The sequence below is a fragment of the Notolepis coatsorum genome, assembly GCF_963971535.1.
Source record: "Notolepis coatsorum genome assembly, chromosome: 1".
Lineage (NCBI taxonomy): Eukaryota > Metazoa > Chordata > Actinopteri > Aulopiformes > Paralepididae > Notolepis > Notolepis coatsorum.
This window is the reverse complement of record NC_140165.1, coordinates 313,559,504-313,703,682: the sequence shown is the minus strand read 5'-3', so window position 1 is coordinate 313,703,682 and position 144,179 is coordinate 313,559,504. Positions and strand designations below refer to the sequence as shown.

Here is a 144,179-nt window from a genome sequence, read left to right as displayed (position 1 = left end):
CAGTTCAACTTTATACAACTACCTATCTTGCTAATAATGTCTATACTACTAGACTCAGAGTGTAACACTCAATTTTGATACTATTAGGGACAATACCACTGACTCTTAGCTGCCAGAGATGTACTGTACCTTTCCTGCTGACATTTGGGATAGTCTATGACAGTCTAGGATAGTCTATGATTTGAGAAGGAGGTAGTAGTATTGTATGCCAGAAATCAAGTCCAAAGTTCATTCCTTTTATGACATCTTCAGACTCCACCTCTTTGTTCTCAAATAACCAATAGAACTGGGTCTATTTTGCATACTTGAAACAACCCTTTCCCCCGAATGCTTACTCTTTATGTATATTTGGCAAATATGCGATCAAAACATTAGTTTTCCCTTCATATTTAAAACATATAATAACATATAATGTCTTATTGATACATACTACTAACACGAAAAAATGTACGCGCACACCATGACTCATCACATAGGTGTCTGATACCTGGTATATATATCCCACGGATCACCTCCTTCCAATGCCTGGATGAGCCTCGGTGGTCCGGGGTGCAGGCTTCAAACCTGTAGCTGCTTAGCGGCAGAGTGGTTCAATTCCACCTTTCGGGCGGAGTTAGGATACGAAATGTAAACGGGACATTTGTTGTTGTTGTAATACTGGTATCGATTCAGTGGTCAGTCATGTCACCAGCTATTAAAGTGAGGAGTATGCACCAGTGGTCATGTCACTTAATTTAGTGTTGTATGATATAATTTTGTATCACATTGTAGATGTAATTCTTTTTTTTATATATACAATGTAGTTTGAACTGCTTTCTCTAAGTAACTTTAGTTAACTGAACAATATTTCTCCTGACGGTAGCTTTGCCGCAGTTCAACTTTATACTACTACCTATCTTGCTAATAATGTCTATACTACTAGACTCAGAGTGTAACACTCAATTTTAATACTATTAGGGACAATACCACTGACTCTTAGCTGCCAGAGATGTACTGTACCTTTCCTGCTGACATTTGGGACAGTCTATGACAGTCTATGACAGTCTATGACAGTCTATGATTTGAGAAGGAGGTAGTAGTATTGTATGCCAGAAATCAAGTCCAAAGTTCATTCCCTTTATGACATCGTCAGACTCCACCTCTTTGTTCTCAAATAACCAATAGAACTGGGTCTATTTTGCATACTTGAAACAACCCTTTCCCCCGAATGCTTACTCTTTATGTATATTTGGCAAATATGCGATCAAAACATTCGTTTTCCCTTCATATTTAAAACATATAATAACATATAATGTCTTATTGATACATACTACTAACACGAAAAAATGTACGCGAACACCATGACTCATCACATAGGTGTCTGATACCTGGTATATATATCCCACGGATCACCTCCTTTGAACGCCCGGATGAGCCTCGGTGGTCCGGGGTGCAGGCTTCAAACCTGTAGCTGCTTAGCGGCAGAGTGGTTCAATTCCACCTTTCGGGCGGAGTTAGGATACGAAATGTAAACAGGATGTTTGTTTTTGTTGTAATACTGGTATCGATTCAGTGGTCAGTCATGTCACCAGCTATTAAAGTGAGGAGTATGCACCAGTGGTCATGTCACTTAATTTAGTGTTGTATGATATGATTTTGTATCACATTGTAGATGTAATTTGCTTTATATATATACAATGTAGTTTGAACTGCTTTCTCTAAGTAACTTTAGTTAACTGAACAATATTTCTCCTGATGGTAGCTTTGCCGCAGTTCAACTTTATACAACTACCTATCTTGCTAATAATGTCTATACTACTAGACTCAGAGTGTAACACTCAATTTTGATACTATTAGGGACAATACCACTGACTCTTAGTTGCCAGAGATGTACCTTTCCTGCTGACGTTTGGGACAGTCTATGATTTCAGAAGGAGGTAGTAGTATTGTATGCCAGAAATCAAGTCCAAAGTTCATTCCCTTTATGACGTCGTCAGACTCCACCTCCTTGTTCTTAAATAACCAATAGAACTGGGTCTATTTTGCATGCTTGAAACAATCCTTTTCCCCGAATGCTTACACTTTGTATATTGGGCAAATATACGCTCAAAACATTAGTTTCCCCTTCATATTTAAAACATATAATAACATATAATGTCTTATTGATACATACTACTAACACGAAAAAATTTACGCGAACACCATGACTCATCACATAGGTGTCTGATACCAGGTATATATATCCCACGGATCACCTCCTTCCAATGCCCGGATGAGCCTCGGTGGTCCGGGGTGCAGGCTTCAAACCTGTAGCTGCTTAGCGGCAGAGTGGCTCAATTCCACCTTTCGGGCGGAGTTAGGATACTAAATGTAAACGGGACATTTGTTATTGTTGTAATACTGGTATCGATTCAGTGGTCAGTCATGTCACCAGCTATTAAAGTGAGGAGTATGCACCAGTGGTCATGTCACTTAATTTAGTGTTGTATGATATAATTTTGTATCACATTGTAGATGTAATTTTTTTTTTATATATACAATGTAGTTTGAACTGCTTTCTCTAAGTAACTTTAGTTAACTGAACAATATTTCTCCTGGTGGTAGCTTTGCCGCAGTTCATCTTTATACTACTACCTATCTTGCTAATAATGTCTATACTACTAGACTCAGAGTGTAACACTCAATTTTGATACTATTAGGGACAATACCACTGACTCTTAGCTGCCAGAGATGTACTGTACCTTTCCTGCTGACATTTGGGACAGTCTATGACAGTCTATGACAGTCTATGACAGTCTATGATAGTCTATGATTTGAGAAGGAGGTAGTAATATTGTATGCCAGAAATCAAGTCCAAAGTTCATTCCCTTTATGACATCGTCAGACTCCACCTCTTTGTTCTCAAATAACCAATAGAACTGGGTCTATTTTGCATACTTGAAACAACCCTTTCCCCCGAATGCTTACTCTTTATGTATATTTGGCAAATATGCGATCAAAACATTAGTTTTCCCTTCATATTTAAAACATATAATAACATATAATGTCTTATTGATACATACTACTAACACGAAAAGATTTACGAGAACACCATGACTCATTACATAGGTGTCTGATACCTGGTATATATATCCCACGGATCACCTCCTTCCAATGCCCGGATGAGCCTCAGTGGTCCGGGGTGCAGGCTTCAAACCTGTAGCTGCTTAGCGGCAGAGTGGCTCAATTCCACCTTTCGGGCGGAGTTAGGATACGAAATGTAAACGGGACATTTGTTGTTGTTGTTGTAATACTGGTATCGATTCAGTGGTCAGTCATGTCACCAGCTATTAAAGTGAGGAGTATGCACCAGTGGTCATTTCACTTAATTTAGTGTTGTATGATATAATTTTGTATCACATTGTAGATGTAATTCTTTTTTTTATATATACAATGTAGTTTGAACTGCTTTCTCTAAGTAACTTTAGTTAACTGAACAATATTTCTCCTGACGGTAGCTTTGCCGCAGTTCAACTTTATACTACTACCTATCTTGCTAATAATGTCTATACTACTAGACTCAGAGTGTAACACTCAATTTTAATACTATTAGGGACAATACCACTGACTCTTAGCTGCCAGAGATGTACTGTACCTTTCCTGCTGACATTTGGGACAGTCTATGACAGTCTATGACAGTCTATGACAGTCTATGATTTGAGAAGGAGGTAGTAGTATTGTATGCCAGAAATCAAGTCCAAAGTTCATTCCCTTTATGACATCGTCAGACTCCACCTCTTTGTTCTCAAATAACCAATAGAACTGGGTCTATTTTGCATACTTGAAACAACCCTTTCCCCCGAATGCTTACTCTTTATGTATATTTGGCAAATATGCGATCAAAACATTAGTTTTCCCTTCATATTTAAAACATATAATAACATATAATGTCTTATTGATACATACTACTAACACGAAAAGATTTACGAGAACACCATGACTCATTACATAGGTGTCTGATACCTGGTATATATATCCCACGGATCACCTCCTTCCAATGCCCGGATGAGCCTCAGTGGTCCGGGGTGCAGGCTTCAAACCTGTAGCTGCTTAGCGGCAGAGTGGCTCAATTCCACCTTTCGGGCGGAGTTAGGATACGAAATGTAAACGGGACATTTGTTGTTGTTGTTGTAATACTGGTATCGATTCAGTGGTCAGTCATGTCACCAGCTATTAAAGTGAGGAGTATGCACCAGTGGTCATTTCACTTAATTTAGTATTGTATGATATAATTTTGTATCACATTGTAGATGTCATTTTTTTTTATATATATACAATGTAGTTTGAACTGCTTTCTCTGAGACACTTTAGTTAACTGAACAATATTTCTCCTGATGGTAGCTTTGCCGCAGTTCAACTTTATACAACTACCTATCTTGCTAATAATGTATATACTACTAGACTCAGAGTGTAACACTCAATTTAGATACTATTAGGGACAATACCACTGACTCTTAGCTGCCAGAGATGTACTGTACCTTTCCTGCTGACATTTGGGACAGTCTATGACAGTCTATGATAGTCTATGATTTGAGAAGGAGGTAGTAGTATTGTATGCCAGAAATCAAGTCCAAAGTTCATTCCCTTTATGACGTCGTCAGACTCCACCTCCTTGTTCTCAAATAACCAATAGAACTGGGTCTATTTTGCATACTTGAAACAACCCTTTCCCCCAAATGCTTACTCTTTATGTATATTTGGCAAATATGCGATCAAAACATTAGTTTTCCCTTCATATTTAAAACATATAATAACATATAATGTCTTATTGATACATACTACTAACACGAAAAGATTTACGAGAACACCATGACTCATTACATAGGTGTCTGATACCTGGTATATATATCCCACGGATCACCTCCTTCCAATGCCCGGATGAGCCTCAGTGGTCCGGGGTGCAGGCTTCAAACCTGTAGCTGCTTAGCGGCAGAGTGGCTCAATTCCACCTTTCGGGCGGAGTTAGGATACGAAATGTAAACGGGACATTTGCTATTGTTGTAATACTGGTATCGATTCAGTGGTCAGTTATGTCACCAGCTATTAAAGTGAGGAGTATGCACCAGTGGTCATGTCACTTAATTTAGTGTTGTATGATATGATTTTGTATCACATTGTAGATGTAATTTTTTTTATATTTACAATGTAGTTTGATTTGCTTTCTCTAAGTAACTTTAGTTATCTGAACAATATTTCTCCTGATGGTAGCTTTGCCGCAGTTCAACTTTATACAACTACCTATCTTACTAATAATGTCTATACTACTAGACTCAGAGTGTAACACTCAATTTTGATACTATTAGGGACAATACCACTGACTCTTTTTTTTTTTAAACTTTGGCCATTCCGCTGGCTCTTTTTTGCGTTTATCACATTTACTCTGGTCAAGGATGACCGACAGAGGCTGAATGGGGTACAGATGGGGGGAAGACACTCTGGGAAAGGCACGGCTGCAGTCCGGGATGCCTATTGCTTAATGACATGTCATGAGTGCTGCTTTTGCTTCCGCGTTTTCCCTGATTGGCTGCGCCATGCCCCGCGGCAGGCGCGGCAACCGCAGAGCAGAGCGGCAGAGCGAGCGGAGCGACAGAGCGAGCGGAGCGGCAGAGCGCGAGCGGAATTAGGTAACCGCCGCAGTAATCCGCCATGACTTTCATTTGGCGCTTCAGCTCACCTGGCACAGCAGCGGTCCTGCGGTTCGTTGTTGACGAGTTCGAATCCCATGAAAAAAAAAATTTTAACGTGATTTTTTTTTTAACGTGTATTCTTTCGCCGGTTAAGGTTAGGCATGGTTAAGGTTAAGGTTACGGTTAGGCATTGTTTCGGAGTTGGTTAAGGTTAGAACGGTTAAGTTTAGGCGCTGTTAAGGAGCTGGTTAAGGTTAGAGTTTGTCAAAGAGAATGGCAATATTCTTTCTATGGTTAAGGTTAGGCATGGTTAAGGTTAAGGTTAAGGTTAGGCATTGTTTCGGAGTTGGTTAAGGTTAGAACGGTTAAGTTTAGGCGCTGTTAAGGAGCTGGTTAAGGTTAGAGTTTGTCTTAGAGACAGCCTATTTCCGCACTGCCGCTCTCCCGCGTTGCCGCGGTCACATGGTCAAATTGTCACATTCTTGCACTCATGACCTGTTAAAAAGCAACACGCGTCCGGGATTCGAACTCGCTAAACCCCAGATCCGTGACGAGCACGGTTGTCCCCGGCGCCGAAATAGCGTTCGAGGTACGCGGTGAGCTACTGGAGCTCCCCAATACCACTGACTCTTAGTTGCCAGAGATGTACCTTTCCTGCTGACGTTTGGGACAGTCTATGACAGTCTATGATTTCAGAAGGAGGTAGTAGTATTGTATGCCAGAAATCAAGTCCAAAGTTAATTCCCTTTATGATGTCGTCAGACTCCACCTCCTTGTTCTCAAATAACCAATAGAACTGGGTCTATTTTGCATGCTTGAAACAATCCTTTTCCCTGAATGCTTACACTTTGTATATTGGGCAAATATACGCTCAAAACATTAGTTTTCCCTTCATATTTAAAACATATAATAACATATAATGTCTTATTGATACATACTACTAACACGAAAAAATTTACGCGAACACCATGACTCATCACATAGGTGTCTGATACCTGGTATATATATCCCACGGATCACCTCCTTACAATGCCCGGATGAGCCTCGGTGGTCCGGGGTGCAGGCTTCAAACCTGTAGCTGCTTAGCGGCAGAGTGGCTCAATTCCACCTTTCGGGCGGAGTTAGGATACGAAATGTAAACAATACATTTGTTATTGTTGTAATACTGGTATCGATTCAGTGGTCAGTCATGTCACCAGCTATTAAAGTGAGGAGTATGCACCAGTGGTCATGTCACCTAATTTAGTGTTGTATGATATAATTTTGTATCACATTGTAGATGTAATTTTTTTTAATATATATACAATGTAGTTTGAACTGCTTTCTCTAAGTAACTTTAGTTAACTGAACAATATTTCTCCTGATGGTAGCTTTGCCGCAGTTCAACTTTATACTACTACCTATCTTGCTAATAATGTCTATACTACTAGACTCAGAGTGTAACACTCAATTTTGATACTATTAGGGACAATACCACTGACTCTTAGCTGCCAGAGATGTACTGTACCTTTCCTGCTGACATTTGGGACAGTCTATGACAGTCTATGACAGTCTATGATAGTCTATGATTTGAGAAGGAGGTAGTAGTATTGTATGCCAGAAATCAAGTCCAAAGTTCATTCCCTTTATGACATCGTCAGACTCCACCTCTTTGTTCTCAAATAACCAATAGAACTGGGTCTATTTTGCATACTTAAAACAACCCTTTCCCCTGAATGCTTACTCTTTATGTATATTTGGCAAATATGCGATCAAAACATTAGTTTTCCCTTCATATTTAAAACATATAATAATAACATATAATGTCTTATTGATACATACTACTAACACGAAAAAATGTATGCGAACACCATGACTCATCACATAGGTGTCTGATACCAGGTATATATATCCCACGGATCACCTCCTTCCAATGCCCGGATGAGCCTCGGTGGTCCGGGGTGCAGGCTTCAAACCTGTAGCTGCTTAGCGGCAGAGTGGTTCAATTCCACCTTTCGGGCGGAGTTAGGATACCAAATGTAAACGGGACATTTGTTATTGTTGTAATACTGGTATCGATTCAGTGGTCAGTCATGTCACCAGCTATTAAAGTGAGGAGTATGCACCAGTGGTCATGTCACTTAATTTAGTGTTGTATGATATAATTTTGTATCACATTGTAGATGTAATTTTTTTTATATACAATGTAGTTTAAACTGCTTTCTCTAAGTAACTTTAGTTAACTGAACAATATTTCTCCTGATGGTAGCTTTGCCGCAGTTCAACTTTATACAACTACCTATCTTGCTAATAATGTCTATACTACTAGACTCAGAGTGTAACACTCAATTTTGATACTATTAGGGACAATACCACTGACTCTTAGCTGCCAGAGATGTACTGTACCTTTCCTGCTGACATTTGGGACAGTCTATGACAGTCTATGACAGTCTATGATAGTCTATGATTTGAGAAGGAGGTAGTAGTATTGTATGCCAGAAATCAAGTCCAAAGTTCATTCCCTTTATGACATCGTCAGACTCCACCTCTTTGTTCTCAAATAACCAATAGAACTGGGTCTATTTTGCATACTTAAAACAACCCTTTCCCCTGAATGCTTACTCTTTATGTATATTTGGCAAATATGCGATCAAAACATTAGTTTTCCCTTCATATTTAAAACATATAATAATAACATATAATGTCTTATTGATACATACTACTAACACGAAAAAATGTATGCGAACACCATGACTCATCACATAGGTGTCTGATACCAGGTATATATATCCCACGGATCACCTCCTTCCAATGCCCGGATGAGCCTCGGTGGTCCGGGGTGCAGGCTTCAAACCTGTAGCTGCTTAGCGGCAGAGTGGTTCAATTCCACCTTTCGGGCGGAGTTAGGATACCAAATGTAAACGGGACATTTGTTATTGTTGTAATACTGGTATCGATTCAGTGGTCAGTCATGTCACCAGCTATTAAAGTGAGGAGTATGCACCAGTGGTCATGTCACCTAATTTAGTGTTGTATGATATGATTTTGTATCACATTGTAGATGTAATTTGCTTTATATATATACAATGTAGTTTGAACTGCTTTCTCTAAGTAACTTTAGTTAACTGAACAATATTTCTCCTGATGGTAGCTTTGCCGCAGTTCAACTTTATACAACTACCTATCTTGCTAATAATGTCTATACTACTAGACTCAGAGTGTAACACTCAATTTTGATACTATTAGGGACAATACCACTGACTCTTAGCTGCCAGAGATGTACTGTACCTTTCCTGCTGACATTTGGGACAATCTATGACAGTCTATGATTTGAGAAGGAGGTAGTAGTATTGTATGCCAGAAATCAAGTCCAAAGTTCATTCCCTTTATGACATCGTCAGACTCCACCCCTTTGTTCTCAAATAACCAATAGAACTGGGTCTATTTTGCATACTTGAAACAACCCTTTCCCCCGAATGCTTACTCTTTATGTATATTTGGCAAATATGCGATCAAAACATTAGTTTTCCCTTCATATTTAAAACATATAATAACATATAATGTCTTATTGATACATACTACTAACACGAAAAAATCTATGCGAACACCATGACTCATCACATAGGTGTTTGATACCTGGTATATATATCCCACGGATCACCTCCTTCCAATGCCCGGATGAGCCTCGGTGGTCCGGGGTGCAGGCTTCAAACCTGTGGCTGCTTAGCGGCAGAGTGGTTCAATTCCACCTTTCGGGCGGAGTTAGGATACGAAATGTAAATGGGACATTTGTTGTTGTTGTAATACTGGTATCGATTCAGTGGTCAGTCATGTCACCAGCTATTAAAGTGAGGAGTATGCACCAGTTGTCATGTCACTTAATTTAGTGTTGTATGATATAATTTTGTATCACATTGTAGATGTAATTTTTATATATATCCCTTGTGGCTCCCTGGTACCGTTTCTGTCTTTCTTGACTTTTTTTGTGTGTGAGCACAGCGGTGTCTGTGTTTATTATTATTTCATGAAATTGGGACCATATCTTCATTTTACATATATTTTAATTATGTCAAAAGATTATGATTTGAAACACTCTAAAAAAAAAAGTTAGTCATATAGGGGTACACACTTGTCCCTGGCGTCCATTTTCATCAGCTCCACTTCCATGTTAAAACGCATTTTTTAATCTGCACTCATTTGTTCAATTCTAGATAGAATTATCAAACGCAATCTCTTCACTGTCAGAGATCAAGCTTTCGAGGCATGATGCTGTTAACGATTTAGAACACACGGTGGCGCAATTGCCCTACAGCCCACTTTGCCGGCTACTAAGCAGGCAGGAGGCGGTGATATATGCTGGGGAATGTGGCTGTAAGAGCACCAGACTGCTCCGGTGGGGGGGGGGGGGGGGGGGTGCGAGAGAGCGCTCAGCCCAAAACAACCACATCATCCACCTCTCCTCCGCTCCCTCTCCCCTATCGCATGTCACACGCTGAAAAACGAGCCCCTCAGGCCGGCCCCCGCTTCTATGCGGAACTGTGATTAGAGCTCCATGCGCGGAAGTGCTCTGGTGCTCGGCCGACAGCGATCTGTGTTCAGAATAATACCGGGAGATCGAGTAGTGCTCACCCGCAGAATATAATAATAATCAGCGCTTACTAACGTTTAGCGTCTCCGCTATTTCTGACCGAATTAGTCAACCTTTCTTTTTTATAATGGCAGATTCTTATTCACAGGGATTTTGTCGAGTTTTCACACGCTGTAATGTGGTGTCAAAAATGTATAGATATATGATGAATATGGCCGTTTCTCCGTTTTTTTTCAATAAAAATGGACTTGGTATCAAACGAACACGAATATAAGTGGTTAAAATTCGGAAATATTTGTAATTTGTTACAGATATCTTGAGATTAGGCTATTAATGTTAATCATGGGGAATTTTTTCTTTAAATAGTAACAGTTCAAATTATATGGCTTTGATCATTTCATCTCTTAAGCCCAGTGAGTGTCAGCAGTTCTAGGGAGCCACAACAATGTAGTTTGAACTGCTTTCTCTAAGTAACTTTAGTTAACTGAACAATATTTCTCCTGATGGTAGCTTTGCCGCAGTTCAACTTTATACTACTACCTATCTTGCTAATAATGTCTATACTACTAGACTCAGAGTGTAACACTCAATTTTGATACTATTAGGGACAATACCACTGACTCTTAGCTGCCAGAGATGTACTGTACCTTTCCTGCTGACATTTGGGACAGTCTATGACAGTCTATGATAGTCTATGATTTGAGAAGGAGTATTGTATGCCAGAAATCAAGTCCAAAGTTCATTCCCTTTATGACATCGTCAGACTCCACCTCTTTGTTCTCAAATAACCAATAGAACTGGGTCTATTTTGCATACTTGAAACAACCCTTTCCCCCGAATGCTTACTCTTTATGTATATTTGGCAAATATGCGATCAAAACATTAGTTTTCCCTTCATATTTAAAACATATAATAACATATAATGTCTTATTGATACATACTACTAACACGAAAAAATCTACGCGACACCATGACTCATCACATAGGTGTTTGATACCTGGTATATATATCCCACGGATCACCTCCTTCCAATGCCCGGATGAGCCTTGGTGGTCCGGGGTGCAGGCTTCAAACCTGTAGCTGCTTAGCGGCAGAGTGGTTCAATTCCACCTTTCGGGCGGAGTTAGGATACGAAATGTAAATGGGACATTTGTTATTGTTGTAATACTGGTATCGATTCAGTGGTCAGTCATGTCACCAGCTATTAAAGTGAGGAGTATGCACCAGTGGTCATGTCACTTCATTTAGTGTTGTATGATATAATTTTGTATCACATTGTAGATGTAATATTTTTTTATATACAATGTAGTTTAAACTGCTTTCTCTAAGTAACTTTAGTTAACTGAACAATATTTCTCCTGATGGTAGCTTTGCCGCAGTTCAACTTTATACTACTACCTATCTTGCTAATAATGTCTATACTACTAGACTCAGAGTGTAACACTCAATTTTGATACTATTAGGGACAATACCACTGACTCTTAGCTGCCAGAGATGTACCTTTCCTGCTGACATTTGGGACAGTCTATGACAGTCTATGATAGTCTATGATTTGAGAAGGAGGTAGTAGTATTGTATGCCAGAAATCAAGTCCAAAGTTCATTCCCTTTATGACATCGTCAGACTTCACCTCTTTGTTCTCAAATAACCAATAGAACTGGGTCTATTTTGCATGCTTGAAACAACCCTTTCCCCCAAATGCTTACTCTTCATGTATATTTGGCAAATATGCGATCAAAACATTCGTTTTCCCTTCATATTTTTTTGTATTTTATTTTTTTATTATTTTTTAAACAAACATATAAACAAACATGACAACACACGATAAGATATACAAGCATTAATTGTCAGGGCACATCCAATGAGATCACCTTTTAGTTAGTTGTTTTATATAAGATATACCCATAATACCTGTTATCTAAAAAAAAAACCTACACACATATGCTCAGCTCGAACCCCCCCCTCCCGGACCCCACCTTGAGAAGTACCTCCACTATCCCTCGCACCTAACCAGACACTACCATTATAAGCTAGCTTTTATTCTCTCCACCACTTCTAACCACATTGACATTTTGGATTCATTGAGACCCAGAATTCTTGCTGTAGATATTTCATGGTAAATTACATCGAGATATGTAAGAAACCAAACTTTACGGCACATTTTTTCCGGTTGAAACCAGCGTGATGCGATCAGCTTTTTGGCTACTGTGATACCCGATAAAACCAATCTCTTTAGCTGTGGATTCACTGCAAACTCAAAAACATCATTCAACAGCAATACCGAGGGGTGTACAGGTATATTCCAAGATACGAGTTTTGATATTTGTTGGGTCACATCTTTCCAGAATGCCTTAACTGGTGAGCAGTCCCAATACATGTGCATAAATGTCCCTTCGTCCCCATTTGTACATTGGGTGCATTTGGAATCTTGTTTGAGCCCCATTCGGCACAGTCTTATAGGAGTCAAGTATGTCCTGTGAATATAGTTAAGATTGATTTGTTGATGATCCGGGTTCCTTGATGTAAGTCGGACATTTGCCCAGGCTCCTTGCCAATCAAAGTCATTTTCCAGGTCTGGTATATCCCTCCTCCAGACAGAGTCAAGTTGGAGGGTTTCATACGAGGACGTTAGTAATTGATGATAAAATTCTGAAACAAAACCTCTCGATGTCTCTCTTGAGTAGAAGAATTTGTGGTATCTGTGGTGTTCAATTGGTCTGTCTAATGGAACACCGTGAGACTTCAAACATAGCTCTAACTGTTTGTGAAAAAGCCATGTGGACTTGGTGAGATTAAATTTTTTGCGTATTTCTTTATCACTACAAAAACCCTGTTTGTTAAAAACATCCCCTAATGAGTGTATGCCTTGCTCTTCCCATATAGGGAATCTTATAGGTCGTTTTCCAATTAAGAGAGCATTGTTATTGAATAAGGGAGTATGATTGTGCCATTCTTGTGGGTTAGGATTTTTTTTTTGTGATTCACGACATATCCGGATCGCATGAGTAATTATGGGGCCAAATTTTCGTTCACAGTGCTTGATTGGTAGTTTAGTGTATGCTATGTCCTTCAGTCTATGTGGGGCTACTATGTTTTCTTCTATTTTTCTCCAAGATGCTAATGCTTGGGAGTCAAACCATGTTGTCAATGGACTTAATGAGTACGCCTTAAAATATAGGAAAAAATCTGGAAATGCCATGCCACCATCTGCTTTATTTCTCTGTGCGGTGGATCTTTTTATACGTGGTGGTTTGTTATTCCAAATAAATTTGTATGTGGAGGAGTGTAATCTTTTCCAGTAACCCTCTGGAGGGGGTAACGGTAGCATTGAACAGAAGAAGTTGATTTTAGGTAGTACATCCATCTTAACTATTGATATCCGTGCTTGTACTGTGTTTTTAAGTTTTGCCCATCTATCAAGGTCGTCTTTGATTTTGTTTTGGATTTTTGTGTAGTTGTGCTTCACCGTTTGTCTTATGGTAGGGAATATTTCCACTCCCAAGCATCTGAAATGTTTTACCATCGGTATCTGTCCTGGGAGGGTTGTATCTTTTTTTGCAGGGGTGTTAAGTGGAAGGAAAGCCGACTTCGGCCAATTTATCTTAAATCCCGATAAATCACCAAAGTCCTCAATCAACTTGAGCAGATGAGGCAATGTGGTGTTGGGGTTTTTCATGAACAATATTACATCGTCCGCATATAAACAAATTTTTTGTTGTGTGCCCTTGATTACGATAGGTTCTATGGATTGGGATTGTCTTATATATTGTGCTAAAGGCTCTAATGATAGATTGAACAGTCCGGGACTAAGAGGACAACCCTGTCTGGCAGAGCGTGATACCGGAAATATTTCAGAGATGATTGTGCCTGTTGTAATCATGGCCGATGGGTCTTTGTATAATACTTTAATCATATCGATGAATCCTTTTCCTAACCCCATCCTTTCTAGCACTGCCCACAGATACGACCATTCCAGCCTGTCAAATGCCTTCATAGCATCCAGGGACAGCATCGCCTTAGGTATGGTGTCCTCCTTGTCGGCATCAAGTACGTGCAGTATACGTCTTATGTTCTCAGTGATCAGGCGGCCTCCTATGAAGCCAGTTTGGTCCGGGTGAACTAAAGACGTCATATGCTTTTGTAATCTGATGGCTAATACCTTAGAGTACAGTTTGATATCTGTTCCGAGGAGGCTTAAAGGTCTATAACTACCGCACTCGTTGGGGTCTTTGTCTTTTTTAAGGAGGACTGTTATGAGTGCAATATTGTCAATTTTATGGAAGTTCCCCTCCTTGACTGAGTATAAGATCATATTTAGTAATAAGGGGCCAATTATGTCCCAACAAGAAAGGTACATTTCTGATGGGAAACCGTCTCTTCCTGGAGCCTTACCACTTTTCATTGCGGTTATGGCCTTCTTGAGTTCCTCTAGTGTGATCGGTATTTCTAACTGTTTAGCGTCATCCTCTGAAAGTTTAGGGAGAATAATTTGATTAAGAAATGTGTCCATTTTGTTTTGATCGAAGGTCATTTCTGATTTATATAAGTCGGAGTAGAATACTTTGAATGTATCGTTTATTTTTACAGGATCTGTTACAAGTACTTGTTGTGCTCTAATGGTAGTTATATCTGCAAATGTTGCATTAATTCTTAATCGCATGGCTAATAGGTGGCTGGGTTTGGAACCATGGGAGTACTGCTGTTGTCTTGTGCTGCGTATTTGTATTTCCGATTGTTGTCTGTATATGGCATTGATCTCTATTTTTAGTACGTTAACTTGATTTTCTAGTCGAGATGAGTTGTTGTATTTCAGAGAATTAAATAACGTTGAGTAAAGCGTTTCCAGCTCATCCAGTTTTGTGCTTTGATTCTTGCGCATTTTGGAGGAAAAGCTATCCGTGAAGTCTTTGATCATTCCCTTTACCGACATCCATATTATTCTGGGGTCTTGCACCGAGTTTGCATTCTCCCGTTGGAATACTATAAGAGCTTCTTTGAGTTGTGTAATGAATTCCTTGTTGTTAAGCAGCAACGAGTTAAATCGCCATCTTGGGGCTCGGGAGGATAGTATACCAAATGTACCTTTAAGGAGTAAATAACAGTGATCTGATAGTGCGTTGGGTATCATTTCCACTTCATAATTATCAAATAGTCTCTGTGATGCAAAGACATAATCTATTCTGGATAGTGTCTTATGTCTCGCAGATCGACAAGAGTACTTTCGGGTCGTGGGATTAAGTAACCGCCATAAGTCCTTTACACCTGTAATCTTTGACCAATCCTTTAATGCCTTCGATGAATTCTTTTGTTCGCTGGAAAAGGCGAGGTAAGATTTGTCCATCCTTGGGTTCCAGGTGGCATTAAAATCCGCTCCTATTATAAATGAGTAATCGGGAATGTCTAACATTGCATTGGTTAGTGTAGTGAAGAAATCTTCTTCGTACAAATTTGGGGCGTATACCGCTATCAACGCTATTTTCCTGTTCTTATGTTCAATCTTAGCTATAGTTATCCGACCTTCTACATCAGACCATACTCCCTTTAGTACAATATTCAACTTACGTTTAACGACTATTGCTACACCCCGAGTTCTCGTACCAATAGAGGAGTGACTGATATTATGGTATATGTTGTCCGCTAATTTACCTATGTCTTTCCCTAGAATGTGTGTTTCGCTTAGCAGAGCAATGTCCACATGTTCTTTTTTCATCAGTGTGAGCACGCTTTTGCGTTTGAGTTGGTTATTTATTCCCCCGGTGTTCCATATCATTATATTCAAACTAGCCATAGTCTATACATGTTGCATTGTAATTTTTGGTAATGCTTCTAGAGTGCGAGGCAATAATAGATATACATCCCACTAGTGAGGTCCCGTTGAGAGCCGAGCTTAAAAACATACATATATACAAATAAAAATCCCCTACCCTTCCCTCCCACCGAGAGTCGTACAGGATTGTGTTCCATGAACACAACCTTTGCGTATGACTCCCTCCCTTGCACCACCGGATATCCCAGAATGATCCAATTATCCTTAACATTCCTATGTATACCATAGGATCTAACACTCTAAATTCTACCATAAGTAGAATGTCGACTGTGGCTTGGCCACTTACCCGTAAAAAATTAATAAATAAAAATTTAAATGAGATAAACTAAAAATAAAGACCAAAAATAAGCTTCAATTGTCATGCCCTAATCACTTACATTTTATATGAACTTGTGTAATTTATAGTAACCCATGAATAATATGAAGGTATTGAACTGAAGAGAGAGCCTCAATAAATCAGAGAGAGCGGATGAAAAAGAAAAAAAAACAAGTAAAAGGAAGAGAACATTAACTTAGATCTTAAAAGAGCATTGCTATGCTTAAACATCTAAAGTATAAATTGGAGAAGTAGTGAAATTATTTCCCATTAATAAAAAACAGTTTTTAAATACGTATATGCAGCATTTCCCCTGACCGGGGTGGGCGATGATCGTTGTGTAGAGTGATCTTTCAGCCGGCCGGCTATGATGGCTCTGTGGTTCTGCATCTAGATAGCTGTTGATTATTCCCCCGAGGGGCTTCTGGTAGAGTGAATGACCACGTATTGCTGATATTCCAGAATGCTCCATATATCAAAGAATGCTTCGATGTTCTAGATTATTCCAATATGTCATTTTTACATTGTCTGAATGTTCCAGTATGTTCTGGAGTGTTCCAATCTTAAATCCAATATGTCCGCAATAATATAAACACGTCGGGGAAAGCATTCAAAAACTCTGAGCACGTAGGTCTCTCTGTCCCAAATCCTCGGTTATTAAAGGTTGTACTATATGGTGACCTTGCATAACAACCCTTTCCCCCGAATGCTTACTCTTTATGTATATTTGGCAAATATGCGATCAAAACATTAGTTTTCCCTTCATATTTAAAACATATAATAACATATAATGTCTTATTGATACATACTACTAACACGAAAAAATGTACGCGAACACCATGACTCATCACATAGGTGTCTGATACCTGGTATATATATCCCACGGATCACCTCCTTCCAATGCCCGGATGAGCCTCGGTGGTCCGGGGTGCAGGCTTCAAACCTGTAGCTGCTTAGCGGCAGAGTGGTTCAATTCCACCTTTCGGGCGGAGTTAGGATACGAAATGTAAATGGGACATTTGTTATTGTTGTAATACTGATATAGATTCATTGGTCATGTCACCAGCTATTAAAGTGAGTAGTATGCACTCATTTTGTGTTGTATGATATCATTTTGTATTACATTGTAGATGTACGTTTTTTTATTTATATATATATAAAGTAGTTTGAACTACTTTCTCCAAGTAACTTTAGTTAACTGAACAATATGTCTCCTGATGGTAGCTTTGCCGCAGTTCAACTTTATACAACTACCTATCTTGCTAATATGTCTATACTACTAGACTCAGAGTGTAACACTCAAGTTCGATACTATTTGAGGAACAACACCACTGACTCTTAGCTGCCAGAGATGTACCTTTCCTGTTGACATGTTGTTCACAATCTGTAAATCGCGTTGGATACAAGCTGACAAAATTGTAATTGTAAGTAATTGTTGTCAGCATTCAAAACACCACCACTGACAGTAGGTGTGGTGGTCTAAATAAAAAACGAGTCAGCACTGATTGAATGAGATGAACGAGATGCACTGAATAACATGCTCAATGAATCATCTGGGAGCGCCGATGTGTCGACTCTTCTGCTAGTCCTTCATCATCTCTCCTGCTCAGCACCTGTAAGAGTTTGTTTTGGATGTGCTGTTTTGTATCTATGTGTAGCAGGGTGGATTATCCCTGCTTTATGGGAGTGGTTGTACACGGCCACCTGGTAGCGAGAACGCAGCAGAGCTGAGTCCAGCTGGGTCCCTGACTGTAGGCCAGGAATGTTGAAGTGGAGGTCGAGCAGCAGGAGTGGATGGGGCCTAGGATTCACTGACCTAGGAATGGTACTCTGGTCCTTCTTGCCCTCCAGGGCGATCAGCAGTAGCTCCCCACACACACACACTTCCCCCAATACTTCCTGAGCCCTCCCACACCCGATGGCAGTAAGATGGATGATATATTCGCTCCCCAAAGCAGTACTCTTCCTTAATGATGAGTGGAGACCTTTCACAATGAACTATAGGCAGGGGGTGGGGAAAGGGTTAAACAATAATGAGCATTACCCGGAGAGAAAAGGGTTAGACAAAATGCACATTAAAGACACACACACAGTGCTCCCATTTACGTCTCCTTTACTGAAGCTTATACACGTTACACGTTATCGAATACCTATCAAGGCTACTTCCACACTGGGCACCTAGTGCTCTCGCTCTATATTACAGACACAGTAATGACCTCTTCCCTTTAAGGGTTATCTACTGCTCCGCTTCGCTGTAGGTGGGGAACAGGGTAGGGAGTAAAGGAGTTCAATGGGAATTTTTATAAAGAACCACACGTTATTAGTACACTCAAAAGAAATTGACAGTGGGCCCACGTTAGCAAATAAAAGTCCTATCTACAGCCGGCTTTTCCCCAAAACAATAAATGGTCGGGCGCCCCTAGACACTGCTGCCAGCGTTAGTTCAAAGCACCGTTTATCTTCGCCCTTAGAGAGCCTGCGCCACATGTCTACTGATAAAGTTTCAGCACTCGGAGCGCCGCTGTACTTATCCAAGATGGCGGGCCTGCTCTCACCACCAACCGTCCGTGTGGTAAGATGGCCGTCGGGAGATCCCGCGATAACAGGCAGCGGGGCGGGGTAGACGCTGGGCAGGTGACTGCTGGGGTAACGGCTTGGAGGGGCTGGAGGAGCGTGCAGTGTAGTGACGTCCGCTGCTGGGCTGAAGAGGTGGGCCGACACGCAGACTTAACTGTGGTGCTAGCCTAAACAAAGCTAAGCTGTGGGTCGTGGTGAACCCCCTGTCATGACGCCAATACACAGCTAACGCAAGGTGGACAATATCTACCACCTGGTCTTCGGCAGTCGCTCGCCTGCCGGTTCATTCACAATGTCTCTCCCGCATTAACCAAACGCTAAGCTACCGCATACTTCTAGGATAACCCGCTTTGTAACTGAGTTTATCTCTCGCGTGCTGAATCTCCGGAGCTCCCGTTCCGTGCGTCCTCCTCCCTCTGTGGAAAACGCTGAAGAGAAAGCCCCTCCCTCTGCACCGCGCTCTGAACCCATTCTTCTTCACCTGTGTCTCCCTGGCTGCCCAACGTGACCACCAGCGCCCCTGGCGGCACCTGTATCCTGTCCCACTATGAAGCGTCAATGTTAGGATAGGGAGAATCAAAGAGAGCAGCGAGTTAAGTGTCAATGTCAGGGTAGGGATGATCAAGAGCGGTCAGCCGGTTACACAACGTCCTCGTGAACACAGGGAATGCAAAGGATTAGCGTTAGACACATTGAATAATAGTCATACATTTTCAGGTGTCTACATTTGCCATAAATGTCATGATGTCATTGTCATGCATGTCGTGTATGTCATAAATGTCACTATGAATTGAAAATGGGGGACCCTGATGTAAACAAGACAAACGTCTTTCTCTGGTCTGCATCCCCTTAACAATTGTGTGTATTGAGCCGTACTGTATTGTACCCATTCTGCAATCTGTTAAATAAAGTTTTCATTCATTCATTCATTCATAGGTGTGCTGCTGATCTCACGTCGGGGGTCACTAGGGTGCTGCAGACCGTCGGAGTGAGCTGCTGCACCGTCCAGCCAGAGTTCCTCCCGCCGTCTCCCGCCACCAACGGCAGCAGCAGCAGCATCAGCGGAAGCCCTCCGGTCCTCCACAGAGAGACGCCCTCTCCTCCACTGGCCTGCAGCCTCGCCTGTGGCAAGAGGTGAATGAATGAATTGAACATGGGGGACCCTGATGTAAACAAGACAAACGTCTTTCTCTGGGTCTGCACCCCCTTATTAACAATTGTGTGTATTGAGCCGTACTGTATTGTACCCCATTCTGCAATCTGTTAAATAAAGTTTTCATTAATTCATTCATTCATTCATTCATTCATTCAAGCGCTCTGGGTGCCATGAAGAGCGCTATATAAATCCAAGTCATTATTATTATTATTCATTCATCATTCATTCATTCATTCATCATTCAGGTGCGCCGGGAAAATGTGCTGTTCTCCCCCTTCGTCGTCGTCGTCGGAGGAGGAGGAGAAGAAGACCAGAGAGCCGCCGGCGCCACCTGCTGGAGAGATGGAGGAGGAACCTCAGATGTTGGTCATTGAGAACACATTCCTTTGACTTGCAGTATTGAGCCAAAGTATTAGACTGAATAAACGTATTGGATGATGAGCGCTGTGTTCGTGTTGGTCTGACATAGGATGAGGGCCTTTGTTTGCTAAATAAGCATTTGTTCACGAGCGCCTCCCTCTTCTTCTTCTACTCTCCTCTTTATAATAACTGCATATCTAACCCAGTGAAAGTGTCAGGCAGCTACCCCTTGTCTTGATTGATTGAACATTTTATTAACAGATTGCAGAATGGGTACAATACAGTACGGCTCAATACATACAATTGTTAAGGGGATGCAGACCAGAGAAAGACTTTTGTCTTGTTTACATCAGGGTCCCCGATTTTCAATTCATCATAACATATATGACATACATGACATACAGATAGACAGTATTGTGGCATCTAGGCATTTATGACATACCAGATCTACAAATATACAGTACTGTTTATGTGTACAAAACGCGAGGAGAGAGACAAGATTAGTATAACGAAATATCTGAAAAGCCATTTGTGATTTTGGATTAGTTATAGTGATAGGCTAAAGAAAGACTAGTGAAAGGGGGATGTGGGTCATTCTAGTTAGTAGACTGTATGCTGGAGAATTTGCTTCACATGTATGTATGCAAGTAGTTTTAAATAGATTATAATAGTATAGTATGTTTATTTTTGTCTACATTAAGGTTAACTGGGTGCTACACCAAAGATGATGCGTCTGTCAATTGCCAAATCATAGTCTGTGACTGTCTAACCCTTTTCTATTCAATAAAAGTGGATACATTTTACACACTGCCAGTGTCTGTTCATTGTAATGTGCTTGAATAAAAAAAAAAAACGAGACTCTCAACCCTGCTCCCACACACTGCTATAACCCCTGACCCCTAACCTATTCTGTTTCCTGCGTCTGTGCACCGCAGTCCCCTGACCTAACCGTAAAACTCAACCTCCAACCCAAAACCCTGACCTTTAACCTAACTAAAGCCCTGACCTAAACCCTCCATTTCACTTCCAAAATCAGTAACTTCAAACTTCTCCTATTTGAAAATCTATTGGAGTCTCTTGGTCCACCTACTACTAGAGCACTTACTCCACCTGGTGGCGAAACTCAATATGACAGGCAGCATCCTAGACAATTTGACGTCTGGTCTGAGCTGTTCCTGTTTGAAATAATCCCCACCATGCATTGCACGTGTACGTTAAATATAAAGTTAACTTTCAACAAACAGTGTTTCATTATACATAATAATGTATGTTGACAGACGTCTTGTCAGATTGAGGTTAACTCCGAACGAGCGACGAAGAATAGTTAGTTACACTTAGTTGTATCTTGTGAACCCTAACTGAGAGTAGTAAGCTGGATAATACGGTCGCTCTGTTTCCTCACATCGTCAGTTCACTCTGGTTTCTCTTCAGATCGCATAAATCTTTCGCCTTTTACTAAAGATTTCCGTGGAGAGGAACATTACGAGTATTAACCAATTTTTTGATGCCCTGCTTCACGGCGGGGCTTCCTGAATATGTGAAAAATAAAGTCAAGTCAAGAGTTTTATTTGTCACGGCATGCATCAAGTATACAGTGAAATGCGGGGGGTCTTGCCCGCAACGATTGTGCAATAATAATGCAATGAATCCAGACATTTGTGCAATAATACAAGTAATAAGAATAAAGACATATCAGGTATATGTACATGAAGTTTACAAAAAGCATTGTAAGACACGCTAAGGTCCTGCGATAGTGCAATACACTGTTAGCTACGGATGAGGCACTGGGTCTTATCATGTACAATACTATACAATGTACAAGGTTAGGGTTAGGCGGAAGAGACCCTTCGGCGCTAAACCAATCAGAGAGGGTCTTCGCTGTACGCGGCTAGCCAATCAGAGAGCGTCTTCGCACACATAGACTACGTTTAAAAATCACGAGGCGTTCCTCTTTGCAATAATCTCCATCATGCATTGCACGTGTATACCTTAAATACATAAAGTTAACTTTCCAACAAACAGCGTTTCATTATAAAGTATAAATTGCATGTTGACACAGGTTGTTAGATTTAGGTTAAAATGTAATGGTCTCCGAACGAGTGACGAAGAATAGTTCTACTTAGTTGTATCTTGTGAACCCTAACTGAGAGTAGTAAGCTGGATAATACGATCGCTCTGTTTCCTCATATCGTCAGTTCACTCTGGTTTCTCTTCAGATCGCATAAATCTTTCGCCTTTTACTAAAGATTTCCGTGGAGAGGAACATTACGAGTATTAACCAATTTTTTGATGCCCTGCTTCACGGCGGGGCTTCCTGAATATGTGAAAAATAAAGTTGATGGACTCAAGATTATATCTTACAACGCTTGAATAAAAAAAATTATGTAAATGTATGTGTTTTCATTGTGTGGACATGGACAGAATGTGAATATAGAAGATTGTGACTTAGATTGTCTACCAGATAAATGTAGCCACGGCTTGCGGTTGGAACAGTCTATGATTTCAGTTAGTATTGTATGCTTAAAAAATCAAGTCCAAAGTCCATTCCCTTTATGACGTCGTCAGACTCCACCTCTTTGTTCTCAAACAACCAATAGAACTGGGTCTATTTTGCATACTTGAAACAACCCTTTCCCCGAATGCTTATTCTTTGTATATTTGGCAAATATGCGGTCAAAACATTAGTTCCCTCTTCATATTTAAAACATATAATAACATATCATGTCTTATTGATACATACTACTAACACGAAAAATTTTACGCGCACACCATGACTCATCACATAGGTGTCTGATACCTGGTATATATATCCTACGGATCACCTCCTTCCAATGCCCGGATGAGCCTCGGTGGTCCGGGGTGCAGGCTTCAAACCTGTAGCTGCTTAGCGGCAGAGTGGTTCAATTCCACCTTTCGGGCGGAGTTAGGATACGAAATGTAAACGGGACATTTGTTATTGTTGTAAATACTGTTATCGATCTTGTTATTATTATGCCTCTTCGTCCATTTGGTACGATCGTGAATTCGTGTATGATTATACATAGTTGTGGTTTTTAACTAGTTCTTTCCTACATACAATAAAAAAAACTGCACATTCTGTCGTATCTTTTATCAAATTAGATTTCTGTCACTAAAAAAATCTAATCTACGAATTCCAATCTGGCTTCAGAACATCCCACTCCACTGACACATGCCTTCTCTATTTGAACGACCACATCAAGCAAGAGGTGGACGCGGGCAAATACTGCGGCATGGTCATGCTAGACCTACAAAAGGCCTTCGACACTGTCAATCACACCATTCTGATTGACAAGCTAAAAACAATTGGTTTTGATAGTTTATCAGTGAGCTGGAAACAATCCTACCTGGAGGGGAGAGAACAGATGGTGGAGGTAAACGGTACCCTATCCCCCCCCCCCCTCACAGTGAACTGTGGTGTTCCACAAGGAAGCATACTAGGACCACTACTGTTCCTAATTTATGCAAATGACATGTCGTCAGCTTGTGACTGCAACTTGTTCCTGTTTGCGGACGACTCAGCCCTGCTGGTCTCTGACAAGAACAAGTTACAGGTTGAAAAAACCCTCAGCTCGGAACTAGGCAAAATCTGCATATGGCTCGCCGACAACAAACTATCATTACACATGGTCAAAACAGAGTCCATTCTCTTCGGTTCAAATAACAAACTCAGCAAAACAGACGGCTTCTCAGTTACAGTGGGTGACAATATTGTCACAAGGAAAGATGAAATTACCTACCTGGGTTCCATCCTAGAGGCAAGTATTTCCTGTGACAAAATGGCATCCAATGTAATAAAAAAAAGTCAATCAACGAACTCGATTCTTGTACCGGATCTCCTCCCTGGTAAACAAGAATACCCTGAAGACTCTGGCAGGAGCACTCATTCAAGGGTACTACGACTATGCTTGCACCTCATGGTACCAAAGCACCTCAAAGGCACTAAAAACCAAATTACAAACATCTCAAAACAAACTAGTCAGACTACTCTGCTTGACCTGACTCCTAGAACCCACCTCACCCCTGCACACTTTGCCAACCTAGGATGGCTTAGAGTAGACAGAGTACAGCAACTTGCAATGGGCCTGGTCTACAAGATACACTACACGACCAAGGTACCCATGTACATGTCAAAATACTTCCCAAAGGTCAGTGAATACCACGATCACAACACCAGAGGGAGCTCCACAAATCATGTAAAACCCAGATTCGGCTCAAACAAGGGACTAAACACGTTTCGCAATTATGCCACAACAATGTGGAACGCCCTACCCAAAGCTGTAAAGGAATGTGAATCACTACCCACCTTCAAAAACACTCTCAAAGAACACCTACGGGAGACTGCAATTCAAAACTGGCCCCTACAAATGTCCTAACCCAGTTGTACAATAAAGACCAAGCATGGCTTTGTCAGTATTCCAATGTACAGCCCCACCCAACCCCACCCCACCTACCCAACCTCCTCCAATGTACAGTTTCTATGTCAAATGTATGTCAGTATTCCAATGTACAGCCCCACCCCACCTACCCAACCTCCCCCAATGCACAGTTTCTATGTCAAATGTATATACACTCTTCTTCTGGATTTTTTTAGTATCACAAACAGTACTGTATTTGAAAATCTGGTATGTCATAAATGTATAGATGTAGCAGTACTGTCTATCTGTATGTCATGTGTGTCATATGATGAATTGAAAATGGGGGACCCTGATGGAAACAAGACGAAAGTCTTTCTCAGGTCTGCATCCTCTTAACAATTGTATGTATTGAGCTGTACTGTACTGTACCCATTCTGCAATCTGTTAATAAACTTTTCAATCAATCAATCAATCACTATGATGTTTTCAGTATAAACCGTGCACTTCCGGTTCCTTTCGACTTCACAATAAAAGTTATTGATTGAAAACTTTATTACAGATTGCAGAATGGGTACAATACAGTACGGCTCAATACACACAATTGTTAACCTGTATCGTAAACATGGAATCGTTTTCACATCACCCCCCCCCCCCCCCCCCAATGTACAGTTTCTTCCCCTTTGAATGTAAATATTTTTTATGATATCTTTTTATGAAACAGTACTGTATATTTGTATGTATTGTATGTCATAAATGTCCTGATTAATTTTAAATGGAGGACCCTGATGTAAACAAGACAAAAGTATTTTTCTGGTCTGCATCCTCTTAGCTGTTGTTTGTATTGAGCCGTACTGTATTGTACCCATTCTGCAATCTGTTAATAAAATGTTCAATCAATCCATCAATGGACTGTGGTGGTATGTGTAGTCATACGAACAGATTCCAAAATAACAGTATTTTGTATAGTATAGGTTCTGGGTAAATATGAATTATAATGCAATTGTAGCTATAGAATGTGATCTAGTTGTGGATACCTTCACAGGGAGAGCGCTTCACAAAACATACTGTCTTCTGCTTCCATTTAACAGAAAAACGACAGATAGACAACCATGTAAACCAATCACCATATATACCCATTCTGCAATCTGTTACTGTAATACAATTATCAATCAATCAAACCAATGAAAGCTTCCGGGGAAGACAATTACATATAGTGCAAAACAGAGTGGGTGGTGTGTGAGAATCAGGGGAGGAAATAGGAAAGAGGAGGTGGTGATGACTAGATTAAGAATAGGGCATAGTCATTTTAAGGGGACTCTTAAATTGATGGGGAAGCATCCAACAGGGTTATGTGACTGCTGTCAGGTGGAGGAGTCAGTGGAGCATGTAGTGGTTAAGTGCAGGAAATATTAATCAGAAACAGAATGGGGGGATGGAAAGAGCAGGATTGACAGATGCAGGGTTGAAGAAGGGCATATTGGAGTGTGGAGGAAGTGGACAAGGCAGGACGTGTTTGATTAGATTTCTTAAGTGAACAGGACCGATGGGACAAATATGAAAATGTAGGAGGTATAATAATAATAATAATGTCAAAAGCAGCGCTGAGGTCTAGGAGGATGAGGATGGAGAGGGAACCAGAGTCGGCAGAGAGGAGTATGTCATTGGTGACCTTTAGAAGACCAGTTTCGATTGGGGGGTAGGATTTTAATTGTATTTTCATTTTGTTTGTGTTTAGGTTTTAATTTTATTTGAGTAGGTTAGTATAGGGTGGTGAGGTTAGGGTTGGATATTTTGTTTAGTTAGTTCTTTATTGTTTTCTTTTCTTTGCTGGGTTCTTGCCCTATCCGCTCCAGTTGCTGGGTTGTACAGTAGGTGGCGGTATGCGCCTTTCTGTGGTTGCGACCCGCCATTAACTCCAAAGAAGAAGAAGAAGAATGAAAGCTTCCTCCAGTCATCCAATCATGGTCGAGTGGGCGTGTCAAGTGTACGCGGAACCGGAAACGAGCCTGTGTCCTTGTGAAGTAACGTGGGGAGAGACATAGATATCTATATATCTATGGGGAGAGAAAACACATCGTAAAATGCTATACATTGCAGTTCATAAGCCTGTCTGGTAAGATCATACACAGTAATGTTGCAGTTACAATAGAATTAACGCTAGACATATTTAATTTATTCAGTAAAATGGCTGGCCACGGGAGCAGCTACTGTGTGATGTTAGCTAGCTGCCGTGCTAAGCTCATAATGTCAAATGTTGGGAGCAACATAACTTGATTGATTGATTGAACATTGTATTAACAGATTGCAGAATGGGTACAATACAGTACAGCTCAATACACACAATTGTTAAGGGGATGCAGACCAGAGAAATACTTTCGTCTTGTTTACATCAGGGTCCCCCATTTTCAATTCATCATAACATTTATGACATACATGACATACAGGTAGAAGTACTGTTACATCTAGACATTTATGACATACCAGATATACAAATATACAGTACTGTTTATGATACAAAAAGAGTCTAAAACTAAAGAGAGTATATACATTTGAGGGGGAAGAAACTGTACATTGGAGGAGGTTGGGTAGGTGGGTGGGAACTGTACATTGGTGGGGGTGGGGATGAATGAATGAATGAAAACTTTATTTAACAGATTGCAGAATGGGTACAATACAGTACGGCTCAATACACACAATTGTTAAGTGGATGCAGACCAGAGAAAGACTTTCGTCTTGTTTACATCGGGGTTCCCCATTTTCAATTCATAATGACATTTATGACATTAAGTTACTTCTTTCGCTAACGTTACGTTACTGAGATTGAGTAACTTAATCCAGTCGATTGTGTTACATCTTACAATGTTTCTTTAACGGATTCTCATTATGAAAGTGGTTTTACCAATCCGTTGATATGACGACTCTAAAAGGGACTGACTCGGTTTGCTACAATACGTTCAGATACGTGCTGAACCACTGTATGAGCTACTGTAACTTTCATTACACATACATTGATAGAGAAAATGTAACGCTATAGCCGTTCTCTGGTGTAGTTCAGATTAAAACGTGTCTGTACTAGGAAGCACAATGCCACTTGGACCTAAAAGTATTGAACGACAATCTTGTCTTGATAATGTCTGTATGTTCAGTTCAGTTCAGTTCAGTTCAGAGTTTTTATTTGCCACATGGAATCATACAATCAGAGTTTCTTCATTACACAATCATAAATATCATTCCATGGACAAAAGGAGCAGGAAGAAGAATACATCTTATAGTTACCTGCCCCTTATTCCTAAACTAAACAAGTATTTACTTAATGGTCGGCGTACAACCTAATTTACACCAATAATAATTTATACCATTATACAAGAAACACACAATCCACAGTTAAACAAGAGAAAATTAAATAATAATAATAAAGAATAAAGAATAAAATAAAGAGAAGAAAAAAAAGAAAAAAAAATATCTCACTATTCACATTTGATTTTCATACTGACTGCATATTTTTTTTTTATAAAAAAAAATGTCAGTGTCCCGTTTGCAAACGTCCACATTCAACAGCCCTGCTGACACTCTCCTGGTTATTACCCCCCAGGTCGGTGTGAACTCCCCTGGCAACCCTTCTTTCCACCATGCCTTTCCATAAATACGCCCCGAAGCTCTGGGACGCCATGAAGATGAAGCAGGGCATCCACGCCCGTCTCCCCAAGCACTACCTGAAGTCCCTGGAGGAGAAGGAGCCCGCCCCGGTGCACTGGAGGCCCCATGGACTCAACTACAGACCCAACCCCAAGACGGGGCTCAAGGAGCGGGTGCAGGACGTGCCCATCCCCATCTACTACCCGCCGCACTCCAACGACGGCCTGTGGGGCGGCGAGGGCTGGGTCACCGGCTACAGATACGCCAACAATGACAAGGTGAATGAATGAATGAATGAATAATTTTATTTCGAATGTTTACAAATAAATAAACAAACAAATCATTTTTTCGAACATTTTCACAAATAAACAAACGAAAAGGATAGGTTTGAAGCCGAAGGCTTATAGAGCAACCTACCCCTAATTCAAAAAACAAATTCAAAAAAGTTAAAGTTTTCAAAATATAACAAACAAAAAAATAAATCAACAATCAAAAATCAACAAAAACCGATCCAGAAAAGAACAAAAAAAGTTAAAGTTTGCAAGATAAAACAAACAAACAAAAAATCAACAATCAACAAAAAACGTTCCTGAGAAGAACATAAGCCAACATAGGAAAATCAAAAATTCATCTTCAATACCAGAGTTTCACGGTAGAAAAAAAATTAAATAAAGACTGTAGGTTAAATTTTACTATAAGATTCTAGAACCCTGTTTTTAAACATCTTTTTAAACTTAAAAATACTCCTGCTGTTTTTTATTTCATCCGGTATATTGTTCCAGAGTTTCACTCCTTTAACTGACACAGACATACTTTTAAGTGTGGTTCGAGCTCTAGGCTGTTTCAAATGGAGTGTTCTTCTTAAATTATACGTCACCTCTCGTTCTTTAAACAAAATTTGTAAGTTACATGGCAGTTGATAACTTCTTTATTAGCTACAACTCCCCATGCATTTCTATTTGCCTGATTTGGCATTTGTGATATTCATTTCTAGGGATGCATGAACATATTCAGATTATTTTTTATTGTCACAGCTTTTTTTAATGTACATACATTCAGAAAAACTTAACAAACATAAACATAATATACCATGTTCCACCTATACAAACTATAACTATAAACTCTAAACTAAACTCTAAAACTTTAGTTATACATGTAGTCAGATACCGATAACCGGTATTAACATTTCTGTTATATGGCTGAAAACCGATATCACCGATGCTGATATGATTGATGTCAATGTATGAATTAAACACATTTCCAATCATAATAAAAATGTCTACATACTATTTTTGTACGTATATTGAAAAATCCTGTGCTGCGTAATTTTCACGTGCAAGTAACGTTACCCAAACAAACTGGTCAGAAAAATAAACACACACACGCGCACACACACACGCGCACACATGCACAACTGCAGCTAGACAGAGAATTAATAATCATCAGTTGTTCACATCGGCCCCAGTTGTGCTCACCAGAGGCAGACAGATATATGAGACAGTGGGTCTGGTATCTACTCACCATCAGACCATCGATGGGACAACAACTCATCTGGCTCCTGCAGCTGTCTGACCATTATTGACTAATATTCACGCGGTGGCCATTTTGCTTTCACGTCATGCTCGGGTTGGGATTCCTTAACACATTGTCTGCCACGCAGTTTGGCCATCTTATACCTCTCTCTGCCAGTGCTGTAAGCCTATGGAGTCGCTCACCTTCTTTGCAGGGCTATAACTTTTTAAATATTATAGCTATATCGACATTACTATGGCCCATTCAACATCGGGTATCTATCGTTCCGGATGTGGGAACGTTATATTTTTCTATTCATACATTGTCGTGTTAATACCGTCGTGAATATAAGTATGTTTTTAGAGTGTAGAGCAGTAATTCCTAGAACGCGAGTTATAGGACCCGACGCATAATATTATACATAATCGATTGCCGTTTCGTTCCTATACACGCTATATTAAAAAATTCAAATGCATATGCATATACATTATGCTCCATCATGCGTGAAGGAAAGGGGGGGGGGGTCGTTTATGATTCCTTGATTGTCAGTAACGGCTTTCTTTAGTACGACATCATACGTTGATCAGATGGATTGCAATGAAATAAATGGACAATCGAGCTGGAATTAACATTAGATCCCTCTTACCTGTGGCCGATGAGTCTGGAGAAAAATATTCCAATTATTTGATTTCCATCTGCCAGATCCATTTTCCGTTTGTACGACGCAATAAACGCCGAAAGCATATTGATTCTTGCGTCTCGAAAGCGATCCAATGCACTAGAGTGTTTGTCTGGATCCACATAACAAGAGAGCTCTGCCCGGAACATTTTCCCCGATGCACAGAACGCACCATCCGGTTGAGAGTGGAGTGCAACTCACCCCGAAATCCACCAGGCGGCGGTATTGAGCCGTTGCAATATCCGACAGAGTCCACAGTCTCCCGGAGGCTTGCTGGATGAATTATGAATGACAATAGCGAATAAAGGAAATAACGATCATAAAAACGAGTAAACTCGTTATTGCCGTTATTAGATTGGCGCAGAAACGGTTAACCACCATGTCCCCCCCCCCCCCCCCAGTTGTCTACCCGTCTGAGGAAGATCTGGAAGCCCCAGCTGTTCAACAGAGAGATGCACAGTGAGATCCTCGACCACAAGTTCACCCTCAAGGTCACCGCCCGCACCCTGGACCTCATAGACGCCGCCTACGGGTTCGACTTCTACATCCTGAAGGTAAGAGGAAGAGCTTCTCTGTTATATTATGATGTATCTCTCACAGGCCTCTGAAGATACACCCTGACGACCAACACTTGACCCTTTCACTACCACACTACAGCAGGTGTGGCGGTGAAAGGGTTAACCGTCTGCTGCGTGGTAGTTGAAGGGTTAACCCTTTGTAGTGGTAGTGAAAACGTTAACCCTTTGTAGTGTGGTAGTGAACGGGTTAACCTTCTGTAGTGTGGTAGTGAAAGGTAAACCGTCTGTGGTGTGGTAGTGAAAGGGTTAACCTTCTGTAGTGAAAGGTTAAGCGTCTGTAGTGGTAGTGAAAGGGTTAACCTTCTGTAGTGTGGTAGTGAAAGGGTTAACCTTCTGTAGTGTGATAGTGAAAGCGTTAACCGTCTGTGGTGTGGTATTTATTTAAATAAAAAAAATAATTATTTATTTTAAAATCTTTGGACTTTATGATGTTTTTGTTTTGTTCTTGGTTTATTGTGATGTTACTTCTTGACTTGTTTAAAGAAGACGTGTCCGGCCCATGGGGACAGTAACATGTGTTGTCGGGCCTTACAAATAAATTTGATTTGATTTGATTAGTGAAATGGTTAACCGTCTGTAGTGTGATAGTGAAAGGTTAACCGTCTGTAGTGTGGTAGTGAAAGGTTAACCGTCTGTAGTGTGGTAGTGAAAGGGTTAACCATCTGTAGTGTGGTAGTGAAAGGGTTAACCGTCTGACGTCTGTAGTGTGGTAGTGAAAGGGTTAACCGTCTGTAGTGTGGTAGTGAAAGGGTTAACCATCTGACGTCTGTAGTGTGGTAGTGAAAGGGTTAACCATCTGTAGTGTGGTAGTGAAAGGGTTAACCTTCTGTAGTGTGGTAGTGAAAGGTTAACCTTCTGTAGTGTGGTAGTGAAAGGGTTAACCTTCTGTAGTGTGGTAGTGAAAGGGTTAACCTTCTGTAGTGTGGTAGTGAATGGTTAACCTGTAGCGTGGCAGTGAAAGGGTTAATTGACAGTTCTAATCAGAGTGCCCCCGTCCCCCGTCAGACAGGAAAGGAGGACCTGAAGTCCAAGCTGGGGATGGACCTGAAGAGGGCCATGCTGCTGCGTCTGGCCCGCAGAGACTCCGAGCTGTACCCCGACGACCCGGTCAAGAGAGAGGACGTCTACAACAAATACAAGGTGGGCTGGTTGTGTGTGTGTGTTGGGCCAGAGAGGCACTGTGAGGATAAAGACTGACTACCAGTACCTACCTATATAGACCATGCAACACTTCCGGTACGTTGAGCTCATGGGAGAGAGCGCAGGGGGATAAAATGAATGAATGTTGAATGTTGATGAAAGCCTTGACGTAAGTGGTTGTAGCTACGGCTGTGGGGTTGCTGGAGAGTGGAGACATGATCCAATAGGATATGGAGAGACCAAACCGAAGTCAAGAGAGACTCCAGTGGGCAATCTGCGCTTGTGCCGGTTGTGGAGTAGGGGCAGAAAAGTGACTATAGCTCGGGTGTATAAAAAAGTATATTGGATCATGTCTCCAGCGCCCCCACAGCCGTAGCTACAACCACTTACATCCAGGCTCTAATCAACATTAATTCATTTAATCCCCGGCACTCTCTTTTCTCCCCCCCATGAGCTCTATGTAACGTGGAAGTGCAGTGGTCTATAGGGAGGTGTAGTGGTCACGTCATTGCAGTTTTTCGTGTTCCACCCTCTGTCCAATGCAATGTATTTCCCCATTGCCCATTTCTAAATCGCCTCCTTTAAAACAAATAAAGCATTAACATTTGCATGGTGTACCTTTCTGTGCGTATTCATCCACAATCTATAGCTCAACATGAAAATATTCGCAATTAATCATAAAAAAAATCACCAAATTTTATTTCAACCAAAAATGCTTAAACAATAATGTTAGTGATGGAAGGGAACTCGTTTTGTGCAAAAATGGAAAGCCTTTCAATTTCCATGGAGCAGAATTGTTACAATAGCCGATAATCCATTTTCCCAATGATAAATCCCTATACAGGTGGAACAACCAGTGACGTCAGACTACACCTCCCTATTTAGGAATAACTATGTTTTGATATAGGATGGCTCATAATTAGCTCAGACACGTCCTGACCCTTATCTACGGCCGACCCCTGTTGAAGGTGACCTGTTTTCGTTTGATTTCAGTTCCTGCTTGTTCTTGGGGCATTTTCCCTTCAGTTTTGTCTTCAGCACGTGGATTCAGGTCAGGTGATTGGCCATTGCATAACATTCCACTTCTTTGCCTTAAAAAAAACTCTTTGGTTGCTTTCACATTGTGCTTCGGGTCATTGTCCATCTGCACCGTGAAGCGCCATCCAATGAGTTCTGAAGCATTTGGCTGAATATGAGCAGATAATATTGCCAGAAAAAAATCTGAATTCATCCTGCTGCTTTTGTCAGCAGTCACATCACCAATAAATACAAGGGAACCAGTTCCATTGGCAGCCATACAGCTCACGCCATAACACTACCACCACCACCGCGCGCCTCCTCACCAAAACAAGAAAACACGAACACATCAGCCCAGTTTTGGCCTCGCTCCACTGGCTGCCTGTTAGCTTCAGTTGTTTTTAATCATTAAATGGCATGGCTCCCTCCTATCTGTCCGAGCTCTTGCACCGCCACACCCCCCACCGATCCCTCAGATCAGCTGACCAGCTGCTATTGGTGGTACCCAGAACCAGGCTCAAGACTAGGGGAGACAGAGCTTTCTCCACCGCAGCGCCTAGATTGTGGAACAGCCTCCCCCTCAGCGTACAGACCGCCCAGACCGTGCAGGCTTTTAAATCACTCTTGAAAACCTACCTGTTCTCCTTGGCCTTCCCCCCTACTTAATCACCACTAGACCCCTGGCCCTTCTATCCTCTTTGTTTTACTGTGTCCTACCAGTTTTTATTGCTTTCATTGCTTTATTATGTTTTTAATCCTATATCTTGCACCATATTGTTTTGTTTTTGTTGCTTTCATTGCTTTGCTATGTTTTTTTTTTTTTTATCTTATACCTTGCATCACACTATTTTGTTTTTATCAACTTGCTTGTGAAGCACTTTGGTGTCAGCTGCCGCTGCCTGGAAATGTGCTATATAAATAAAACTGACTTGACTTGACCATGCTCCACTGATGAGGTGGTTTGCTTTGGATCATGAGCAGTTCCTTTCCTTCTCCAGACTCCTCTCTTCCCATCATTCTGGTACAAGTTGATCTTTGTCTCATCTGTCCATAGGATGTTGTTAGCAAACTCTAATCTGGTCTTCCTGGCATTGAGGCTCACCAATGGTTTACATCTTGTGGTGAACCCTCTGTTTTCACTCTGGTGAAGTAAGTTCTCTCTTGAGTGTTGACTTTAAGAGTGTTCTTGATCTGGCCAACGGTTGTGAAGGGGTTTTTCTTCACCAGGGAAATAATTATCATCCACCACAGTTGTTTTCCACGCTCTTCCAGGTCTTTTGGTGTTCCTGAGCTCATCAGTGTGTTCTTTCTTTTTAAGAATGTGCCAACAGTTGATTTGGCCACACCTAATGTTTTTGCTCTGTTATTTGTTTAGGGTTTTCAGCCTAATGATGGCTTGCTTCACTGATTCTGACAGCTCTTTGGACCTCATATTGAGAGTTGACGGCAACAGATTCCAAATGCAAATACCACACTTGAAATGAACTCTAGACCTTTTATCTACTCCATGTAAATGAAATGATGAGGGACTAAAACGGGTATAAACATACTATGGTAGTAGTAAGCCATACTGGCCAGTGGTATAACTATTAAGAGTAGGCATGGGATATAATAGATATAATATATACAGACAGGTATGTGAACAGGGATATATGCAGATAATAGTATCAAACTGATGATGTCATCGGGTATAAAGCCTTGAGCTGCTGAATCTGAGACTGATTTTATGGACCCACAGAATGTTTGCTTGAGTTTTTATACCAACATGGGATTTATTTTATAGTAGTGTTCTCAGTTCTGAAACCGTAAAGGTACCTGAGCCTACGCTCTACAGTGGGTCATGAGGTAGAGCGGTCGTCTGGTAATCAGAAGGTTCCCGGTTCGATTCCGGCTCCTCCCGGCAGTGTGTCGAAGTGTCCTTGAGCAAGACACTTAACCCCTAACTTCTCCCGATGAGCAGGTTGGCACCTTGCATGGTCGCCTCTGGTCTCGGTGTGTGAATGTGTGAGTGAATGTGAGGCATAAGTTGTAAAGCGCTTTGGATAAAAGCTGCTATATAAATGCAGTCCATTTACCATTTATATACTTGATGACATCACAAATTTGAGTTTTAGCACTCAGTTTCTGGATTTGAGAGAGAGAGTTGTTCATGTTCAATAATGTCTTTGGACTGTCACAGGAATAACATGTACGAATTCTGAAACTGGGAATAGTGCCCCTTTTTATTATTGCCAGACACTACAAGCAGGAGAGGGACTAGTTCCAGTCCACAGCCTGAAGGAGCTGATCTCTGTTCCTCTGTTGTTCCCCTCTCCCCTGGTCCTGGTTCTGGTTCTGTGCACCGTTGTCCTCGAGCAGCAGTTTGAGATCCCAGGGGACGAGGCCGAGTGGCTGGGTCTGTCTTTGGAGGAGGCCGTGGAGAAGCAGAGACAGCTGGAGCACAAGGTATCAGCATCTCACCACAAACACACACACACGCACACGCACACGCACACGCACACGCACACACACACACACACACACACACACACACACACCCCCCCCCCCCACTACTGGGGAGGACCTTCTTAAAGCTGCACTATGTTGTAGTAGTAATACTGTAGTGTAGTGTCTTGGGCAAGACACTTAACCCCTAATCTTAGCCAGGTCTCTCTTGTAAAAGAGGTTTCTAACTTCAATGAGACTAACCTGGTTAAATAAAGTATAAATAAATAAATAAATAAATAAATAAATAAATAAATAAATAAATAGTAATATTAGTAGTAGTAGGAGTAATAGCAGCAGCAGTAGTAATAGCAGCAGTAGTAGTAATAGTAGTAGTTCTGGATTTGTCTAGGCAGTCTGAGAGCTGTATGTTGAGTTGTTTTTTTGTGGAGGACATCGTCAGTTTTGCAGGATTCTTGGAGAAAGCGTGGCACTTGAGACAAAACACACAATATCCTATATAATTGTATATGAATTCCTCTTGTTTCTTTGTTTACATACATTGCTTACAGCTTGTGATTGATATATTACGTTTTTATTGTATTTTCTTTTTTTTTGTGGCCATCTTGGTCTATCTGTCATAATTTGTCAAGTAATTTGTCAAGTATACTATTATATACTTATTGTTTATGTGTCTTGTAAGCCCATATGGGCTGGGCATACACCTGTATGTAAGACACGAAAATAAAAAACATCAAATCAAATCAAATCAGTAGTAGTAATAGTAGTAATAATAGTAATAGCACTAGTAGTTGTATTCAGTCATCACACACAATACAATATGCACAATCATTCCAGACTGTCAACGGTCTCTGATTCTGGCAGTGACTGAAAAGGTACAGGCTGAAGCATAATGTTTATATATGCCAGGCTGTCCTATATAAGCAGCGTAACTAGTAAGAGTAGGATATGTACAGATATAGATATAGTAAAGGCCTATTGGCAGGTAAGTACAGACAGGTGTGGATAGATATATATATATGCGGTGAGAATAAATATATATATACGTATATACAGCATTATTGTACATGCTATCATACAAAGCTATGGATTATATGGAGTTATATTCAGACAAATATGAAATGCATGCCGTTTGAAGTCTGCATGCCAGGTCTCTGATTGGTCTGAAGTCTGCATGCCTGCCATGTCTCTGATTGGTCTGAAGTCTGCATGCCTGCCATGTCTCTGATTGGTTTGTAGTCTCAGCATGCCAGGTCTCTGATTGGTTCACCAGTATCTTCTTCTTCTTCTTCTGCTCTGTTGTGTCTCAGGAAGCCGAGCCCCAGTTTAAGAGCTGCGTCGACAAGCTGGTGCAGGAGCTGGTCATCCAGAGGCTCTTGGAGCCCAAGGTCATCGAGACGAAGAAGAAGTAGGGGTCAGGGGTCAGGAGGACTCCTGGTACAACCTTCAGATAAACATGGAACTGTGTTGAACTGCCGGGCTTCTCTATACGGTGGCATGATGACCGATCATCTCAGCTCCAGGCTGGCAGATGTCTATGTGAAGAGTTTACTCCCCGAGTCCTCGATGTACCGGGTCAGAGGTCGGCATAACCTTCTGACAGGGTTCACTTCCTGTCGTCCGTGACACCGGGTGGAAGTCGAGGTCATATTGGACATTTTAATTTATTCTGGTTCCACTGTTTCTTAGCACTGATTCCTGAGATCTCTCTGTAACCCGTGTCCAACTGGGTCTCCGTCTAGCTGCAGCATGTAAATAATATCCCCATAATCCTCTGATTTAAGGGTTCATCATCGGGAAGATATCTAAGAAATAAAATGTTCCTTTTTCTTAACGTCTCCTTTTCCTGAGCTCTTCTTCCGTTAACTGTGACGAGGTTGTTGTTTTGTGCAGCAGGATTTGATGACTAACACAGCTCAAGTATGATGAACAGCACGGGTGTCTTTTTAATCCTCATGTCACCCTCTGGGTGTCATACTTCAGGTTGTCCAGCAGGGGGAGGTATTGACCTGAATAAAGAAATGAATGCTCTTAACAGAAGTTAGTTAGGGATGATCAGAGCCATGGCGCTCTGGGGATGATGACCTTATTTGAACTACAATTTAGTCATTTAGCTGATGCTTTTATCCAAAGTGACTTACAGATTGTGAACAACAAGTCAGCAGGAAGGGTACATCTCTGGCAGCTAAGGGTCAGTGGCGTTGTTCGTCAAATAAGAGTTACACTCTGAGTGCATATTAGCAAGATAGGTAATAGTATAAGAATAGTAGCATAATATTAGGGTACATAATAGTAAAAAGGTTAGAGGGTTAGTATTTATTTTATTTAAATTATTTTCAGATATTATTTCAGATATTTTTCAACTATCCTATGTGATGCAAATTTCTCTACAGAAATCTCTTATATGGCATATTTTAGAACGATGCTTTAAATATGCCACGATATTACCATAACACTCTCTCTGGGCAGTTACACCAGACTCTGCGTATTGGTGGTAATTATGATTGACAGCACTGTGTATCTTGGATGGGGGCGTAGCCCGGCCTGAGTTTCAGACCTTGCCCCCATGGCACGGTCCTGTGTGTAGTAGTCATGGCGATAGCTGGATCGCAGTCGGTGACTGAATAATAACCTGCCTGTGCGTCCCTCCGAATATAAACCGACCATATTCACAGCAATAACGGACGACTTCTTACCGTTAACCCTTTCACTGCGACAATACACAGAAGGTTCACTCAATTCTATATGAATTGAAAATGGGGGACCCTGATGGAAACAAGACAAACGTCTTTCTCAGGTCTGCATCCCCTTAACAATTGTATGTATTGAGCCGTACTGTATTGTACCCATTCTGCAATCTGTTAAATAAAGTTTTCATTCATTCATTCATTCAGGTTAATAACCCTTTCACTGCCACACAACAACAGCAGGTTAACCCTTTACTATCACACTTGTGATAGTAAAGGGTTAACCTTCTGTAGTGTGGCAGTGAAAGGTTAAACCATAAACTGACGGCGGCTAGGTGGTGTAGTGGGCAAGACGCTCGCCATCAACGCTGGAGACGCTGGGTTCGAATCCAGCTCTCGGCGTTGCTATCAGCTTGGCTGGTCGTTCACACTAACACAATTGGCAGTGTTAGGGGAGGGAAAGCTGATGGGTGGGTCCTGGGCGTTGTGGACAGCGACCCCTACAGTTTGGTCGGGGCGCCTGCACAGCGAGGGTAGGATCTGGAGGGAGGTAGTGTGACCTTCCACACGTTACACTCTCCCAGTGAGAATCTGCGCGGCCAGGCTGGCTGCCGGCTGGCTGCACATGCGTCGGAGGAAAGTCTCCGGCCTCTCGGACCAACAGTAGGGGAAAGTGCGCAACAACCAGGAAGGGGGGTTGGGAATTGGCATAACGACTAAACAGTGGGATGGGAGAAAAATCGGAAAAAGGAGGGGGGGAAAAAGATAAAAAATAATAATTAATAACATAAACTGGGGCAGATGTCCTTATATGGCATTCAGAGTTCTCTAATGGGAAACATTGTGGTTTCTGTGTTGTTTTCTCTTCTCTTTCCACGTGTTTCTATCTCGTATCGGCGCCCTGCGGTGTGATGATGATGTTTCGGTTAAAGCGGGGGGGGGGGGTGGGGGGGGGGGTCCCGGCGGCTTTGGGGCATCCCGTGGGGGCGTGGTAACCTAGCAACAGAAGGAGTGATGCGCCACCTGTAAACGGAGCGATTAACTCCCTTTTAAGGACGGGAAGTTAAGATGAGATATTCCTTTATTGATCCCCTTGGGGGAAATTCAGGCATCATAGCGGCATGGGGGGAGGGGAGGTACAGGTAGTAGAAGACATGATACAGGTCATAGAATTATAGTACAGTGGAGAAGTAAGAATAAAAATAGGCAGTGTAAACAATATAACAATATAATTAACTCTGGATATGGGCAAGTGGGCAGTGTAAAAAGATCAAGTTACTCTTATCTTCTCTCCTTTACGGCAGGTGATGGAACAAAACGATGCCCCTCCCCTTTCTAGCCTCATCAGTTCTGTTTTACACATACCTGCTAGCTTCTAGTGCGAGTTAAATACCAGTTTGAATAAGAATGAATATTTATCTACCGTGAATATATGGCTTGTCGCAGGGAGTAGGTATTTAAAGATAAGTCGGCCAATAGAACACAAATATTAACATTGGTTAAACAATTCCTAGTTAAAACAACAAGATTTTTAAAAGCATTTTAATTTATTTTTATGTCCCAATGTTATCGGGGAATCGATATTCAAAGTGCATTGTAGGTTATTGTGAGTCCAGAGCACAACGTTTAAAAGCAGTCTTTCCGAGTTCAGGACTGACCTGTGGAATCTGAGTCCCAGCAACGACACGGGAAACTGAAACATACATTTATACTTGGATTTAACAGACCCCATGCTCCCATTTTCAAAAAGGTGACCGTGATTCATGATCTCAATATTAGGCCTCTATAGGCATGTTTCACTCAGGTAGGTAGTGATCGGCCTTTTCTGAGATCTTTCTGACTTGAGGCCACAATATGAGTTTCCATTATTCAAGGTTGTCCTCCTCTGACCTAACTTATTCAAGGTTACCCTCTGACCTAACTTATTCAAGATTATCTTCTATGACCTAACTTATTCAATGTTATCTATGACCTAACTTATTCAAGGTTATCTATGACCTAACTTATTCAAGGTTATCTATGACCTAACTTATTCAAGGTTATCTATGACCTAACTTATTCAATGTTATCTATGACCTAACTTATTCAATGTTATCTATGACCTAACTTATTCAATGTTATCTATGACCTAACGTATTCAATGTTATCTATGACCTAACTTATTCAATGTTATCTATGACCTAACTTATTCAATGTTATCTATGACCTAACTTATTCAATGTTATCTATGACCTAACTTATTCAATGTTATCTATGACCTAACTTATTCAATGTTATCTATGACCTAACTTATTCAATGTTATCTATGACCTAACTTATTCAATGTTATCTATGACCTAACTTATTCAATGTTATCTATGACCTAACTTATTCAAGGTTATCTTCTATGACCTACCTATTCAATGTTATCTATGACCTAACTTATTCAATGTTATCTATGACCTAACTTATTCAATGTTATCTATGACCTAACTTATTCAATGTTATCTATGACCTAACTTATTCAATGTTATCTATGACCTAATTTATTCAATGTTATCTATGACCTAACTTATTCAATGTTATCTATGACCTAATTTATTCAATGTTATCTATGACCTAACTTATTCAATGTTATCTATGACCTAACTTATTCAAGGTTATCTATGACCTAACTTATTCAATGTTATCTATGACCTAACTTATTCAATGTTATCTATGACCTAACTTATTCAATGTTATCTATGACCTAACTTATTCAATGTTATCTATGACCTAACTTATTCAATGTTATCTATGACCTAACTTATTCAATGTTATCTATGACCTAACTTATTCAAGGTTATCTATGACCTAACTTATTCAATGTTATCTATGACCTAACTTATTCAATGTTATCTATGACCTAACCTATTCAATGTTATCTATGACCTAACTTATTCAATGTTATCTATGACCTAACCTATTCAATGTTATCTATGACCTAACTTATTCAATGTTATCTATGACCTAATTTATTCAATGTTATCTATGACCTAATTTATTCAATGTTATCTATGACCTAACTTATTCAAGGTTATCTATGACCTAACCTATTCAATGTTATCTATGACCTAACCTATTCAATGTTATCTATGACCTAACTTATTCAATGTTATCTATGACCTAATTTATTCAATGTTATCTATGACCTAACCTATTCAATGTTATCTATGACCTAACCTATTCAATGTTATCTATGACCTAACTTATTCAATGTTATCTATGACCTAACTTATTCAATGTTATCTATGACCTAACTTATTCAATGTTATCTATGACCTAACTTATTCAAGGTTATCTATGACCTAACTTATTCAAGGTTATCTATGACCTAACTTATTCAAGGTTATCTATGACCTAACTTATTCAATGTTATCTATGATCTAACTTATTCAATGTTATCTATGACCTAACTTATTCAAGGTTATCTATGACCTAACTTATTCAATGTTATCTATGACCTAACTTATTCAAGGTTATCTATGACCTAACCTATTCAATGTTATCTATGACCTAACCTATTCAATGTTATCTATGACCTAACTTATTCAATGTTATCTATGACCTAACCTATTCAATGTTATCCAGGAATCTGGGCCCAGATGGTTGGGATCAGACGATGTATTTCGGCCATTTAAGGTTATTTTGTCTACATCCTTTTTTAATCAACCTTTTAACTGAAAAACTAAATGAGAAACAATAAATACTAACCTTGAACTGTCTTTTACTAGTATGCACTTTGCTACTAAGGAATCTACCTTGCCTATATTACTACCCAGTACCCACTATGCTAATATGTACTCAAGGTCGACACTGTTTGACGAACAATGTTACTGACCCTTAGCTGCCAGCGTTGCAGCCAGTGGCGGACTGGCCATCGGGACGTTCGGGACGAATCCCGATGGGCCGGAACCAAAGTGGGCTGGTCCAAAAAAAAAAAAAAATAATAATAAATATATATACTTTTTTTTTTTTTTTTTTTTTTGGGGGGGGGGGGGGCAGTGTGTGGGCCACTAATGTGGGCCGGTGTGTGGGCCACTAATGTGGGCCGGTGTGTGGGCCAGTGTGTGGGCCACTAATGTGGGCCAGTGTGTGGGCCGGTGTGTGAGTCGGTGTGTGGGCCACTAATGTGGGCCAGTGTGTGGGCCAGTGTGTGGGCCAGTGTGTGGGCCAGTATGTGGGCCGGTGTGTGGGCCGGTGTGTGGGCCAGTATGTGGGCCAGTGTGTGGGCCGGTGTGTGGGCCAGTGTGTGAGTCGGTGTGTGGGCCACTAATGTGGGCCAGTGTGTGGGCCGGTGTGTGGGCCAGTATGTGGGCCGGTGTGTGGGCCGGTGTGTGGGCCAGTATGTGGGCCATTGTGTGGGCCGGCAATAAAACAATAAACAAGTTGCATAAACTAAATCAGATTAAAAATGATCACAGTTCTGGTTTGCCTTAAGATGCAGTTTAAGATGGGTCTTGAACATGGAGTATGTAGGGCACTCTCTAATCACAACTGGTAGGCTATTCCAGTAGTTACCACCTTTAACAGAGAACACAGTTTTTGCAAAGGTAGTATACCGAAAAGGCACCTTACAGTCCCCTCTACTGATGGCCCTGGTGGTAATGCCAGTGTCTGCTTTCTGTTGGATGAACTCATTCAATGGGGGAGGGGCAAGTCCATGCAGAACCTTGTTGCATGTTATGTTTTTCTAAAACATTACAGTGATGAAATGAAATTGGTTTCCTATCAAATACTTTTATGGCTTTTTTGTAGAGTAATTCTATTGGTGTAAGAGTAGTGACATATGAAAGAGACCAGTTGATAAAACAGTACTCGATGTGTGATAAAATCATTGAATGCAGAAACATCCTTGCAGCATTAACTGGCAGGCAGGGCCTGATCTGCCTGAAGTTTTCGATGTTAAACTTGACTGTTTGTCACTTTCTTCACATGACTTTTTGAAGGTCAATGTAGAGTCCAATGTGACCCCAAGATACTTGAATTAATGGGATCATCCTTATGTTCCCCGGGTCCTATGTTCCCCGGGTCCTATGTTCCCCGCTTGATTGATTAATAGATTGACATTTTTATTAATTTCTATTATTTTATTAATTATGAATGTCCGCCTTGTTTCGAACTGGTTAAGCTTAGGCCCTCTTTCGAACTGGTTACGGTTAGAGTTTGGAATCAGGGCTGGTGGTCTAAAAATTTCAATCAATCAAAGCGGGGAACATAGAACCCGGGGAACATAGGACCCGGGGAACATAGACATGCTCCCGAATTAATGTACAATGTCCAGCTCCGCCTCTCCCAGAAACACATTAGAGTGAGTGACCTCTACTGGTGACTTTGTGAACATCATAGACACTGTTTTCTTGGTGTTAAGTGAAAGACATGCTTTTGTTTTTGTCTTGAATGAGACATGAGACATCAGTGAATGAGATTCACGTTTCCTCCCAACCGCGAGTAGGCCTAGAAGCGCAGAAATGGAGAACGGAGAAAAAAAAAAAAAAAATGTGGAGCTGAAAAAGCTAGAATAAAAAAACAAAAATTGCTAGTAACAGACGCAGAACAATGTTCTAAAATTACAGACATGTTTAGTAGAGGAAGGGCTCTCGTTAGAGTAGCTGCTGCTGCTAATAATGATGAAGTTCAAGTGGAAGGAACCAACAGTAACATGACAGGTGCATGCAGTAGCCTAGTGCATATTCTACTGTTGGTGTCTGCCGGTTCATGAGGGCTAGCTAGCCTATACTAGCTCTTGCAGTGATTTCAGTCATTCTATTACAAGACAATGTGCTTTCCGTATTCCTGATTCCTTACAGCACGTGGACATAAATAGTCGTGACTCGTGAAGTTTTTTCTCTGACTAAAAGTTTAGTTAGCAATGTTAGGACTAGTGCCCACCACAGCATCAGAAGCTAAAGTGCTAACCTAGAGAGCCAATCAGAACCTAGGACGGGCTGCAAATTAATCGGCTACTAATATTATAATAGTAAATACTAAAATAAAATACTATTATGTTCCCTTCCAAATTTTCATGTTGATATAATATTGGTAATCTAATTGATTGAATTGATTAGTTGCCATTTGACATGCTTAAATAAGATGTACCTTAGAATTCCCAACTGTTAGCCATGTTCTCGATATGATTAGTCTCATCTACATGTTTGTAAATAACCACAGCTAACTAGCTTAAGCTAACAACTCGGTCAACTACTACCCCGTAGTTAAACTAATGTGATTGCATATAACAGCTAACTGCTACAGCTAAGTTGGTAGTTAGCCTATTCCATTAATGTTGAATGTATTTATGAAGGTTGTTGATGGTGGTTGGCGCTGAATAGCAGACATGATTCCGTCAGTCTGCCACAGGGCAGCTGTGTTTGCTGATGCTGCTCATGACCACCAGTAGCGTGTGTGAGTGTGAATGCAGAGAGAGAGAGAGAGAGAGAGAGAGAGAGAGAGATGGCAAGCAGCCATGATGAAGTTGAATGAAAACGTCCAGTAGAATCCAGTAGAATGAAAACGTTTATAAAAGACACCTAGATCATGACATTACTTTTCAAATTGTGTATTATAATGTGTATATTTTAGTGATGTCCGATATTATCGGCCTACCGATATTGGCATTAAAATGTGATATCGGAAATTATCGGTATCTGTTTTCAAAAAAAGAAAAATTTAATATTTTTATTTTTTATATTTATTTAACCTTTATTTACCCAGGCAAGCAAGTAAGAACAAATTCTGATTTTATTTATTGTCAAAAGTATGCATAATGTTGTGTTAATTCTAGTGCTGTCAGGCGATTAAAAAAATTAATCTAATTAATTACAGGATTTGTAATTAATTAATCTAATTAATCGCATTTTAATCGCATAACTATTTTATGCCTGATATTCTATATTCTATAATCATATTTCAAATTGCATGTGTCCGGATGGCAGAATTCAGTACTGTATCTACAAAACCTTCTGTTTAATCATCTTCCATCTATTAATTTGCTTAGATTTTTCAGGTCTGGTCAATTTGAGCATGGTGTTATTCACAGTCAAAGATAACAAAACAAATATTGATATTCTCATTTGGTTCATTACAATTTACTCAAAATAAAATTTTCATTCAATCAATCACAGCGCAGATTGAGTGATTGAATGAAAATGTTATTAACAGATTGCAGAATGGGTACAATACAGTACGGCTCAATACACACAATTGTTAAGGGGATGCAGATCAGAGAAAGACTTTCGTCTTGTTTACATCAGGGTCCCCCATTTTCAATTCATAATGAATTAAGTAAGGGTGCAACTTGCACTGTGCAATCCATTCTTTGTGGATCTAGCCCACAGTATTTCTGACACTGGGAATACATTCCCTGAGATTCATAGATGTCCCTAGAATCAGATACCAAGAACATGCAAATGGACCATATTAAAAAAAATCTGTAAATGTGTATTCTACATTCTTATGGAATGAATGAGATACAAAAAAAATATTATTTAAAAAAAAAAAAAAAAAAAACTTTTTTTTGTAATTAATTTTGAGTTAATTTTCATAACGCGATAATTTGCTGTGTAATTAATTAATCTAATTAACGCGATAAACTGACAGCCCTAGTTAATTCCACAACAAGAGATATGTAATGTTAATTACCTGAACTTATTCGTTTTTTGGGGGGGAAACCCTGCATATATTGGTATCGGTTGATATCGGTATCGGAAATGTAAGTGTTGGACTATATCGGATATCGGTAAAAAAGCCAATATCGAACATCCCTAGTATATTTGTATCTTCTTCCTTACTGCCCCCACTACTGGGTCCATCACTACTAGCACAGATTTCAACTTTATTTTCAATTCTAGTGAAGATAACATGTTTTTCTCTATTGGATGAAATGGTGCAGCGATAAAAACATTGTATTCAAACATTTTATTCAATAAAGCCTCAACAAAGAGTTGGAACAGCATACAGAATATAGATGTGATGTCAGTCTGAATCAGAGCATTCTCTGCCTCATTGAATTCTGAATAATCAGATTCCAATGAACCCTCAAATTCTGAAAATGGGAGTAGTCACCACTCACCAACTTCCCCATCTTCTCTAGTCACCCCCACACCTTCTATTTGACCCATGACTTCTCAGCAGAGCCCAGACAAAACTTCCCTTTTCCTAGCAACTCTGCTAATACTGAGTCACTATTGAGAGAGAGAGAGAGAGAGAGAGAGAGAGAGAGAGAGAGAGAGAGAGAGAGAGAGAGAGAGAGAGAGAGAGAGAGAGAGAGAGAGAGACTGAGAGAGACTGAGAGAGACTGAGACTCTTGGAATGGGTGTCTGGGAGGAAGTGGGGGGTCTTTCGATGTTGATTAAACGGCAAGCAACTAATGTCATGAGTGCCAAATTAAAGGACAATAAATCCAATCTAACTGAAATTGTGTAGCACAGACCTTTCTATGGATCAAAACCTCAATATTATTATGGTGTAGTTAATACTTTATGTATCCTTAATCCCTAGGCTAATGAGGCACTAAGATGTTACTAAAAAGTAAAAAGCCAAAGTAACGGTATATGTATGTGTATGTGTGTGTGTGTGTGTGTGTGTGTGTGTGTGTGTGTGCACTGTGCACGAGTGCACATCTAGGGGCGGGGTGTAGATTTGGTCTCCCTGATGTTGACTCCTTAGCCACAGCCTTGGGTTGTTTAATACTGGACAAGTGTTTCATAACGGCCGTTGTGTGGGCCGGTTTCGGGGCCGGTGCGTGGGCCGGTGTGTGGGCTGGTGCGTCTGAATGTCCCGGGCTGAATTTGTGTCCCAGTCCGCCACTGGTTGCAGCCTTCCTGCTGACTTGTTGTACAGAACTTGCAAGTCGCTTTGGATAAAAGTGTTCATCTAAATGACTAAATGTAACGCTATCAACAGTGAGGAAATAGGCACAACAGAGAAGGGGAGAGACCAGCTCTCGCAGCAGGATTAGTAGAGGTTTTACGTTCACTTATTAAAAGACTAAACTTTGCACAGAACACAAGTCTTATCTTTTGCTACTGTACCATTATGTCATTCTTTGCATTCCATTGATGATGCAATCATTTTCCAGTAACATAATGGCAGTTAGTTCCCCCCCCCCCCCCCCTCCCCTGTCATGATGACATCATGCTTCCGCTGCACCTGACTAGGCAGTGGGTGGTGGGGGGGGGGGGGGGGGGTTAATGCTCAGAAGAAACACCCTTAACGTCAGTGGTGGAAAGTAACTTAAGTACTTTTACTCAAGTACTGTACTTAAGTACAATTTTGAGCTACTTGTACTTTACGTGAGTATTTTCATTTTAGGGAACTTTATACTTTTACTCCACTATATTTATCTGAACCCATCGGTTACTAGTTACTTTGAAGAAAAAGATTTTGCATAGAAAACATGGCAGAAATGTATGAATATTATGTAATTTTACATTTGAAGCCTGTCAACTTCAAGAGGACGTAATCAGAGCAGCATAACTGGACCACATACCACTTTAACATAACCTTTAATCAGAGCAGCATAACTGGACCACATACCACTTTAACATAACCTTTAATCAGAGCAGCATAACTGGACCACATACCACTTTAACATAACCTTTAATCAGAGCAGCATAACTGGGCCACATACCACTTTAACATAACCTTTAATCAGAGCAGCATAACTGGACCACATACCACTTTAACATAACTTTTAATCAGAGCAGCATAACTGGGCCACGTACCACTTTAACATAACCTTTAATCATAGCAGCGTAACTGGACCACATACCACTTTAACATAACTTTTAATCAGAGCAGCATAACTGGACCACATACCACTTTAACATAACCTTTAATCAGAGCAGCGTAACTGGACCACATACCACTTTAACATAACTTTTAATCAGAGCAGCATAACTGGACCACATACCACTTTAACATAACTTTTAGAGATCAATGGATCGAGGATTGAATGCTCCCAAGCACTGGAATACACCTCATCATGTAGAATACATACCTTTACTTGAGATACTTAAGTACATTCAATAGAAAATACTTGTACTTACTTTTACTTAAGTAGAATTTGAATGGAGGACTTTTACTTTTACCGGAGTACTCATTTATCTGGGTATTTCTACTTTTACTTAAGTAAAGGAACTGTGTACTTTTCCCACCGCTGCTTAACTTAATGAACACGTGAAGGTTCCTTATTTGGGGCTGATGTGAATTTGAACGACGTGGCAGTTTTACCGGTTGTGAATGTGGTTTCGGTGGAGCTGTGCTACATCAGCTGAACACGGCAGAGAGAGAGAGAGAGAGAGATTGATTTCGGGTGGAGTCAGAATGTCATTTTTAGGATTCCCCAGAGAGTAACATGCATCTTAAAAAAACAATCTTGTGCCTTAATGTTTAAATTAGTCTACCTAGGTTGATGCAAGGACACTATAAAAGAAGGAAGGGTCATCGTGTCACTGTATAGCGCGTGGACACACATCGGTGCCAAGTGTGGAAACCTTCCGTTGGGTCGACGTTGAGTTGAATGGGATCAACCGTCGTTTAAACCGGTTATTACCTCGGGTGTCGGAATCATCATCAGTTTGCTGCCTTGTTATTTTTTTATCTTTTTCCCCCTCCTTTTTCCGATTTTTCTCCCATCCCACTGTTAGTCGTTATGCCAATTCCCAACCCCCTTCCTAGGTGTTGCGCACCCCCCCCCCCCCCCCCCCATACTGTTGGTCCGGGAGGCCGGAGACTGTCACATGCTTTCCTCCGACACATGTGCAGCCAGCCGGCAGCCAGCCTGGCAGCGCAGATTCTCACCGGGAGAGTGTAACGTGTGGAAGGCTGCACTACCTCTCACCAGATCCTACCCTTGCTGAGCAGGCGCCCCGACCGAACTGTAGGGGTCGCTGTCCACAACGCCCAGGACCCACCCACGGCTCCCCTCCCCCTAACTCAGCCAAACGATCAGCCAAGGCAATGCTGACTCTCCGGGAGCACAATCTCCGCTACGCCACCTGACCGCCCCAGTTTGCTGCCTTGTTAACTAGCTAACGTTTGATATATTCGCTGATGTATATTTCCTCAGATAGCTGGTATATTTAACATTTGTATACAGGCTTCAATAGAACTGGCACCAAAGTCTGGCACCAAGCGGAGCATAGAACGCTGGTATTCTGACGTGATGACCCTTCCTCCTTTTATAGTTTCCTTGGTATAGAACGCTGGTGTTCTGACGTGATGACCCTTCCTCCTTTTATAGTTTCCTTGTTATAGAACGCTGGTGTTCTGACGTGACGACCCTTCCTTCTTTTACAGTTTCCTTGGTATAGATCCTATTTAACTGATAGAACACACTGCGTGGTCTATAATGATTTAACATCTGAGACCCTCCCAGTGCAATGTGGTGTCCCACAAGGCTCTGTCCTGGGCCCTTTGCTATTTTCGATTTACATGCTACCCCTCGGCGATATCATACGCAAATTTGACGACCCTTCCTTCTTTTATAGTTTCCTTGGTACTACTACTGCTTGCTGTAGGCTCAGAACTACACAATGTAATGACTTTGGTTGCAGCCACTTCTCCATACGTCACCATAAGTGTTAAAGTGCCTTGCTCAGGGATATCTCTGCAGATATAAACTCTGTGGGGATTGAACGTGTGACTCTGTCAGGTGAACCTGATGAATTGAAAATGGGGGACCCTGGTGTAAACAAGACGAAAGTCTTTCTCTGGTCTGCATCCCCTTAACAATTGTGTGTATTGAGCTGTACTGTATTGTACCCATTCTGCAATCTGTTAATAAAGTTTTCAATCAATCAATCAAACCTTTCATAGGATTGTTTGACTAATCACCAGGCCGTCTTCATGTTAACGTGGTTCATACTCTTACCGGTATTCTCTGTGTTGATACAGTAGACCTACAGTATGGTCATATTCCAATGGAATAACCTTTCTGATAAGGAAGGAGGTCAAGTTCAAGGTTTAACCCTTTCACTACAGAAGGTTAACCCTTTACTATCACACTACCGACGGCGACGGTTAACCGTCTGTAGTGTGATAGTAAAGGGTTAACCTTCTGTAGTGTGGTAGTGAAAGGGTTAACCGTTTGGTAGTGCGGCAGTGAAAGGGTTAAGTACAACAGTATGCACTTGATGCTGTGCAGACGTATCGTGTTTAACCCTTTCACCGCCACACTACCAAACGGTTAACCCTTTCACGGCGACAATACAGAAGGTTAACCATTCCACTGCCACACGACAAAGGGTTAACCCTTTCACTAACCTTCTGTAGTGTAGTAGTGAAAGGGTTAAGTACAACAGTAGTATGCACTTGACGCTGTGCAGACGTACCGTGTTTATTTGGGGTCTCTCTCTCTGCTGCTTGTGTTCCTGTCTGCTGCTCCTGCAAATCATCAATCACATTTCTGTTCTCTTATACAAATAAAGCTGAAAGTACAATAGCCAACTATGCTAATAGTTTCCTACTGAAGTAAGTCCATCACAGATTACGATATTCTACTGCTACTACTGCTGTACTGCTACTTTTTATTTTACTAGGTAGTCACTTGAGATCCCAATTTCCTCTCGTGCCAATTCTCCCTCCCCTGTCCTGATCGTTGCTCGCATGTGCCCCCCACTGGCTGGTTGTAGGGAGGATAGAAGCCCATCACATGTCCCCTCCGATACATGTGGAGGCAGCCAGTCACTTCTTTTCACCTGCCAGCACGGACTCTCATTGGCGAGGTGTAACGTGTGGGAGGCTCACACTGCCCCCGCCATTTCCTGACTTTGCTGTGCAGGCGCCCCAACCGACCTGTAGGAGTCGCTGTTTACAACGACCAGATTACCACCCATCGACTTCCACCCGCTGACTCTGCCAATTGAGTTAGTATGACGGCTAGGCCAAAGCCGGAGGCAACGCCGACAGACGGATTCGAGACCGGTGTCTCTTGCGTTGGTGACGAGCGCAATGTCCGCTGCGCCACCCGGCCGCCCTACTACTGGTGTTTTTATTATTTGAAGCACTTTGTGACCCTGGTCTGTGAAAGGTGCTATATAAATAAACATTCCTTACTTACTTACTTACTTACTTACTTACTTACTTACTTACTTACTTACCGCTACTACTACTGCTACTGCCGCTACTACTGCTGCTACTACTACTGCTATTACTACTAATACTGCTACTGCTACTGGGACTACTTCTACTGGGACTGCTACTGTTGCTACTACTGCAGTACTGCTACTACTATTACTACTGCTACTAATACTGCTGCTACTACTGGGATTGCTACTGGGACTATTGGGACTACTACTGTTGCTACTACAACTACATCAGATAATGCATATTTCATAAAACGTAGTTTCAGCTACTGTCCTAGTCTGTACAGCGAGGATGGCCATATGTTATTATAACATGTGGGGCAAGTCTAGACATGTTGCAGAAGCGATGTTTGGTCATATCTCTTTACAGGAAGTCATGTCCATCTGTGTGTGTGTTTTGGAAGGCAGCCCAGCTCGGAGTTTCCCAGTGGCTGAACGCCATCTATTTCTAGTGTTGGTCAACAGAGACACTAGAGACGGAGAGATAACACCTGCACTAATAATACAGCTCAACACAGCAGCTGATGCGCCATTATGTTGAAAACCATACTTTCCCTCTGAGGCACTCAAGGACACCCATGACATATAGAATCACAAATGTAACCCACATTGGTCTGAACACACAAAATTATGAAAAGGGAGGAATAAAGGACTGTTGTGACAATTTAGAGAATAACAGCATTAAAGCTGTAATGTATTAAGATAAGATATTCCTTTATTGATTGAGTGTGCTAGTGTATTAATAGTGGGCTAGTGTAATAGTGTGTATTAATAGTGTGCTAGTGTAATAGTGTATTAGTGTAATAGTGTGTATTAATAGTGTATTAGTGTAATAGGAATAATGCTGAGTGCACCTATCTAGCTATGGATGTGACTGGCATGTGATTGATTGATTGATTGATTGAAAACTTTATTAACAGATTGCAGAATGGGTACAATACAGTACAGCTCAATACACACAATTGTTAAGGGGATGCAGACCAGAGAAAGACTTTCGTCTTGTTTACATCAGGGTCCCCCATTTTCAATTCATCAGGCTGGTCAGTACAGTAGGGCAGGCAAACATAAATGGCTTTTAAACCTGACTTTTCCCCCCCAGATATTGACTGTATCCTGTGTTCCTGACAAAGGTAACCTAGGAAACCAAATGCCACCGTATGAGTTTGTGTCATTTCAGAGTGAATATTGTCTATGTGCATTGAAGAGACGTGAAAGGTTTACTGGAAAGATTTCACCGGTCAAGTGAATATTCTAACGAATCTATCCACGTGAAACTACAAATATTGGGAGTTTTCCAATTCACGCAAGAGTCTAAAAAAAAAGGAAGTGGCTTGAGAGTTTCCCATGATGATGCACTTGGTCTTAGAAACAAACGTGCTTTCAGTTGTGACCAAAATAAGACCAACGGGACTATATTTTAAAACAGAGAATGGAGAAACGCTACGTAAGAGACAATTACAACTCAAAAGAAACAACAACAACAACCCTGGTCTGAAACGGGCCGTGACCAGACGTTCAGAATGGGAAGCGTTGTTGTGCCTGTGAGTCAGACGTGGCGTGACTAAACCAACACCATGTGCCGTCAAACGACCTTGAACAACAGAGACCGCTTCTCATCCAACCGCTTCTAACTTCAACAATGTCATCTGAGATTCTGTAAAAACGACTGACTGAACAATATGTTTTTGACGTTGGAACGCCCTGCAGTACACTAACGCTTCTAACTTCAATAAACAATGTCATCTGAGATTCTGTAGAACCGACCGACCCAACAACATGTTTTTGACGTTGGAACGCCCTGCAATACACCAACGCTTCTAACTTCAATAAACAATGTCATCTAAGATTCTGTAGAACCGACCGACCCAACAACATGTTTTTGACATTGGAATGCCCTGCAGTACACAACGCTTCTAACTTCAATAAACAATGTCATCTGAGATTCTGTAGAACCGACCGACCGAACAACATGTTTTTGACGTTGGAACACCCTGCAGTAACGCTGGTGCGGAGCAATCGGGCCCCGTTTTGATGAGGAGAGAGAAGTGGAGCTGTTTTCCTGAGTGGCGGTGAGTGATGAGATAGGAATGTGTGTAGGCCGGAGTCTTGATATGCAACAAAAGCAAGGCGGCTAAAAATAGGCCACATTGAACAGCGATTACAACGGCTGATCACAACGGTCCAAGATAACGACTCATCCGGTTTAGAGTCTAGAGTAGCATCTTAAATGGTGCATTTATATAGCAGCTTTTACAATTTGTTCCTCACATTTTACCCATTCACTCACACATTCACACACCGATGGCAGAGGTGCCAACCTGCTCATCGTGAGCAGTTAGTGGTTAAGTGTCTTGCTCAAGGACACTTTGACACTTCTGATCACCAGTCGACTGCTCTACCTCCCGAGCCACTGTCCCCTCATCGCTCACTCAGCCTTACTGTCCCCTTCCGCACACGTCTTTACTTTCTACACGTGAAAAGGGTTTTTAAAACACGTCGACATGACAAAAATTATGATCCAAGTGAGTCGTTTTATTTGTCTTTCAAATGGTCATCATAATAATCACAGTACTACAAGTGGGGGGGGTCACATAACAAACAAACTGCAGGGATAGTAGATGAACCTCTCGTATTGTGTAACAGGAAAACTCTGCAGGACCAGAGATGGTGACAGGGAGCGACGGACAGACGGCGCTGTGGGTCTTAAGATTCTACTGCATGTAGACGGATTATGAAGCAAGCCGACAGGTCTGTGATGTCAACAGAAAGCAGACAGGAACTGTGTATATTCATATACAACAACAGGAACTGTGTATATTCATATACAACAACAACAGGAACTGTGTATATTCATATACAACAGGAACTGTGTATATTCATATACAACAACAAAGAACAACAGGTTTTGAACAGCTTTTTAAAAGTGGTCACGTTGGGCGTGTATTCCTTTCGCTATTGCCAATAACTAATAATGTTGTGTTCAATTTAATAAAAGTAAAAGTCAAGATAGACTGCGCTCACAAATTATAACACTGGGTGCTGAAATCCCGTGGAGTATAATAGAAAAAGAAAGCAATACGCTTGGACCAGCACTCACAGATTTTGGTATATTTAATGCTAGCCATCAACACTGAGGAAGGAACATAATTGTTCCGAAACATGTTTGTTTCAGGCTGCCATTAAATATACCAAAATCTGTGAGTGCTGGTCCAAGCGTATTGCTTTCTTTTTCAATTTAATAAAAGTAAAATATACAGGCCTAAGCGACACGTACACAAGTATGCACTATGTACATTTCGGTCTTTGACCATGTTAGTTAACCCTTTCACTGCCACACACTACAGAAGGTTAACCCTTTATCACACTACAGACGGTTAAGTGATAGTAAAGGGTTAACCTTCTGTAGTGTGGTAGTGAAAGGGTTTACCCTTTGTCGTGTGGCAGTGAAAGGGTTAACCATTTGGTAGTGTGGCAGTGAAAGGGTTCGTGGGGAAGCAGATCCTACCGTTTAGCAGGTTAAATAAAGACATTTGTGGGTTCCCTTTTTTCTTTTTTTTTTAGTGTCCATGGCTTCTTACAGAGCCGGAGCTACAGACCGTCTGCGAGTGGAGCCTCTTCATGCTAAACGCTAGCAGCAGCACATTGAAGACGGCACAGTCATCATCCCACCGACGCCTGGGTCTGGAGGAGCAGACGCTTTGGAATGTTAACTAGCCCCTCTGGACGCCCCAAGGCCTCGACCAGCAAGGCCCCTTTTTGGAGAACGCTGAACAGACGGGGGGTGAATGAGAGGATAGCCAGACTAAAGAGGAACAAACTGGGTCCAGAATCCCCCCCCCCCCTCCGGTCCAGACATTGTGAGCCAGCCAGACCGGACCTCCTCTGCTTCGACTTGGGTTAGCAATCGCAAGCAAGGCTCCTCTGCGTTCCAAACCAATAGAGGTCCAAGTGGAGAAAGAATTCATTCTCATTAAAGAGTCTCAAGCGTCTATAATGCCGTCTCCTCCTTCCTCATAGGTCGTCTTCCTCCTCCTCCTCCTCCTCCTCCCTCTTCACCTGCACCAGGTGGGCGGGGATCTCCTGCGAGTGGCTCTGGTTCTCGTTGACCAGCTGGTTGAACTGAAAGTCGTTGTACTGGGAAAGGTCCTGCTGGCCGAACGCCGCGAAGCCGGGGTTAAAGTTCACGTCCACCACGCTGCCGGCGCCGGGGAACATGGACGAGGTGAGGCTGGGGTCGGACAGGATGGCCTGGAACGTGGGCATCTCCAGCAGCTGGTTGAGGAGCGTCAGCTCGTCCGTGTTCTCGTAGCCCTGGCTGGAGAGGTTACTAGCGTCCTGGGGGGCGGTGTACTTCATCTCCCCGTGCGCGGTGGTGGTGGAGGAGGCGGAGGAGGATGTGGCTTGGGGAGGTGGCAGCAGAGCTTCCATACTCCTCATGGGCTCGCTCTGGGGGAAGTGGAAGGTCTGGGAGGTGGAGGGCTCTGCTGGATCTGGACTCTGGGCTGTGGAGGAAGAGGGATGGAGAACGGTGGATGTTAAGAGATGCGGTGAACAGGTGATCAAGAGAAGTGACTGTAAAATCAGTAGCTTTTCGGGTGATTCCATGACGTCGGTGCTTTCTGATTAGAGATGGACACGAGTCATTGGTTAAAAAAACGTCTCTATTACCCACATGTTAGTTTATTACCGACATGGCCTTTACTTAATGACATTAATGGTCTTCTGGAAAACAGGTTTGACCTGACTCTACCTTGCTTTGAGGTTATCAGGGCCACACTTCTAATTGAATTATCATTCAATTGTCATAACAGTCCTTTACTTGCTTTAAACACTGTCAACTTCAAATAAAGTCTATGGACATTTCCTATTTTCCTCCTAGACGCCGGTCTAAAGGAAACTGAAAGTGTGCATGAGCCTTCACAAATTTGAACTTGTGAAAACAATGAAACGTTCTGGAAGCCAGCCCAGCTTGGAGTTTCCCAGTGGCTGAACGCCATCTATTTCTACTAGTGTTGGTCAACAGAGACACTAGAGACGGAGAGATAACACCTGCACTAATAATACAGCTCAACCCAGCAGCTGATGCACCATTATGTTGAAAAGGTTTGCAACAATTTAGCCTTTCAATAAAGACAAACCATCTGAGGGACTGAGACACCCATGACATAGAATCACAAATGTAACCCACATGTGTGTGCAGGGAGCGAAATTAACTTTTTGACTCACCGGCCAGTGGCGGGTAGATGGGAAGAGTCTACCCGCCAAGCATATTTCTTACCTGCCAACATTTTTTTGATTAAAAAAAAATATATATATATTTTATATACATTTTTTTTTAAATAAAATATATATTATATAATCATACTTGTAGTTGTATTATCTGCGAGACATCGCCACCACGCAATAAGTCAAAATGCTTGCTATCTGCAAACAGCTCCACTGTCTGTGTGTATACTTGAGTAGCCTCCAGCTCCAGCAAGGATTCTCCGGCCTTGCAGCTAGACCCTATATTCAGCTAGACCCTACATTCAGCATGCAAGGATTCTCCGGCGATGCAGCTGGACCCTATTTAACGTTACGGTTCTTTTGTCAAATCACATTCAACATGCCCTCAGCTAGAATACGCATTCAATCAATGTTATAAGACATTGATATCAGGAGCTATCTGTAGCTACTGCTAGCCCGGTAGATAACGTTAAGACAATTTAGTTTACTGGGACAGATGGATCTAACGTGAGCTAGCTAAGCTAGCTAACGAGGGAACGGAGGTATTATGCACTCGAGTCGACTATTGCTGGAGCATTTGTTGATATCAGCAGCTATCAGTAGCTAGCCAGCTAGATACCGTTAGACAATGCCTCGTCATGTATTAAACTAAAAGTGAATAGTTGACTGGGTCATTGTTTAAACAGTAACGTTAGCTCATGGAGGTCCGATATAGACTAGAGCAGACGGAAGTAAACAAGCCAAATGAGAGCTTCCGATTGGTCATTTGCTTTATTTCTCATGAAACCAGTCACGTCACTCTACTGTGATTGGACCGTTGACTTGAGTGCAATGTGGGACTTGTAGTTTTTTAACGATCTCGCGGCGGAGAAAAAAAAGACGAGAGCGGCTATAATCTGTACTCGCACAAGAGTATCGTTATGAACTACACGTCTACACGCCACACGGCGGGCAGCCCTCTAAGTGTCATGCGCCAAAGGTAAAAACAGACCGCCCCTGGCGGGCGGCGGGCTTTAGTTTCGGTCCCTGTGTGTGTGGAAGAGGAAAAGGGGGGAGTAAAGGACTGTTATGACAATTTAGAGAATAACAGCATTAAAGCTGTAATGTATTAATTAATGATAATTAATTAATTCCTCCTCTATCTACTTTAAAGTGGGTATATGTGTACCTAAAATGCTGAGTCATTCTGACTACGTTTGAGATCCATTAGAAGTGTGGCCCTGATAACCTTAAAGCAAGGTAGAATCAGGTCAAACCTGTTTTTCAGAAGACCATTAAGACCAGGTCGGTGATATGTGTGGGAAATAAAGTGTTTTAACCAGTTACAACTAGAGTTGTTCAGAGGTGTCCCTAGATTACACCAGAGCTAAGATGAAGCACACTTTAGAATGATAACATCTGAAGTTCTGAACAAATGTATAAATAGGTCAAGAGACAGCCTAGCAGACACTAGGTCTGACACTCTGAGCAGAGAGATTTCATTGTTGTGACTTAAGATCTGATGTAACGGCTGTCTACCGGTGTTTATGAACATCCTAACAGATTTGTCAAACGAGAGAAGTTGTGTAATCAATATTTATATGGATTGATCCCACCTGGGGATGCGATATATGGAATTTTCCATGACAGGACCGATGTGGCACGGTGGTGTAGTGGTTAACACTGTCGCCTCACAGCAAGAAGGGCCTGGCTTTGATTCCCGCTTGGGGACCAGGTTGCCGGGTACCCAGGTGGGGTATCTCCCGGGCCTTTCTGTGTGGAGTTTGCATGTTCTCCCCCTGTGCTCACAAGGGTTTCCCCTCCAGAAAAAGGGCCACAAAATAAAGTCGCATCCCTGACGAAGACGGACAGGAGCACTTGGTCCCCATGCCGCTCCCGGCTGCCCTTGGGGGGTGGGGGGCCACGGGAGCGCAAATAAACGCGTGTGTGTTCCTGTGTGTCGCTGTTGTGTTCGCTGCATATGACAACGTAGCAATGTGTGCTACAAATAAACACTTCTTCAAGTCCGGTTTTCATTCATTTTCATTTCGTTTACAGAAAGAGTCGGAAAGTAATGGACTACGGTCTCACCTGCTGCACACGCTCTCTCCGTGAAGTTGTCCTTCTTAATCTTTCTCTTCCGCTTAACCTCGTATGGATCTGAAATGGGATTAACGCACAAAAACACTAAAATAAAAGTTTTTTCTCATGCCTTAAAAGGTCACCCTGGGTAGGAACGTGCATCGTGTTCAGCACACGGCGGCACCGGAAGCAGGACGAACACCGTCTCCAGAAACACACCATTTGTCACGTATAAAGTACACGTATATTACAGTGAAATGCTTGGTTCTGTATGAGCCCCCTGAGAATGTGCTTCATACAGTAAAAAGTTAAAAGAAAGTCAAATAAAGTCCTCCCACTATACAAAATATACAATATACAAAAGTACTAAAGTACAAATTGAGGTACAAAATGCAAACAATGAGGTACAAAAATGCAAACTTAAAAAGAAAATGCTGACCTGGGTTGTGTAGCAGGTAGGTGAAGGACAGGGGGGACTGACCTGGGTTGTGTGGCAGGTAGGTGAAGGACAGGGGGGACTGACCTGGGTTGTGGGGCAGGTAGGTGAAGGACAGGGGAGACTGACCTGGGTTGTGGGCAGGTAGGTGAAGGACACGGGACAGGGGGGACTGACCTGGGTTGTGGGGCAGGTAGGTGAAGGACAGGGGGGACTGACCTGGGTTGTGGGGCAGGTAGGTGAAGGACACGGGACAGGGGGACTGACCTGGGTTGTGGGGCAGGTAGGTGAACGACAGGGGGGACTGACCTGGGTTGTGGGGCAGGTAGGTGAACGACAGGGGGGACTGACCTGGGTTGTGGGGCAGGTAGGTGAAGGACAGGGGGGACTGACCTGGGTTGTGGGGCAGGTAGGTGAAGGACAGGGGGGACTGACCTGGGTTGTGGGGCAGGTAGGTGAACGACAGGGGGGACTGACCTGGGTTGTGGGGCAGGTAGGTGAAGGACAGGGGGGACTGACCTGGGTTGTGGGGCAGGTAGGTGAACGACAGGGGGGACTGACCTGGGTTGTGGGGCAGGTAGGTGAAGGACAGGGGGGACTGACCTGGGTTGTGGGGCAGGTAGGTGAAGGACACGGGACCGGGGGGACTGACCTGGGTTGTGGGGCAGGTAGGTGAAGGACACGGGACCGGGGGGACTGACCTGGGTTGTGCGGCAGCTAGGTGAAGGACACGGGACCGGGGGGACTGACCTGGGTTGTGGGGCAGGTAGGTGAAGGACGGGGGGGGGACTGACCTGGGTTGTGGGGCAGGTAGGTGAAGGACAGGGGGGGGGGACTGACCTGGGTTGTGTGGCAGGTAGGTGAAGGACAGGGGGGACTGACCTGGGGTGTGGGGCAGGTAGGTGAAGGACACGGGACAGGGGGGACTGACCTGGGTTGTGTGGCAGGTAGGTGAAGGACAGGGGGGACTGACCTGGGGTGTGGGGCAGGTAGGTAAAGGACAGGGGGGGACTGACCTGGGTTGTGGGGCAGGTAGGGCTGAGCCTGAACGTTCGGACCTTCGTTCGTTACGTTGGCATTCGAATTCTAAATCAACACTCGAATTTTTTATAAAAAAAAAATTGTCTATTCATTCTGTTTAAACCAATGGGGTTTTTCTTCACAGTTGCCGATAAAGATTAGGCTACACTAATATTATAGTATTAAAACTGATGAGTTATATTCATTAAAGAAAGTTAATTTAATAAAAAAAAAACGTTATTCAAATTGAGGATTTAGTTTGAGGATATTTATATAAAAAAAAATTACATTTTTTCTTTTTTTCTCTTTTCTTTTTTTCTTTTAATTAAAAACAAAGGCTCGAACGTTTGTTCGAAAAACCCTGACCCTTCGAATCCCCAAAACAGGCTTCGGGGACAGCCTTAGTGGCAGGTAGGTGAAGGACTGACCTGGGTTGTGGGGCAGGTAGGTGAAGGACACGGGCTCGCTGTCCATGCGGTCGGAGAGGCGGCGCAGGTGCACGCTGACCTCCACCCTCTCCGTGACGTCCTGCTCCCGGTACGGAGGGCTCTTGAACACGATGGCGATCTGCCGGTGGACGTCCGTCTGGGCGAACTCCCCCTTGGCCTCCCAGGACCCCCGCTTGAAGATGATCTCGATGTCGTCTGGGATATCCAGGAGAGAGAGAGCGCACATGTCCGGTCACAACACAGTTACACACGGGCAGAGAGGGGGAAGAAATCAGGATGGACATGACTGATAACTCATGTGAAAGCTGTTGCTAGAAAGCTGTTTTTCTTTATTTTTACAGATGTAAATGGTGCATTTATATAGCGCTTTTATCCAAAGCATGTTACAAGTATGTAGCTAACCCAAGTCTACTCTGTACAATGTGCAATACTCCATACTGAGTCTTAGTCTACCCTGGTATAAGTAAACAGATTATCAATAAATATAAAATATCCGTATACAAATAAGATCTAAAGTGCTAATAAATGAATGAGTGCTTTTCGCTCAGTCCGCGCAGAGTTCAGTAGTAAAGAGTCAAACGGGTTCTATCAGCTCTCGAGATCTCCAGCCGTTAACTAAACCGTTCACTTCCACATTTCATTATTTTACATACACAACGTTATTATTATCGTTGTCGCATCAGCATTTCACTTCCTCTTTCGCGTGTCAGTTATGATCCCGCCTGTGCTTGTGTTTCCCGTTGTTGCGTTCACGCGTGCCGATCCACTTCCCTCACCTTTCTGCACTTTATCACACAGCATGTAGATCTCCGTCTTGCCGCTGCAGGGGCCCTCGTCGAAGTTCAAACGGGTGATCTTCAGCTCCGACGTCGTGGTCGCTTCTGTGGCAGAGACACAAACACCGGGTCAATGACGCGCTGTTCAGTGTCGTCTGCTCCGCCGTTCAGGAAGGAAGGACACTTACATGGCTGTGGTGTATTAGAGAGTAGGTCAACAGCAGCTTGTGTGTGGAGGCTCTTACTCTTGTCGTAGATAGGGTTGTGTGTGTGGATTAGGGATGGGCATTTTAAAGAAAAATCCAGATAGATTGATCCCATGATATACTCGATTAATCGTGTATTACAAGTGGAGAAAAAAAGTAAATAAAAAAAATTAAGATTTCTTAAAGAAAATATATATATATTTTAACTTAATTTTGTTCATTCACGTATAATCTTACACATACATGTGAAACAAATATGTAAAAAAAAAAAAAATGTAAATGTTAATTTTCTTTTTTCATAAAAATTATTAATTATTTAATAGAGTTTTCTCATAGCCGCGAGTAATCGATTACTCACGGCCATCCCTCTTAGTCTTACTCACTCTTGTCATAGATAGGGTTGGACACCATGGTGTTCAGCGAGTCCTTCCTGCCGTCCTCCCACTCCAGGTCACACTGGAAACAGAGACGCACCACGTTCATGTCCATGTCCTCGATGCTCTTAGAGTGGCCGGCTGGGGGGACAGGGACACCAAGTTCAAGTTTTCAAGTTTGATTTTATTTGTCAGAACAAAATACAGGATACAATGAAATGAGTACCAGTGAGGTAGAATGCATAGGTACAAAACTTAGGGTTAGGGTGCAAATGAGGTATTGAATGTGGTGCAAATCTCTTTAATAATAGATACATATAAGTGTCTAAAGTGAGTGGTAACTAAGGTGAGTGTTTGTTTAAAGTGAGTGTGTGTACATGTGGATGTGTGTGCAGTGTATGTAGATACATCTACCAGTTAATACATCTGTATTCAAATCAATGTAACAGGAGAAATGCCACTTTCCCCATTGTTGTATGAACTGATGGACGGATGTAATAAAGTAAATAAGCTCTAGTACTGTGTGTGTGTGTGTGTGTGTGTGTGTGTGTGTGTGTGTGTGTGTGTACATGTGTGTACATGTCAGGGCTCCTCTCACTTCTAAAGGGGTCGATGTTTTGGCTTCTTCTCTTCTCAAGTGAAGCGTCCAGCTCCTTCCTCCTCACACACTGGATGCCTAAGTTAGCAAAGCTGCAAGATATAACGCACACACATCCGCGCGCACACACACACACCACTTAATAATACATACATAGACACAGCCTTTGGTATGTTACTGCTCAGTAATATAAGCAATGAACAGGACACATTCAGCGGTGAACAGGAGAGAAGGATGGAGCATGTGAGAAATTATAGGAGGAGAAGAGAGGATGAGAAAAGAGGATGAGTAGGATAAGAAGAAAGTGGATAAGAAGAGAGGATATGAAGAGAGGATGAGAAGAGAGAGGATGAGAAGAGAGTGGATGAGAAGAGAGTGGATGAGAAGAGAGGATGAGAAGAGAGGTTAAGAAGAGATGATGAGAAGAGAGAGGATGAGTAGAGTGGATGAGAAGAGAGGATGAGAAGAGAGGTTAAGAAGAGATGATGAGAAGAGAGAGGATGAGTAGAGAGTGGATGAGAAGAGGGGATGAGGAGGATGAGAAGAGAGGATGAGGAGAGGATGAGAAAAGGATGAGAAAAAGGATGAGAAGAGAGGTTAAGAAGAGATGATGAGAAGAGAGGTTAAGAAGAGAGGATGAGAAGAGAGGATGAGGAGATGATGAGAAGAGAGGTTAAGAAGAGAGGATGAGAAGAGAGGATGAGGAGAGGATAAGAAGAGAGGTTAAGAAGAGAGGATGAGAAGAGAGGATGAGAACAGAGAATGAGAAGAGGATGAGAAGAGAGGATGAGGAGAGGATGAGAAGAGAGAGGATGAGGAGAGAGAGAATGAGGAGAGGGAGGATGAGGAGAGGATGAGGAGAGGATGAGAAGAGGATGGGAAGAGAGGATAAGAAGAGATGATGAGAAAAGAGGATGAGGAGAGGATGAGAAGAGAGGATAAGAAGAGAGGTTAAGAAGAGAGAGGATAAGAAGAGAGGGGATAAGAAGAGAGGTTAAGAAGAGAGAGGATAAGAAGAGAGGATAAGAAGAGAGGTTAAGAAGATAGAGGACAAGAAGAGAGTATGAAAAGAGAGGATGAGGAGGATGAGAAGAGAATGAGCACCTGTGCCGGTTGTCGCTGTGTGGGTTGAAACTGACGACGCAGATGCCAGAGCCTTCAGAACAGTCTTTACCCACAAGGCAGTGCGGGTGAGGCCGGTGGGGCAGGTCCTTGGTCACCAGGGAGACCGTGACCGTCACCTTCTTTATGTGCTCAACGGGCCCCTGGATCTGAAAAGAGATGGGGGGGGGGGGGGGGGGGGGAATTATGGGATACGATAAGAGAAAAAGGCAAACAGACGAGAGATGCATCAACCTGACGGTTAATCTGATCTGTACAACGTTTAAAATGTTGGATTTCACTTGAGAAGGACAAATTAATCTCGATCAAACGTGGAGAACTGGTGGCTTACAGTGTGAAGAGTGTGTTTCTGTTAACAGAACTTGTGTGTGTGTGTGTGTGTGTGTGTGTGTGTGTGTGTGTGTGTGTGTGTGTGTGTGTGTGTGTCTGTGTGTGTGTGCGTGCGTGCATGCATGTGTGTGGAGAGCGGGGGATGGGGTGAACTGCTTTGTGTTTTGACCTTGGATTTGCGGGGGGACTTTCTATTTCAGTTAAGAGTTATATTTGAGTCTGATAACCCCTCACCCCCACCTCCTCCTTCTCCTCCCCCCCTCCTCCTCACCCCCCCTCCTCCTCCTCCTCCTCCACACTCTCTCCTCCAGAGCCCCTCCTCCTCCTCCTCCACATCCCCCACTCCTCCTTCTCTTCCTTCTCCACACCCCCCTCCTCCTCCACATCCCCCACTCCTCCTTCTCTTCCTTCTCCACACCCCCCTCCTCCTCCACATCCCCCACTCCTCCTTCTCCACACCCCCCTCCTCCTCCACATCCCCCACTCCTCCTTCTCTTCCTTCTCCACATCCCCCACTCCTCCTCCTCTTCCTTCTCCACACCCCCCTCCTCCTCCACATCCCCCACTCCTCCTTCTCTTCCTTCTCCACATCCCCCACTCCTCCTCCTCTTCCTTCTCCACACCCTCCTCCTCCTCCTCCTCCACACATCTCCATCACTCAGAGAGCAGAGAGCTTGAAGTAAAGTGTCACATGAAAACACAAAGGCAGGGGAACCCCTTCTATTCTGGGATAGAGGGTACATTCCATCGAGCCCCTCCGTGCCCCGCGACCCCCAGAGAACACGTTACATGTCGTTCAGTTACTAAAAAGTATTTCTATTCATTGTGGTGGAAGTGTTGTTAGCCCCTTTCGTGACTGTGATGCACGCCGACAGGGTTTGGATGACGAGTGAATCCACAGTCCCTTGCTCCTCCGTAGGAAAATCCCGTATCGCAGAGACATTTCAAAGGTACTCACAGTTGCACGAGGAGAAACGCAATGGTTTGAAAGCTCGGCGTTGCTAATAAACATTTAAAATCATTTTTATAAACTGGTCAACAGACTCAACACAGCTTTATGTCCGGCATCAGGCAGCTAAAGCCGTTTTTGAGCCGTGTTGACCGGTTTATAAAAATTATTTTAAATGTTTATTAGCAACGCCGAATTATGGGATTTTCCTATGGAAGAGCAAGGGACTGTGGATTCACTCGTCCAAAAACCCTGTTGGCGTGCATCACAGTCACTAAAGGGGCCATGGAAGTGTAAACGCTAGTCCCTATCAGGGCCCGTGAGCGGATCGGCGCGGGCGAGAAATCCGCTCTTCGCTCTAGACGGCTTGTTCCGCTCCGCTAATCGCTCATGTCGACCCCGCCCCCAAGTCGCTCTCCGCTCGCTCACCGCTCACCTTGAATCGAGCGCTCCCCGGTCCCCGCTCCACATCGCTCGGCAGATTTTTTTTCTTTTTCTTTTTTGAGCATGATATAAATTTGCTTGATTTGACCAAACTACAACAGTCTACACCCCCTGGGCCCCTTAACAATTGTTTGTATTGAGCCGTATTGTAATTGTACCCATTCTGCAATGTTAAATAACGTTGTTTATAGCTCTACTAAGCGATGATAGCTAGCCTAGCCACAATGCTATGGTCGCTGCCATTAACGTTAGCATGTGAGCTAACGACAACAACAATGGCGTCATATGCTTTTCTAACAGGATGTGTAGCCAGTACCTCTATAGCAGGCAGCGTCTTCTTGGTGTCCGTGCTGGACGTCCCCAGGATGCTGCCGGCCGACCGGCCCTCGCACTCGTAGCGGAACCTCATGCCCCGCTCCTTGGGCTCCTCCACCACCACCAGCTTGGGCTTCTCCACCAGGATCCTCCTCTCCAGGAGCTCCGCGTCGGCCCGGCCCTGAGCGGAGGAGGGGGGGGGGCCCCCGCGGCCCCTGGAGCCCGGCGAGGCGAAAGAGCCGCGTCCTCGCCGGGCGGAACCCGCAGGAGGGGCGGCCCCCCGGGCGGGGTGCGCCGACGACATGTCTGCCACGCGGGGCGGCTGCTGCTGCTGCTGCTGCTGGTGGGAGGGGGAGAAGGAGCACGGTGCCTGAGGAGAAACACACAGGTTTATTAAATATTATATATATATATATATATATATATATATATATATATATATATATCTCTCTGACGAGCAAGAGACGCAGGGAGACGACGTCTGGACATGAAAATAAAAGTGAATGGGCGGCTGGGTGGCGCAGCGGTCTAAGCGCTCGTCACCAACGCGTGAGACACACCGGTATCGAATCCGGCTGTCAGCGTTGCCTCCGGCTTGGGCCGGCCGTCATACCGACTCAATTGGCAGAGTCAGCGGGAGGGGGGGTCGATGGGTGGTAATCTGGTCGTTGTAAAACAGCGACTCCTACAGGTCGGTCAGGGCGCCTGCACAGCAAGGACAGGAGATGTCGGGGGTAGTGTGAGCCTCCTACACACGTTACTCCTCGTCAATGAGAGTCCACGCTGGCAGGTGAAAAGAAGTGGCTGGCTGACTCCGCATGTATCGGAGGGGACACGCGATAGATTCTTCAACCCTCCCTACGACCGACCAGTGGGGGGCACATGCGAGCAACGATCAAGACAGGAGAGGGGGGAATTGGCACGACTAAATTGGGATGGGAGAAAAACAGAAAAAGAAGGAGAAAACGTGGATAAAAAAATATAAAAATGTAAGTGAATACGATAAATGGTAAATGGCCCATTAATATAGTACTTTTATCAAAAGCGCTTCACAATTTGTTCCTCACATTTTTCCCCGTTCACTCACTCATTCACAAACCGACGGCGGAGGCGACCGTGCGAGGTGCCGATCTGCTCATCGGGAGCAGTTAGGGGTTAAGTGTCTTGCTCAAGGACACTTCGACGAGCTGCCCGGGATGAGCGGGAATCTAACCGGGGAACCTTCTGATTACTAGACGACCGCTCTACCTCCTGACCCACTGTCACCCCCAAATCGTACTTCCTGCCTGATGACATGATAATAATAGCTTGGATTTATATAGCACCTTTCAAGAAACCCAAGGAAGCTTACACCTACACCTAATTCAGACACTTCGACACACTGCCCGGGGAGGAGTGGGAATCGAACTGGGAATCGAACCGGGAACCTTCCGATTACCAGACGACCGCTCTACCTCTTGAGCCGCTGTCACCCCGATAAGAAACACATTGTCTGCCACTCATTACAGTTAATGACACTGAAGGTGAAGCACGGCATTTTTCCGAGCAAAGACGCCACTGTGGTGGCAGTGGAACCACATAGCAACACTGGGGTTAGCAGTGACACCACATAGCAACAACACTGGGGTTAGCTGTGCGCTCCGTCGAGACTGTGCTCACTTTTGTTAATATTTATAGTTTTTAGAGTTTTGTTTGTACCAACTGTTGGTGCATTTAATGTATATGACCGTCAGTCACTCATAGACATTGGATTACGGGAAATTTACCAACTGGATTACTCACTGGACCAGCTTTCCGAACCGCAACAATGGCCTGAAGAAATTCTCCGGAGATTAGGACCAGATCCTTTGTTCCTTGATCCCAGGAAAAGAGGACCCAGACGACGAGGAAAGAGAGCTGGAGTCCGTAACAGGCTGAGAACCAGGCGGCACAGGACACCACTACCCAGTATATTGCTAGCCAATGTACAATCAATTGACAATAAACTGGATGACATCCGAGCAAGGATTCAATATCAAAGAGACGTTAGGGACTGCAACGTTCTCTGCTTCACCGAAACGTGGCTCACACCGGAGGTTCCAGACCACGCAATTCAACCAGCCGATCACTTCTTTATCCATCGCAAGGATCGGACAGCAGCAGAGTCCGGTAAACAACGTGGAGGAGGTATTGCCTTCATGTTTAACAAAAATTGGAGCGATCCAACTAACGTGAAGGAATTATCCAACCACTGCTCCCCAGAACTGGAATATATAACCATCAAGTGTCGTCCTTTCTTCCTCCCGAGGGAGTTAACGGCGATCGTCCTGATCGGAGTGTATATTCCACCGCAAGCCAGCAACAAGGTTGCGCTCTCCAGACTACACGACGAGGTAAATAGAATACAAGTGGCGAACGTTAACGCCGCCATTGTAGTGCTGGGTGATTTCAATAGCGCCAATCTGAGAAAGGTATTACCTGACTTCTATCAGCATGTGACTTGCAACACCAGAGGCGGTAACATCCTAGATCACTGTTACACGCAATTTAAAGGTGGCTACAAGGCTCATTCTGATAGTGGCTTTGGTAAATCAGATCACGCGTCAATCTTTCTTTCACCAAAGTACAAACAGAGAATTAAAAGTACTCCTGTAGTCTCGCGAGAGGTGCAGAAATGGGATTTGACGTCAGAGGAGACGCTCCGGTCTGTGTTTCACGGCACAGACTGGAATGTGTTCCGCGACACAGATAACATTAATGTCTACACGGAGACAGTGCTGGACTATGTTTGTACTAGGGTGGAAGAAACAATCCCCACTACCACAATGAGAGTTTACCCAAATCAAAAACCCTGGGTAGACAAATCCGTCCGTGAAGCTCTGAGAGAGCGCACCAAAGCATACAACGACGGCCTAGTGGCAGGCAACATGAATGACCACAAGATGGCGCGATACAACGTAAGGAGGACAGTGTCAGAGGCCAAACGGCGCTACAGGGATAAAATTGAACTCCAGTTTGAACAAGCTGACTCTAGAGCTATGTGGCAGGGGCTCAAAACGATGACAGACTACAAAGGCGCCTCCCTCAAACTGAACAGTGACATCTCCTTAGCAAATGACCTCAATACCTTCTATGCGAGGTTTGATGCTGGTAATAACAACACCAGCTCACAAGCCACGGCAATGGGGGGGGGGGGGTCGGCTGCTGATGGAGGCGCAGTGTTCAGGGTAACAGAGCATGAGGTGAGGCGGACCTTTAAAAAAGTGAATATCAGGAAGGCAGCAGGTCCGGACGGCATCCCCGGCCGCGTCCTAAAAGTCTGTGCCGACCAACTGGCCCCAGTATTCACTGACATATTTAACCTGTCCTTAGAACAGGCTGTCATCCCCACCTGCCTGAAGAAGTCCACTATTATCCCTGTACCCAAAAAATCCAAGCCTGCTTGCCTCAACGACTACCGCCCTGTAGCTCTCACCTCCATAGCCATGAAGTGCTTTGAGAAGCTAGTAAAGGGCTACATCTGCTCCTCCCTCCCCATCAACATGGACCCCCTGCAATTTGCATACCGCCCCAACAGGTCCACGGAGGACGCCATAGCCCATGTGCTGCACACAGCAGCATCACACCTGGACAAGAGGCAGGGGAACTATGTGAGAATGCTATTCATCGACTACAGCTCGGCATTCAATACCATAGTCCCCTCCATACTCATAGCCAAGCTCAGGGACCTGGGCTTGGGCTATGACCTCTGCCAGTGGGTCTTGGACTTCCTGACTGGCAGACCCCAGGTGGTGAGAGCAGGCAACTGCACCTCCTCATCCATCACCCTCAACATAGGGGCCCCCCAGGGCTGTGTTCTGAGTCCCCTCCTCTACTCCCTGTACACACACGACTGTGTGGCTCAGCGGAGTAGCAATACAATCATCAAATTTGCTGACGACACAGTGGTGGTGGGCCTGATCTCTGCCAACGACGAGAGGGCCTACCTGGAAGAGGTCAAGGTCCTGGCGGGATGGTGCCAGGAAAACAGCCTCTCCCTGAACGTCAGCAAAACAAAGGAGATGATTGTGGACTTCAGGAGGTCGGGGGTCAAGGACTACAGCCCCCTCAGCATCGACGGGGCACCGGTTGAGAGAGTCAACAGCTTTAAGTACCTCGGAGCCTACATATCCGAGGACTTGACATGGACCACACACATTGACAGTGTTGTGAAGAAGGCACGACAACGCCTCTACTTCCTCAGGCGCCTAAGGAAGTTCCAAGTCAGTCAGAAGATCCTTAAGAACTTCTACTCATGTACAATAGAGAGCATCTTGACCGGCAACATCACCTCCTGGTTTGGGAATAGCACTGCACAAGACCGAAGCAGACTACAAAGAGTGACACGTTCAGCCGAACGCACAATTGGAGGGGGGCTCCCCACCCTCCAGAACATTTACAACAAGCGTTGCACGGGCAAGGCTAAGAGAATCATTAAAGACTCCAGTCACCCGAACAACTGCCTCTTTGAACTGCTGCGGTCAGGCAAGCGATACCGGAGTCTCAAGGCGAGCACAGAAAGACTCAGAAGAAGCTTCTATCCCCAGGCCATCAGGCTGCTAAACGAACAATGAATGAACACTACACAACAACAACCACCAAACGCACATAGCACACACATCCACACGCACACACTCACTTTAAACAAACACACTGTAGCACCCACTCCACACACTTTATAGCACACACCCACTTTAAACAAACACACTGTAGCACCCACTCCCCACACTTTATATTTATTGATGAAGGATTGCACTACAACTCGTACACCTTACTGTAAATTGTACCTAAAATTGTACCTCATCCCATTTCTGCTTTGCACTAGATAGTACTGTACATTAGTACACTGCATAGTATTGTATATTATATGGTAACTCAGAACATTGTACATATGTCTATACCGAACACTGTGACCTAATTTTTCTTCTTCTAAATTACATGCTATATTATGTTATTTGATACTATCTTGTCTAGCACAGTCTCTGGAGCGTAACAGTAAGAAGCATTTTGTATGAAAGTATTCTGTACTTCTGTATGACAACTATTAAAGAACTTGAACTTGAGTGACACCACATAGCAACAACACTGGGGTTAGCAGTGACACCACATAGCAACAACACTGGGGTTAGCAGTGACACCACATAGCAACAACACTGGGGTTAGCAGTGCCACCACATAGCAACAACACTGGGGTTAGCAGTGACACCACATAGCAACAACACTGGGGTTAGCAGTGACACCACATAGCAACAACACTGGGGTTAGCAGTGACACCACATGACAACAACACTGGGGTTAGCAGTGAAACCACATGACAACACTGGGGTTAACAGTGACACCACATGACAACAACACTGGGGTTAGCAGTGACACCACATGACAACAACACTGGGGTTAGCAGTGACACCACATGACAACAACACTGGGGTTAGCAGTGACACCACATAGCAACAACACTGGGGTTAGCAGTGACACCACATAGCAACAACACTGGGGTTAGCAGTAGAGCTGCCGCGATAACCGCATTACCGCGGTATCGCTGTTGCATCACGCTCACCGCAGAGTTAGGCTGAATACCGCGTCACAGCTGTTTTTTATCATAATAATAAAGTTGGCTTGCGGCTTGCGGCTCTGCAGATATACCCTACTCGGTTCCAAGCGACCCTATTGGTCCAGCCTGGCTCTGCGGCTCTGCAGATACCCCCTACTCGACGCGTCACACTTTGTAGCCTCTGAACGAAAACAGAACGCCGCGCCGCCATCTTTACTGCCTCGCTAAGGATGCATTTCATTCAGGATTTGTTTGCGACAGAACCAAGTGCAATAAACAAAAAAGAATGGATTCACTGTGTATTCTGCCTTATTTATTGATGAAACAAAACCGACATCAACCCAATTTACCACCGAGCGGAGAGTTTAGTGTCACAACAAGATCGCTGATGTGTTAAGTTTGTTGTTGTTATTAGCCTAATGCTACCGTCAGCCGATATGTACACGAGAGGTAACGTTAAACCCGGGTTTGCTTGGTAGAATACACAATGAGAGGTAACGTTAGCTTTGGCAGAATAGACGCAACGAGAGTCTGGTTAATGTTGTTATTGATTGATTGATTGAAACTGTGTTAAACTCTGGCTTGCTGCAAGCCCTCGGACATCTATGCCCACGGAGCTTTCAGTGTACACAAGCGGCGCCGCCTGCGTCCCCACACGGAGACAAACGGAGTAGTATCTGGCTGCAGTGGAAAATGAACGAAGTACCAGGTGCCTAAAGCGGGTCGAGTCGAGTAGGTACTATGCAGTGGAAAAGCGCCATTAGACTAGAGGCAGGCTATAAGAGTAGACTACTAAAAAAAAAAAAAAATGCATTCAAACTCTCTTTTTTTTTGTGCGCACTGTGCGGTAATACCGCGGCGGTAGAAAATATTTCGCAAATTCGTGCGGTAAGGAAAATATCAATACCGCGGCAGCTCTAGTTAGCAGTGACACCACATAGCAACAACACTGGGGTTAGCAGTGACACCACATGACAACAACACTGGGGTTAGCAGTGAAACCACATGACAACACTGGGGTTAACAGTGACACCACATGACAACACTGGGGTTAGCAGTGACACCACATGACAACACTGGGGTTAGCAGTGACACCACATGACAACACTGGGGTTAGCAGTGACACCTAGGGATGGGTACCGAATTCGGTACTTTTGAGGTACCGAACCGAAACACGTCGGTACTACCGAGTATCGAATCAAGTGAGAAACCGAAAAAAATAAAAAATAAAAAAATAAAAATGTTTTTTTTTTTTTTTTTTTTTTTTTTTTACTTTTTTCTTTTCATGTCAACGTTCACACGCACAATATATGCTTACCTAGGATTTGACTTGATTCAACAACAAAGCAGTCGGAGCAATGACAAGCCCAAAACTGTCGAAATTGTAGTTATTTGAAGTTTGGATTTTTTTTTTTCGACTGAGGTAGGTAAATTAAATTTCATGAGACTAAAGTACCGAAAAAAGGTACCGTTGGGTACCGGTATCGATTCACAGGTACCGGTATCGGTTCAAATGTGAAAGGTACCCATCCCTAGTGACACCACATGACAACACTGGGGTTAGCAGTGACACCACATAGCAACAACACTGGGGTTAGCAGTGACACCACATAGCAACAACACTGGGGTTAGCAGTGACACCACATAGCAACAACACTGGGGTTAGCAGTGACACCACATAGCAACAACACTGGGGTTAACAGTGACACCACATAGCAACAACACTGAGGTTAGCAGTGACACCACATGACAACAACACTGGGGTTAGCAGTGACACCACATAGCAACAACACTGGGGTTAGCAATGACACCACATAGCAACAACACTGGGGTTAGCAGTGACACCACATAGCAACAACACTGGGGTTAGCAGTGACACCACATAGCAACAACACTGGGGTTAGCAGTGACACCACATAGCAACAACACTGGGGTTAGCAGTGACACCACATGACAACACTGGGGTTAGCAGTGACACCACATAGCAACAACACTGGGGTTAGCAGTGACACCACATGACAACAACACTGGGGTTAGTAGTGACACCACATAGCAACAACACTGGGGTTAGCAGTGACACCACATAGCAACAACACTGGGGTTAACAGTGACACCACATAGCAACAACACTGGGGTTAGCAGTGACACCACATAGCAACAACACTGGGGTTAGCAGTGACACCACATAGCAACAACACTGGGGTTAGCAGTGACACCACATAGCAACAACACTGGGGTTAGCAGTGACACCACATAGCAACAACACTGGGGTTAGCAGTGACACCACATAGCAACAACACTGGGGTTAGCAGTGACACCACATGACAACAACACTGGGGTTAGCAGTGACACCACATAGCAACAACACTGGGGTTAGCAGTGACACCACATAGCAACAACACTGGGGTTAGCAGTGACACCACATGACAACACTGGGGTTAGCAGTGACACCACATAGCAACAACACTGGGGTTAGCAGTGACACCACATAGCAACAACACTGGGGTTAGCAGTGACACCACATAGCAACAACACTGGGGTTAGCAGTGACACCACATAGCAACAACACTGGGGTTAGCAGTGACACCACATAGCAACAACACTGGGGTTAGCAGTGACACCACATGACAACACTGGGGTTAGCAGTGACACCACATGACAACACTGGGGTTAGCAGTGACACCACATGACAACACTGGGGTTAGCAGTAGGGTTTGGTACCGAACTTAAGGGTACCGACCGAATTACGCGAACAAAATGTTCTAAGTAAATAACGACATTGAAATTGAGAAGTTTGGACTTACTTAAGTGGTATCGGTTCAAATGTGAAGGGTACCCAACCGTAGTTAAGAGTGTTATTCTGGCATCGTACTCTGCATCAGTAGATAATATCATTCACCACGGCCTGTTTCGACTCCATCTGCATCTGTTACACCACAGAACCACCACGCCTTCCGTTCCACACTCACAAACTCTCTCTCTCTCTCCCTCTATCCCCCCTCTCTCCCTCCCTCTCTTACTTTCTCTATAACCGTGTGTATCTCTCTCTCTCTTACTTTCTCTATAACCCTGTGTATGTATCTCTCTCTCTCTCTCTCTCTCTTACTTTCTCTATAACTGTGCGTCTCTCTCTCCCTCTCATACCTTCTCTATAACAGTCTGTCTCCCTCTCTCTTACTTTCTCTATAACCGTGTGTATCTCTCTCTCTCTTACTTTCTCTATAACCCTGTGTATGTATCTCTCTCTCTCTCTTACTTTCTCTATAACTGTGCGTCTCTCTCTCCCTCTCATACCTTCTCTATAACAGTCTGTCTCCCTCTCTCTTACTTTCTCTATAACCGTGTGTCTCTATCTCTCTCCCTCCCTCTCTCATACTTTCTCTATAACTGTGTGCGTCTCTCTCCCTCCCTCTCTTTCTCTCTCTCTCTCACCGACACAAAGGCTTCCACTTTTTCCCCCTCCCGTCTCTTCCATGCAAGTGAACCCAGCGTGAACCCGCAATATTGTGCACATTATATAAACAAAACAAAAAGTAACACAAAGAACACGCAGGCCCGATTAAAAAACAACAAACTGTACCTTTGAGACGTAACCGGTGATCATCCGCTGGACAAAAGAGACGTAAACAGAACCGTGAGAACAAAAGGAGAAAAAGTTTGACCACAGCTGTCGCCCCGTTATCTCTCCTGGAGGCGGTCAGGAGCACCCGCTAGGACAGCCGCTGCAGAGCCGCGAGTGACGCCTGTCGTGTTCCAGACCGCCCCTGAGGGGTGCCAGCGGTGTTATGCGTATGTAAACCGAGTTGTGTTATAGCCGGAGCATATGCCTTTTGTGGTCTGAAGACAACAGCTAAACAAAAGCTTCGGGGGGGATCAAGCCGAGGAGAGAGAGCAGGAAACAGGAAGCCGACTCCGGTTAAAGTGGATCAACCGATTGGAGGAGCAGAATGTCCAGAGAATGTAACCTTTCACCCCTAAGGGGTTTGGCTCGCCAGCGAGAAAAGGAAGGCAAAACGAAAGTAGGGATCGGATTACACTCGTCTCCAAGGCATGCAGTCACCACTCCTCCCTCCTCCTCCTCCTCCCTCAAACGAGCCGTCGGTGTACAGAGGGGGTGTGTCTCTTGTCTTTCTCTCACCATCTGCAACAGGCTTCACACACAGACATCACAAACCAGAGAGTGTTCCATCTCTGCCGATTCCTAGCTATAGGAGAGTAGTGCGTGTTTACAAACACTGAACTGTCCCGGGACACAGGAAGAGCATAACGGGAGTTCTTGAAGAGTAAGAATGTTGAACTGCTAGCCCTGTTTCCTACTCGCTGAAGGTGTCGTTGAAGGGTAGAGTCCTTTCTCTGCACAACCCACGCGCTGTGCTTCATACTGGATGACCCAGCTCCTGCTTTACTTAGCCACAGAAGTACTGCAAAGTTAATATGGCCACTGTACAAAACATACTCAAAAGCAAACGGCTTTGCTTTGGTGCACCGTGGAGTATTATTTCAGACTTGTAAACAGACTGGTGTGGCCCCATTACTGTACATTAGTTGTTGGCTAAGTAGCCAGAGCTGCGGGTATCGAGGATGAAGAACAACATAGATTGTGCTGAGAAAAGACTCTACAGTTTGGTAATTGGTTACAAAGGGCTAGGGGTCCAAAACCTACGCTCTAAGAACTCTTAATTGCTTAAAGTCTGATCTGTGTATGATATACAACATGATATCAAATTCGACCCTAACAAGAGTGTTGTTATGATAGTGAAAACTAAGGAGGACCAGAAGCAAAAGTGTCCCTCCTTCTTGTCGTCTGACTGCGCTCTAGATGTGGTGAAGAGTGTGCGATATTTGGGTGACAATATCACTGATGACATGTGTGATGATGTTGATGTGCAGCGCCAGTGTTGCAAACTGTATGCACGGGCCAATATGCTGGCACGGAGATGTTATATGTGTACAGATAATGTGAAAATAAGCCTGTTCAGAGCCTATTGCACTATTATACTGCCCACCTCTGGTGTAATTATAGGGGGATAGAAGCTCCTTCTGAGTCTCTCTGTACTGGCCATGAGACTGCGGTAGCGCTTGCCTGACCGCAGCGGTTCAAAGAGTGAAAGGGTTAACCGTCTGTCGCGTGGCAGTGAAAGGGTTAACCTTCTGTAGTGCGATAGTGAAAGGGTTAACCGTCTGTAGTGTGGTAGTGAAAGGGTTAACCCTACTGGCTGCCCCTTTGTATCGTCAAAAATAAATCTATATCAAAGACTGTGCACGTTTAAAAGAAAATCCTGAGGCTTCTTTTGTGCTCCCCCTATAATCCATCTCTGTCTGGGCTAGGTTCCCACCCACTACAGAGGCAGTCTGATCAGATAACAGCCTCTGATCTACCGGTTCTCTGAAGCCCCGTGGTTTACAGTAATAGACGGCTGACCTGGTGACCCGCATACCGCTCGCCCGCTCTTCATAGCAACAAAACACACACGTCAACCACAGGCTAAACATTAACCACGCTCACCTTAAAACCCGGATTGTCTGACACTCCCACCGGCGAAACCGCAACGCAAACACCTGCATCATCACCCGTCTGTCATGTGTTAGTAGTACTGAGGAGTGCGGCGTCTTTGTGACTGTGTTTGTTATGGCGGCGCTTGAATTAGCAACCTTCAACGTGCACCTGCATGGTTGTTGATATGAGATCGAGGAAGCTGATAGGCAGGTGTTTCTCCTTGAGAGGAGCATGCTGGCTGAGATCCTCTCTGTCACATCCTTGGACCCCTTCAAGACGGCCCTGAAAACCCACCTGTTCACGAAGGCCTTACGGCTCCTAGTAGTCTCCCTGTCTTTTGTCGTTATTATTATTTATTTTACTTATGCGTCTTTTTTTTGTTGCTTTGTAAAGCGTCCTTGGGTTTCTTGAAAGACGCTATCCAAGCTATTATTATTATTATTACGTCATCAGGCAGGAAGTGAGGGTAGATTTGGGGGCTCAGGAGGTAGAGCGGTCGCCTGGTAATCGGAAGGTTCCCGGTTTGATTCCGGCTTCTCCTGGCAGCGTGTCGAAGTGTCCTTGAGCAAGACACCTTAACCCCTGACTGCTCCCGATGAGCAGGTTGGCACCTCGCACGGTCGCCTCCGCCGTCAGTGTGTGAGTGTGTGAGTGAACGGGTGAATGTGAGGCATAAGTTGTAAAAAGCACTTTGGATAAAAGCTGCTATATAAATGCTGTCCATTACCATTCAGATTTAAATGTGACTCTCACCCGAGGGGCAGTAGTGCACCTAGCCACCAGCAGCGGCTGGCATGGCGATGAAGAGGAGTTCTGCCTCATCTTCATTCCCTCCTGCATCCTGTGGTCCTGGGACAGGTCTGCGGGTGGGGGCGGGGGTCCAGGGAGGGTGAAGCCAGGGGGGCTCGCAAAGCTGTCCTCTGTGATCAACTGCTGGATAATGTCTGCAAAAATAATTGGCAGAAAGATGAGACTATTATTCTAAAAACTTGGAACAGATATAACCCTTGTATTGTATCGTTTGTATATAGATAGAATATGTCGTGTATTGTGTTTAGTTTATAGTTTATTTATAGCTCATTTAGTTTATAGTTAGTTAATATTTATAGTTATAGTTTGTATATAGAATATACGTTGTGTGCGGCCGGGTAGCACAGCGGACTAAGCGTCTGTCTACCACCGCAGAGACACTGGTATCGAATCCAGCTGTCAGCGGTGCCTCCGGCTTGGTCGGTCGTCCATACTGACACAATTGGCCGGCGGTGTCAGCGGGAGGGAAGCCGGTGGGGTGGTAATCTGGTCGTTGTAAACAGCGACTCCTACAGGTCGGTCGGGGCGCCTGCACAGCGAGGGAGGGAAATGGTGAAGGTAGTGTGACCTCCCACGCGTTACACTTCACCAATGAGTCTGCGCTGTCAGGTGAAAAGAGGCTGCTGGCTGTCTCCTATGTCTCGGAGGAAGCATGTGATAAGACTTCAGGGCTCCCTAGACCGACCAGTGGGGGGCACATGCGCACAACGACCAGGAAGGGGAGGGGGGAATTGGCATAACGACTAAATTGGGATGGGAGAAAAATACAGAAAAACAGGAGGAGAAAAAGTGGATAAAAAAAAGAAGAATATACGTTGTGTATTATGTTTAGTTTATTTATAGCTTATTTAGTTCATAGTTATAGCTAAGCTTACAGTAAAAACTTGGAACAGATATAATAACCCTTTTTTTATTGACACTGATTCTGCACCATGTCATTAATGAATGAATTAACAAGACTCGCACACACTGCTGCTAACATATACACCTTGAATTGTATAGTTTGTATATATAATATACGTTGTGTATTATGTTTAGTTTATAGTTTATATTTTGTACACAGTAGATGGAATATACGTTGTGTATTATGTTTAGTTTATAGCTTTAGTTTATATAGCTTATTTTGTGTATAGGTATAGTTTGTATATAGATAGAATAACGTTGTGTATTATGTTTACAAATCTACTACGGTTGAGGAGCCGGAAAAACAAGCATCTCATCTCACGTTTTTCTGAAGGTATGTACATTTTAAAAAGCTGTGACAATAAAATAATCTGAATCTGAATGAGTGCAATTTTTTTTTTTACATTTCAGTGAACTGTAGGTTAGACATGGGAAGTAATAGAAGCGTATAACGTTTACACTTAGCTCAAGCTTTTATCCAAAGCGACTTACAACTTACAAGTCATGTACAACCAGTTATAATAACATGATTATGAATCATGAATCATAACTGGTTGTACATGACTTGTAAGTTGCATCATAACTTATGATGCCACTGCATGACAGGTGAACAGACTACTCACCCAAGTCTGCAAAGTCGAGTGCTGTAGTGCAAAGAGAAAAAGTGTATTATTATTATTAACCAACAGGGAACTTGATGATGGGCTGATGCTGCAAACTGCTATAGACGCACAAGGCGAAATGGACACATTGAAATAAGACCCAACATTAATCCATAAACCACAACTGAGCTGTAAGTAATAACATTATGATAATGTAATAATACCATACTAAAGGGACAGTAACCTATCCATAGAAAGGGTGTCGGCCCTTACTGTTAAGTCACGTGCTGCCAATGAATGATAATAATAATAATAATAAGATGCAGTTTGAGAATGAAAAACCTACCGTCTCCGTTCATGATGGCTCTCACTGCACTCAAGTTGTTCTTGGGACCAAAAGACTGACCGCGAACTCTCCCGTCATCACCTACTAATAATACTTTCTCAACCGGATAGTCCTGCATTCTGCGTATTACGATAAGAAGAGGAACGTCCCTTTTCCTCGCTCAACCTCCCGTCCCGTCCTCCTCCCCCTGGTACAGTACGCGACGAGATATATAAAACCAGACTCACAGATGCGTGTTTGTGTTTGTATCAAGGTGGTTGACTTTCTGTCTGTCTGACTGACGCCATGTGTCGTGACACCGCCCCGCCTGCGTCTCTGGTTTACTTCCGCAGTCTGAGGAGCAGAGATCTGATTGGCTGCTGCTGGCTCGTGGTGCGGAAACTCCCTTATTACGTCATGATGTCAGCGAAAGGGAAAGCCCCTGGGGCCTCTTGAGTGTACATTATTCAAATTATTAATATAATAGGAGATGCATAATGCAAATGTGAAGTTTCCCACCCCACCTACCAAACCTCCTCCAATGTAGTTTCTTTGTCAAATGTATATACTCTTTCTTAAACTCTTTTTGTATCACAATTCAAACAGTACTGTATTTGTAAATCTGGTATGTCATAAATGTATAGATGTAGCAGTACTGTCTACCTGTATGTCATATGTTATGATGAATTGAAAATGGGGGACCCTGATGTAAACAAGACGAAAGTATTTCTCTGCATATTGAGCCGTACTGTATTGTACCCATTCTGCAATCTGTTAATACAATTTTCAATCAATCAATCAATTAAGATTTAAATATGCTCCATTTAATGTCCCCTAACCGTGACAGTATGTTTGAGTAGTCTAGCAGTAGCAGCAGCGATTTGCTACTTCAGGCAAACATTTTCAAGTACAGTTGGAAACTATTTTAATGATTGTTTTACTTATTTAATGAACAAACCTGCCCTAAGAAGTAGGAATACAGTGTGTATGAGTGGCGACTAAGCGATTGCTCCTTGTTGCATCATGCAAGCGGGCAGGCTGTCATTTGGTTAAGACTCACACAGAAATGTATGAGACGTTTTATCTTAATTGTATATCATTATAAAATTACCGTTAGCGGAAAAACGGGGTATATTATTAAATTAATACAATAAATGTCTCTTCTTTCTACAATTGTCTCTTCCTTCTTCTATGAGTATTATAAATGGGAATCAAGTCACACTGGAAATTGTTTAGACAATACTGCCATCTACCGTCGGCAGAAGACAACAACCGTTTCAAGGAAACGGAAAGTGAAACCGGTAGCATTTAGACATTTTAGAGGAAGAATGAATGAATCGACAGGTTGTTTGTGTGAATGGAACGCATGGGTCTTTTATATCATGATATGGTTGATGGAGGGCGCGGGACTGTCTGCCCTTTTACAGTATAAAGACAGAACAGGACGGGTGTCCAGTCTCATTGTACCCCAATCTCAAATTCTCAAACATTACTTTTAGAGTGAGAATAAGCAGTTTTCAACCATTTCATTCCACCATAACCCCCCCCCAAAAAAACATGTGACCTAATGTCAATCCAGTTGAACTTCCATTGTACCTTAAAAAGGTTGAATTTGTAACGCCATCAAACAGCGACCTCTAGGCATCGAGCCCTTGCACTTTGTTTACAGTTTTCATTTTGGTCTGATGTGTGGGTTGGAGTTTACCCCTCTTGGCAGAGTGACCGCTCCCCTTCAACTCAGACCCACACATCAAAACAAAACCACTTTTTTTCCCTCTTTTTAAACAAAGTGTAAATACCGTGCAGAGCTCTTTTTACCCGGAGGATGCCATTTTGACACCATTAAACATTACAGATTCCATCTTTAAAGGACGCAACTGGTTTTACAGAACAATGCAAAAGGCAACCTTAATCCTGGGCATCAACTGTCTTTATAAAACATAAAAAATTAAATCAGCTTCCTCAGTTTAAAATGCATCTTTTGCATACATGAGAAACTTGATTAGCTGACACAACACTCAGGAAATCTGTTATTTTATCAAGATGAATCAGTTTCAGATGGAGAAGAACTTCCCAAATGACATTTTATGCAAACCTCTGACTTAAACTGAAGGGAGTCCACTGCGATCCGACCTCAAACTGAAAAAAGATGTCACTCACTGACAGGAAGGACTCGAGGCCCCACCAATTTTCTGGCTAAAATAAGTTATCAATATATAGCTCCTCCATATTTCACTTCACAGCCACGGATTATGACCCCAGGAATGACTAAAATAAGGTCTGCAGTGACATTTTAAACCACACTTATGTTTTACAATAAACATGAGTGTTCAAAATTTAATATGAACCAACATGGAACCTCTTAATCAGAATGTACAGCACCCAAAATAAAAAGCAAGAGAGATGGACTGTAAATTCTTCCAACACACACACACACACACACATACACCTGGCACTCCGGCTTAACCCTTTCACTACCACACCAAAGGGTTAACCCTTTCACTGCGACAATACAGAAGGTTAATTTCCCTACCACACGACAGAAGGTTAACCCTTTCAATACCACACTACAAACGGTTAACGGTCTGTAGTGTGGTAGTGAAAGGGTTAACCTTCTGCCGTGTGGTAGTGAAAGGGTTATTAAGAGTGAGACGGTTCGAAAACCGGAAGTCCAGGGATTAAAAGACTTGCAATCAGCTATTGCTAAAGAGACAGTTTGACATCAGTATTATTAACATGAAAAGCTGAGATTCTGTACAGTTTCAGGACATACAAAAGAAAGATTCAGTGACTGAAAAACAGAAAAAAACAAAAAATCAAGTCATCATCAACAATATTAATATATTTATATTAATACCTACAAGGCTGTTTTTTTTCTCTTTTTTTTCTTCTTCTTCTTCCTCCCCTTCAAGTTTGGAACATCAACCATTTGTTTAAAATTAAGGGTAGTAGTCACGCTGTTGTGTGGGTTTGTGCTCGAGACAAGAGGTAATCCATCCTTCAACCATCTCTCTTCTCCACTCCCCATCCTAGCTCTGGACCCCCGTTCACACTCCTCTGTCGCTAAACCACCAGTTCTATAGGCAAACCCCCCCCCGGATAAACATGGTGCACACATGGAATGAAAAGAAAAAAAACCTCACAAGGAATCTACAGTCGGAGTAAAAAAGGATGCGCTCGGGCCTCCTTTTCTCCCCTGTACTTTAAAATAAAAAAAGGAAAAAGAAACAAACATCACAGGAGATGTGCAGTAGCACTGTAACCCAGTCCCCTTGCAAGCGCTTGTCCAAGACGTCACTATTACCCTCTCAAAATCAAAATAGAATACAGTACATCACATTTTGTCTTACTTCACTTGAACTGCAAAACAAGAGGGTCAGGGGTCGGGTGTCTGGGGAACAATGTATTAAGTCTACACTGGATATGATTCGTTGCGGATCCCCACACAGAAATCAGAAGAGGGAGAGTTGAACTGATTATTATTTTTTTTCTATAGCGGCGTCCATGACAGATAAAACAATGACTGCCTTTCCCCCTGGCGTACGGACATTTAACCTTGCCTGGCTTCAACAAGTCCTCTCTGCCCCAGGAGTGAAGGCCAGGGATGTGGGGGGGGGGGGCGCACGTGTATCTTTTGTTAATCGTTCTTCTTCTCCTCCTCTGGTTTGTCTGTGATGTCGGGGGCGTCGGGGGCTGCGATGGCATCGGGGGCTGCGATGGCGTCGGGGGCTGCGATGGCGTCGGGGGCTGCGATGGCGTCGGGGGCTGCTGCGATGGCGGCGGGGGCGCCGTCTCCCTCAGCCGCGGTGTCCTCGGGTTTCGGGCCGGCGCCGCTGGTACCGAACTCGTTCATCCGATTGGGGTCGACCCGGTAGATCCAGCGCTGGTACAGGTAGACGAAGAACACCACGTCTAGAGGGAGGGGGCATGAGTTAGAATCAGAGGGAAGACTCAGAGATACTGTTGTACTGATCCATGTATGTATGTATGTACGCGCATGTATACATGTATGTGTGTGTGTGTATGTATGTGTGTGTGTATGTATGTGATGATGATGAGTTTATTTTCGGTCTTTGTTTACAGATCAATCAAAAACACACGTGTGGACTTAAAAAAAAAAAAAAAAAAAAAAATCACAAATGTACATATTCAAAGTACCGTAAGCTCACACAAAATCCAAACTCAATGACCGAAAAAAGGAATAGGCTGAAGCACATGCTTATTTTTGCCTATCCTTTACAATTCTTAAAAACTAAATATACTTTAATATAAGAAATAAATTTGAGTGAGTGTGTGTGTATGCATGCTGTGTGTAACTAGGAGGGATATGAGGACTGTGTGTGTATTTGTAACTAGGAGCGATATGAGGACTGTGTGTAACTAAGGGGGATATGAGGACTGTGTGCATGTATAACTAGGGGGGATATGAGGACAGTGTGTGTAACTAGGGGGGATATGAGGACTGTGTGCATGTATAACTAGGGGGGATATGAGGACTGTGTGCATGTATAACTAGGGGGGATATGAGGACTGTGTGTATGTATAACTAGGGGGGATAGGAGGACTGTGTATATGTGTAACTAGGAGGGATATGATGACTGTGTATATGTGTAACTAGGAGGGATATGAGGACTATGTGTAACTACTAGGAGGGCTATGAGGACTGTGTGTACGTGTAACTAGGAGGGCTATGAGGACTGTGTGTAACTAGGAGGGATACGAGGACTGTGTGTAACTAGGAGGGATACGAGGACTGTGTGTAACTAGGAGGGATACGAGGACTGTTTGTATGTATAACTAGGAGATATGAGGACTGTGTGTGTAACTAGGAGGGATATGAGGACTGTGTGTAACTAGGAGGGATATGAGGACTGTGTATGTGTAACTAGAAGGGATAAGCAAAAAGACAAATTTCAATTGCCTTGTGTACATTGACAATAAAATAATCTTCTTCTGAATGGCTTATTTCAAGGGAGGATTCTTGTCACAGTTGAACTGCAGGAATGGCACTATGTACTGGTACATATACCATATTTCTCAGTGTGGGGACAACCCTTCATTGTGTAAAGTCTGTGCAAAACGGCAAATTTTTACATTAGGGTCCCTTTAATAATCCCTTTTCTAAAATTAATTAGACAGAAATGCTTTGTTTTCTTCATTCAGTAACACATTTTGGATTGAGATGTGGTCTGAGGGAGTGGTGACAAAATCCCTACAAATTCCATTACAGACAAAGAATCAATTCAGAAATCAATCCAGACGTCTTTCAGGCAAAGAAGTGAAATTATGAGCCTTAGAGCCATTAATCAGAAAAGGTTCATCTAGCCTTAATTGAAAATACTATAAACAATTCATATGTGTAAATGTTTAAGAAGCACCACAGGTGTCAAAGGTGAAGAGGTTTACTAGTCATCTATAAATACTTTTTCACTGCTCAATTGCACAGCCCTCTACCTGCCCCCTCATCACCCCACCTCTATTGCCCCTTTTCCCTAGCCCTCTCAACTCATGAAGCAACCTTGGGTTTCTTGAAAAGCGCTAGATACACATTTGATTTATTATTAGCCCTGCAAAAAATATTCCATCCCACTGTATCGTTGTATTTATTCTAATTAGTATAGATACTTGACCACATCGTGCACAATTGTACAGCCCTGGCCTATTTCTATTTTATAATTACGGTATATTCTATTGTGCTTCTATTTAATCGATATTCCATTTAAATTTTATTCAACCTTTTTATTTTATTCTACCGTTTATCGTCTGTCCGTTAATGTGGCACCAAATCAAATTCCTTGTATGTGAAAACTACTCTGCAATAAAGACCTTCCCAATTCTGATGAACAGTTTGTAACCTTGGATCCGTGCCATATGAAACAATGGAGATAACGACACCGGACCAGAGGAGAACGAGAGCGGGGGGGGGGAGACGTACCATCTCTGAGGCATCCTATCCTGTACATCATGGGCATCTTGATGACGAAGGCAAACAGGTCATCGATGAAGGTGTTGAGTGCCTTGTAGGTGAGCATCCTCCACGGGAGGTGAGCCACTGACTTCATCTTGTAGTTGATGAACAGCTGCGGTGTCATCGTAATGAAACCTAAACCGGCGAGAAAGTAGACGGCGGTGAGAATCGGGTGAAATAAACAACTTGACATGATTTATCCTTTGTGTAAATTTGCAGGTAAAACTCGTTAATTTCCGAAACCAAACTGTGCACACGTCCTTTTGGGGGAGAGACTGCAGGGAGGGGGTCTGAATGAAACCACACACGGTGTCAGACGTCCGGTCCATGGAAGGGCTTTCATCCACAATGTCCCCAGAGTCTCACCCCAAAAGATGCGTGCCGTGCGCGCGGTGGTTTCGGAAGCAAGGGTTCTGCCTACATGTTTTGTTTACATTTACCGTTTAACATGAAGGTCGACGTGGGTGAATATGAAACCAACCGCTATTAATAATCATAAGCGTGTTGCAGGCAAACAAACATTAGCCACGACACGCACTTAGACCCACAGAGAGAAGCCATATTGATTAGGTTAAACCAGCGGCGTCAATAATAATAGACCCGTATACAGTTAGGAACAGACACCGCTTGGACTGAATGCATCAGTGGAGAAAAATCAATAGAGCCGACTGCTCCACAGGGAGGCGTAAACATTATCCATGCTGGGACCAAGGCTTAAGGAAATAAAGAAGGAAAGGACACTTGACAGTGAAATGAGGAACAAAGACTTACCAAAGGTTAACAAGAAGCCATACAGCATGCTGAGGACCCACGAGTACCAGCCTTTGTGCTCCACGTACAGTAAGCTGTAGACGGCATAGCAGCCGAACAGGGGGTACAACAACCAGGACAGGTACTTGAAGGCCATCTGAACACAGGAAGAGGAGCGAGAGAGCGAGAGCAAGAGAGAGAGAGAGAGAACAGTTACATAATCTAATAGAATAGAAGTACTTTATTGATCCAGAGGGAAATTCAGCACTACAGATCGCTCACAATAAACATTTAGGTAGTCAAATATCACAAATAAGAATATAAATATAGTCAGGGATATACATTCTAAAATATACAGCCAAAAATATACAGTAACATTTTTTTTTAAATGTTAAATGTTGATGTAAAAAGTTAAAAGGTCCAGGAAGATATCCCAGAGTTTGTACTGTTACTAATTAAAAAGGATCTTTCGAGTCAAATAGAAGATGTGATGGAGCCGTCTTTAACCATTTGGTTGCCGAAAACGTAGAACTACGTTTCTGTCGCCCAATCGTTGACACTCCGGCAAACACACGCTTGTAGGGATGGTTTGGACAACTGACCCCGCCCCGCCCGTTGATGAGCAATGCCCAACAACGTCGGAGACAGGATCGCTGTGGATAACTGGAATGGCGATCAGATAATTGGATTTTTTTTTTTGCATTACATCAGATACCAGGTAAGGACACTATATATGAAAGCTTGCGTTGATCTGATATTTATTTCTACCGCGATTGAAGCGATCTGTGTTTTATGTGTGTGGCTGTTTGCCGTTGGGTGCAGGGGGGGGGGGGGGGTCTAAACCACATTGCATGCTTGCACGAGGAAGGATAATAATGATGATCTAGCGTTGATTTCAGGAAGATCCGATAATCAGGCGAAAAATGACCGTTTATTGAATTACACAAAAACGCTGTTTTCGCGTCTTTTCCCTGGAATTACTCAGAAGCAACCAAACTATATTCATATTCAAAACGGTATAAAACGTATGAAAAAAGAATCTGTTTTTTGCACGTTGACTGGAAGCAACTCACTGAGACTCGACGGCGTTATTAGACCCATAGCTATACTATAAAATATAGGTTTAGCTCTACAAACTACAACTACGTTTACATGGGGTTAATGGACGGCAAGGAAGGGGTCACTTCCCGGAAGGGGCGTGGCACTCAATGTGTTAAGAAATATGATTTTAGGGGATTTTTTTATGTTTTCTCTGGTAGATTTAAAACATCTCAGACATTACTTCTGGCTAACTACTGATAATCTTCTAGTGTATCTTTCCACTCTGAAGGTGCAGTGAGCAGGGGGCCAAGCAGGGTTCTCTGCTGACCTCATGGCTTTTCAGAGGAGCTTTTTTAATTTAATTTTAAATTATTATTTATTATTATTATTATTATTGTCTATTTTATTAACTGCACTATCTTTCTCCGTCTATTCTATTTTACACTTGTATTACTGTATTATGTGTATCTGCCAATTTCATGATTTTATGTCTACATATATTTATGTGTATCAGTGACAATCAATCATAAACAAAGAGGCTTACGATGTTAGATCCTAATATGAAAAATTGTGATTTAATATTATATGCCTCATCTTGATTTTATCTATTTTTCTGATGTCTATTTTATGCCTAACTTTATGGCATCTCAACGGCACTGTAAATGGGTTTAATTACTCAGTGTTTATTTATTTATATAGAGTATAAATAAAGATTGAATGAATGTCTGCACTTGCTCTTTGCTCTTGATCTGCCAATTTTGTGCTCATTTTATGCCCATGTCCCCTTTTACTGCTGTGAAGCACTTTGATCTGCAATTCTTGTATGAAAGGTGCTATAAAAATAAAGTTTATTAATTTATTATTATTTATTTTTGTAAACCCCTCGATTCATGATAACGTTAACATACGGAACATTCCTAAAATGTTAAACTTTATGTTTAGCCAGTGTTGCAGGTGTAGTTTCTGACTTACATCGTCGTAGATTTTGGTTGAAGACTTGACATATGTGGACTTGTCTGAGAACGCTATCCGTGGGATCAGCCCCAAGATTTTGTTCTCTCTGTCCAGCTGGGAAAGAGGGAAACGTAGGAGAAACAGAGGTTACTAGAGTGTAGCATCAGAGGCAAAACAAAACAGGACGGTCGTATACAACGGGACAAAACCTGAATAGAGTACAAATATGTAGAAAAGAGAGACGTATAGAAAAATATTATAAGTACCATAATCATCAAATACAGCCACTAGGCCAAAATGAACTAAACAAGTTTGCATCATCTGCATATCGACATGCAAACATAACTGAACATAGTGAAGTCGCTCGCAGGAGAAACATTTCACTGCCATTGTACATGTACTGGATAAGACATTTCTTTATTGAGTAGTCTAAATGTAGCCTTACTCTTGAAGTCCATGAGAAAATATTAGGGAGAGCAAAGTCATGTGTAAGAGAAGATATTCCTTTATTGATCGCCTTGGGGAAATTCGGGCGTCATAGCAGAATGGGGAGGGGGGTACAGGTATGGGCAGGGTAATAGTAGAAAGTAGAGATGTTCGATAGTGTTTTTTTTTTTTTACTCTTAATTTCCGATACCGATATCAACCGATACCGATATATGCAAGGTTATTTTATTTACTTGTATGCATGTACATAACACTGGGTAAATAAAGGTTAAATAAAATTTTAAAAAATTAGAATTGTTTTTTATATATTAAAAAAAAAAAAAACCCAATATTACATTTTAATGCCAATATCGGCCCATAATATCGGTAGGCCGATAATAGCAGACATCTCTAGTAGAAAGACATAAATATAAGCAATACAATTACAGTAAAGATAAAAGGGGTAGGTGACAAACAAACGCTTTGACCTTCGACTCGAGTCTGTGCTTCTGTGACTTACTTTGACGTCCATGACCTTGGTGATCTTCCAGAAGTCGATGAGGAGGCCGATGAAGACGCTGACCTGCACCACGAAGTTGGTCTCGTTGTCCAGGATGTAGAGCAACACCACCAGGGACTGGAACACCCCGAAGATGATGGAGCGCACGGACAGGCCTTCCAGAGACTGACGGCTGTTCCAGAACTGGATGTCTGGAGGGGGGGGGTCAAGAAGGTCACAGCGTTAAGTCAGGGGTTCCAGACCTCGCCACAGCAGACGTTGGGAAATGACCCAAAACATTTCAATTACACGAAAGGTTTGGGTCTTTCACATCGTATGTTACCGGTTTACTTTGTTAATCCAGTGCAAAACCGGTGTTCAGAGTGGCTTCTATGGAAAAACGCCATTGAACTCAGCGGTAGTTTTTCCATAGTGACCAAATATTATTACGGTCATATTAGAATCTTTCCCAGTAGACCCTACTTGATGTCCTGAAGATTATATTATATATTGCATATATTTAGCATTTTTTTTTTAATTAGATTTAGACTATTGGATTATTAGATTGTATATTGCCTATATTTAGCATTCTAGCATTTCATTTTTTTAGATTACACATTAGATTAGATTTAGATTATTAGATTATATATTGTAACTATATTTATTGTAGGGCAAAATAACTGAGGGCATACATACCCTCATCTGGCACAATTTTTTTTAAATACCGGTAATAACAATTTTTTTTTTTTTTTTTTTTTTTTTTTTTTTACTTCTCCACTGTACTATAATTCTGTGACCTGTACCTGTATGTCTTCTACTACCTGTACCTCCCCTCCACCATGCTGCTATGATACCGAATTTCCCCAAGGAGATCAATAAAGGAATATCTTATCTTATCTTACCCAAAGGCTGGAACCCTGGTGCGAGTCAAGACACTCACAGGCAGAAGGATTCTACAATCACAATTTGTGAAAAACAAGTCCAGATAACTATTAAGTGCCAACAGTGGCTCAGGAGGTAGAGCCTCTGGTAATCGGAAGGTTCCCGGTTCAATCCCGGCTCCTCTCAACAAGTGTCCTTGTGCCTAGATACCTAACACCCTAACTGTTCCCGATGAGCAGGGTGGCACCTTGCATGGTCGCCGTCAAGTGTGTGAATGTGTGAGTGAATGTGAGGGGAAAAGTTGTAAAGTGCTTTGAATAAAAACTGCTATATAAACACAGTCCCATTGGCATTTACCATTTAAGTAATATGTCCCGATAAGTACAGTTTCACTCTTTTGTGACTTACCGTTCTTGAAGGCCAGGAACTCGAAGATACTGTGTACAATGGAGACGACGATGGTCACTCCCAAGAGGTAGGGGTTAGTCTCCAGTAAGGCCACCTTCAGAGTGACAGAAGGAGAAAGAAACGTCAGGATTTCAACCAAGATCAAGAACCTACAAACGGCTACCTTCTCCGTTCCATCTACTATTCTATTGCACTGTACTATTTTACTCGGTCTATTACAGGTTCAACACGGTCAGGTATTAAACTGTGTGGGTATCAAACAAGAAAGACTGTCAGGCTTTAAAACTGTGTAGGACCCAGGCCTAGAACTGCGCCCTGAGTGGGAGGTTTGAAGGGTCAAAGTGGGTATCAAACAGGAGGGAAGACTGTCACGTTTTAAACTGTGGATACCAAACAGAGAAGGTAAAGACGACTTTAAACTGTAGTGTTAACAGTAATCCAGAACTATTTTATTGCACTGTAAAAAAAAAACTCTGTCTATTCTATCTTACTCTTTTTATTATTGTCCATTTAAAACTGAATCAAACCATAAACAAGGTGGCCTGTTGGGATGTTAGATCATAATGTGAAAAACTGTGATTTTATGTCTGTACTTTATGTGCCCGTCTTTTTGCTGTTGTGAAGCACTTTGAGCTGCAGTCTCTGTATGAAAGGTGCTATACAAATAAAGTATTATTATTATTATCCCTGCCCCCCTCGAGATCCCAAGCCACCGACCTTGACGGAATCCTGGTCGTCGTCGGACTGCTCGTAGGTGTCCTCGGGCAGGAAGTTCCACGGCGAGCGGGCGTTCTGGGCGGCGTACAGCTGCCAGCGCCACAGTGACAGCGGGCAGTAGCTGAGCCGCAGCGGCAGGGTCTGCAGGGTGTCGTTGATGGGGTAGTAGTCCTTCTGCAGGTTCCAGTAGTCGTTGAAGTACACGATGGGGTAGTAGTCGCCGCTCACCGCGTCAAACTTCACATCTAGAGAGGCCGGACGGGGGACGGGGGGGAGTAGGACATGAAATACTCCGGCGCTCGAGTGTGTGTGAATTGATCTCGAACCCCGCCCTCTTTTCAAAGTCAAAATCAACTTTATTGTAATTTCCCATAATGTGCAAGACATACAGAAAAAGTGTATTATGTTCCCCCCCTTCCCACAGTGTATATAAAAAGATCGACAATATAAACATAAAGTAACATATAGGACACAATATACACACACGATATACAGGACTATATACACTATAAACAGTTGCTAAAAATTTAATGAATGAGTGAATAAATAAAAGAACAAATATTGCTTTTCTTGATCCTCCAATCACAATTGTCATCTCTCTGAACTCTGCCACGTTGATAGCCCCCACCCCACCATATAAACCTAGGCTCCGTTACTGTACGACTCTGAACCCACCTCATACTAGTCTACCCATATACTCTGTATGCCAGCATGTACAATAGTGCTGTATATCCCACACACACATTTGAATCTAATCTAAAGAATACTGATGAATGCAGCACGGCCACAGTGTGGACGGGCAGGGTGTGCTTACGCTGGTCCAGCGGAGGGGGGACGGAGCCCTTGACCCAGGCCGTGTGGTCGTCCACGATGTTGATGGTCATGTTGGGGTGCCAGTGGGAGATGATCTCCACCGGCCCGTGGCTCTCTGCTCGCTGTGGGGGGAAGACACGTTTGATGAGGCGCGTTATCAGAATACAGCCACGACAAGGGATACAGATATCTAAATGATTGATCAAAATCTAAGTACAAAATCTAAGTGTTATTGACCATATTTATTGAAAGCGTATTATATAACTGGAACCTTGGATTACACTGCTTATATAGGATAGCAGATATATCATTTCTTAAAATCTATGCACTACAATAAAAAGATATCTTTTGTATTTTTTTCTTTTGTTACTGGCACATACGCTTAACCCATTCTCTGCCTCCACTTTGATCATCCTAAACCATTCTCTGCCAGTACTATAAGTCTATGGAGATGTTCACCTTCTTTGCAGGGCTATAACTTTTTAAATTGTATTGCTAAATTGACATTACTATGGCCCATTCAACATCGATTATCTATCGTTCAGGGTGTAGGAACGTTTTACTTTTTCATTCACACATTCATACGAAAATACCGTCTAGAGTATAAATATGTTTTTATCGTTTTCTGCAGTATTTCCTAGAACGTGAGATATAGGCATAAATGCATATATTAGATTATCAAATGCCGTTTGATACCGATCAACGTTATATAAAAAATTTCAACTGTACATGGTCCTAAACGTTATGACAGATCATCCGCGGGTGAACGGAGGGGGGGGGGGGGGGGGGGTCGTTTATAATTCCGTGACCGACGTTAAATGATTTATGTAGTATGGGTGATATATAGATCAGAGCAGTTTGTATCGAAAATGATAAAGAAAAACGCTGAAACTTAGAGTGGAGCAAACAGATCCCAGTTATGTGATGTGGATCGATGCGATCCAGTTCCGGTTTGTATAATACTAATATACGCCCAAATCATGTGGATTATTGAGTTATGGCAACGGATCGATATCCACGGTGTGCGTCTTGAGTCCAGGGACGATAAACAAGTGCCTGGACGGAATAGTGAGACGCACCGGGAACCCAAGAGATCGACTTCCGGTTGCAACTCGCCGCTCAGCCAGCAGGTGGCAGTATTGAAGCGTTGCAGAGTTGTGATGGCTCCCGCAGCATATGACAAGGCTCCGTGGGTGAAATATGAATTCCATGACGAAAATATGAAATATGAACTTGAAACACGCTGTACAACGATATTGGCAGACAACGCATGGCGGGCAATAACGCTGAACAGCGATTTTAACGGGGAATGGGTTAATTGTGCAACATGGTCACTAGTAAACAAGCAAAAGTGACATCTTGATAAGGTACGAAGAGCGAGAGATATGCTTATATTCAGAGTTAATTATATTGTTTACACTGCTAATTTTTATCTTTACTATAATTATATTGCCTATATATGTCTTCACCCATTACCCTGCCCATACCTCCCCTCCATGCTGCTACGACACCCGAATTTCCCCAAGGGGATCAATAAAGGAATATTTTATCTTATCCAGTGAAATGTTTCTTCTGCAAGCGACTTCACTGTGTTCAGTTATGTTTGCATGTAGATATGCAGACGATGCAAGGGGATCAATAAAGGAATATCTCATCTTAATATATCAGATTGGCACAAACACTGGGCCAATATTAGCTGTGTTTAAAATAGGAGTGATTCCCGTTTGGTTTTCCAGGCAGTTGACGGCAGACATCCTTTCTCCATCACTAAGCCCTAGAACAGAACATCGGACCTTGATAATCTCAGGATCCGTCACTAGTCACTACACCCCTGAACAGAACATCGGACCTTGATGATCTCAGGATCCGTCACTAGTCACTACACCCCTGAACAGAACATCGGACCTTGATGATCTCAGGATCAGTCACTAGTCGCTACACCCCTGAACAGAACATCGGACCTTGATGATCTCAGGATCCGTCGCTACGCCCCCGAACAGAACATCCTACCTTGATAACCTCAGGATCTGCTTCCGTCTCTCCCGTCAGCAGGTTCTTGGTCTTCATAAACTTTCGGCGCTTGAATTTATTCAACACTGAAACGGTTAACAAAAAAGTCAAGGTTAACATTTCCATACAAATCATTACACATGGTGCGTCTACTTGTGTCTAGATCTGCCTTGTGTCTAGATCTGCCTTGTGTCTAGATCTGCCTTGTGTCTAGATCTGCCTTCTGTCTAGATCTGTCGTGTGTCTAGATCTGTCTTGTGTCTAGATCTGCCTTCTGTCTAGATCCGTCTTGTGTCTAGATCCGTCTTGTGTCTAGATCTGCCTTGTGTCTAGACCCGTCTTGTATCTAGACCCGTCTTGTATCTAGACCCGTCTTGTATCTAGACCCGTCTTGTATCTAGACCCGTCTTGTATCTAGACCCGTCTTGTATCTAGGCCTGTCTTGTATCTAGGCCCGTCTTATATCTAGGCCCGTCTTATATCTAGGCCCGTCTTATATCTAGGCCCGTCTTATATCTAGGCCCGTCTTGTATCTAGGCCCGTCTTGTATCTAGGCCCGTCTTGTGTCTAGGCCCGTCTTGTGTCTAGACCCGTCTTGTGTCTAGATCTGCCTTGTGTCTAGACCCGTCTTGTATCTAGACCCGTCTTGTATCTAGACCCGTCTTGTATCTAGACCCGTCTTGTATCTAGACCCGTCTTGTATCTAGACCCGTCTTGTATCTAGGCCTGTCTTGTATCTAGGCCCGTCTTATATCTAGGCCCGTCTTATATCTAGGCCCGTCTTATATCTAGGCCCGTCTTATATCTAGGCCCGTCTTGTATCTAGGCCCGTCTTGTATCTAGGCCCGTCTTGTATCTAGGCCCGTCTTGTATCTAGACCCGTCTTGTATCTAGACCCGTCTTGTATCTAGGCCTGTCTTGTATCTAGACCCGTCTTGTATCTAGGCCTGTCTTGTATCTAGGCCTGTCTTGTATCTAGGCCTGTCTTGTATCTAGGCCTGTCTTGTATCTAGGCCTGTCTTGTATCTAGGCCTGTCTTGTACCTAGATCTTCCTTGTACCTAGATCTTCCTTGTACCTAGATCTGCCTTGTACCTAGATCTGCCTTGTACTATCTACATGCACAATTGTACAGCCCTGTCTTATATTCTATTCCATTGTATTTTTATTCTAATTTAGTTCAAATATTCCATTTTATTCTACTTTAATTGTCTGTCAATGTTGATGCACCAAACGACCAAGGCAAATTCCACGTATGTACACGTTTATTTGGCAATAAAGCCCTTTCTGATTCCGATATGTGCGTGTGTGTATTTGTGCGTGTGTAAATGTAAAACTTACTTCGCGTTGAATGAACAGTTGCCAATCTCCGGTATTGCCCCTTCCGTTTGGGGTCCGGGTGGAACCCACTCTTGGTGAAGTAGACGTGCATGTAGAGGGAGCCGTTCTGCAGCACCTTCTGGAGAACACACAGGACCAGACGGGAAGAAGCGTTACAGCTAAGGGTGCTTTCTCACTCACCATTCGGGTCCGTTCCGTCCTTGGGTGCGAACTTCCCCCCTCCCTCTCCCCCCTCTAGTTTGCGTACACACTCAAGTCTTGGTGCGCTCTGGGTTTTGTTTACGGTTTGCGTTTTGAGCGTGTAAGCTTGCCGTAGGCGATGATGTCACGCTCGAAAATGTAAACACAGGAAGAGTGTTAACACGGCGGTGGAGACTGGATGCTGATATAAAAGAAACAAATAACCAATAAATATGAAGTTATATTTGAACCTTTGTTGTCAAGCCTCGTCAATATAACCCACCCCCCTTTTCTCACAAATGGAACTGGTGTCATGCAGTCCGCTCCAGGGTTAACGCTAAGCTAACGCTAGTTAGCTTACACTAACGCTAGTTAGCTTACGCTAACGCTAGTTAGCTTAGCCTGTTCAGCAGCTGTTCAGCAGCTAACATTAGCCCATCGCTCATGGCAATTATATTGCATGTCATTGATCTACTGGTCGACCACGGCCGACTGGTTGGGCACCACTGGTCTAATAGAAATAAATGCATTCAAACAAGAAACCAATGTATAGACATAGCAATGGCAAACAAAATTGCCAGGCCTAATGCGAGCCAGGGAAGTGTTGTGCTTTGTAACGTGGCTTCATGTTTTCATCCACTGAGCTGTGAGGCTCCACATGCTTGTTTTGGTTGAGGTCTGAACTCGCAAATTGCCCATAAATATCGTTTTTGTGGGTATTGTCCAGTTGTTGCTGTGTGTTTTTATCGGCCCAAAATTCACACAAGTAACGACGTTGTGTGTGTCAGCAAGTTGATACAAAAGCCTCCCCCGCTCCCACTGGCGCGCATCCGGAACCACCTATTTCAGCGGTCCAGGTTCAGCGCCCCCGGGGACGAGCGTTCTCACTAGGACAGACGCACCCTTTTCTGATGCGATCCGGCTGCCTGTACGTTAATGCCAAGCAAGCAGTGCAAAAATGCTTCCGCATTCGTCACCGCACGCTAGTGCGGTAAAGCGCCCTTCTTTTCAGACAAATGCTACCGTGCGTGCACCGGCGGCGGCGTGCTCGCTCAGGTGCGTGCGTGCGCCGGCGTGCTCGCGCGAGGTGCCCGCGCATGCGCATGAGATCCGACACGAGCGGAGCTCAATATATATAAGTCACCGCCCCTTATTCAGTATCTAGCAATAGCTCAATTGGCAAGGACACATGGCTGTGGATCCTATGGCTTGTTTGCTGGCGAGTTCGAATCCCATCGAAAATATTTTTTAACGTGATTTTTTTTTTAACGTGTATTCTTTCGCCGGTTAAGGTTAGGCATGGTTAAGGTTAAGGTTAAGGTTAGGCATTGTTTCGGAGTTGGTTAAGGTTAGAACGGTTAAGTTTAGGCGCTGTTAAGGAGCTGGTTAAGGTTAGAGTTTGTCAAAGAGAATGGCAATATAATTTCTATGGTTAAGGTTAGGCATGGTTACGGTTAAGGTTAAGGTTAGGCATTGTTTCGGAGTTGGTTAAGGTTAGAACGGTTAAGTTTAGGCGTTGTTAAGGAGCTGGTTAAGGTTAGAGTTTGTCAAAGAGAATGGCAATAGACAGCCTATTTCCGCGCGACCTGGGCGCTGGGCGGCGGAAAATGAAAGGCGCATTACTGCATGCCACTACGGTAAATTTTTGCACTGCTTGCTTGGCATAAAGCTACACGCGATCCGGCTCCGATTCAACCCCGAATGGTGAGTGAGAAAGCACCCTAAGAGAGGGAACCCAGGAAGTACTGATGGCAACATGTCGTGTGACCTTTGAACTGTCATCATTAGGGATGGGTACCGAATTCGGTACTTTTGAGGTACCGAACCGAAACACGTCGGTACTACCGAGTATCGAATCAAGTGAGAAACCGAAAAAAAAAATAAAAAAAATACAAAAAAAATATTTTTTTATTATTATTATTTTTTTTTACTTTTTAATTTTTTTTTTTTACTTTTTAATTTTTATGTCAACGTTCACACGCACAATATATGCTTACCTAGGATTTGACTTGATTCAACAACAAAGCAGTCGGAGCAATGACAAGCTGAAAACTGTCGAAATTGTAGTTTTTTGAAGTTTGGATTTTTTTTTACGACTGAGGTAGGTAAATTAAATTTCTTGAGACTAAAGTACCGAAAAAAGGTACCGTTGGGTACCGGTATCGATTCACAGGTACCGGTACCGGTATCGGTTCAAATGTGAAAGGTACCCATCCCTAGTCATCATACTAATTACTTTGGATGCAAGATGATTAGGGGTGAAACAATGCATGGATCCTAAGGTCCCAAGTCAAATGAATATTGAATTGTTGCCTGAAGAATCATAATCGAATCAAAGTGGGGTCAAATATTTACACCCCTATTATTGACCTATAGTCCCATTCATGCTGAGTGAATTCAGTGAACACTGAACTCTCCACACACAAGTACACTGTACACATGAGCACGCACACACACACATGCTGCAATCGCTTTAAACAAAAAAGTTTAGGAAGGAAAGGAAAAGTCACTTTAAAAAGTAACTTTAAGGAAAGAACAGATGTGGTTCTTGTATAGTATAGTTTAGATATAGTAAGTATAGCATAATGACGGAGTTCGAATTGTATATTGTATAGTAGTGTACATAGGAACCACTGGGGTGTAACGATGCAACCTCACAACGATTAATTTCGATTACGATTATTCGGGCAACGATTCAATGCATCATGAAATCTCTTAATTTGACCACGATTCGATTCGATTAATTTTCGATACATTTTCTATCAGTTAATTCCCCCAAAAATTTTGAATACACAAATGTGGCTGGGGGAACTGATTCACTCAGCATGAATGGACTATAGGTCAATAAAAACAATACACAAAAAAAAACATAACATTATTGCACAATCATTTACATTTACATTGTCATTTAGCTGACGCTTTTATCCAAAGCGACTTAGAAGTTCTGTACGACAAGTCATCAGGAAGCTATCAGCTGAGTAATAATGTACATCAAAGTGTTGAGTGCTACAGTGTAGGTTTTAGAATAGAAATGTCTGAATTAAAACATCATTGTGCTGCAGTGTTTCCCACAGGATTTTGTGAGACTGTGGTGGGTGAACCTTGGCCCCTCTAGGGGGGTCCGGGGGCATGCCCCCCCAGAACTTATTTTTTTGGTACATTTTAAAGTTAAATGCATCAATCTGGTGCACTTTGAGAGCAAAATAAAGAGGCTAGATCTATGATGAACTTTGTGCTCAAAACACAAAATCGACTAGACTAGTGCTTCCCAATCCTCTCCTCGAAGCACCCCAGCCGTTCAATGTATTTGTTAAATTCCACCACCAGCACACCTGATTCAACTTAACTAGCCCTTTATTAGTTGAATCAGGTGTGCTGGTGGTGGAATTTAACAAATACATGGAACGGCTGGGGTGCCTCGAGGAGAGGTTTGGGAACCACTGGACTAGAGCATACATTTGGGCCATCAAAGAAATGAAGCAAAAGTGGTTACCGGTGTTGAACTGGTTTATTTTTTAGAAAATAAAAATATATACTGGATTACTATTACAACTACTACCACTGCCAATACTACTGATACATCCCTATTGGCCGCCACAGTCTAGGTAATTAATGGGAAACACTGTGCTCGATCTTTAAGACTTTTAAGACCTTTTTAAGATCCCTTTGAATATAATCAAATACCTATTTCACAGCCATACTGGCAAAAAAAGTGAAGGAAAATTACTATGAAAGAAGAAATAAATCACAGAATTCCTTACAAATATTTCTTCCCCATAAAATTACAAAAGTAAAAGATTTTAACAATTGTGATTGCGCCACACTAGCAGAATCTCTCTTTACCTCAGGCTCTGACTGATGCTAGCTCAAGCTTGGTTGCTAGGCAAGAGGGCGCAGTTGCTAGCTGGCTGTTCTCTGATTAAGTTCTCTGCAAAGTTCTCTGTCAAGTTAGTGATTATTGGTTCCATTTTGATTAATTTCCATATAACTGTTGGAGGGGGGAAATCATGGGCTAATATCGTACTGCTTACCCCGACATTTCCCACAAACACATTTAAACGCGATACAGAGTTAGTTATAGCAAAAAAAGAAAAGCCAGGGGGAACCCTGAAATCTGTATTAAATTCTCCATATGACTATATATATATTATATTTGTATGGAACCATCGCACAGGGAAGCCAATACCTTTAAGGCCCTGTCGGCAGGAACCAGCCTCACTCTGTGTGGAGTCCTATAGGCTGCAGCACACTGCTCAGTGCTGAGCCATACCGTGACTACCACACACTACAATCGATGCGGGCATAACCACCCGCATTTCACTGTATGCCCTGGTATGTATGTGACAAATAAACCTCTTGAATCTTGAATCAGTCCCCCCAGCCACATTTGTGTATTAAAATGTCTTTGGGGAATTAACTGATCGAAGATTAATCGAATCGAATCGTGGTCAAATGAAGAGATTTCATGATGCATCGAATCGTTCGTAATCGAATCGAAGTGGGGTCAAAATATTTACACCCCTAAAGATGATACAAGGACTACAAGGTTAAAGTGTAGACTTTCAACTTTTGAGGGTATTTTCAGTGATAGACAAAAAGCATTACAGCCCTTGCCGGTGTACGAGAAAGTGTGTTTTCAGGAGAGTTAGTATGGACCGAGATGTTCTCAGGAGAGTTAGTATGGACCGAGATGTTCTCAGGAGAGTTAGTATGGACGGAGATGTTTTTCAGGAGAGTTAGTATGGACAGAGATGTTTTTCAGGAGAGTTAGTATGGACTGAGATGTTTTTCAGGAGAGTTAGTATGGACAGAGATGTTTTTCAGGAGAGTTAGTATGGACAGAGATGTTTTTCAGGAGAGTTAGTATGGACTGAGATGTGTCTCAGGAGAGTTAGTATGGACCGAGATGTTCTCAGGAGAGTTAGTATGGACCGAGATGTTTTTCAGGAGAGTTAGTATGGACAGAGATGTGTCTCAGGAGAGTTAGTATGGACTGAGATGTTTTTCAGGAGAGTTAGTATGGACTGAGATGTGTCTCAGGAGAGTTAGTATGGACCGAGATGTTTTTCAGGAGAGTTAGTATGGACAGAGATGTGTCTCAGGAGAGTTAGTATGGACTGAGATGTTTTTCAGGAGAGTTAGTATGGACAGAGATGTGTCTCAGGAGAGTTAGTATGGACTGAGATGTTTTTCAGGAGAGTTAGTATGGACCGAGATGTTTTTCAGGAGAGTTAGTATGGACCGAGATGTAATTTTCAGGAGAGTTAGTATGGACTGAGATGTGTCTCAGGAGAGTTAGTATGGACTGAGATGTTTTTCAGGAGAGTTAGTATGGACCGAGATGTTTTTCAGGAGAGTTAGTATGGACTAGGGCCCAACCCAAACCCCCTACCCACCTCTGGGATGGCCATGTCAAGGTTATGCTCGTAACAGCCGTCACCTTCCTCCCCCGTGTTCCAGTCTCCATAGACCAGGTCCCTGTGGAACCAGAAGAGGTCCTCTGTGTTGTTGAAGTCGGAGAACACCTCGTCTTGAGAGATGTACACATACATGTCCTGAGGGGAGGGAGAAGAGAGAGAGGTTATGATATTATAGGAGAGAGAGATGTACACATACAGGTCCTGAGGGGAACAGGGAGAAGAGAGAGGTTATGATATTATAGGAGAGAGAGATGTACACATACATGTCCTGAGGGGAACAGGGAGATGAGAGAGAGAGGTTATGATATTATAGGAGAGAGAGATGTACACATACAGGTCCTGAGGGGAACAGGGAGAAGAAAGAGAGGTTATGATATTATAGGAGAGAGAGATGTACACATACATGTCCTGAGGGGAACAGGGAGAAGAGAGACAGAGGTTATGATATTATAGGAGAGAGAGATGTACACACACAGGTCCTGATGGGAACAGGGAGAAGAGAGAGAGAGAGGTTATGATATTATAGGAGAGAGGGGGAGGGAAAAGGGGAGAGGAAGAGAGGGAGGGGAGGAAGAGAGGGAGGGGAGGAAGAGAGGGAACAGTGAAAACAGTATGTAGGTATAAATTGAGTATAAAAGACGAGAGAATATAACAAAAACATTATGCATGTAAATGCTTAAGCTTTTCAATAACATACATAAGAGACTCGATACCATTTGAAGCAGACATCATATTCTTGGTGTTTAATGAAATCTGTGTTTCAATTTGTAGTGAATATGACTATATATATATATATTATATTTGTATGGAACCATCGCACAGGGAAGCCAATACCTTTAAGGCCCTGTCGGCAGGAACCAGCCTCACTCTGTGTGGAGTCCTATAGGCTGCAGCACACTGCTCAGTGCTGAGCCATACCGTGACTACCACACACTACAATCGATGCGGGCATAAATGTGATTGTAATTACGAGAAGTTATGGAAATGTTGCCATTGCCATGTGTAACTATAAAAAACAATGACCCATATTTCTAGAACGCATATTTCTTCATAAGTCCCTTACTGATTATAATGTCTGCAAGAATGTTGATACCACATTTTTGCCATTGCTGAATAACAATAGGTTTATGTCCTATAAGGAAAAGATTAGTTCTGAATATTGGGACTGTTCATATGCGATGAATTATCCCATTTAAATAACCGTTTCCAAAATGGCCAATACAGTATGTGAGATGAATTCAAACAAGGGCTGAACGATTACCGCAATCGATTTTAAATTTGAATTATTCCATTTAAATAACCATGTCCGGACAGCATGAGCAACAATCGGAACAAAATTGCAAATACAGTATTTGTGAGATTAAGTCAAACCTTTATTTAATCTCGAAAGGCAACAGCGGTTTCCCTCATTCACAGTCACGTCGAGTGCACATACAGAAGTAAAGACAGATTGCAGAGCAGGGCATCTCTCAATGATCTGTTCCTTCTGGACCCAGGGTACCTGAGAATAGTCTTCAAACCCTTTCTGCCAAGGCCTCGGCATGAAGGAGATATAACACACCTAGGGCACATTCTGTGCTCCACCTCTTCTACTATGTCGCAATACAGATGTTCCTATTCTTGGTTTCCGTTTGTTCCAAAGAAACTTTGATGATATACATCTTTTCAAGTTATCCCAAAAAACATAAGGAGGTGCCTGGTGTTTTGGCATAAGTATTCATCCTTACAATTGAAATACAACTTGCAATTGATACATTTAATACATTTGAGTGACGCATCATAATAATTTTCTATTGATTTATGAAGTCTTTTATAGTTTCTTTGGGCTAAAGGTTCTAATAGAATATCAAATAAAAGGTTTAAGCTGTACCATGTGCCTATTCTTTACTGTAAACGAAGGTTAACATTGGTTGCCAATAAGAACTATTGTTGTTGGTTCAATATATCGTTTGTAACATGGTTATAAATGTATTACCAAAATCTTCCCAAAGTGTACCATACAAATGACCATTCAAACCTATCAAATGCTTTCTCAGCATCGAGGATGAAAGGATGGCACATGGGGATATTATATTTGATGACAAGTGTATGATGTATATTGTATGTAAAACTCTGCAGTTAAAATGTATTGTAAAGTGTAAAAGGTTGTAGGTTTCTGAGGCAGTATTTTTTGACAGCTAGTCTATGTATTGAGACAACAGGCTGTATTTCTGGGCAGCTAGTCTATGTATTGAGACAACAGGCTGTATGTCTGGGCAGCTAGTCTATGTATTGAGACAACAGGCTGTGTGTCTGAGCAGCTAGTCTATGCATTGAGACAACAGGCCGTGTTTCTGGGCAGCTAGTCTATGTATTGAGACTATTTCAGAACAGCTAGTCTATGTATTGAGACAACAGGCTGTATTTCAGAGCAGCTAGTCTATGTATTGAGACAACAGGCTGTATTTCAGAGCAGCTAGTCTATGTATTGAGACAACAGGCTGTATTTCTGAGCAGCTAGTCTATGTATTGAGACTATTTCAGAGCAGCTAGTCTATGTATTGAGACAACAGGCTGTATGTCTGAGCAGCTAGTCTATGTATTGAGACAACAGGCTGTATTTCAGAGCAGCTAGTCTATGTATTGAGACGACAGGCTGTATTTCAGAGCAGCTAGTCTATGTATTGAGACTATTTCTGAGCAGCTAGTCTATGTATTGAGACAACAGGCTGTATGTCTGAGCAGCTAGTCTGTGTATTGAGACTGTATGTCTGAGCAGCTAGTATATGTATTGAGACTGTATGTCAGAGCAGCTAGTCTATGTATTGAGACTGTATTTCAGAGCAGCTAGTCTATGTATTGAGACTGTATGTCAGAGCAGCTAGTCTATGTATTGAGACTGTATTTCAGAGCAGCTAGTCTATGTATTGAGACTGTATGTCAGAGCAGCTAGTCTATGTATTGAGACTGTGTGTCTGAGCAGCTAGTCTATGCATTGAGACTGTGGGCTGCTGTGGTACCATGAGTGTGTCCTTGGGGAACAGGTTCCGGCTGGGCACCCTCAGGGCTCCTGGAGGGGTGTTGGGGTCAGGGGTGGCCGGCCCCCTACGGAACCAGCTGCTGATGGCCCAGATTATAAAGATCCTGGAGACAAGAGAATGTGGGCAGGAGGAGAGGGGCAAAGAAGGAAATACAGGGGGGGGGCATGAAAAGTATGATTAGTGAGCTTGATATTCAAATATTCATAGAAATAATTAATACGACTCAGATTAAAGGAGCTGTAAGTTATATTTTTGTTCTACATGTTGTAATAAGTGTTCAGTAGCTCTACATTCTAAAATAATAAATGTCTGGTATCCCGTTCGGTCGTTATCCAATCGGGAGAGAGAACCCCACACTACAAAAAAAAAGGAAATAAAACCTAGTTTTAAGCAAATGTGTCCTTGAAATAAGTAAAATATTCTACCAAATGTGGCTCGACAAGATTTCTTGAAATAAGTAAAAAAATATCTAGGGTTCTCTCTCCTGATTGGATAAAGTAGGAAAGGATACCAGATGTATTTTGTGTTTACTGCAAAGCGGAGGGACTAGGAGACCCATGTTACACTCTATATCAGTGATGGCTGTTGGAATGTAGAGATTAACACTTATTTTAACAATGAAATGTCACTTACAGCACCTTTAAGCAGACTTCAGCCAGCAGATGTAATAACAGAGATAACAATAATATCATCCAGTTCAGTTGTGTGTTTCAGATGTTTAAAACCTTGCTATGGATTTCACAACCAATGGGCCAGTTAGTTCCTCGTGGAACACCTTATGATGCTCATAACAGGCAGACACATAATGATTAGGAAATATTCTAATAAAATTATAGCAAATGATTTCATTGACATCTATTCACAATTCAGCCAGACACACACAAGGGTATTGTTGTGAAGGTCTCTGAACATTTTGCACTGACTATGCCAAGAAAAAGGCGATTTGGGCAAATGTGACAGAGACAGTGGCCTTAGTTGGACAGATCTACACACAACTTACACCCACGTGACACTAGACATGTTTTGCAAAACATTAAATATTTTTGGAACAGTTTGTGATAAAGACTTGCTTTAAATTAGATCTGAATCGGAGATCCCTCAATTTAAAGTGTATCCGTCGCCCACAGGCTGGGTGGCAGTGCGTGAAAGTAAGACATAGAATCTTGAAATATCTAGATTTGTCTTTTCCTCTTTTCCGAAAGAAGACTAGTCAATCCGCTGTGGATATTAATCCGTCAATGAGCGTTTAGCCTACAGCCAATGTAAATGCTAGAAATGGTCACGTGGGCTGGGAGAACCAATGAAATATTCCTATCCCGACTTTACACTGCACCAGAAATAAAGGGTTCATTGCCCCGATTCATAAAAGGTATAACACTTGATACTGACTCAAAGAATAAGCTCAGAATTGGCAAAAATATAACACTATGTCCAGGCGAACCTTTGTCTATGTGGGCTTTAGAGGGTTAAGCGTACTTATCACACGTCTGAATCTGAGCCAAAATGAATAAGGTAAACACAATAACATCAATAAATGAGAAAGAACCTTTTTTTTGCCGTTATCTTTGCAATCTGAGCTGCCTGCTACTAGGGAGTGGAGCCAGAAAGAACGTGATGAGATGAACACGTGCTGCATCTAGTCAGACTACATTCAACAGGAATCCATCACAGACACATGTTCGAGGCCTCTCGCATGAGCGATGGCTGTCTCGCATGTTCACCACACCCTTTGACTTCTTTAGCTTTGTTTATTGTGTAGATTACTGTGTATATACATACATACTACTACTTTCTAGAGCGAAAAATGTGAGCAGAGACAGCTTAGTATATAATTATGTAAGCTGCTATATAGTTAAATGTGGCATAATCAAATTATTTACAGCCTAAATATATCTAGGCTATAGTCACATGTACGGCCCGGAATAAGTTGGCTAATCATTTTAGGACACTGCCTCCTCTTTTCTCTGCGTTGAGCCATTTCACAAAGAAATTCATATTCAAGTAGTTACAATGTAGATTATTAGGGAAAGATGTGTCCTTTAATAGCTGGACCAAGGTTTTAATAATCAGTGTCAGATGCAAGTGGGGGAGTGAATTAAGTATGGCTGCCCCCAATAGTGATTGTGAAATAATGAAATTAAATTGTCCATCTATCCCTAAATGTGAGGAGTCTAGCGTCCTCTTTTGCTGTTAACGAGCATTAGCACCAACATCTACTACCAACCATTAGAGCTGTGATGTCAGTTACCAAATGTTACAGCTAAGGCCAATTAACTGGGGGGCGACAGTGAGGTAGAGCAGTAATCTAGTAATCCAGAGGTTCCTGGTTAGATTCCTGCTCCTTACGGGCAGCGTGTCGGAGTACACAGTTCATATTTTTTGCTCAATTGTACAGCCCTGTCCTATATTATAATATATTGTATTTTTATTCTAATTTAGTATATATATTCCATTTTATTCTACCTTAATTGTCTGTTAATGTTGCACCAAATGACCAAGGCAAATTCCTTGTATGTGCAAACTTAATTGGCAATAAAGACCTTTCTGATTCTGATTCGCTATAATCTTTGGTAGCTAATTTTAGCCAGCTTTGTGTTGTGGGGAAGATGAACGACCAGCCATACTTAATACAGTTCCCCGTTGCCACATAAACAGACTGAGGGCATTGAAGAGGCTTTATTACAGATGAAAAAGACCTCACAGAAAGGGGAAGTGTTGCCTACCGGTAATTATAATCAAGCAACTGACTGATACAATCTGTTGCTTGACTGAAATTAAAAAAAAACTGAAACAAAAAAAAGGAAGCAATGGTTATGACAAGCAGCTACACTACAAATGACAGGCAAATGTGACCATAACATCATAATGTGAACAATGGTCTGACCGCCTGCATTCTATCACCACCGAAGGCTTCTTCTAAACATCAAGTATCAGTTCTAAATAAATAATCATTCATTAGTTAAGAGTTTAACCACAAACAGCTGACAGTTTGTCCAAGTTACTTAAGAGATTTGGAAAAACAAATGTTTGTAACCAAATTCAAACTAACTAATGATGCTTTACTACATTTGTCAATTGAAGAGTTGCTACTACTACTGTTGATGATGTAGAGGCTCAATGTAGTAGTGGCTCAATGTAGTTTTGATTTGATTTGATGTTTTTTATTTCCGTGTCTTACATACAGGTGTATGCCCAGCCCATATGGGCTTACAAGACAAACAATAAGTATATAATAGTATACTTGACAAATGACAGACCAAGATGTAGGCAATGTAACAGTATGTAAACAAAGAAACAAAAGGAATTCATATACAATTATATAGGATATTGTGTGTTTTGTCTCAACGCCATGCTTTCTCCAAAAATCCTGCAAAACTGAAGTGTTGTCGTAGTACTGTAGTAGTGGCTCAATGTAGTAGTGGCTCAATGTAGTGGCTCATATTGATGTAGTAGTGGCTCATATTGATGTAGTAGTGGCTCATATTGATGTAGTAGTGGCTCATATTGATGTAGTAGTGGCTCATATTGATGTAGTAGTAGTGGCTCAATGTAGTAGTGGCTCATATTGATGTAGTAGTGGCTCATATTGATGTAGTAGTAGTGGCTCAATGTAGTAGTGGCTCATATTGATGTAGTAGTGGCTCAATGTAGTAGTGGCTCATATTGATGTAGTAGTACTTTCTGTGTGTATTCATCCACAATCGCGACAGTGAGGTAGAGCAGTCGTCTGGCAATCAGGAGGTTCCCGGTTCGATTCCTGCTCCTCCCGGGCAGCGTGTCGATGGGTCCTTGAGCAAGACACTACTTAACCCCTAATTGCTCCCGATGAGCAGGTTGGCACCTTGCATGGTTGCCTCCGCCGTCGGTGTGTGAATGTGTGAGTAACAAATTGTAAAGCGCTTTGGATAAAAGCGCTATATAAAAAAGCAGCCATTTACAATCTATAGCTCAGCATGAAAAAATTCACAATTAAGCCTAAAAGTATAAAAATAACGTTTCTGTTTTCGTTCGATGAGGAACTACACTTCACGTTGGCGCTGCTGACTGACGTCACCAGAGAGTAGACTCCTGGCTTTAGCAAAGTATGCTGCCAGGGAACGTATGGACATGACACAGTAGACATTGCTAACGTCTAGTACGTTTAGCTAGGTAACGTTAGCTATGGGTAAAGTTAACGTTAACGTTCGTTAGCTTGGTATCAGCGCAACTGTCAATGGCCGTGACGTGTATTAGGCGACAGCACTGAACGACAGGCGTTTAATATTTACCCCCTTTCCTGTCGAGTTAGCATGACGTGGCTGGTATCTACGCGTTTCCTTTCGTACGACACCGCCACCTTCACGCTAGCTTAAAAAAGAGCTTAAGAGGTTAAAACAAAGTCTCTCTAAAGAGAAGTCGCTCCACTCCGCCGCCATCTTGGTCACAGGGACTAACGAGAACCGAGAATCTCTGAATGGGGAGTCATCCATATTGAATATGTCATATATTCATACATATATTTGTTTTTCTTAATATTTGAAGTCCTTGATTGATTGTCAATTGACACAGATTGTCCTCATGTTGTTTGATCTACTGTGATTTGTTGCGTTTTTATTTATAGACTTTGGTAGTTGTTCTTAAATGCGCTTTATAAATTAAATTTGACTTGACTGGTACTGAACACAGAATGGTTAATTTTGTCTTATGCCTTCCCCCCCCCCCCCCATTTCTACACAAATGCACCATTAAGCGATGTTCTACCACAGAGTCCTAATAGTTACCATGGCAACTGCAGTCTTTTGTCAGAGATCACGATTAATTTAAAACATCTCGAAAACTCCCCATTCCATCTCAAAATGCGGTAAATTATGATGACTTTAAATAAAACAACATCACATTTACTAATTTCCTCTGAACGGGTTTGTTTTATAACAAGTAGTTTAGCTGCTGCCGCCGCCGCCATCTTTAGTGTAACCTTGAACTGTCCTTCACTAGTGTGCACTCTGCTACTCAGGAATCTAGCGTACCTATATTACTACCTACTATGCTAATATGCACTCAAGTCTGTAGCACTCAAGTTCAACACTGTTCGACGACCAATGTTACTGACCCCTAGTTGTACCCTTCCTGCTGACTTGTTCGCTTTGGATAAAAGTGTCAGCAAAATGACTTAATGTAGTGCAGCGGTTCCCAAACTTTTTTGGCCGTGTACCGCCTGTCACCTCCCGACCTAGCTGACGCACCCCCCAATGGGTTTATGTTAGAAAAAATTGTTGCTGGTCTCCGTGCACAGATTTGATTTTTTATTTTATCTCTTCCCACGTCGACTATGGATAGGGAATTTCTTTCTTTAATTAAAATGTTCACGACAACATGGATGCATGTACTCTGCCAGCATGTTTAATATCCATAATACTAAAGGTTTGACTACGATTTTTATGAAATTTTATTGTAACATTTTTTTTTTACCACCATTAGCCTTTTCATGTCACGCACCACCTAGAGGGCGCTCGCGCACCACAGTTTGGGAACCATTGATGTAGTGTTACAGATTTCTCTGGTCCCCCCCCCCTCTCTCCTCATTACACACAGTGTCTCTGGTCAAAGGGGACAGCGCTGCTCACCTGAAGAGGACTCCTTTGATGACCTGCCATGCGTTGGGCGGTGGTTGTGGTGGAGGAGGGTCCGCGTTCTCGGCCGCCGCCGCAACTTGGCCGTCTGTCGCCACAACTTGGCCGTCTGTCTCCACAACTTGGCCGTCTGTCGCCACGACTTGGCCATCTGCCGCGGCGGCGTCTCCGTTGCTGCTCACCTACAACACACAAAAACACACACAGTACGTTAGAAATAGCTAAATGGTCTCTCCATCCAGTAGGAGCATTGTGAAACTAAATGGTGTCTCCTGCCAGTAGGTGCATTGTGAAACTAAATGGTCTCTCCTGCCAGTAGGAGCATTGTGAAACTAAATAGTCTCTCCATACAGTAGGAGCATTGTGAAACTAAATGGTGTCTCCTGCCAGTAGGTGCATTGTGAAACTAAATAGTCTCTCCTGCCAGTAGGAGCATTGTGAAACTAAATAGTCTCTCCATACAGTAGGAGCATTGTGAAACTAAATGGTCTCTCCTGCCAGTAGGAGCATTGTGAAACTAAATGGTCTCCATCCAGTAGGAGCATTGTGAAACTAAATGGTCTCTCCTGCCAGTAGGAGCATTGTGAAACTAAATGGTCTCCATCCAGTAGGAGCATTGTGAAACTAAATGGTCTCTCCGTCCAGTAGGAGCATTGTGAAACTAAATGGTCTCTCCGTCCAGTAGGAGCATTGTGAAACTAAATAGTCTCTCCTGCCAGTAGGAGCATTGTGAAACTAAATGGTCTCTCCATCCAGTAGGAGCATTGTGAAACTAAATGGTCTCTCCATCCAGTAGGAGCATTGTGAAACTAAATAGTCTCTCCTGCCAGTAGGAGCATTGTGAAACTAAATGGTCTCTCCATCCAGTAGGAGCATTGTGAAACTAAATGGTCTCTCCATCCAGTAGGAGCATTGTGAAACTAAATGGTCTCTCCATCCAGTAGGAGCATTGTGAAACTAAATAGTCTCTCCATCCAGTAGGAGCATTGTGAAACTAAATGGTCTCTCCTGCCAGTAGGAGCTGCCTAAGCACAGTAAAATTAAAATAAATCCAAAAAGCACAGTATGTGAAACAAGTATAACCTTCAGGCTTCAACTGCCAACCCTGACGGAATGGGCGTATAATATATTATAATAATACAGACACAGACAGAGTGTGCAGATACTGAACAGGGAATTTCTTTGGATTGCCAAACTCTGGATAGAGAACCCTTTCATTTTCAAGGAAGCTATGCTACCTAAAATGGCCAATACGCCAGTTTTGATTAAAAGAGCCCCAGCTTTAAGCATATCCAAAAAGTAGCCGTTTATAATAAGTAAGGTTGCACGATATACCGATACTAGAAGAGAAACAGCCCAATACTAAATTTTATTAGTATTGATACTTTCTTTTTGTATTTTCTAAGAGTAGAGTGGATGCGTGACCGGAGCACTGTGTATTTTCCATGTTCTGTCATCTTAATATTATATTCCATTATTTTTCCTGATATTTTAGGTTTTTGCAGTATCATCATTTTAGAACCGGTGTCGTGATACTTGGGCTTGTATCGGTATCGAAGTTAATATTTTTGTATCATGACAATGCTAATAATGAGCCAATATGTATGATAATGACAATGTAACTCGCTGTAATAACACTTCACTTGAGAAAACCTGCTTTCATGTATGACATCCCTTCTAGCCTCTTACAACTAGGGTTGGGGTACCGACCGGCGACCACATTACATTCAGTACTACAGAGTACCAATTCATGTTAGATCAATCTGGGTACCTTTACATGTTTAGTATAAGAGTGTAATATACTTAGGGATGGGTACCGAATTCGGTACTTTTATAAAGGTACTTACTGAAACACGTCGGTACTACCGAGTATCGATTCACGTGAGATACCGTAAAAAAATATTATTTTTTTATTATTTTCTTTTTGCACTTTTTTTTTTTACCTTTTTTCTTTTCATGTCAACGTTTACACGCACAATATACGTATCAGGGCCGACGTTCCACTCTACTGGTTAAAGTTGCTTACTCGTGAGTAGTACGTTTGAGAAAAATAAGGTCCACAGTCGCTCCGGTGTAAAACAAAGATATCCAAATGGTTTATTTCTCTTCCACAGCGAAGTCTTTCTTTTCAGAAGTGATCCTTAAGCTATTTTCCTAAATATTCACGTCACTACTACAAGGTAAGAAAACTGTATTTTCCCAGTCTCCAAAATCACAGCCGACTCGACACATGAAAATTCCTCCTCACCTTAAAGCCGTACATCAACTTGCCGGCTCTTTCCACAGCAAAACGGAAGGCACCCTGGTCTAGAAATGCAGGCTTCAATCTATGTTGTTTAGTCTATCTGTTCAGTACTGCTCAGCACTGTTTCAAGATGCACAATAAGATCTTCAGAGAGAATTGTTGAATATATATAGATATACAAATGTTCTAGAATGTTTGATTAGGACAGCATACTGTGACATCACGAATGCTCTAGAATGTTCTATGACAAATAATATGGTTCAATGCCTATCTAAATCCAATCATTATTCCTAATGCCGTTTCAATGTAAGGTTATAAAAATAAACATATAAACATTCATATAATACAATAACCTAAATATATAGCTTTGGCTCCTCTACAATACGCTTACCTATGATTTGACTTTATTCAACAACAAAGCCGTCAGGGCAATGGCAAGCCGAAAACGGTCGAAAGTGTAGTTATTTGAAATTTGGATATTTTTTTTTCACGACTGAGGTAGGTAGATTACATTTTTAGAGACTAAAGTACAGAAAAAAGGTACTGTTGGGTACCGGTATCGATTCACAGCTACCGGTACCGTATCGGTTCAAATGTGAATGGTACCCATCCCTAATCATCATTTTAGAACCGGTATCGTGATACTTGGGCTTGTATCGGTATCGAAGTTAATATTTTTGTATCATGACAATGCTAATAATGAGCCAATATGTATGATAATGACAATGTAACTCGCTGTAATAACACTTCACTTGAGAAAACCTGCTTTCATGTATGACATCCCTTCTAGCCTCTTACAACTAGGGTTGGGGTACCGACCGGCGACCGCATTACATTCAGTACTACAGAGTACAGAGTACCAATTCATGTTAGATCAATCTGGGTACCTTTACATGTTTAGTATAAGAGTGTAATATACTAGACAAGAAGGAGCCTTTTCCACAAATATATATATATTACTGTCCCGTCTCTTGGGTCCTTTGGAAAGACCAGACGAGGTCAGAGGAGTTCATATTTACTGAGGATGGCCAGATAATGTTGATATTTAACCCTTTAATCGCCGTTGACGCTTTTCAGCGTCATTCCCCGCCATGCTTATTCTGCCGATGACGCTGTACAGCGTCATTGATATCAATATTTCAAAAATATGTGATCGAAATCATATTTCTCCCCCGGAGACATTATATGTACTGCAGGGTTTCCGTTAGAAAAAATTGTTGCCGGTCTCCGTGACCTGCAAGATTTCAATCTACCGGACAAATGAGATTAATTCCGGTCATAGTTTATTGAGCTTTAAAACAATTGATAGGCAGGCTATATAAAGAATGTCATCCTCAAGGCATGTAGATTTATTTATTTACTAGGCTACTTTTGCGTATACAGTCATTAATATATTCCAAATAAAATAAGTCCCTCGATACTCCGTGCTGCTGCTGACTTGAAATAAAATAGACCGCGTATGTGGGCAGTCGGTCTGACACTAAACAGCAGTCTGTTATAATCACATTTTTATGAGCTAACGAATTCCGTTATATTGGACATTTGTATTAATTATAGCAAGCGAAGAACTGAGAAATTTTGCAGAGAGAGACGGCAACATTATCGTGGGTTTGCGTGATGTATATCTCCACCTCCCAACGACTTGGTGCTGGTCATAATGTCCGGTGAAAACAACTCCCTCCAAGCACAACTTGACCACCCGAACCGTACCAAAACAGGCCAAAATTAAATAGCCCATGCGACGAACGATTCATTACATTCGTTTCATCGTTGCTCCACCAAGCAGCCGGTCCAACAATGAAAGCTGTTATCAGCACGAGCCGGCCGCAGTTAGTTTGCAAGAAGCATCCAGCTGCAGACCCGCAGAGCAGCTTTCCAGGTCTGGGGACCGCACTGTGCCAGCAAAGCTGGTGGGTTCTGTGGGTCTGCAGCTGCATGCCTTCCGCAAATCCAGCAGCAAGCTCTCGCTGAGCGAAGCAACGACAACAAACGCAATGATTGTTTCGTTCATCGCATAGGCCACCCAACTCCAGCCCATCCAAATACAATTCAAATAATCAAACTGTGCCCAGAGGGAACTATTTTCACCGGACACTATGACCGGAGAGATTAAATATGTCGGACTTCAACAGATTTTGCCGGTCAAATACCGGTAATTACCGGCTAACGGAAACGCTGATGTACTGGTGAGCCCCTGTCAACTCTCTAAAGGTTCAAGAGCGCCATCTGGTGGCCAATCGGCAGATCGCCCAGGACATAAACAGGGAAGTGGACGCTGGTGCTCATTTCAATTTGGTCCGATCACTCGCTATAGGTCCCGGGACTCGAGCTCGACACAATGGATATCGATCCGTTGCCAATAACTCGATAAACAACATGATTTGGACGTATATACTATTATACAATCTGGAAATGGATCGGGTATTTCTATATCCCATAATAGAAAAAATTCTGTTCCACGCTCATCTCCCAACGGCGCGAGGAAGCTACGGTGAGTTTCAGCGTTATTTTGTAATGTCTTCTATACTAACTAGGGATGCACCGATATGAAAATTGGCCGCCGATACCGATACCGATTGTTCAACTAACACTATCGGCCGATACCGATATTTGTATATAAGTATTTGTAAATTTTTTTTTTTTTTTTTTTTTTTAATATATATATTTTTTTTAATGAAACTACTGTATATTTGTATGTGTATGTTTGTATTTGTAGGCCTCTTTACTTACTTAAAAAAAGGAAACATCAAGAAATATGTTTATGGTATCACTATCTCTCTCCCAGTATCGTCTTGCGGCCTGCAGAGGGATACTATTTTCTCAACCAGAGCTTTCAACCAATGCAATGGAACCATTCTTGCGGCCTGCAGCGGGATACTATTCTCTCAACCAGAGCTTTCAACCAATGCAATGGAACCATTTTGATTGACAGTCGATTCGGCCAATTACGCCACACCGCTAGCACCCACCTCCTGCTGTCCTTACCACCAATCGGCAAGCGTTTATAAATTTTTCTACTTCCGGGCATGCCGCCATTGTTCTGTTTGCGAATGCGAGAGCAGAACACACTTAACGTAGCTACGTTAGCTGCCCGGCCCGCCGACCGGCGCTCCACGCATGACCAAATGAGACATAATGATTTTACTGCAACAAATGTTATAATAAAACAAAGCCTTTCTATACATTTGTCTGGTTGAAAACTTTATTAACAGATTGCAGAATGTGTAGTTGGGTACGGAATGAGCAACGGAATGGAACCGAGCTATGAACGGACTAACGGAGTAATGCCTTGTTTACAGCTATCTTCGGGTAAATAATATGCTTGTTATTGAACGTGTAACACTTATTTTAACAGCAGATACTTTCTTAAATGCCATCTTCCCGAGAGAGGGTGTTGACGGGGAGTTGTGTTATTAATAGCATTGAACAGCTAACCGAAAGCTAGCGTTAACTATTGTTAAAGGTTTAGCCATAACGTTACCTTGGCTAAAGTTGGGGCTATTCTTAATGCAGCAATTATGACTGCAGACCTGCAAGCAAAGTACAGCAAGTTGACAAAGGAGTATTCCAACGCAAATCACATTTTCACCAGTAACGTTAGTCTTGCATCTAATAGCTAATAACGTAGCTACGTTAGCTGCCCGGCCCGCCGACCGGCGCTCCACGCATGACCAAATGAGACATAATGATTTTACTGCAACAAATGTTATAATAAAACAAAGCCTTTCTATACATTTGTCTGGTTGAAAACTTTATTAACAGATTGCAGAATGTGTAGTTGGGTACGGAATGAGCAACGGAATGGAACAGAGCTAATGAACGGACTCGGAGTAATGCCTTGCTGCTATGGGTAATAATAATATGCTGATGTTATTGTCCGTGTAACACTAACTATATAACGCTAATGCCACAAAACGAATGCCTTGTTAATCATAAGTAGTTACTTTGATGCAGTAGCTTGTGTGTGTGTGTGTGGGGGACGGCGGGCGTTGTGCAGGTAGGTCGCGAGTGAACTTTTTTTTTTGCCTTTTGACGCTACACAAATTGATGGGTATTTATCGGCGACTGCTATCGGCACATTTGAGCTTATCGGCCGATAGGCCGATAGCAGTCAACAAGGCACTTATCGGCCGATACCGATACCCGACCGATATATCGGTGCACCCCTAATACTAACTGCTCCAATGATCATATCACCCACACTAGATGAATGATAAACGACCCCCCGCCCATCTGGTCATCATCAGATCGACAGATCATACGTAGATCATTCTAGAAGTACGTCCATTTGAAATTTTTTATCTCACGCCGATTGCTATCAAACTGTATACAATCATCAATATAATGCATTTGGGGCTATAAATCACGTTCTGGAGAAAGCTGCAGAAAACGATAAAAACACTTATACTTTAGAGCGTATTTTAGTATGAATATGTGAATGAAAAAGTATAACGTTGCTACACCCTGAACAATAGATATAGGACTTTGAATGGGCCATGGTAATGTCAATTTAGCAATACAATTTAAAAAGTTATAGCCCTGCAAAGAAGGGGAACTTCTCCATGTTAAATACGGCTGGCGAGGGATGGTAAATTATGAATTTAACCCCGGCAATCAAAGGGTTAAGCATGATACAGGATCATGAGATTTATTTTGTGTGGTGTGTTACAACAATAAATAACTAAATGTTCTAACTAAATGTTTAAATAAATAACAATGTTGAAAATGTTTGGACTTAGGCGGTCAGGTGGCATAGCGGAGATTGCGTTCATCACAAACGCCGGAGACGCTGGATTCACCTGTTCGAATCCAGCTCCCAGCTCCGGCGTTGTCACCAGCTTGGCTGGCCGTTCACACTAATACAATCGGCAGTATTAGAGGGTGGGAAAGCTGGCGGGGTGGGTCCGGGTCGTTGTAAACAGCGACTCCTACAGTTCGGTCGGGGCGCCTGGTCAGCGCGGATAGGATCTAAGGGGGGTAGTGTGATCCTTCCACATGTTACACCCTCTCAGTGAGAGTCCGCGCTGCCAGGTGAAAAGAAGCGGTTGATTGGCTAGACGTGTGTCGGAGGAAGCACGTGATAGCCTCCACTCTCCCAGACCGACTGTGGGGGGTAAGTGCGCAGCGACCAGGAAGGGGATTGGGAATTGGAAATTGGCATAACGACTAACATTGGGATGGGAGAAAAATCGGAGGAAAAAGGAGGGGGGAAAAGATTAAAAAAAAATATATATATATATGTTTGGACTTTTATTTTTACAACTGAAATTAAGAGTTAAGTACCGGAAAAAGGTACCACCGTTGCCTTAACGGTGCAATTTCACGCTGTTTGTTTATTTTTGCCCATTACTGCTCAATTGCACAACCCTTTTCATTCTAAATCAGTGTTTATACTCAACCACATCGTGCACAATTGTACAGCCTTGGCCTATTTTATTTCCTAATTATATTCTACTTCTATTTTAATTTAGTTTATAATATTCCATTTTATCTCATTATACCTTTTATTTTACCATAATTGTCTGTCCGCTAATGTCGCACCAAAAAAATGACCAAATCAAATCCCCAGTATGTGTAAAACAACTACTTGGCAATAAAAGACCTTTCCTGGTTGTGATTCCGATTACTACACGCGGTGCAGCAGATCCACGACAGGAGCCCCCGTCAGCACACGGCCACATTCTAACCAAGTGACACAATAGACAAGCACATGCCAAGTCACAAGACTGGTTCACTATCTCAACACCCCATCGCTCTCCCCCCCCACCATTATATAGCAGCACCACCAGGGACATCTACGGTGTGCCTGAGGGCCAAACTGCGCTGAGATATGAAAAGCATTGTCAATCAATTATGATAACAGACAGTTAGGCCTAGAGAATGCTCCAATGTATCACTATCCCGACTGTGAATCTTGAAGGCCTGTGATAAGACAATGGGCCATTACTAACACAAACACAGTCAAGGGCGGACTGTAAAGGGGGGGGTGCAAATCAAGAGGATTGTTCATCCATGCCGTCATCTCCTGTTCTCGTCAAATAAGACACGGTGATTCCATTATCGGCAAAAGAAGGTTCTGTGTATCCTGGAGGGACATGCCAGGCCGTTACACACACACAGAGAGACGACCACCAGTCAACAATAGCAGTGGGTTATCTGATCTCCTCCACTATAAAGGTAATAATTTACACTTCACACACTCTGTTATCCAAGATTAACAATTAACCCCAACAGGCGCACTCAACGTATTCTACACCTCATGGAAATGCATCCTCCATGTGCGCGGGCTACGGTATATGCATCGGTGAGATGCCAGAAAGCCCTTTTCTGTCAATCTTTCACAAGGCGATATTACTCTCGCAGCATTGTTCATTACTGCCAGAGATTGAGTGACAGTATCTGATGCGAGGAGAGCCAAGTGAGAGGATTTTTTTTTTAAACTTTTTTTTTTTTTAGCGTTTATCGCTTTTCTGGTCAAGTATGACCGACAGAAACAGGTTGAAACGGGATGTAGAGCAGGGGAAGACATTCTGAGAAATGACGGCGGGTCCGGGAATCGAACTCGTGTCCCCCAGATCCGTGACGAGCACGGTTTTGCCCGACGCAGAGATAGCGCCGAGATATGCGGTGAGCTACTGGAGCTCCCCAAGTGAGAGGATTTTTAAAGCTGGTATAAAGAAAACAGCCCTTACATGTCGTGTATGTTGATCAGGTCATCGGTCAGAGCAAACACAGTGAGCGAGCGCTGCATCACAAGGCTGACGATGGCCAACGTTACAATTATAATTACAAGGGGGCATGTGATAGAAGACCGCCACCTTCAAATCAGGAAGCAGCTTGAAGCACAGAACAGATCTGCTCTATAGTGTGTATGAAGCAGCTTGAAGCACAGAACATATCTGCATGAAGCAGCTTGAAGCACAGAACATATCTGCTTCATCGTGTGTGTGTGTGTCTTTACAACTGTGGCAAAGTGCAGGGAAGCAGCTACTTGAGGTCAAGAGGAACTGACCCGGGGTGGGAAATAAATCTCAGCCTGGCCACGACTTAAGAGCAAAATGGCCACCATGTGAATATGATCAATGGAGAGAATGAAAGAACAAAGTCTATTTATGGCTAACTCCTCACTGTCCTCAGTTTGGTCTTAGTCAACCCAGACCAAGCGCACCTCCCCCTCCTGAATGAGTTAGGCCATTTCCTGAAAAAGATTATAACCACATCTCTGGTTTAAAGCGTTAGATTTTAAAGAAGTCTTTCTGCATGATTTCACGTGGGAAACAGAATTGTACCAATTTGTTGATTAAATCCCATTAGTACTACATAGTCTTATGACTACCAAGAATGTATTTAGCCAAGGACAGCCCTACTAGCAATAGACAGACACCTATTTTCAGCAGTGCTTCCGCTGTTCTCATTCAGCAGTGGTGGAAGAAAACACTAGATTAGGTACTTTAGTCATACACTACTACAATAACTACTACAATAATGCACTAGAACAGTGGTTCCCAAAGTGGGTGGCGTGGTACCCTGGTGTGCCGTGATAAGAGTCCAGGGGTGCCCATTTCACATTGTAATTCTACACAACACATTTGACAAAATGTAATTGCATGTCAAAAGGAGTTTATAAACTGATCAAACATAGATAGTTCAAAATAACATAAAATGTAATAGGCTAATACTCGTTACTGAATGCGTGTCTACATATTGCAAAGATGCTTTCTCAACTTTCCTCAAGCATGAATGAATGAATGAAGACTATAGGTTTGGGATCATTTCATCTCTCTCCTCCACAGCCTCAGCCACTAGTTTGGCCGTCAAAGATGAGCGTGCAGAATTATCTCCAAATGGACCGCACGCACGGTGCACGTTAGTCTCGCATCGCCAGTGCACAATGACACGCGATGGATGTCTTTTGGCATCTTCCGGAGACAAATGTCCCTCCCTGTCAAAGAGCGGTGTGTCAATGTGCTGCTGCTGCCTCTCCCAGCCATCAGTTGTGTGTTTTGAGAGAGAGAGAGAGATGGCAGGGGAGATAGGAGGCGCAACCCCCGTTTCACAATCTCTCGTTCTCTGCTCTCAGAAGCAGGCGCGAGTTATTATTTTTAAATTAGGCCTAGTGTCACGGCCTATGCCTGTGCTAAATGATGATGATGATACAATTTTGAAAAGGCAGGCTACAATACTATATCCAATCAAAATCCAGGAGGGCCTTTTAGTAGGCTAATATTTTATCTATTCATTATTTTCATTGAAATTGTGTTTGTATTTTATAGGCTCATTCTTCTTATTTTTGCGACTCATTTATCGGTTTTAAATGCACAAACCAAACAAGGTTACGTGTATTGTAAAATTTAGCTCCGATGTGCATTTTTGTAAAAAAAAATCTGGGGTGCTGTGAGGGGCTGATGGGGGGGGGTATATTTCAACAGTGTGCCTTGGTCAAAATGTTTGGGAACCACTGCACTGGAACAAACCCCCAAATTATGCCAAACACCGCTATAGAAATTATAGCATTAATTAAAGAAAACAGACATTATTAATATCCAGATAGCTAGCTGACGTTTAGAGCCAATTAGGGAAATCACATCACTAGCCCTCTGAAGGCAGCTGTCACTCGACAAGGTGCTGCTGCTGCTAAGAAGATATGGGGTTAGTTAGGAAATAGAAATCTCTGAATTAGGGACGTGGTTCCTCCAGATTAGTTGGCAAGACATGGCCAGAAGATAACATGTAGTCTAGTTGTAAGTAACAAGACAGACAAGACAGTAAGTCTAAACTAAAGCCTGGATGGATGGATAAGACAGATCAATCTGTGCTGCTGTGTCTGTTGAGGCCGGAGGAGGCGTGGCTTGTTGCACTGCACCAGCTAGCTAACGTTAACTAGCCATGCTAGCTTTAATACATTAGCTATAGCTTTGTCACTCACTACCAGTCTACCTGGTATTTTTAACGTCTCGAATAGGTCCCGTCATATACGTTATGAATGATATATGGTAATAATGAGACGGTGGTTATTAAGTAAGGCATGATACACCACAGAGAGACACGTCGTGGACTCGTGAAGAGCAGGAGGGGGTCGTTTTAAAAACCAACCGGCATTGACATTACAACCGTCACTGAGGCTCGTCGTGGAATTAACGGTAATTCATAACACAGTAAATGTCTGCGCCGCCAAACGTGGGCCCGGGACAAACGTTACATGCCCGTTTGTCGCAATACGAAACCGAAATCAGTTGGATAATGTCGATAATTTTACCTCGCCGTTGCTCACGGTGGCTTCCTCGGCCGCTTCGCTCTCCTGCGTCGCCATCTTCCCCGTCTCTGTCGCGCACATAGAACTCTCGCACACACTCACCGCTGGCTGCCTGCTGGGAAATCACGCTCCTCCTCGCGAGAGCTCAGCCACACTCACCGCTGGCTGCCTGTCTGGGGGAAATCACACTCCTCCTCGCGAGAGCTCAGCCACACTCACCGCTGGCTGCCTGCCTGGGGGAAATCACACTCCTCCTCGCGAGAGCTCAGCCACGGCAACACAGTGACGTGTACATGTTGACGGCAGCGTCACCACCAGAGGCGATAGGGATCTGGTTCTCAGCGTGGGGTCCGTGGACCCCCTAAAGGCCCTCATTGAGAGAGTTCTAGGGTCCACAGTAAAACTCAATAATTACACTCACTAGATGTTAGCCCAATGAGAGAATATTTAAGAGTATATATATGGGTGTCCTTGACACAAACAAGGTTAGAACCACTGCCATGGACCTAAAACAAAAATGAAATCAGAAATATTTGACTATGAGTCATGACTGAGGTATATTGTGCAACCTATAACTTGTATTACTCAGCCGTTCATGATCTCGGTGATGAAGCATTCTCTCCTACATCCCTCTTGAAAACTAACCTCTGCTCTACTGGTTACAAGGTTTGGGGAATGTGGTTGAAAACACATTTCATAATTACTTTGGTGTCTGAAACTTTCAAAACCAGCTGACACATGAGACAAATTGACTCCATAGCATTTACTGTACTGGTAAGACATTTTTTATTATGCATAAGATACACTTTGGCACATAAAAACACCAGCACATTTTGAAATCTCAAAAACTGGACAAGGTTGCATTTCATGAAAAAAGAACTATGATGACCATGTCAAAGAAAAGACAAAAGCACATAATGGAAACAAACCAAGAATTATTTGCATCTGTATTCACACATTTCTTCCAAGGCGCACTCATCTTTGGGAGTGAAAATTTAAAACCCATGACAGATTTATTGTCTGTTCTTGTCAATCAATTTGAAAAGGCGAGTCAAGTAGGCCAATACGACAATGAAGGACAAATAAAACGCACGTCATTCATTTTGAAAAGTGCATCGTCATCAGCTGAATTCTCCCGTCAATAAGCACCGTGGAGGCGATGGAAGCAGCCGAGCACTGAATAACAATAATGATGAAGTGTCGGATGTTAAAATGGCCAAGATGAACTGTAAACAGACGGTTATCAAAGCGGTTAACTCTTCCTACGGTAGTGCAATAGATTCTGTTGTGTCTTATTATTCAAAGATGGCCCAGGAGTTCAAAACTTGTAATCCCTATTGATTGATTGAACATTTTATTTAACAGATTGCAGAATGGGTACAGTACAGTTCAATACACACAATTGTTAAGGGGATGATTGCAGACCAGAGAAAGACTTTCGTCTGGTTTACATCAGGGTCCCCCATTTTCAATTCATAATGAGTTGAAATGAATGAATCCAAATCTGATAGGGATTAAAAGTGTTGAACTCCTGGGCCGTGGTGAAGAAGCAGCATGCCGGCGTCCGCCAAGAAGGAAGCCGAGCTCGGGCGAAGAGTGATATACCCTCTTCTTTTCTTACAAAACTGAAATTGTCGGAAGATGACAAAGAATTCTAACACAGTGATGATGGCAGGTAGATACTTGGTTCTCATATCTACCAGATCAGCATCAGGATTGGGAGATTAATGCCAGAGGTACATCCATCCACAAAAAGTATTTTGTTTCTTGAATTCTGTACATTTTAGTATAGCGTTTGGTCTTTATTTTTTACTAATCTCAGGAGGGTCATACCGAACCAAGCATTTCACTATAACGTACCTTATATGTGACAAATAAAACAAAAGTTTGAGTGTCCAGGACTTTTATTGATATTTAAATGTTTTATTAATATTGGGGGGGCCTTCATACAGTTAAATTTGTATGTGATAATCTTTTTTTTATATTTTGTAGTTAACAGATAGAAAATCCTTTCATATCATTAAATAGCATCGTTGTAGTCCTCGGTTCTTGGTATCTGTGACATTTAAATCGATACCAAGTACAAGTATCGTAGCCTGGCTGATGCACCCAAAGCTGGTTCATTCAAAACGTCAACTCTCAATTTACGAGTTAAAACACATCAAAAGGTCAAAGTTGAGATGTTTGACAGACTCCTGTTCAAGCCAATCATATCACTGGAATAGGAGTCATTTTCCATTGTTCCACTCTTTAACAATTTACAGTAAACCTTTTTATACACACACAAAAAGAACTATGCAGGTATACCCAACAAGTATATCAATCAATTATATACAACCATCTTTGTACAGATCAAAATTAACTAAAGAAAATGGAATAATCAAGTTGATGTTGAAACTATTAGCTATAAGGATTATAAATCGACTCCCACCTCGAGGCAACAAGGCGCCATCAGTCACAGCCTTGTTACTTAATAAGTAGAGAGCTGTGGGTACTACTTAGGGCAAAGTGCTTGGAAAGAAGACCACTCCAAAACCGCCATTCAGAGTCCCTACAAATCTTTCAAAATACCCTTTTTGACTGAATCGTGGAGCACAGGGACTATGTTTAAAATGAACAAATTGACGATGGCGAGGCAATGTGACTCAACTAGCTCTGAACAACAAATATCACAACATAAATTGTGAATGACAAAAAAACATACAATGAACATAATGCGTGTAGTCAGGTGGTGTATTAGAACAGCAGCACAATATTGGGTTTTCTGTGCGTTTTGTTTTCCATACTTTGACAGTTATGTGCCGTTTCGAAAAAGGAAATGTAGACTTTTGTACTTTCCAGACCTGCGTTAAGAACCCCGTTTATTATTCTAGGTTCACATAAAACAAGAGTGTACGTCTAAATAGTATTCCGATAACCCGCGCCACCAGAGATGTGCTACCACCACCACCTCGGCTCTGGTTGCACTGGTGACACAGAGACACCAGGCTGGGATACCAACGACCATTTGGAATCAAACTCATAGTTCCTACCTGACTAGCACAAAACTTAACGATGGTATTAGTTGCAAATGACAGTGCTGCTCGTCCTTCCATCTCTGGTCTGTGGACGGGATATCGGACACAGATGTTGAAACGGGGACAAATCTTTTTTGACTTTTGGGGACGTGTCCTCGTCTTACATCTCGTCCAGACCGAAGTCCTCCTCGGGGAAGTCTCCCACGGTCACCGTCAGGGGCTTGACGAACGCACCGTACTTGTTCTGGCATTCAAAGTACTGCTTCCCACCCACACTGGGGGGAGAGAGAACATGAGAAAAGACAGAGTCAACGGACTGTGGAGACACCCATCTAGCAGTGGTGGAAAGTAACAAAGTATTTTTACTCAAGTACTGTACTTAAGTACAATTTCGAGCTACTTGTACTTTATGAGAGTATTTTAATTTCAAATGGATTATATTCCCCTCAGCCATTGTGACTCTTGCCCCCGTAGCCTGCCAGAGCAGTCAGCCAAATTAAAAGTACTCTAGGTTATCTTCCCTCCCGTCATTCGAACAGCAAGCTTGTAATTTCATGATTTCAATAGCCGTGTGTCCTTTTTAGAACCAACAAAAGCTTCTGGTACTTTTCTAGATTCAGTTTAACACAGATAATCTGGGCTATGGAGGAAGACAGCATGGCCGAGGTGTTTAGTGGTCGTGTCATATAGGCAGGAGACCTGAGACGCGCCGCTTAGATCCATGGTGCATTTGACAAAACCACCACCAGACGTTGTTTTGCACGTCACGCCCATAGGGTCATGCCTCCAATTCCCTAACGCAGGTGTATATATCCTACTCTTACTAGTTACACTGCTGGACAGTATGACTACAACCAGACCGTCTTTACACCTGTATCACTGTACATATTATACTACAACTCTGTACATACATCTGATTAGGCATAACAAAAAATATTGTTCGTTTCCTGTTGGTTGTCAGTTAAGGCCATGGGTAGGTAGGGAATTTATTTTATTTTATTTTTTATTTTATTCTTTCCCACGGCGACTATGGATAGGGAATTTCTTTATTTAATTAAAATGTTTACAACAACATGGATGCATGTACTCTGGCAGCATGTTTAATATCCATAATACTAAAGGTTTGACTAAGGTTTCTATGAAACTTTATTATTTGAATTTTTTGAATTTTTATTTTTTACTCATAAAATATATTGGGTCGCACCTAAAATCGGCAGGGTCGGTCGGCAACCGGAAACAAACCATTCTTTTTTTTAGGCCCTAGCACTACACTCAGTAGTACTACTTTGTATATTTTGTACCCAGTTTAAAATCACCTGTACATTGCGGTTGCACTTAACCGTTACATTTGCACTCTAGTTGGATGCCAAACTTCTTTTCACTGTACTGTACTTGTGCTAATCTAATCTAAAAGACCACACAGTGGTGGCATTATGCCGCCTTTGTTTGGTTCAGTGTTAAAAGAAAAGAAGAAAATGAACGTTTTTCCTTCCAGCAATATTGCAGGATTCCTATTTAACAAGGGCCATTAATGACAGGCTTCCTACCTTCCATTGTGTTTTCCAAGGGGCTCATCGTACTTCACACCCACCCAATGTCCTGGCTTGAAATCGGCTGTACCTGCAACCGAGAACAGTGCCGAGTTACACCAGGTACACAATGGGCCTCGTTCACCAGGCAGAATACACACACAGCCCTTTAAAATATACACTATCAAACTAATTTCCACTTACAAAAGCAAAACACAAAAACAGTGCAATTTCCTTAAAAAAGGAAATAATTTGACTAGAGTCTGTCCTGTGTTTCGGGAGCGAGAGGACAGAAACCCATTGTCCGGACGTGAATAACAAACAAAGAGGCTGCTTTGTTGAGGTGAAGATCTTAACCGGCACAGGCTTCCCTGAAAAACTGAAAGCGGCTGAACTTCCGACTCCACTCACCGACATACATAACGGTGCCAATCTTGGTAGGCTGCCCGACAACCAGCACTTGGCACCGGTTACCGACGGCGATGGCTTCGGCGGCCTTCTTCTCCGCGGCGTCGCGCGTGGCGAGCTCCTCTTCCTTCTTGGCGGTCTCCTCCGTGTTGAAGCGGCCGACGCGCTGCTTCTTCATCATGCTCCTCACGGAGTCTGGAGAGGGGGCGAGAAGCAACGTGTGTGGATGAGGAGGGGATATGTTTGGGATCCTAAATGTCTACTTGAAATTCTAATTTTTATTTTTTTTAGCTTTCTGTATTTTTCACCCATCCAAATTTAATCGTTATACCAATTCCCTTCCTGGTCGTTATGCGCACTGCCCCGCTGTCGGTCTGGTGAGGTTGTAGACTATCACATGCCGCCTCCTCCGATACATGTGGAGTCACCAGCCGCTTCTTTTCACCCGACAGCGAGGAGTTTCACTGGGGGAACGTACCGCGTGCAGAGCTTCGCGCTATTTCCCCCAGATCCCCTCCCTCGCTGAACAGGCCGCCCCGACCGACCAGTAGGAGTCGCAGTTTACAACGACCAGGACACACATAACCCCACCGGCTTCCCACCCGCTAACACTGCCAATTGTGTTAGTAGGGACGACTGACCAAGCCGGAGGTACCGCTGACAGCTGGATTCGATCCCAGAGTTTCTGCGGTGGTAGGCGAGTGCTTAGTCCACTGCGCTACCCAGCCGCACCTACCTGAATGTTTATTGTGAGCGATCTGTGGTGCCGAATTTCGCCTCAGGATTGATAAAGTACTTCTATTCCATCCAAGAGCTCTTACATTGGCATTGAGATCCCCTTCCCCCCCACGACACATCAAAAAGACAAATCATTATCTTGTTTTGTGAGAGCTGGCAGTTAATCCGTTAGCATGCCAGCGGTGTAGTCAGTCGTGAGTCGTCAGCACTCACAAATAAGAATGCAATAAGAAATCTACCTTGCCTATATTATTACCCACTATCATAATATGCACTCAAGTCTGTAGCACTCAAGTTTGACACTGTTTGACGAACAATGTTATACTTACCCTTAGCTTCCAGAGTTGTACCCTTCCCTTACATTTCCCTTCCTGCTGACTTGTTGTACAGGACTGGTAAGTCGCTTTGGATAAAAGCGTCAGCTAAATGTAAATGTAAGATTTCATGCACAGCAGCCCTAGGCATTCCTAATAAAACTATTACATTCTTATATACGAGTGCTGACGAGTGTTATACCGCTGATATGCACTAACACCACCACCCTCTCCTACACTGCAATATATCAATGATCTACTCACTACTGTCTGACACCGATTGTTGTATATTCTATATTGTATAGGATTGTGACTTGTATAGTATTGTGATATTATGTTTCCCTTTTATTACTTGTGTGAAACAGCACCTTAAAGGAAAACTCCAACATTTTGGGAAATTAGCTTATTTAACATCTTCCCTGGAGTTAGACAAGAAGATACATACCTTTTTTGTCTTTTTTGTGCGACAGTCGATCCGTTAGCGTAGCTTAGCTTCATCACTGGAAGTGGGGCGGTGCAATAGCCTGACGTTCCCTACAGAGTCCTACAGTCACGAAATACAATCCAAAACGTTCCTGTAAACATGTTGTGACCTGTGTATTTACCACATGGAGAAATAAAAAATAATTGAATTCGACAATTACGTTTTCTAAGCAAATATACTCTGAACTATTTTTTGCCTAACCACTCGTCTCTGGGCGCAGTCAGTGATTTCAACGTGAAGCCGTGTTTGTTGATATTCTCATTCATTCAAAGGATCCGAACCGATTGAAGTTTATGGATACCATGACTTAAAATCCTCTTACCTTGACGATTGAAAGCCTCCCCAATTTAGAAAACAGTAATCCAATGGCTGGTATTGATAATATAATACTAACTACTGCACGGAGCTAACCGGAGCTAACACAGACCCGGACGGTCACTAAAGCAAATATGACTTCCTTTCTGGGGGGTTTCAAAATAAAAGAGCGACGTCTATAGCAGCGGAAAACGTTTATTTTGTACATTATCTAACGTTAACACGAACCTAAACTAACTTTAGGTTAGTTGTAACGTTAGTTTAGGTTTGTGTTAACGTTAGATAATGTACAAAATAAACGTTTTCCGCTGCTATAGACGTCGCTTTTATTTTGAAAACCCCCAGAAAGGAAGTATTATATTTGCTTTAGTGACCGTCCGGTTCTGTGTTAGCTCTGGTTAGCTCCGTGCAGTAGTTATATTATCAATACCAGCCATTGGATTACTGTTTTCTAAATTGGGGAGGCTTTTAATCGTCAAGGTAAGAGGATTTTAAGTCATGGTATCCATAAACTTCAATCGGTTCGGATCCTTTGAATGAATGAGAATATCAACAAACACGGCTTCACGTTGAAATCACTGACTGCGCCCAGAGACGAGTGGTTAGGAAAAAAATTGTTCCGAGTATATTTGCTTAGAAAACGTAATTGTCGAATTCAATTATTTTTTATTTCTCCATGTGGTAAATACACAGGTCACAACATGTTTACAGGAACGTTTTGGAGTTGTATTTCGTGACTGTAGGACTCTGTAGGGAACGTCAGGCTATTGCACCGCCCCACTTCCAGTGATGAAGCTAAGCTACGCTAACGGAGCTACTGTTCCCAAAGCTAAATGCACGCACAGAGACAAAAAAGGTATGCATCTTCTTGTCTAACTCCAGGGAAGATGTTAAATAAGCTAATTTCCCAAAATGTTGGAGTTTTCCTTTAAGTTGGAGTCCCTAATCTCGTTGTACGAAAGTATGATGACAATAAAGTCTATTCTACCTTAGTGATTTTGGGGTCAGCACCCAGTATTCATCCGAAGACATTCGAGTTGAGCATGCCAGTTCTTTTTCATGTTTGTTCATGTCAGCAGTAGCATACCTGTTCTCTTTGAATAAGCATCGTCTGACAATTCAAACTTCTCCACTTTGGACACGTCGCTGAACTCTCCCTGCTGAGCCCCACTGATGTCAATCACCTGTGCACAAAGATCAGCTTCATCAATACAATCATTGATATCAAGGTCGATGAAGAGCGAAGCTGCACAGTGAAATTCCACTGCTGTATCCGTTTAGTTGGTGCAGCAAAGATTTGTTCAAAGACTAGCAGAAATAATTCTTAAAGACTTTAGAGTAGTCTCTCAACACTGTTCTATCGACTAATGCTGGTCTTTGTAAGTCATCACTCCAGCCTAACTATTTGAGGAGGAAGAAAGGATACAAGTTAGTCCCAACTGCTGGAGTCTTTCCACATAACATTAGTGTGGCAAAGAAACAGTATAGCATTGCTAAAATCAATAACTCAAGACTAGTCAATTGATGCGTCAACGGTCCCAATGCAACCAAAATGCACCAAAGGACATGATAATTGCTCGGCCGTCTCATACCTGAAGCAACCGTTGCGATTGAAGGATCAAGAAAAGAGGGTGGGGCTTAAAATAGGTCAATTGCCACAAACATCACAGGTCAATTGCCACAAACATCACAGGTCAATTTTAGGCATTTGGCAACAAGGTAACTAATCACCCTGACCTGTGTGTCAATACTATGTAGTAAATAAAAATAATTATTCATGCAGATCTAGACAGATCAATGTAAGATCCACTTATCCGATTCCCATTATATAAGATGTAGTGTTAATACTTGGGTGTATTGTGACAGTAAGTAAGTCTGTGTCGGTGAACACGAACAGCTACTACATACATTTATTTTGCAGTCGTCATCCACAGGATAGGAGCCCAGCAGCGCCTCGTTGTCATCTAGTTTCTGCAGGAACTTATCACTGGTGCTATACAGCTCAAGGTCCATACCGGAAGCAGGTGTGCCCACAACCATCTCCAGCTTTCCCTGAGGGAGGACAAACAAACAAGATGAAGCACAATAGCACATACATATATAGTCAATAACAAAACTGCATGATCTGTAGTCATCATGTGTGGACACCTCGGGCTGAGAGAGAGGGCCACACCTTAGAGCAGCAGCAGACACGAACCACCATGTGATGTGAGTCTGATGCAGCAGAGTAGTTTGTTGTGGGAGAGATTTGAAACTCACCTTAAACTCTGCTATGGTTATACCTCTGTTGAATCTCTTGTTCGTCTCAAAGGAACTCATGGCACTCGTCAGTCGCACATCCACCATGGGATTGGTTGTAACTGTCACTCCGTCCATTATGCAGCAAGATGTATTCTGAAGGAGGCAACTATGACAGGACTGCAAAAAGAAAGTACACAGATAATTTATGTTTTTTTGCTCAGTGGAATAGCTAACAACAAGACTCACAACAAGACAGAAAGGACGATGGTTTTCGTTGGTAAACAAATGTAGTAGTTAGCTACGGTTGGCTACTATCGAGCTCGGATAGCTAACGTTGTTGCATGCAGTGGACACACACATGTCAGTTACACAGGTTGCCATAGTTACTTACAAGTCTATATTGTGTTTCTTCGGTAGTGCTGCTAATGGAATACCGTGTGCGTGTGGGGAAAGTTGCAGCTCGTATCCGTTATTATCAGCAGTTATTAAAGTATCAGACCATGTGTGATAATCTTCTCAGTGCTGCTGAGCGGGTGTTTTGTTCGACGACGACATCACTTCCTGCCACGCCCAGTTCTGGAACCTTCTACCCCACCCACGAGCTAAATCTAGCCAATCACGTCGAGTGGGCGGGGAATGACCAACCAATGGATGTCAACATTACAACAGGAAACGCTACCCCCGGCACCGCCTACTCAAAGAATAGACTGACACGATCGATAGCCAATCACCATCAAGTGGGAGAGAAAATGCTGTGTTGATAAAGAGAGAGAGGGGGGGGGGGTTACTTGGGATACAAAATAATCACACGGTGGCGCTAAACTCCATAATATCATTATTGCTACTGTGTAGACACCAGAAATAGTCCATAATAGTTCCTTTACTGATCATTTCACAGTAAACATTAGCACACAAAAAAAGTACCCACAGATTCAGAATAATATTGCTGTGTGGTTTGTTTATACTTCAGAAGTAGGCTATTGATTGATTGATTGATTGATTGATTGATTGATTGATTGATTGATTGATTGATTGATTGATTGATTGATTGAACATTTTATTAACAGATTGCAGAATGGGTACAGTACAGTACAGCTCAATACATACAATTGTTAAGGGGATGCAGACCAGAGAAAGACTTTCACTGTACATTGGAATACTGACAAAGCCATACTTGGCCATTTACTGTACAACTGGGTTAGGACATTTGTAGGGGCCAGTTTCGAATTGCAGTCTCCCGTAGGTGTTCTTTGAGAGTATTTTTGAAAGTGGGTAGTGATTCACATTCCTTTACAGCTTTGGGTAGGGCGTTCCACATTGATGTGGCATAATTGCGAAACGTGTTTAGTCCCTTGTTTGAGCCGAATCTGGGTTTAACATGATTTGTGGAGCTCCCTCTGGTGTTGTGATCGTGGTATTCACTAACCTTTGGGAAGTATTTTGACATGTACATGGGTACCTTGGTCGTGTAGTGTATCTTGTAGACCAGGCCCATTGCAAGTTGCTGTACTCTGTCGTCTACTCTATCGTCTACTATGATATTTAGACCTAAAAAAATGGTCCTTGAAATTAATGGAAGTGGACTGACCTTGGAGGAATGGTGGCGTTGACTACCTTACTTGTAAATTACTTTAGATAGAGGCAAGACTGCTGAAGTTCTACTAAAGTGAAATATCCCTTTAATTCCCACAATTCTAGTAAGTCCTATACAGAGTGCAGCACATTCTATTAATGTACATTTTTACCATAGTGGTGTGTCATCTAGAGGGCGGCTACGTGGCGCAGTGGGCAAGGCGCTCGCAACGAATGCAGGAGACTAGGCTCGAACAGGATGCCTCCTGTACGAGCCCCGCTCTCCACATTGCTTTCAGTTTAGCTGGTCGTCCACAGTAATACACATTGGCCGTATTACGGGGAGGGAAACTGAAGGGTGGGGATCAGGGGCGTTGTGGACAGCGACTCCTACAGGTCGGTTGGTGCACCTGCGCAGTAGAATCAAGAAGCGACGGGGGCGGGGCCCCTCCAAAGCCCAGACCCCCGACGCTGAAAGATCGAGTCGCGCAGGTGAGAAGATGCAACGGCTGTTACCTCGAGTATCGGAGGGGACTCGTGCTATGTATGACTTAGTCCACATTGCAGCCGGCTTGTGGGAGGCAAGAAACAACGTTCGAAGACAGGGGAGGGTTCAAGTTCAAGTTCAAGTTCTTTAATAGTTGTCATACAGAAGTACAGAATACTTTCATACAAAATGCTTCTTACTGTTACGCTCCAGAGACTGTGCTAGACAAGATAGTATCAAATAACATAATAACATAATATAGCATGAATTTAGAAGAAGAAAATGAGGTCACAGTGTTCGGTATAGACATATGTACAATGTTCTGAGTTACCATATAATATACAATACACAATACTATGCAGTGTACTAATGTACAGTACTATCTAGTGCAAAGCAGAAATGGGATGAGGTACAATTTTAGGTACAATTTACAGTAAGGTGTACGAGTTGTAGTGCAATCCTTCATCCATAAATATAAAGTGTGGGGAGTGGGTGCTACAGTGTGTTTGTTTAAAGTGGGTGTGTGCTATAAAGTGTGTGGAGTGGGTGCTACAGTGTGTTTGTTTAAAGTGAGTGTGTGCGTGTGGATGTGTGTGCTATGTGCGTTTGGTGGTTGTTGTTGTGTAGTGTTCATTCATTGTTCGTTTAGCAGCCTGATGGCCTGGGGATAGAAGCTACTTCTGAGTCTTTCTGTGCTCGCCTTGAGACTCCGGTATCGCTTGCCTGACCGCAGCAGTTCAAAGAGGCAGTTGTTCGGGTGACTGGAGTCTTTAATGATTCTCTTAGCCTTGCCCTTGCAACGCTTGTAGTAAATGTTCTGGAGGGTGGGGAGCCCCCCTCCAATTGTGCGTTCGGCTGAACGTGTCACTCTTTGTAGTCTGCTTCGGTCTTGTGCAGTGCTATTCCCAAACCAGGAGGTGATGTTGCCGGTCAAGATGCTCTCTATTGTACATGAGTAGAAGTTCTTAAGGATCTTCTGGCTGACTTGGAACTTCCTTCGGCGCCTGAGGAAGTAGAGGCGTTGTCGTGCCTTCTTCACCACACTGTTAATGTGTGTGGTCCATGTCAAGTCCTCGGATATGTAGGCTCCGAGGTACTTAAAGCTGTTGACTCTCTCAACCGGTGCCCCGTCGATGCTGAGGGGGCTGTAGTCCTTGACCCCCGACCTCCTGAAGTCCACAATCATCTCCTTTGTTTTGCTGACGTTCAGGGAGAGGCTGTTTTCCTGGCACCATCCCGCCAGGACCTTGACCTCTTCCAGGTAGGCCCTCTCGTCGTTGGCAGAGATCAGGCCCACCACCACTGTGTCGTCAGCAAATTTGACGATTGTATTGCTACTCCGCTGAGCCACACAGTCATGTGTGTACAGGGAGTAGAGGAGGGGACTCTGAATTGGATTGAATTGAATTGGACGATATGAAAATTGGGATGGGAGAAAAATAGAAAATGGGAGAAAAAGTGGATAAAAAAAAAGTGGTGTGTCATCTAGCCAATGAGATTATTGATTTCTTGCATGGTAGCTGTGGTACTTTTGCAACGGGGAAAACTGAAGTCTGAACTGAAGGGGCGGCAAGGTGGCACAGTGGTCATCACTGCTCCCTCACAGCAAGAAGGTCCTGGGGGGGGGGAGGGAGCTCCAGTAGCTCACCGCGTACCTCGAGCGCTATTTCGGCGCCGGGGACAACCGTGCTCGTCACGGATCTGGGGTTTAGCGAGTTCGAATCCCGGACTGCAGCCGTGCCTTTCCCAGAGTGTCTTCCCCCCCATCTGTACCCCTTCAGCCTGTTTCTGTCGGTCATTCTTGACCAGAGTAAATGCGATAAACGCAAAAAAGAGCCAGCGGAATGGCCAAAGTTAAAAAAAGAAAAAAAAAAGTCCTGGGTTCGAACCCCAGCAGGGGGCCTTTCTGTGTGGAGTTTGCATGTTCTCCCTGTGTTCGTGTGGGTTTTCACCATAAAGACATGCATGGTAGAACCCACCCACCCAACCCCACCCCGCCTACCCAACCTCCTCCAATGTACAGTTTCTATGTCAAATGTATATACACTCTTTTTCTGGACACTTTTTGTATCACAAACAGTACTGTATTTGCAAATCTGGTATGTCATAAATGTATAGATGTAGCAGTACTGTCTATCTTTATGTCGTGTGTGTCATATGATGAATTGAAAATGGGGGACCCTGATGTAAACAAGACGAAAGTCTTTCTCTGGTCTGCATCCCCTTAACAATTGTGTGTATTGAGCTGTACTGTACTGTACCCATTCTGCAATCTTAATAAACTTTTCAATCAATCAATCAATGGTAGGCAGGGACTACAGATGAAAATTTGCTAATTCTGGCACTTTTACATTGATGTGGAAACTGAAGATGTTGATTAATGTGCACTGTCCCTGGGTAATACAATTTATAAATAAACTTAAACTCCAGTACTATTTTCACATTATCACTATCATGCATTTACTGTATGCCAATAAAACACATTAACATTTGACTCAGATTGAAAGACGGGAACATAATCTGAACACCTTCATCTTCTTATATCAACCTTGAGATGAATCACGACGCCTGTTCCCCACAGAAAACAACTAAGCGGTTATAAGCGGTGAGATCAAGAGCCCCCCCCCCCCCCCCCCCGAAGCATGGTGCCCGATATCAACTCGTTACCCTCCACTTCCATCTTCAGAAGAACCAGTCGACTGGAAGGGGGGGGGGGGAGGCGGTACTCTGGACCCAGGCAAGCCCGGAGCATGTGTGGACAGAAACCAGATCAAAGAAGAGGAGGATGGGACGCTGCAGCCGAATGCCAGACGTGACAGGGGGAGAGAGAGGGGGAGAGAGAGAGGGGGTTGGAGAAGTTTACATTCCTGTGGCAGTGACTGGAGATAGAGGTGTTGAAGCCTCATTGTCACAGTGTGCTGCTGGTCCAACAAGCTGCAGGTAGATCTGGGCTTGTTGCTCCTCGTCATTAACCGTCGGTAGTGTGATAGTAAAGGGTTAACCTTCTGTAGTGTGGCAGTGAAAGGGTTAACCTGTGTATTGTTGTCGCAGTGAAAGGGTTAACCGTTTGGTAGTGCGGCAGTGAAAGGGTTAAGAACACGTCCACTTGTTTTTCTTTTCTTCGTTTTACACACACACACACACACACACACACACACACACACACACATACACATACACATACACATACACATACACATACACACACACACATACACATACACACACACACACACACACACATACACACACACATACACACATACACACACACACATACACTATGGAGGATATGACTCAGAGTTTATGAACTAACTGCCAGATATTGGCCATAATCTTGTGTATCATTCTCTCCATCTGAAACAGATGCACAACCACACACACATGACCACATACATAAACGTTAGCACACATGCATCTTGAGCTTTTATCTTCCCCGATAGAGCGTGTGTGTGTGTGTGTGTGTGTGTGTGTGTGTGTGTGTGTGTGTGTGTGTGTGTGTGTGTGTGTGTGTGTGTGTGTGTGTGTGTGTGTGTGTGTGTGTGTGTGTGTGTGTGTGTGTGTGTGTGTGTGTGTGTGTGTGTGTGTGTGTGTGTGTGTGTGTGTTATGGTTAGTGGTTGTCTTTTAGATTTAGGTTGTGCAATCGACCTTTATATGAAACAAGCTTTTCCTGGACACACTGGCTCAGCATCAGTCCATGGCCTCACAGCTCAGAGGCCTGGGCTATAATTGTGGGCTAATGATTTGACATTTGGTAGCCTCAGGTATGCTCACGAAGCCGCTAGTGGCCTGGGGATCGCAGGCCTGTCGAGGAGGAGAAGAAGCAGACGGCTTGCGAGAGTCTGGTCGGTCTCCGCTCTAATAGGCAGGCAGGCAGGCAGTGAGGGCGGAGAAGCTGCTTTTTGGATCCAGAAACGTCCTGAAAGTATATATATATATATAATTCCTTTTAACCCAGGGACAGTGCACATTAATCAACATCTTCAGTTTCCACATAAATGTGGGAGTAAATGAGCTCGTTTTCATCTGTAGTCCCTGTCTAACATGCATGTCTTTATGGTGTGGGAGGAAATCAGAGTACCCAGAGGAAACTCACGCAAACACAGGGAGAACATGCAAACTCCACACAGAAAGGCTGGGGTTCGAACCCAGGACCTTCTTGCTGTGAGGCAGCAGTGCTGACCACTGTGCTATACATGTTACTGCACTGTTGCACAGCTCTGTTATATATTCTATTCCACTGTATTTGTATTCTAATTTAGTGTATATAGTGTATTCTTTTTTTCTTTACTTATAATTATACTATATTCTATTGTGCTTCTATTTAATTTAGTTTACAGTTGTACAGCCCTGGCCTATTTTTATTTCATAATTCTATTCTATTCTATTGTGATTCTATCTTAATTTAGTTCATATTCCATTTGATTTTATTCCACCTTTTTATTTTATTATCTGTCCGTTATTGTCTGTCCGTTGATGTTGCACCGTAAACGACCAAAGCAAATTCCTTGTATGTGAAAACTACTTGGCAATAAAGACCTTTCTGATTCAGATTCTGATATTCTACAACAATCCTGCATAATTGTACAGCCCTGTATATTATATTGTATTTCTATTCTAATTTAGTTTATATATTCCATTTGATTTGGTTCTACTTTCATTTACAATTATTTTGAATGTACTCCTACTTGCTTTGCAAGTGTTGATATTGTCTGTTAATGTTGATGCAAGACAAATTCCTTGTATGTGCAAGCTTACTTGGCAATAAAGACCTTTCTGATTCAGATTTCTGAGGTGTGTGTGTTGTATGAGAAAGAGAGCGACAGTAATGTGTTGGCAGTGAGAGCATTATTTGCATGAGGAAACCACACATTTTGGGTCCAGTTAAGGAACTAGGAAGACAACCATCACAGGTATCATCAGACATGGCCTTGTACATAAAACATTAATCACCAATATCACCATGTGCAGTACAAATATTGGTTATTAGGGAATAGATTAGAATGTCTCATTTGCTGCTCCTTCAACAAAGCATATAGAGATAAACTGTTTGAGGTATTACTGAATCTACAGTTTGTGAGTTTCACAATGACACAATACATGGAGGTTCAAGGGAAAAAGCTAAGGGTTTTCTCACCAGAGAACATCATCCTTGATTAACCTGTTAAGCTGCAGCCCTATTTTCAGAAAATCTCAAGTAAATGGAAAATTGCTCCACTTCTACAAGGTCAATTAGCACGTTCTTGGTATCTAGGAACATCTATGGACCTCAGGGAATGTATTCCCAGTGTCAGAGATATTGTGTCTCTTACTATACTTGAGTAAATTGTGATGAAACAAAGGAGAATATAAATTATAATTTTTCTTTGCATCATTGACGGTGAATAACACCATGCTAACATTGAGTTTGGAGGAATTTCGCTCACTGAGCTTCAGTACCTTTTAAAATCATGGGTAAACAAACGTAGTGCTGAAAATATACACTTTGACTACTGTTTTGATAGGGTTAGGGTCTTTACTCTTGGCTACATTTGAAAAAGAAACACAACAGTAATTAATACGGTCTATATTGATCGATTTATGACGAAAACAGCAGGGTTAAGCTACAGAATAACAGGTTAAGATACTAGAGATGCATCATCGCTGACACTATTTTTTTTTTTTTTCACTTTTTCTCCCATCCCAATTTCGTATCATCCAATTCAACCCTCCCCTGTCACGAACGCTGTTTCTTGCCTCCCACAAGCCGGCTGCAATGTGGACTAAGTCATACATAGCACAAGTCCCCTCCGGTACTTGAGGTAACAGCAGTCGCATCTTTTCACCTGCGCAGCTCGATCTCTCAGTGGCGAGGAGTAACGCGTGGGAGGCTCACGCTGCCCCCGACACTTCCTGATTCTACTGCGCAGGCGCACCAACCGACCTGTAGGAGTCGCTGTCCACAGCGCCCGATCCCCACCCATCAGTTTCCCACCCCCTAATACGGCCAATGTGTATTAGTATGGACGGCCAGCTAAACTGAAAGCAATGTGGAGCGCTGGGCTCGAACAGGCAAGCCCAGCGTCTCCGTCATTCGTGGCGAGTGCCTTGCCCACTACGCCACGTAGCCGCCCCATCACTGACACTTTTTATGTCACTAGAGCACCAGCAAAACAACGTGGTGTTTACAGACGCTGCACCGCCGAATGTAGGTCAGATCAAACTGTCTAGGGGCTCTGCAGATCAAATAGGACTCAAGAACTCCAGCAATATCATATCAAACTTACCACAAAAAATTTTGTCAGAGATATATTTTAGGTTAAACTTTAGGTAGAAAACGAGAATGTCTGTCGTTGTAGCACAAAGTAACAACAGTAAAAGGCCTCAGATACATCAGGGAAGGAAGAAGTGCTAGGTAGAGGAAGTGTGGCTTAGCCGCATTGATCAGTACTTCTTGAAAAGTCGGTTGAAGTCAAGCAACAGGTAGAAAACAGTAATCAAAATCAGTAACCCTATAATCTGAGGAGGAGGATGTAGATGGTACTGAGGTCAGAGAGAAGAGCTGTAGGAGGATGTAGAATGTAGATGGTACTGAGGCCAGAGAGAAGAGCTGTAGGAGGGGATGTAGATGGTACTGAGGTCAGAGAGAAGAGCTGTAGGAGGATGTAGATGGAACTGAGGCCAGAGAGAAGAGCTGTAGGAGGGGATGTAGATGGAACTGAGGTCAGAGAGAAGAGCTGTAGGAGGGGATGTAGATGGTACTGAGGCCAGAGAGAAGAGCAGTAGGAGGGGATGTAGATGGAACTGAGGCCAGAGAGAAGAGCTGTAGGAGGGGATGTAGATGGTACTGAGGTCAGCCTGCCTCAGAGAGAAGAGCTGTGGACAAAAATCTATAGTTAAATGGCCTAGAGGACAAATTAACGGAAGGAATGGGAAACGGTTAACAGGGATTTGATAAAAAGGTGTTAGATGGGCTTAAAGGAACAGTGGTAAATAAATTAGAGAAGATGGGAGACATTATTTATGAATATAGTGAGATTTGGAATCGTTGAGAGAAAGAGGGTGGAGAGATTGCAGTCAATTAGGTCCAGACGGCAGAAAGAAACAGACAAATCAGTGAAGGAGAGGAGACGGCTAAGAAAGAAAGAAAGAAAGAAAGAAAGTGGAGAAAGGTGTCAGTGGATGAGAAAGAGGGAATTAATGTTTTGCAGGAAGAGCTAAGAAGTCGGTTAGCAGAACTCAGGAGGGCAGAACAACTTAGGAGGAAGAGAAAGAAGAAGGAGTGAGTCAGGACAACATTTTATAGGATCCATATAAGTTTGTTAAAGGAATGTTCAGCCAAGGAAAGGAAGGGCAACTCAAAGCATCAAAGCAAGAGGTATAGAGGAATACTTATACTCAGATACAGAGACTCGAGGATCGGGTCGAACTCTGGGATCTAATCCAGCTGTCAGTCGTCCCTTAAAGACTGTCAGGCTTTGGGCGGCTAGGTGCCACCAATGCAGGAGACGCTGGGTTCGAGCCCAGCTCTCCACATTTGTTTGTTTGTTTGTTTGTTTGTTTGTTTGTTTGTTTGTTTGTTTGTTTATTTACACATATAAAAACAGTTACATATATAATACAATATAGTCCACAAGGGATGTGTAGGAGAATTGCCTAAAAACCCTCAAGGGGCTTGCATGTGGCATTCACCAGGAAGCAAAATTACATTATATCAAGATAAATATAAAATATAAAATAAAATCCCCCCCCCCCCCCCCCCTGAACAAACAAACACACACAAGCAGGCCTACATAGACACCGAAGTAGGCACCCCATGCCATACGATTTCTGGTATAGAGAAAACAATCAATGACAGTAAGAATATATAATAAAACGAAAATACAATAACAAAATACATCAAGCCATCAGACTACAGTTTGTAAAGGAAGTCCATATGGGAAATATTGGTGATCTAGGAGATGAGATTTCAGTGCTCTTTTGAATTTCAGAAAAGAAAATTCCAAAATATGTGGAGGCAAAGAGTTCCACAACTTTGACCCTCGGTAGGGCAAACAAAACTGAGATTGGGAAGTGCGGGAAAAGGGTGGTCTAAGCAAACAGGAACTACGTGTGGGGTAATTATGAATTTGGTGATTGTGGGCAAACATGTCATGAAAAAAAGGGGGAAGGGCTCCGTTTAAAGAACTATGCACAAATAAACAATTGGCAGTATTAGGGGGTGGGAAGCTGATGGGTGGGGATCGGACGTTGTGGACAGCGACTCCTACAGGTCGGTTGGTGCGCCTGCGCAGCAGAATCAGGAAGCGACGGGGGCGGCGTGTCCCTCCGCCGCTGAGAGATCGCGCTGTGCAGGTGAAAAGATGCGACGGCTGCTTCCTCGAGTACCGGAGGGGACATGTGATGTAAGGCTTCGTCCACATTGCAGCCGGCTTGTGGGAGGCATGGCCTAACAGCATTTGAGACAGGGGAGGGTAGAATTGGATGATACGAAATTGGGATGGGAGAAAAATACAAAAATGGGAGAGAAAAAGGTAGATAAAAAAAAAAGACTGTCAGGCTTTAAAACTGTGTAGGACCCAGGCCTAGAACTGCACCCTGAGAGAGGGAACTGCGCCCTGAGAGGGAGGTTTGCCCTGAGTGGGAGGTTCAAAGGGTCAAAGTGGGTATCAAACCACTTCAAGTTTTAAACTGTGGATACCAAACAGAGAAGGTAAAGACGACTTTGAACTGTTGAACAGTAATCCAGAACTATTTTATTGTAATTTTTTTTTTTTATCTATTCTATTCTACTATGTTATTGCACTGCACTATTGCACTATTTTACTCTGTCTATTTTATCTTACTCTTTTTATTATTGTCTATTTAAAACTGAATCAAACCATAAACAATGTGGCCTGTTGGTATGTTAGATCCTAATGTGAAAAACTGTGATTTTTGTGAGGATTGGTTCTTTCCCCACCACAGGCTTCTTAAAATACTGTGATGATTGGTCCGTTCCCCGCCACACGCTCCGTTCCTTTAAGGTACTTTGTTGATTAATTGCATTCCCCGCCGCACGCTCCGTTCCTGTAAGGTGCCGTGTTGATTGGTGCTCTCCTCGCCACACGCTTCTGGAGCAAGTATCAATTTCATCCCGCAGCTGTCACAGCTTGTAATCAGCGCCCTGTGGCTTTATATACCCTGATCCCCCTACTATCAATGTTGGATCGTTCTGAATATTCCTGCATTTGCCTGCCTTCCCCGTTGCTGTTTGCTGTCTTTTGCTCTCCAGGACTTTCGTGGAGAATCCCTGTGGAGAACCTGGTTTTCCCGTTCTGAGCTGCGCCTCGTTATCTGCCCGCTTTACGCGTTGCGCTCTGGTGAGTTTTTGGAAACAGTTCTTTTGGATCATCAGTTTTTTGTGTTGTTGTGGCTGAAGGTTGTTTAACACAGCAGGAGACGATATTTCCAATTGTAACAAGTAGGTAATTTATTTAAGAAAAGAAGTTCTTAACAGCAAGAGCTATGGGTCGAGCAGAGGATCACCACAGCTTGAACAAAAAACACTCTACCCTCAATCCCTCTGCCTGTCCCCTAAATCCCCTCTCAGTCCTGCCCCCCCATGACAGATATGATGACGTATCATATCATGTCAGATCTGACATGACGTACATTAAGATGATACGTAGATTTAACATCGGAGAGAGATAAGAACATTAAGAACATGAAGAGAGATAAACAAGATATGATGTCCACACACGATATGATGTAAAACATTTAAGAACATTGAAGAGAGAGTGAGATGTGTGTGTGTGTGTGTGTGTGTGTGTGTGTATGTGTGTGTGTGTCTGTGTGTGTGTGCGTCTGCGTACAGACGTATGTGTATTGTATGTGTGTATTGTGTCACAGGGAATGTGTGTGTGTGTGTGTGTGTCGGTGTGTATGTCTGTGCGACTGTGTGTGTCTGTGTGTGTGTGTGTGTGTCTGTGTGACTGTGTGTGTCTGTGTGTCTGTGTGTGTGTGCTGTGTCTGTGTGTGTGTGCTGTGTATGTGTGTGTCTGTGTCTGTGTGTGTGTGCTGTGTATGTGTGTGTCCGTGTGTCTGTGTGTGTGTGCTGTGCCTGTGTCTGTGTGTGTGTGCTGTGTATGTATGAAAGAGAGAAAAGAACAAGATATGAAAGCGATACGATGTCCGAGATTACCAGCACACAACGTGCCGTACCGAAATGTCCCTCTGTCCAAGTTGTTTTAAGAACGTCAGCCAGACCGTCTTTCAGCACTGCTAGTTGACCTATATTAAACTAGTCCACCCCATACACATTTTCCCCAACATTCCCCCATTTGGGGCTATCCCTAGTCCCACCCAAATCATATAACCAAGAAAATGTGAACGTCTAACTAAACGAGAAACCATATTTATATAATAAAAGTTTAAATGGCTGATCTAAACAAGAAACCTAGCCATATAATAAATTTTAAATGTCTAACTAAACAAGAAACCTTACTTCATTCACTGGACCCCTAACGGACCAACAAAGGCTGACTACCGTTCTCACAATAAACACAAAACCGCTCAAAACAAGAGTAATAATAAAACATAAAAAAAAAAAAAAAAAAAAGAAAATACCCCAATTTATAATCCTAACCTGACAGACAAATCCCCCCAACCTCCACCGCTTACCAAATGAGCCACAGTTCCGGCCGGAAACCGCGACTCTCATCAGGGAAAGGAGAAGTTGACCGTCAGAACTAAACATAGAACATCCCTCCCAAAAAAATGACATTGTCTCTTCCATAACATTGAGTCCCAGTGTCCATCGCTCAGCCCCCCTTCCATGCCCACGCCATAGTCTCCTCACCGTATTGCCACAAGTCACATTTTGCCAATACAGCAACCACCACGCCACACCTCCAGTCCTCGTAGAAGCATGTCCCCATGCCTGGACGGGAGGCGCTGGTACCGACCTCACCACGTGTCCCCCCATCTTCGACGGGAGGTGCCCATCTTGCCCACTGCGTTAGCCTCCCCCTTTGTCCCTCCAGTCCCCAGAACCGATCCCCAGACCACTTCTTCTCAATGCTTCCTCAGGCTCAGAACCGACACTCTGCCGATGCCCCTTCCCATTCCGGTTTGACCAGGACCACAAGTAAAATAAACAAAAAATAATAAAAAAATAAAAAACAATGCAATGATTTTCAATGGTTGCAATCTCTATGCCGAAGGATCATTAGAAAATCAGACTAAAATTCCTAGTTAAAGGAATAAACCAACAAAACTGCACTCAGACCATCCCCCGTCACTCTTAAAGGAAAGAACCAACAAAAAGAAAATGTCCCTACCTCACCATACCCCTAATCCTCTATCCCCTCGTCTCCCTCTAAGGCAGCATAAAGCTGAGGATATGGCCCGATTTGTGGCTCAATCTCTTTCTGTCCCACCATCAGCATTTGGCTCGTTACGTGTGAAGTTACCAGCCTACCCAAGAGAGGCATACCACAACAGAAAAGGAGAACCAATATCAACCCTGCCACCCCAATGGATATCCCCGTCTGCATCACTATGCTTCCCCACTGTCCCAATCTTTCCAACACCCCACTCCCCCACCATTCTTCATTCCGGCCAGAATTCCCCCTCAACTCCTCCCTCAAATCCTTCAGCTTAGCCATGGCCTCGGAGAACTTTCCCCCTGGCCCCACATTCGTCGGAATGAATGTGCAGCAGTACTGTCCAAACATGGAACAGACTCCACCCTTCTCCGCCATTAACCAGTTCAGAGCCTGTCTATTCTGCCACGCCACCGTACTGGTCGCGTGCATCTGGTCCCCCATTGCATCCAACGCCTCCTCGGTGTAGTTGAGATACCGCTGCTGATTGTAAAACAAATAGTTGATCCACCCGGTGTTCTTATTGACCGATATCCATGGCAGAATAGACTCAAACC

The 144,179-nt window shown here is 42.8% G+C and overlaps 4 protein-coding genes across 5 annotated transcripts; 1 reads left to right on the top strand and 3 right to left on the bottom strand.

Annotated features, from left to right (window-relative positions):
- Positions 1 to 26,813: 26,813 nt before the first annotated feature.
- Positions 26,814 to 37,760, top strand: mrpl28 (mitochondrial ribosomal protein L28). The gene is made up of 6 exons (XM_084323991.1): positions 26,814 to 26,937; positions 28,417 to 28,738; positions 31,053 to 31,205; positions 32,235 to 32,369; positions 35,745 to 35,831; positions 37,142 to 37,760. Exons 2-6 carry the CDS (start codon positions 28,454 to 28,456, stop codon positions 37,241 to 37,243), a joined length of 762 nt encoding a protein of 253 aa, XP_084180117.1. The 5' UTR covers positions 26,814 to 26,937; positions 28,417 to 28,453; the 3' UTR covers positions 37,244 to 37,760.
- Positions 37,761 to 54,159: 16,399 nt separating this feature from the next.
- relb (v-rel avian reticuloendotheliosis viral oncogene homolog B) lies at positions 54,160 to 79,893 on the bottom strand. 2 transcript variants are annotated; one of them, XM_084326996.1, is made up of 11 exons: positions 79,658 to 79,893; positions 79,333 to 79,353; positions 77,750 to 77,940; positions 65,932 to 66,300; positions 63,875 to 64,041; positions 62,771 to 62,862; positions 62,182 to 62,313; positions 61,593 to 61,697; positions 60,796 to 61,011; positions 58,921 to 58,989; positions 54,160 to 56,126 (listed from the first exon to the last, which is right to left on the bottom strand). In XM_084326996.1, exons 1-11 carry the CDS (start codon positions 79,773 to 79,775, stop codon positions 55,636 to 55,638), a joined length of 1,971 nt encoding a protein of 656 aa, XP_084183122.1. In that variant the 5' UTR covers positions 79,776 to 79,893; the 3' UTR covers positions 54,160 to 55,635. The 2 variants fall into 2 exon arrangements, with proteins under 2 accessions (XP_084183122.1, XP_084183123.1); XM_084326997.1 differs by lacking the exons at positions 77,750 to 77,940; positions 79,333 to 79,353; positions 79,658 to 79,893 and adding an exon at positions 75,080 to 75,287.
- Positions 79,894 to 81,653: 1,760 nt separating this feature from the next.
- On the bottom strand, positions 81,654 to 121,258 carry clptm1 (CLPTM1 regulator of GABA type A receptor forward trafficking). The gene is made up of 14 exons (XM_084326987.1): positions 121,175 to 121,258; positions 109,668 to 109,855; positions 104,044 to 104,167; positions 101,021 to 101,179; positions 95,445 to 95,562; positions 94,105 to 94,190; positions 92,096 to 92,216; positions 91,282 to 91,526; positions 90,565 to 90,658; positions 89,296 to 89,486; positions 88,368 to 88,463; positions 86,376 to 86,511; positions 85,572 to 85,739; positions 81,654 to 83,548 (listed from the first exon to the last, which is right to left on the bottom strand). The coding sequence occupies exons 1-14, from the start codon at positions 121,250 to 121,252 to the stop codon at positions 83,274 to 83,276; spliced, it is 2,079 nt and encodes a 692-aa protein (XP_084183113.1). The 5' UTR covers positions 121,253 to 121,258; the 3' UTR covers positions 81,654 to 83,273.
- Positions 121,259 to 121,946: 688 nt separating this feature from the next.
- On the bottom strand, positions 121,947 to 130,754 carry tbcb (tubulin folding cofactor B). Its single transcript, XM_084327048.1, has 7 exons — positions 130,609 to 130,754; positions 130,236 to 130,394; positions 129,885 to 130,028; positions 129,064 to 129,160; positions 126,129 to 126,320; positions 125,736 to 125,808; positions 121,947 to 124,463 (listed from the first exon to the last, which is right to left on the bottom strand). The coding sequence occupies exons 2-7, from the start codon at positions 130,350 to 130,352 to the stop codon at positions 124,349 to 124,351; spliced, it is 738 nt and encodes a 245-aa protein (XP_084183174.1). The 5' UTR covers positions 130,353 to 130,394; positions 130,609 to 130,754; the 3' UTR covers positions 121,947 to 124,348.
- Between the last annotated feature and the right edge of the window lie 13,425 nt (positions 130,755 to 144,179).

Excerpts from the sequence above, each read along its gene's own strand:
- tbcb (XM_084327048.1), bottom strand. The coding sequence starts at position 130,352 with ATGGACGGAGTGACAGTTACAACCAATCCCATGGTGGATGTGCGACTG. Across the intron at positions 130,029-130,235 it reads TAACCATAGCAGAGTTTAAG|GGAAAGCTGGAGATGGTTGT; the intron begins GTGAGTTTCAAA and ends GTCCTCCCTCAG. Across the intron at positions 126,321-129,063 it reads TGCTTATTCAAAGAGAACAG|ACTCCGTGAGGAGCATGATG; the intron begins GTATGCTACTGC and ends CCCCCTCTCCAG.
- mrpl28 (XM_084323991.1), top strand. The coding sequence starts at position 28,454 with ATGCCTTTCCATAAATACGCCCCGAAGCTCTGGGACGCCATGAAGATG. Across the intron at positions 32,370-35,744 it reads ACGTCTACAACAAATACAAG|CAGTTTGAGATCCCAGGGGA; the intron begins GTGGGCTGGTTG and ends GTCCTCGAGCAG. Across the intron at positions 35,832-37,141 it reads AGAGACAGCTGGAGCACAAG|GAAGCCGAGCCCCAGTTTAA; the intron begins GTATCAGCATCT and ends GTTGTGTCTCAG.
- clptm1 (XM_084326987.1), bottom strand. The coding sequence starts at position 121,252 with ATGTGCGCGACAGAGACGGGGAAGATGGCGACGCAGGAGAGCGAAGCG. Across the intron at positions 101,180-104,043 it reads TCCCCAAGGACACACTCATG|GACATGTATGTGTACATCTC; the intron begins GTACCACAGCAG and ends CCCTCCCCTCAG. Across the intron at positions 89,487-90,564 it reads GTTCCTGGCCTTCAAGAACG|ACATCCAGTTCTGGAACAGC; the intron begins GTAAGTCACAAA and ends CCCCCCCTCCAG.
- relb (XM_084326996.1), bottom strand. The coding sequence starts at position 79,775 with ATGCAGGACTATCCGGTTGAGAAAGTATTATTAGTAGGTGATGACGGG. Across the intron at positions 64,042-65,931 it reads AGACGCTGCCTGCTATAGAG|ATCCAGGGGCCCGTTGAGCA; the intron begins GTACTGGCTACA and ends ATCTCTTTTCAG. Across the intron at positions 61,698-62,181 it reads CAACCCTATCTATGACAAGA|AAGCGACCACGACGTCGGAG; the intron begins GTGAGTAAGACT and ends TCTCTGCCACAG.